The sequence below is a fragment of the Camellia sinensis genome, chromosome 1 (assembly GCF_055761805.1).
Source record: "Camellia sinensis isolate YWXY chromosome 1, ASM5576180v1, whole genome shotgun sequence".
Taxonomy (NCBI): domain Eukaryota; kingdom Viridiplantae; phylum Streptophyta; class Magnoliopsida; order Ericales; family Theaceae; genus Camellia; species Camellia sinensis.
In genome coordinates, this window is record NC_138961.1 from 20,244,818 (window position 1) to 20,388,996 (window position 144,179).

The window sequence follows — 144,179 nt, forward strand, 5'->3', positions numbered from 1 at the left end:
ACATCCATCATAGCATCCTCATCGCGGCCACACTCACCTTATCTACATGGTGTTTCTTGGTTGCCAACACTCCGTCCCATACAACATAGCTGGTCTAATAGCCGTTCTATAAAACTTACCTTTTAGTCTAGTGGGTATTCGTTTATCGCACAATACCCCAGACGCACTTCTCCACTTACACCATCCCGCCTTAATCCTATGGGCCACATCTGCATCAATCTCTCCCGCTGTTGTGATAATCGACCCTGGATAACGAAAATATATTTTATAGACAAAATTAAAACTAATTTTTTTATAATAAATCTTAAATAGGTAGGTTCTTTTAGTAATTTATAATATTTATGGGTTTATATTTTATTTTTATAATCTTTTTACGGGATAAATATGTTTGAATTAAATATTTTAGGAACTTAATAGATTCAATCGATTGATGAGATACTAAATAAACTTTAATTTATATATTTTAGGGATTGACTTGACTCAATCGATAGTTCAAAAACTAAACAAATAATTTGATAATAATTTAAGAATAGAAAATATAATAAATCCTATTTTTTAATGTGGTTGAGAAATCACTTTATATGTAATGGGATATATCAACAACCAACCATGACTTATTGAATCTTTTTTTTTTTTTTTTTTTTTTTTTTTTTGGGGGGGGGGGGGGGGTGGGAGGGAGTGGTGTCATATAGCTCTTCTCAAAGAATGTGCTATCATTTGGTAACTAACTGTGGTTAGCTCAGGTTTGGTTTGGATATGGGTTGATTTTTTAATTTTTTAATTTTTTGATTATTTCAGAGATATTTTGAGAAAATGATTAAAAGTTGATTTTTTTAGTTATTTTTAACTTTTTGGTTTTTTTTTTTTTTTTTTTTTGAGAGAGAGAGAGAGAGAGAGAGAGAGAGAGGAAGTAGATTGAAAGTTAAGAAATGACTTTTAATCCACTTTCCAAAATAAGCCTTAGTTTTGGGGTTAAAAAAACCTCGTTCGGATTGATTTTTTTAACTTTTGTGAGAGAAAAAATAAAATAATTATAATTTAAATGTGATATTTTATCTTATTAACTTTTTTAATTTATTTTTCCTTTTTATAATTAAAATAGCCAAACTTCTCAAACCCGCCTGCCAAAGGAAGGCTTTTAACTATCATCTGTAACCAATAAATTTTTGTGATTTTCTTTCTCATTTATTAATTATTTTCTTAGTTTAAATTTTAAATTTTGATCAATTAGGAAGCACATTATACAGCAAGATAATAGTTTTTTCACAACTACATTGACAAAGATAGTTCTTTCACAACTACATTGACAAAATTATGAAAATTAACAGATTTAAATAATAATAAAAAAATTGAAATTCACACTAAAAAGTTTCACTACAATAAATTAAGATTTTAAAAATAAAAATTTAGGATAAAATTATATTTTAGGAATGAAATATTTTTATTGTCAAAATCATCATTTTGTATTTTTAGTGGTCAAATTGAACATTTACTAATTAATTTACTATATTTTTTTAGATCAAGATTCTTTGTTTGAAAAAGTAAACCTTTTGGTACAAAATTATTTGGGTAAAATACACTTTTCACTACTATAATTTGATCCAAATTTTACTTTAATCTCTATTGTTTTAATTTAAATAATTTGATTCATATACTTTAAGTCTTGTTTCAATTTAGTCATTCGGTCAAAGTATCTACTAATTTTTTTTTTTTTTTAACGTGTGCACTTTAGAAGACTGGCATGTGTTCTAAAATCTTTAACTTTAACCTCAAACTTCAAAATAAAGACTAAATTAAAACTAAACTTAAAGTGTGCAGACCAAATTGTTCAATTTAAAATTATATGAACTAAAGTGAAATATGGATTAAATTATTTTGTTCTTAAAGATGTAGTGACATTTCCAAACTTTTATTGTTAAAAGCCAAGAAGCACTAATAAATTTCAAATAATGATCTTATGAACTATTTGGTATTCTATTTTTTTTCTTATGGATCCAAAGGTCCCATTCTAATATAAATTATGTAAAAGGTCAAGCATAAACGTGCATGCTATTAAGGGACAAATGCAAGTTTTCTTATAATGTTGAAATTACTAAACATAACACTTCAAAAAAAGCTTTTTAGTGTACTTTTTCTAAACGTAATACTCCAATGTAATACCAAAAAAACATAACATTCCAATGTAATACACTAAAAAACTCTTTAATATACACTAAAACAAATTTGGGATTTAAAGATGAAACAAATTTGTCTCAAAATGTGTATATTTCGTCACCCAAACTAATTACAACAAAAATTTTTCGTCATCCGTTTTGTCGCCAAAGCATCGTCGCTAAAAGGTTTTAGAAACGAAAAAATAAATTCATCATTGAAAATAATAAATTTGTGACGATTTTTTTTGTCTCCAATACACTCTGTTGAGAAAATACTTGTAAGTAATTAGCGACAAAATATTTTGTCATTTAAGAAAGAAATTAGTGACAAAAGTATTTTGTTATAAATATAAGAAATTGAGACGAAATAATTTTGTCACGTTTAATATAAATGAAAACGAAAAAAATTTGTCAAAGAAGCTACCAATAGAGACAAAAACAAATTCATCATTAAAAATGATGAAATAATGTCAAAAAAAATTTGTCACACATTGAGGGTAATAGTGACAAAATGTGACAATATTTTTCGTCATGAAAAATTCATTTAGCAACGAAATAAAGAATTCATGACAAAATTAGCAACCTACCTAAGCCAAATATGGGACAAAAAACTTCTTTACGGATGAAAAATTTTGTCACTAATTCCATAATATTTTTTTTCCATATTATATACCTATTGTTATCAAAATTTGAATTTTAATCCAACAAATATAATCCTGTTCATGTTGAAACCTGTTTAATATAACAATTCCATCACAATTTAACATAACCTGCTATAAATCAACACATTTATAAATTAACAAAATGAAAATATTCATTCATTACAAATAATTTCATCCTAATACAACAAAATAGTGCAATATCCACAAAATATCCAACAATTATGACTAGTGCAATTCCACAAAACATCTAACAATAACTAATGCAACTCTACAAAGTATGTGTCCTTATCAAACAAAAATGAACATTCAAGCAAATTAGATCATTGTTGCAAGTAAAAATGCCACCACAATCCAATCTGCAAAAAAATAAATTAAAAACTTTAGTAACTAATCAATTATACAAACAATTAAAAATATTAGTATCTAATTAATTCACAATTAGATCAATCATACAATTTATCCCCTCTAACGGATTGTTTTCAAGATTATGGGAACAAAAAATTAATTTTAAAGCTAATTCACAAATGGTGATAATGTGTCGTAAGTTTATACAACTTATATTGGTCCCTCCCAAGGTGTTTCTGTTGGTCCCTATACAAATTTGTGGTTGTGTGATAATTTGGCCTTTCAACAGTCATTTTTGAAGCTTCAAGTACGGAGGAAAAACTATTTTTTAGGCTAATTGACAATTTATACATCCCATGCACCTGTCGTAAGTTTCTACAACTTATATTGGTCCCTCCCAAGGAGTTTGTATTGGTTCTTGGACACATTTGTGACTGTTTAACAATTTAGCAATCTAAGGGGTTTTTTTTAATCACAAGTACGAAACATCTTTTTGTATCTAATACACAAGTAGTGCATCTTGTGCATGTGTCATAAGTTCCTACAAGTAACTGTCACGACCCAAACCTGCCCCTATGAGTTTAGTATCGTAATCGGCCAGTAATTCTGAGATTACCAAAGGCCTCTTGACGGATTAACATATAAATAAGAGCTGCGGAAGCAACTATTCATAATATCCATAGTCCACTGAGTTGTGAAGACATACATGAGACGCATAATTTAAAACTTTTATGAACTTACAAGTAATGTCAAAAGATAAAACATTTACATATCACTCTTGGAAGTATAATACCAGGCATCTTGTCCAAAACTCAACAAAACAAACAAAGTCTGATATGATTGCAAAAACAATCACAAACTTGACTTCATTCGGAACCTCCTCGGGAAGCACAAAGGTTGGCTGACAAAACTAAAACATAGGCCATCAACTCTGGGCCAGGTCACGTGCTTGTTCACTTACATACATAAATAATACAGTGAACTGGAGCTCAGTGAATAATATCAGAGTAAAGATTTTAATGAATGATGCCCGGAACAAATTTCAAATCTCATAGCAAATCAGAATCATAATCAGGTAGCAGAAACAGAGTCATAGTCTTATTCATATTCAAATCATGTGTAGTACATCCATTAGCATAAACATATCTCTTTGGTCAAGCATATCAAGTTCCATATTAGAACCTCCAGTACCGGGTAACATATCTCATATATCGGTTACGGTATTGTTTCCCCCGGGCGAGGGGCTGTGCCACGATATTGTTTCCCCTTGGCGGGGGCCTGGGCCGCGGTATTATCCCCCGGCTAGGGCCTCATGACTATAAGCCATAGTATTATGTCCCCTGGGCGAGGGCCTCTGCTAAGGATACCACAATTACGTTTCAAAGAAAATTAGACAATCATTCATTCATACAAAACATAGCATTTCAGAAAATTTATCATTTCATATCATCAGAAAATAATTAAAGTTAAACATAACTTTACAGAGTTATTACTCACAGATAACCGGTGGGTCCAAATAGACGAGTAGAGTAGGTAAATAACTTATCTTGAGGTTCGTGACCTACATAACATGATAGATACATACGTTGAATACACACGCTCGAATTGAACAAAGCTTATTCGTGTGTTTCTAGCCTTTAACCCCATTATGATGTCTTAATCATGGCCTAGGAATGCCTAGGATGGAATAAGGTTACAAAATTGCACTTGAAAATATTTTTCAAAAACTTGCTGAAAACAGGGGTCTCGCTTGAGCGCAGCTTTCTTCGCTTGAGCAAACCTATCGAATGTGAGTGGTCGCTCGAGCACACACTTCGCTTGAGCGGTCTGTAAAATGTGAAAAAATTCTGGTTACGTGCAATTTCCACTCGACGATCACTCGAGTGTGAGACACAAGTCCTCGCTCGAGCGCAAGTCTTGTCGCTCGAGCGTGCTTCCAAACACGCAAACTTCTGAGAGTATGCAATTTACGCTCGAGCCAACCTTTTGTCGCTCGAGCGGAAGTGCGAAAATAAAGGTGGTCGCTCGAGCCTAGAATCCTTCGCTTGAGCGTGAAAGCAAAATTTTGGGTTTTCCAGATTTGCTCCCAAGGTTCAAAATATGAATTCAACACCCCAAAACTCATCCTCTTGGGCCAAAATTCTGGAAAACATTTAGAAACTCACAAAACATCATAATTTAAAGATCATTTCATGAAATCAATGCCTAAAAGCATGCCAATTGTTCACAATTTCAACTTAAACTTTATGGATTTTCCAAAAACATAACATGCATGAAATGATTTGAGTTTCAAGTCTCCAAATCATGATCAAATGGAATGAGAGGATGCAAAACATGATGGCCTTGTTTGGTTTGTTTTTCAGAAAATTTTTTAGGAAAAATTCTCTACAAACAAATTTTCAAGAATAATCAAACCAAACAAATTTTTTCAAAAAAAATCTCAAAATTTTGTTTGGTTACCTACTTTCTAAAATCACTCTCTCTCTCATACACATCAAATCAATCATTTTTTTAAAACTCTCTCCCCAAAACAATTTTCCAAAACCATTTCTGAAAAAAGACAAACCAAACAAGTTTTCGTATTTTTTATCTCAAAAACTATTCTACAAACACAAACCAAACACACTCGATGAATTCTCAAAACATAGGTGAGATGAACATATGCATGAAAGAAATTCTTTGAAATCATGCCCAATTTGTGAAGAAAAGAACATGCATGCATGGTATGCTCAATTCTACTCAATCTAGTGCAATTCCTTCATGAATTCACCTAATTCACTTGAAGTCTTGTAAAGTCTAATTCAATTACACAATTAAGAGTTTGATTCCTTACCTAGAGACTTGAATTCACAAGAGTTGAAGTTAAAACTCTCAAATCTTCTTCAAATGTCAACAATTCCTAGCAATTCCTTGGTTTGAGTTCAATTTTTCTTCCCTCACTCTCTCTCCCTCACGTTTGGTGCTTGAAAATGGGAAGTGAGAGTGTCAAAAACATGTAATAAGGTGTAGAAGTGGTCTTGCATAAGCCCACTTAGTGGCATTTAAGTAATTGGCTTAACCTAAGTTAAGTAGCATTAATTATTCTAATTTAATCGTTCCAAATCAGATTTTAATTAAACTTACCATAAAATTCTATGAATCCTAATTAACATATAAATCAAGTCAATTTCTAAATTGGATGCCAATAAGGCCTTCAATTCGCAAATCGAAACTAAAACATAAATAGATCTTTCTACGTCAAACAGATATAAACACAAAATGATGCAATGCACATATAATTAACTCAGGATTCATTCTTAATTACTTATTTGGCATACTTAAACATGAATTAGCGTTAATCATGGGTCGGGGTTATTACAGTAACATTGGGTCCTTCTCAAGGTATTTGAGCTAAATCAAGGGAACTTTCGTGGCTGTTTGACGATTTGGCCTTCAAGCCTAATTATTTAAAAACTGATTTTCTAATCTAATTCACAAATGATGCATCCCGTGCATATTCCATAAATTTTAAAAGGTATATTGGTTATTCTTGTGGTGTGTGTTGGTTCTAATGACATTCATGACTATTTGAAAATTTTGCCATTCGTTGGCCATTTTTCAAGCCTAAGTATAGGAAAAAAGCATTTTTCAGGCTAATTCACAAATGGTGCACAGTGCCATAAGTTCCTACAAGTTAAATTGGTCCCTCCTAAGGTTTTTGTGTTAGTTCTCATATACATTCGTAGTTGTTTGATAATATACTCATCCAACGGACTTTTTCTAATATTATGGAAAAAAAGTGTTTTTTAGGCAAATTCACAAATGGTACATCCCATTTATGTGTCGTAACTTCTTACAAGTTATATTGGTCCCTTCCAATGTGTTTGTGTTGATTCCCATACACATTCGTAGTTATGTGATAATTTAGCCCTTCAATAGCCCTTTTTGAAGCTTAAGTATGAAAAAAATCATTTTTTTGTCTAATACACAAATAGTGCATCTTATGCATGTGCCGTAAGTTCCTACCAGTTATAATGGTCCCTCCCAAGTCGGGTGTTTTAGTTTTTAGGCACTTCTATAGCTGTTTAACTATTTGGCCCTCCATTAGCTTTTTTTGAACTAGTTCCCAAATTGGGTGTCCTATGCATGTTTCCAATACTTCCTAATTCTTCAAACATATATTCTTTTATAAAAATTGTTATATTAAAGTTACTATACTTTACCAAGAAGTATGTCCACTTAGGGAATTCCCCTATAACATAATTATCTAGCTAAGAAATTGATCTCTTTGTTATGAAATTTTTTATACAATAATCTCTTTATTCTATAGATTATACTTTTCAGCTCAATTGATACTTGTGGAACACTTCTTGGATATGCAAATTGTAAAGTTTTGAGATATTTATGACACACTTTGCTAAAAATGAGCTATACCAAGTATTTTCTGATTCTAGTATCTGTGTTGATACGCATGTATTCATCATAAAATAAATAGGATTCCATAATGAAAAGGTTATTGATCTTGAGTCCTTATGCCTCAACGATGTGGAGGTTTCCTTTTCTTTTTTGTGATTCAAAATCTTAGTCAGTTAAATTTCCTAAATAGAATTATGGATTGTTAGCTTGTAATCGTCAGCCCCTGTGGCTCTACTATGTGCATCACATTAATTTCAAGTTCTAAGATTGTGATGTCTCAAGCAATCGGAGCCTAAATGCATATGTACTGCAGTCCTCCATAATTACCTACATGAAACATGAATTCATTGTTTTAAACTTGACATTCAAGTTTGGATAAATTTTTTTTTTGGATAAGTAATAATTCATATTTTGATTTTGTTGCTAAAAGAAGAAAGTTCAACTAAAAATCAAACTTACATCATTCAGTAGCATCCTGTTGCAATAAGAACCAATGTAAGATGGAACCTGCATCACATAATGCACATTAGCCGCACAAAAAGAAAAAGAAAAAGATTTGTATTCTGAACATTATTAGCAAGTTTAGTGAACTACATTAAGACGTCTTCCTAAACATTATTAGCAAGCTTAGTGAACTACATGAATTTAGATGTTCTTTAGATTCTTATGAAATAATCAATCTAAGTGCCTTCCAAATTCATAAATTCACTAGTTCCATAAACAAAATTGAAAAGATTTGTATTCTGAAAGATAAATCCAAAATTGTTCACTATCCAATCCAATTATGATAGACTATGAAGAGAGATTTATGAAATTGATGAGAGGACCATGCGACAAGGGTTTGTTAAAAAATAAAAAAGAAAAAAAGAAAATAGAGCTGCAATGTATATATATATATATATATAATTTAATAAGTAATTAGAAACTAAGAGGGGAATAGGCATCTTTGCTGGGGCACTAAAATAGAGTTGAGGCTGCAGAACTCCCAAATATATTAATTTACTAGAAATTCTGAGTCAATATATCAAATAGCATTCCCGATCCATTAGAATGAAATACACTCATATGTGACATCAAGAAGTTCAAAAAAAAAATTTTAAAAAAAAAAAAAAAAGGAAGAAGAAGAAGACTTTATTTCCTCATAAATTTATAATAGATTAATTTTTCACATGTATTATGAACGAAATAGAACTAAATGAAGGTCCAACAAAATCTAACATGACTCTAAAATGAATCACATGTAAATATATATATATATATATATTTCAAAAGAAACTTTAACCAATCAAATAGACCATATTGAATAGCTTAAGACCATGAAGCATTATATAAAAATTTATATCAACAGAGTGGAAAATGTTTACATGCCAATGAATCTGATCAACAATTTGACTAAGTTATGTGAGACTCTGCACATTAGGTCACTCAATAGTGCCAATTAGAAAAGAGCATCGTCTGTAATCCCTGCCACTGACGCATTTTGTGTCATTTTACAATGCAATCTGAAGCTTGGAAGGAAGAACTGCATTAGATAGATAACTATAAAATTACGGTTTAAAATTTTGTTTTGGAAATAAAAAATAAGTTTGGTTACACATAGCCTGATAGCTGGATTGTGTATCAACCACCACGTTGGTGTGGTTTTCTCGAGTATCCTGGTATCCTGATTGTTAAAAAATTTAATAGAAATTTTGATAATATCTAAGCTATGATTTCTGGCATATGGCATCATCAAAACAATTCCACCTCAATACCATTTTTCATGATGAGAATGCTATTAAAGTAACAACCAATGGTCAGCGGTCATTGTAGAAACAAAATAATGATACTCATAGTCCTAATTATAGTGGAATACTTACAAGGTCAAGCTATCGAACGCTGTAAATTTCTCTTGGCAGAGTAACTTTTTTGTTTGTATCCTGTTGACATGATCTCATTAATAATTCTAAACAAAACTCTAACATAAGTTGTTACTGATAGTGGGAATCAATCATAGAAAAATAATCGAGATTCTAATACCAAAATTAAACAAGACAACGATGAAATGAAAAAAAAAGAAAAAGAAAAAAGAAGTGAAAATAATTTTGGAACTATATGACTAACCTCTCTCTTTGTTTCTAGTTCAGCAAGTTTGATGTAAATCTCCACCATTTGTTTCATCTATATATTGATTTTTGGGATGAATTACAGTCTACTGTTTAAATTAATTAGCTTAATTGTTTATACATCTCAATAAATTAATTTTTATACAATCACATATTTTAGATTCATCAAACACACTAAAATTTTAGATTCAACAAAATAATTTCTTTTATAAAATCAGAACCTAAAACTAATTTTTTAGGTCCTCAATCAAAACTCTATTTTTTCAATTGAAATCCCCAAATCAAAAACTTTTTTTTTTTCAAATCTCCAACTCTTAACCCAAGAACAATTAGGTTCCAAACCAGGTTGAAGGGAGAGTGTTTTCTTCTTTGCTAAGTCTCTCCGCTGTGAGTACGTTTCTTTCGTCTCTCTCTTCGTCGTTCTCCTTCCGACAGGCTTCTTCCCTCTGTGTCGTTCCTTCTATCTGCTTCAAAGAGCTCTCTCTCTCTCAACAAAACTTTTCATTTTATTTTTCTTTTCGGGAGTAATATACAAAAATAATTTTTTTCACCATTCACCAACTTTAGGTGCGTTCAATATTCCTATGGCGCCAAAATATTTGGCTTCTTTTTGTGGTAAAAATATTTTTTTTATTAAATTAAAAATTTAGTCTAAAAAAAATTAACTTCTTTTGATTTTTATGACAAAATTAGAAGAGTTTTTTATTTATAAATCCCATCTAGAGGTGTTCTATCCCAATAAGTCCACAGAGAAAAATTATAACCTAATTAGTCCCATGTGTTTATACATTTATTCCATAAGGTCCTTTTTTCCTGATTTATATTTTTTATTGGACTATTATACCATTTTTTCTATATGTTGATATATATTATATACAAAATAATATACATGTTTCCCTCTGTTTTTGTTGTTATAGGATTTCATTCCTATAAGAGAGAAGACGACGGCACATAGTTCGCGGTAGTGTTTCATTGCGATACGATTTCATTCCTGTAGAAGAGAAGATGACGATTCAGAGTTTATGCTCTACTTTTTTTTTTTTTTTTTTGCCATAGTTATGATTTCAGCCAGAAATCAAAGGAAGAGAAAAGGATTTGAATCAAAGAAATAGGGGTGATGGCTTACAAACTTGTTCAGTAGATTGACTAAAACCCATATTCAACTGGATTGAATCAAAGGGAAAGATGAGATGGATTTGAATACTTGCTCTTCGAAGGTGGGTTTAATTTGATTTGGATTGGTGGAATGGTGAAATTACACGAGTTGTTAATGATAGTGATATGATGAAGCTGAAGATGTGGGTGATAATTTTTTGTTTTTAGAGAGATTGAGTTTTTTTTTTTTGGATTTATAGTTCTATTGCTGCCATTATTTTTAGTTTTTCTGTCAATCAATGTGAATGTTCACATTTCATATTGTTTGGAAGCTTAAGAAATGAGTGTTAGAATTGTGAAGAATGAGGTTTCTGATACAGTAATGTAGCTTTTTTTATAAAGAGATGAGGAGTGTTTGGTTTGATTTGGATTGCTGTAATGGTGGAATTGTAAGAGGTGTTAATAATAGTGATAATGATGAAGATGGAGACGAAAATTATGAAGATATAGAGGAGGATTTGTGTGATGGTTTTTTTTATATTTTGAGAGATTGAGACTTTTGAATTTGGAGAAAACGAATACTGTGCTCTGTTTGATTACATTGTCTTAAGGTTAGTATGTAATGGATGCATGTCATTTGTGATTAGATTTATATGAAGGGTTGTATGCTCTATTTTTTGCTTCCAATTTCATTTTCTAGAATTGATGGACATGCAAGTTTTTTTTGGTTGTATGGGGTTATGGATTTTGGCTGGTTATGTGGTTGAGTTATGGCTTTGTTTTTTTGAATGTGGTGAATATTCACATCGCATTAAGAATGTGAATGTATATGAATGATTGTATGATCTATTTCTTACTTTCAACATCATTATCTAAATTAAATTTTGGTTGGTTATATGGGCATATGGGTTTTTCCTGATCATGTATATTGTGAGGCATGCATGTGTGTGATGTGAATATTCACATTCTTGTTACCATTGACAGTATCAAAGTAGTTAACATGAATATTTATATCACTGTAACCATTCACATTACCAATACATTACCAAATCATTTATGTGAATATTCAGATTTGTATTATGAATTATCATTGTGAGTGTTTTTTGCTAGCAAAACGGGATGTTGTTGTGTATATTATGATGCATGCATGGGCGCGGTGTGAATATTGACATGTCTGTTACCATTTATAACATGAAAACATATGATGTGAATATTTACATCATCTGCAATATGCTATTTGATGTGAATATTCACATTCTTGTTACCACTGACAACATCAAAGTAGTTAACATGAATATTTATATCATTGTAACGATTCACATTACCAAATCATTTGATGTGAATATTCAGATTTGTATTTCGAATTGTCATTGTGAGCGTTTTCTGATAGCAAAGCGGGATGTTGTTGTGTATATTATGATGTATGCACGGGCGCGATGTGAATGTTGACATGCCTGTTACCATTTACAACATAAAAACATATGATGTGAATATTCACATCATCTATAACTATTAACATCATCAAATTATTTGCTGCGAATATTCACTTATGTATTAAGAAATATGATATTCACACCAGTCATATTGTGTTACAATAATATTTTAAGTGATATTCACATCCATGTGAATGATCAACACGAAATAGGCCTCAAAATGCATATACATATATTGAATGAAAAATTGGAGTACAAGCATTGATACAGAATTGATTTACACATAAGTTAGTCTGCTCCAATATGTCAAAACTATTCATACTAAATTGTCTTAAATGTGGATAACAATTATGGATAACAATTACAGGTGGACACCCCCCACCTATAGGTTTTCATATTGTACTGTTTTTGTGTGATTCAGAAAAATATGTACAATGAGTCTTTTATTTGACACCATTCAAAGCGATTAAGGCTGTCAACAATTTCCTCACGGTATACATGCGCCCTGATGATGTAACACACTACGGGCCCGCAATCCACCCTGAAAATGCAAAGTTGTTATTGTTAGAATTTGAAATTTAGGTGTGTATAATGGTTGTGGAAGATGTGTACAAATTGATGTAAGGCTTACCATTGGTTTGTAGTCATTATCAATATCTAACAATCTGATGTAAATATTGACATTATGTACAATAAAATTCAGATTGAACCAAAAAAGGGTTGACAACCATCTAAGATTAGGGGATTTTTATCAACAAACAACAATACTAACAACTTTGTTAAAAGCTACATCATATTCCATCGATAACAGGAGGTGAATATTGGCATTATGTTCATAATGTAATTATTTCATCACCAACAACATTAACAAATCTGACATTGACACAAGGGAGGAGATAGGGAGTGTATTACAAAAGAGTGTATTACACATGACAATTTAAGACAAACAAGTCATTACCAATATATAGCAGTCTGATGTAAATATTGACATTATGTATAATGAGATACACATTGAACCAAAAGAGAGTTGACAACCATCTAAGATTAGGAGCTCTAATTGCTTTATAACCATTAACACACAATAATACCAAAAACTCTGTAAATATTTACATCATATTCCATTGATGTTAGAAGTTGAATATCTACATTATATTGATAATGTGAATATTGACATTGAAGTAGATATTTACATCAATGTCAATATTTACACCATATTCACATCATATTTGACCACCTTTTAAATATTATACAGATTATATATAATGGAATACACATTGAACCAAAAACAAGTTGATAACCATTCAAGATTAAGGGCTCTAATTGGTTTATAACCATCAACACGCAACAATACCAACAACTCTGTAAATATTTACATCATATTCCATTGATGTTAGAAGTTAAATATCTGCATTATATTCATAATGTGAATATTGACATTGAAGTAAATATTTACATCAATGTCAATATTTACACCATATTCACATCATATTTGATCACCCTTTAAATATTATATAGATTATGTATAATGGAATAGACATTAAACCAAAAGAGAGCTGACAATCATCTAAGATTAGGAGCTCTAATTGGTTTATAACCATTAACACGCAACAATACCAACAACTCTGTCATATTTCATTGATGTTAGAAGTTGAATATCTACATTATATTCATAATGTGAATATTGACATTGAAATTAGAGATGTGAATATCACATTACTGCTAGGGTACAAATAGGAGTGAGACAACACCAATATATGTTGATTTTTCATATTGACACAAACAAAATTTCACAACATAAAGGAAACAACACATGTGCAATGGCTAGCCTTAGAATGTGAATGTTCACATTGATTGTTACTCAATAACAGATAATCAACAAACAACACAAACATTGATTGTTACTCACATTACTGCTAGGGTACAAATAGGAGTGAGACAACATCAATATATGTTGATTTTTCATATTGACACGAACAAAATTTTACAACATAAAGGAAACAACACATGTGAAATGGCTAGCCTTAGAATGTGAATGTTCACATTGATTGTTACACAAACATTTGAGACTACGAAACTGAAAATAAAGCAGATAATCAACAAACAACACAACAAGCACCATAATGTAAATTTATAAAATGGCTAGCCTCAGAATGTGAATGTTCACATTGATTGTTACTCAATAACAAGAGAAACAATAAGATGTTATTATTTACAACATGCCTACAAGAATTCACATTGAACTAAAACAACGTTGACAACCATCCAAAATTAAGGTTGTAATTATTTGATCACCATGAATAACCAACAACACCAACAAGTCCGACATTGACATAAGGAGGGAGATACAACATACACCATAATGTAAATTTATAAAATGGCTACCCTCAGAATGTGAATGTTCACATTGGTTGTTACTCAATAATAAGAGAAACAATAAGATGTTATTATTTACAACATGCCTACAAGAATTCACATTGAACTAAAATAGGGTTGGCAACCATAAAAAATTGGGCATCAACACCAACAAAAACAACAATCACAGAAAAATTAGAAAAATAATAATAATAATATGAACAACACATGCGAAAGTTCACATTGAACCAAATAATCATTCGATGATTATACAAACAAAAGAGGAAAAAATATAGTGGCTCACTCTGTTTTCTTGGAAAGAAATAAATGGTCAAAATAGGTGATTCACATCAACATCAACACCAACAAAAACAACAATCATAGAAAAATTAGAAAAACAACAACAATAATATGAACAATACATGTGAAAGTTCACATCGAACCAAATAATCATTCGATGATTATGCAAACAGAAGAAGAAAAAATATGGTGGCTTACTCTGTTTTCTGGAAAGAAATAAATGATCAAAATGGGTGATTCACATCAACACTAACAAAAACAACAATCATAGAAAAATTGGAAAAACAACAACAATAATATGAATAATACATGCGGAAGTTCACTTTGAACCAAATAATCATTCGATGATTATACAAACAAAAGAGGAAAAAATATGGGCGTTCACTCTGTTTTCTAGAAAGAGAAAATGGTCAAAAATGGGTGATTCACATCAACACCGACAAAATCAACAATTACAGAAAAATTGAAAAAACAACAACAATAATATAAATAATACATGTGAAAGTTCATATTGAATCAAATAATCATTCGATGATTATACAAACAAAAGAGGAAAAAATATGGGCCCTTACATTTGGTCCACATCTAGTTGGTTGATGTAAACTTTCACAGAGTTGATTTTTCAATTCGGAGTAGGGTTTCAATCACCGACAACGACGGTGGGATGCAGAGATGATGAGAATCGCGATGGAGGATTCAAACGATCAGACGATGAGAACTGGTATGGAAAAGAAGGTTTTCTGAAAGCCTTGCCGTATATTTTGCGATTTGCTCATATGTTTTTGTGCTGTGACGTTTTGGATGGAAATAAATGCTCAAAAATGTGTAGGGGTGTTTTGGACAAATTGCTAGGTATGGGACTTATTGGAATAGTAAAAAAACGTTTTGGGCTAGATGGAACAAAACACTTAGAAAGTGCATTTATCAAAAAAGCTCCCAAATTAAAAATTATATTCGTTTTGTTTTTTTTTTTTTTAAATTTGAATTATCGTTTATGTTTAGTGAATTTTTTTATTTATTTATATTTTTGTCAATGTTTTATACTTTTTAGTTCCACCTAATCTAAATGCATCTAAAAAAAAATTTAAAAAAATTGACTAAAATATCATAAAAATTCATTACGAACAAATGAAAATTTGAAGAAAAATCTGTGTACATTTTTGTTCAGATTTTTGTTTGCTTTTAATGAATTTTTTTTTTCATATTTAGTTATTATTATTTTTATTTTTTTACATGCATCTAATCTTGATATATTTACAAAGTACAAAATGTTGACTAAAATATGGGAAAACAAATTTATAAAAACAAAAGAAAATCCGTTTAAAAATAATTTCTGAGAATTTAAACCAACAAAATTAAAAATTCAAAAACTAGTGAAGAATAATATTTTTATCACTAATTTGTTTGGATTTGAGTTTTCGTTTTTTGTTTGTCATTGGAAAACTTTTTTAAGTTGTAGTTATTTTTTATTTTATTTTAAATACACCAAATCTAAGTATATACTTAAAAACAAAAATATTTGTGAAAAAGTCTAAAAATGATTCAATAAAAATATGAAAATACACTAAATTTTTATATTTTTTGTAGTGAATTTTTGCAAGTGTTTTCATAAATGTTGTACTTTTTAAGTTTATTTGAATTAAAGGGATATAAAAAGTAAATAAATATATAGATATATTAAAATATTAAAAACGGTTCACTAAAAAAATACAGATTAAAAATTTATTCTTTAAAACTTTAAAATAAATAGGGTGATGTTTGAAAATTAGCAACAAAAAAATAGCTACATTAATAATCTTTTTTGTTTCCTTATTTAATTATTATTATTTTCTTTTTGTGGAGAGGAGTTTACTATAAGAAAGAATACTTGTAACAACCCCGACCCATGATTAGCGTTAATTCATGTTTATGTATGCCTAATAAGTAATTAAGAAGAAATCCTGAGTTAATTACATGTGCATTGCATCATTTTGTGGTTATATCTGTTTAACGTTGAAAGATCTGTTTATGTTTTAGTTTTGGTCTGCGAATTGAAGGCCTTATCGGCATCTAATTTTGAAATTGATTTGATTTATGTGTTATTTGGAATTTTTAGAATTTTCTAGTAAGGACAATTGAAATTCGATTTGGAACAATTAAAGTAGATTAATTAATGCTCATTACTTTAGATTAAGCCAAAACTAATTAAATCAATTCCATGAAGCCTATTTAAGGCCCACTTGACTTCACTAGTCCATTTTGCTCACTCACTACCTCAAATTAATGCTCTAAACGTGAGAGAGAGAAAGAGTAGGAAGATTTGGTCCTAGGCTTGGAAGTTGAGCTCAAACTAAGGATTTGTTAGGAATTGTTGACATTTGAAGAAGATTTGAGAGTTTCAACTTCAACCCTTGTGAATTCAAGTCTCTAGGCAAGGGATCAAATTCTTAGTTGTGTAATTGAGTTAGATTTTTCAAGACCTTAAGTAAATTAGATGAATTCATGTGGGAATTGAGTTAAAGTTGAAGAGAATTGAGCCATACTATGCATGCATATCCATTTCTTCACAAATTGAGCATGATTTCAAAGAATTCTTTCATGCATGTGTTCATCTCACTTATGTTTTGAGAATTCATCATGTTTTACATCCTCTCATTTCATTTGATCATGATTTAGAAACTTGAAGCTCAATTACTTCATGCATGTCATGTTTTTGGAGAGTTCATGAAGTTTAAGTTGAATTTGCGAACAATTGGCATGCTTTTGGGTCTTGATTTCATGAAATGATCTTTAAATCATGAGTTTTGTGAATATATAAATGTTTTTCAGAATATTGGCCCAAGAGGATGAGTTTTGAAGTGTTTAGTTTGAGTTTGAAGCTTGGAGACCAAATCTGGAAATTCCAGAATTTGAATCTATGCTCGAGTGTGGGAGTTCACGCTTGAGCGAAGCACTCTGAATGTGTACACTTCCGCTCGAGCGACATGATACCCGCTCGGGTGTGAAATGCATGTATCCAGAAGTTCATATGTTTTGCAGCACGCTTGAGCGACAAAAGTCACGCTCGAGCGGAGATCAAGCGCCCATCGAGCGTGAAAAATAAGCAACCAGTATTTTTTTAGAGTTTACAGTCCGCTCGAGCTAAGGAAGTCATGCTCGAGCAAACCCTCACTTTTTGCATGTCCGTTCAAGCGAGGAAAACCACGCTCGAGTGTGGACCCTGTTTTCAGTAAGTTTTGGAAAAAGTGTTTCAAGTACATTTTTGCATCCTTATTCCATCCTAGGCATTCCTAGGTTAAGATTAAGGCATAATAAGGAGGATCAATGAAGAGACACACTACGAACAATAACGTAATGGGTTAGATGTTTTCCAACTTGTGTTTCAGATGTGTATTTGTTATGTGTTAATGTAGGTCACGTGCCGTAGACCGTTTGATTAGCCTGCTCTGTCTGTCTGCACCCGAAGCCAACTGTGAGTAATAGCTTAGTAAAGCTATCTTCAACTTTATTTATTTTATGTATGATGAATTAAGATATATTTTCTGAAATGATATGTTTTGTACAATGAATGATTGTGCAATTTCTGACAATGTATTCATGGCATCCTTAGCATCATGTGATGTCTGTTAGCTGTTACCCGGTATCGGAGGTTCCATTATGGAACTTATTATGTCTGCACTCTGTTACCCGTACCAGAGGCTCCATCATGGAGCTCAGTATATCTGTCATCTGTTACTTGGATCCGGAGGTTCTTTTATGGAACTGGTTATTCATGACCACCATATGTTTTGCATCTGTTCTATATCTGTTCTGTTAGCGCTAATGGATGTACCACACATGATTAAGCATAAACTCTGATTTCTGTATATGATTTGAATAAGAATATGAATATGAATCTATTATGAATCTGAATTATGATTTCTGAATCTGTCCAGATATCATTCATTAACACCCTTTACTCCGTTATTATTCACTAGGCTCCAGCTCATTATTTATATTATGTATGTAGGTGAGCAGGAACGTGACCAGGCCCAAAGTTGACGGCCTATGTTTCAGTTTTTGTCAGCCATCCTTTGTGCCTCCCGAGGAGGTTCCGAATGAAAACAAGTTTAGTGGCTGTTTTTGTGATGTACTAGACTTTGCTCCTTTTAAGTGCGGGCGAGATTTCTGTTTATATGTTTATGGAGTGATGTGTAAATACTATATCTTTTGACTTCGCTCGCAAGTTTTTTTTTTAAGTTTTAAATTATTTGTCTAGCTGTCCCATGTATGTCATCACAGCTCATTGGACCACGTATATTTTGTATATTTGCTTCCGTAGCCCCTAACTATATGATATTCTGCTAAGAGGCCTTTGGTAATCCAAGGATTACTGGCCGGTTACGATGCTAAACCCATAGGGGCGGGTTTGGGTCGTGACAAATAGTAGCTTTGCATAAAATGTCTTCTTAGATAATAATGTTTGCATGCATAAACGGCTTAAATGTGACACAATAGAGGAGCTTTGGTACGAAATAGAATAGATGGTTTATAGAGATTTTTTTCTTGAGTCACGGCTTCAATACTTGTGAGAGAGGAGGCTCAAGTGTGAGAGAGAAATGAGGGTTTGTAGAGGGTGTCTTTTTGGGTCACGACTTTAGTATTTGTGTGTGTGAAAGTAAGTGATTAAGGTGAGAATGTCTCTTAGTTTCTGACAACATTTTAATAAAGAGAAATAATTAGTGATAAAATATTTTCGTCTCCTCAAACTCATATGTCTGTTGCCTAATCAATAAAAATACAAAAAGAACATTGTTTGGGGATAGAGAATTTATTGGTGATGAAATATTTTCGTCTCCTTCAACTTAGCCTTATGAGACAAAAATATATTTGTCGTGCAATCAATCAAAATGCAATACGGTACATGGAAAATTTATTAGTGTCGAAATATTTGTCTCCCAAAACATATCCTTCCGAGACAAAAATATATTTGTCGCCCAATTAACAGAAAAATAAAACGAGTGTGAAAAGTTTATTAGTGACGAAATATTTTCGTATCCCATAACTTACCCTTCCCAGACAAAAAATATATTTGTCACCTAATAAATAAGAAAATGAAAAGACATCGTTTAATAGGTTTAGAATTTATTGGTGATGAATTCCTTTTGTCGCAAAAAACTTTAAATTTTGTGACAATAACGTTCATCTCCAATGAGCTAAAATAATTGGCGCCAACAGGAAAAAAAATCGGCGCCACTTTTTTTCTGACAAATTTATTTTTTCGTCTAATTAAAAGAAACAACAAAAGTAATATTTCGTCATGTTTGGGTTATGTTCTAAAATGAAAATAAATTTTATCATCAAATTTTAAAAATTAATTATTGAAAACTCCATACTAAATAAGGTAATGTTTTTTATTAATTTTGAAAATTAAAATTTTTTAATTATTTTTTTCTTTGTATTTTTCTCACAAAATAAAAATAAAAATAAAAATAAAAATAGCTAGATTAATTATATATATATATATTTTTTGTGGAGAGAGGTTTTAACCTTCGATTTTTCTAAAAATGGGTGTTCTAGACGAAAAGGGTAATGTTGGTTTAGACAATGAGAAAAAGTTCTTGCGTGCAAGAGGGGCCTTCATTGTGAGAAAGAATAGTGGATTTGCATAAGGTGTCTTCTTGGATAATAGCTTCAATGCTGGTATGCACGAAGGGCTTAAGTGTGAGACTGAAGAGAAGGGCTTTAGTGCGAAATAGAAGAAATGGTTTACAGAGTGTCTTCTTGAGTCAAAACTTCAATACTTGTGAGACAGGAATAGGCTCAAGTGCGAGAGAGAAATGAGAGTTTGTAGAAAGTGTCTTCTTGGGTCACGACTTCAGTGTCTGTGTACATGAAAATAAGTGATAAGGGTCAGAGTGTGTCTCTTGGGGTCACGGTTTCAGTGCTCCGAAACACAAAACCACGACATTTTAATAAAGAGAAATAATCAGTAATAAAATATTTTTGTCTCCTTAAATACAAGAACAAAGAATTTATTATTGGTGACAAAATATTTTTGTCTTTCACAACTTAACCTTTTGAGACGAAAAATATATTTATCGCGCAACCAATTAGAATTTATTAGTGACGAAATGTTTTCGTCTCCCACAACTTATTCTTCCGAGATAAAAATATATTTGTCACCCATTTAATAGAAAGATGAAACGACATCGTCTACATGATGGAGTGTTTATTGGTGACGAAATATTTTCGTCTTCCATAAGTGTAACAACCCTCACCACTGTTTACCGATAAACTACCGATTACTGCTAAACTGGGACTGATTGTGAAAAGTAATTGAACTGATTGAAATACTGAACTGGCTGACTGAAATCTGAAACTGATTGATTGACTGTATCTGTTTAAATGCATTATCTATCTGTTTGACTGTTTGATTATCTGTTCATGTTTTATGTTTAAATTGCGAATTGAAGGCCTTGTCGGCGGCCGAACCGGAGATCGATTAGTGTTTTATGATCATCATAATTTATGTGATTTTATGACATATTTATCTGAAATTTGATTTAGTATGATTAAACTAGATTAAGTAAAGCTAATTAAAGAGTTAGGCTTATCTACAACTTTGCCATTGTGAGTGGGCCACTTCATGAACTATATTTAGGCCTTATTATATACTTAGGCAAACATTTCATCATCTCATTTCCCCTGCCCTAGCCAACCAAGAGAGAGAGAGAGAGGGAGAGGAATTGAATTCCTTCTTGTGCTTTGCTTGGAGAATTAAAGAAATTGAAGGTTGATTACATAATTAAGCTCCTACACCTTAAACTCAATACTTAGGTAAGGAGACTTAACCTCTCATTGTTGTGTTTAAGTTGATTCTTGCATGGTTCATGTCTAATTGAGGAGCCAAGTCATGATTTAGTTATAACATGTTGAATTATAGCTTAATTCATGCATGCATGCCTATATTATTGAATTTTGAGTTGATTCCATGGGAAATTGTCACATGCATGCTCATATTTATGTTAAGTCCATGAATTCATCTTGTTTTTAAAGATATTAGCTCAATAGATCATGTATTTGAGGCTTGTAAGTTGTTTAACTTCATGCATGTTGCATGTTCATCTTGTTCAGGAAAATTGGTTTGAAATTGGATTTAATTGAAACACCATTGGGCTTTGGTTTCTTAAATTGAGCTTTGAATCAGGTTATTCTATGTGTTTACAAGTGTTTTTTAGAAATTTGGCCCAAGAGGATCGAGATTTATGTATCAAAACATGATTTTGAACTTGGGACTCAAACCTGGAAAATCCAGATTTTTGACTCCCGCTCGAGCGGGGGGAACTGACGCTTGAACGGGAAAATCGAGCTCCCAGCATCTTGCATTGATTTACAGTCCGCTCGAGCGGAGGATTGTACGCTTGAGCGGGGGCATGTGTCTCACACTCGAGCGGGTGTTGAGCGTCCGTCGAGCGGGGATTTCACCTATCCAGTACTTTTACAGTCCGCTCGAGCGGGGGATTTTCCGCTCGAGCGGGTAACTTTGTTGCATGTTCGCTCGAGCGGGGAAACCTGCGCTCGAGCGAGGCTCTGTTTTTTTTCTAAAAATTCTGAAACTGTTTTCTGAATGCATCTTTGCATCCTCATTCCATCCTAGGTATTCTTAGGCCTAGTTTAAGACATCTTCATAAGGATATAGATGTAGAACGCACTGAGGCAAATTAGGGATTAAATTATTATCTTTTCTAACTGTGTAGTTTAGTGTGTGTTCAATCTGTAAACTGTGTAGGGTTGGCGACTGGGGACGCGCTCTAGCCTAACTGTAGCCCAGAACTCTGTGAGTAACAACTGTGTAAAGATATGTTCAAAAATGGTTATCTTCTGAACAATTGAACTGTACTGTTTCTGAATTGATATTGTTAATAGAACGAATGTATGTCCTCTATTCTGAACTGTATTGTGGCATCCTTAGCAACTACTGTTGCTGACTGTTATTGTTACAAAGATCTCTGTCGGTTCCCTTGTTGGAACCACTACTGTTTACTGATTGATGGCCATCATTGATTGTTCGGTCTTTCAAGACCTACTGTTTACTGTACTATTATGCTAATGGATGTACCACATATGACTGTACTGACTGAATGACTGAAATACTGATTTAATGAACTGTTTTTATTACTGTAAGGACATTCATTCTAAACCTCTTTACGCATTATGTTATTCACTGAGCTTTAGCTCACTGCTCATATATATATGTAGGTGTACAGGCACCAGACCGTGGCTAGAAGCGTCGGGGTAAGCTCCAGTTTTGTCAAGCCAACCACTGTGCCTCACTGCGAGGTTCCGAGCCTGTCAAGCTATGGCTTAGGGGTTCTTTAATTTCCCCCGTCTGTCTCTGTAATTGTTTTGTTAACTGTATAGACTGTATAGACTATTACTGTACTGTTTAATAGGGATTAGATCCCTGATCTGAATGATCATAAATGTTGTACATACTGTTCTGTACTGTGTATAAATATATATATATACATGAAAAGTCTTTTTGGCATTCAGACTGTCACAGCTCATTGGACATTGTTTATTTACTGTATTGGCTTCCGCCAGGCCCCTGTACTCTGTTTTACTATATTACTGTTAAGCAGGCCTTCGGTAATCTCGGATTACTGGCCGGTTACGGTGCTAAACCCATAGGAGCGGGTTTGGGTCGTGACAATAAGTTATCCTTCCCAGATAAAAATATATTTGTCACCTAATAAATGGAAATATGCAACGACATCGTTTAATAGGTAGGGATTTTATTGGCGAAGAATTACGTTTGTCGCAAAAACAAAAAAAAGTTTTGTGACAAAAATGTTTGTCTCCAATGAGCTAAAATAACTCACGCCAATGCAATGAAATTGGCTCCTCATTGTTGTAGACGAAATTGTGTTTTTGTCTCCTATACTATTGAGAAAAATTAAAACAAACGACAAAATTAATATTTCGTCATCTTTGGGTTAAATTTTAAGATAAAAAAAAATTTCGTCACCAAATTTCATCACAATAGCCTAGATTTCTTGTAGTGATATTTTTTCTTAGGCGTAACAACGTGACATTCTAAAAACTCATTAGTGTACTTTTTTTAAACGTAACACTTTAATCAATGTAATACACTAACAACTCTTTAGCGTACACAAACATTAACACTCCAATCAATATAATGTACAAAAATTTCTTAGTGTATTTTTTACAAACGTAACACTCTAATGTAATACTCCAATATAACGCTAGAAAATCACACTAGCAGAAATGTGAATTTTTACGCTCGACAACTAATATTTCAACCACCAATCCCTCCAAAAAGAATATTCCACACCTCACATTTCCATTCTCATCCAAAAAACGAATTAGAAAATTGAAAAAATAAATCACAAAAGGACATTCACTTAAATTCAAATAGGTTCAAATTAAATAAATACAACTTTTCAAAATAAGAAGGACTAATTAGTTCATAAGAAAACTCTTAAAATTAAATTGATCAACATATTCCCATATGAGATTTATGAATAAATTTTTCTTATTTTTTTTAATGTTAAAATTGATCAAATAAAACAAAATTAAAGTCAAAATTTCCACCAAAATAAATAAACCTATAAGTAAAGAGTCTTTTTTTTTTAATATTCTAAAAAAAAATTAGAGAATTGAGTCACTTTTTAAACTATTTGAGAAACTAACTCGCTTTTTGAAATCGCATTTTAAAAATGCGATTAAAAATTGAAATCACATTTTCAACATGCAATTTCAACTTAAAATTGCATGTCGAAAATGTAATTTTATGATGACATGGACTGCTATCGTGCCAAATTGAAATTGCATTTTCAACGTGTGATTTCAAATGAAATTGCATTTTCAACGTGTGATTTCAAATGAAATTGCATTTTCAACATGCGATTTCATCTGCCATGCAATTTCAATTGTTAGTTACCCATGACTTGTGTTTGCAATTGTTAGTTACAACATAGCTACTTTAAGTTGCTATAAATATATACTAATATGTGAAAACTAAGTCTGTTGCATCCACAGATTGTTATGAGATTATACATAATAATTCACTATGAGATGGTCAGTGACTTATACACTGCAATGGGTCACCATTGGGTTTGAAATGATAATTTTAAATATCCATTAAATCCTAATCTTTGTTACACAATGACCACCGTGAATGCCATGAGAGCAGAATGACAATATCGGTCTACCTAGACGAATATTCTTCAGGAGCTGTGTGAAGAAAAGAATATTCGAATTCATCGAATAAGGTTAAAGAACATGTCCATCAATACCCTGCAATTGCTACAAAGGGCGTTACACCGCATTCGTGAAAAAGTTAACCGAATGTTGATGCGTTTAAATTGATATCACTTTTGTCAACTCACAACTGAGTGCACCGAGAATGGATTAATGCATGAAGCAGAATCATACTTGAATGCAAGTAGGAAGGAAAATGTATTATCTGATGTTGAGATACCAGATGAGAAATAGAAATAATAAAATTTCTTCATAATAATCCTTTAGTCAGATTATATATTTAGAATGTAATCATAACTATTCTATCTGTATATTATGAAATCTTTTCAAATTATTTTATGAGTTTCAATATATGTCTACATAATATTCATATTACTCAAAGCCATAGTATTTGATTGATATTAACTCCATGTATTTAATAAAACTTTTCATTACATAAACAACTTAAAGTACTAAACACTTAATATAGGGATTAAACACAAAATGTAGTATTAAAAAAATAATAAAATAAGTAAGTCAACATACACAATAACAACTTAGAAATGACATAACAAACAAACATTTTCTTAAATAGAAATTTTCTAGTTTTTCATTTTTCTTTGACATGTAGTAATCGGAGAGATATTTTCCGTTGCTTAAGAGATTATTGAGCTTGATTTCAGTCAATTGCCTATTGCTTGTCTCTGCCATTTCGGTAGCTAGTTGAAGCGTGAAATGTCGACATCCTCGTATCAACATTCTGTTGTTCTTCTTTTTTATTTTGTTAAGCGCTTTTTCATAGTTACCCATATTTCATCTAGGCATGGTTAATAAACGACGATGAGGTACCCGTGCCCCTAAATTACATAAATCATTAAAACAATCTCTCTTACTCTGCCACCTAAAATGCTTATTCCGCTCGAATACCAAAATGGATGATGGCTATGATGGATTCCAATCTAGGAACTATCGTTTCATGGAAAAAAATACCGTCAAATGTTGCAAATAATGTTATATTTGAATAAGTGTTCTGGGCATTCATGTCACGACCCAAACCCGCCCATATAGGTTAGGCATCGTAACTGGTCAGTAATCCGTGGATTACCAAAGGCCTCTGAACAATAAGCATATAATAAGGGGCTGTGGAAGCAAATATGTAAAATAGACAAGGTCCAATGAGCTGTGGTAACGTACATGAGACAGTAGATTTCAAAACTTATATATACATATACATGAGTATGCCAGTCAAAAGACGCCAATATTTACAAAGTATTAACAGAAGTGTACATCCCAAGACCTGACTTTACAAAACAGTCACAGAGACTAGCGTGAATACAAAAACAGCCAGGACATTAGACTTCGATCGGAACCTCATCGGGAGGCACAACGGTTGGCTGACAAAAACATAACAGAAGGCCGTCAACTCTGGCCCTGGTCACACGCCGGCTCACCTACATACATAATATAAATTGTGAGCGAAAGCCCAGTGAATAATAACAGAGTAAAGGGGTTTCAATGAATGAGTCCGTACAGATTCAGAAATCATAATTCAGCTTCGTATCAAATCCATAATTGGTCCAAATCATATACAGAAATAATAAGTCATGCTTGAGTTTACGTGATACATCCATTAGCAATAACAGAGCAGATACAGAATAGAGGCAGACACGTGAGGGTTACAAGTAACCAGTTCCTTAAAGGAACCGCCAGATCCAGGTAACAAAACAGAAGCTGAGCCCCCATGACGGGGCCTCCGGTACGGGTAACAGAGTGAAGACGGATATAAGTTCCATAAAGGAACCTTCGATACCGGGTAACAGCCAAGAGATATCACATGATGCTAAGGATGTCACGAATACATATCAGAAATTGAACAATCATTCATTGTACAGAACATATCATTTCGGAAAACAGATCTTATTTTATCACATAGAAAATAGATACAGTTGAACATAACTTTACTAAGTTATTACTCATAGTTGGCCTTGAGACAGACAGACGGAGCAGATTAGTCAAATAGTACGCGGCACGTGACCTATATAACACATAACAGGCACACACTTGAAACACACAATCTAATCGTACATAATTTACTTTGTTGGCTCTTAATGTGTTTCTAACCCTTAATTCTCACTATGGAGTCTTAAACATGGCCTAGGAATGCCTAGGATGGAATGATGATGCAAAAATGCCTTGGAAAACATTTTTCAAAACTTGCTGAAAACAAAGGTCTCGCTCAAGCGTGGTTTTCTTCGCTCAAGCGAGCTTACCAAAACAGAGGGGTCGCTCGAGCGTAAACTCCTTTGCTCGAGCAGTCTGTAAAAATGTAAAAGTATTGGTTGCTGAAAATCTTCGCTTGATGCTCGCTCAAGCGTGAGACACAGCTTTTTGCTTGAGCGTAGGTCTCTTCGCTCAAGCGTGCGTCTGCGTGCACCAAAAACCTGAGAGCTTGCAATCTACGCTCGAGTCAGCACTCCTTCGCTCGAGCGGAGCTCTGAACAAAAAGTGGTCGCTCGAGTGTGGAATCCTTCGCTCGAGAAAGGAAGCCAAAATTTGGAATTTTCAGATTTGCCTTCAAAGCTTAAACCAAGAATTCAACACACCAAAACTCAACCTTTTGGGCCAATTTTCTGGAAAACACTTGAAAACCAACAATATAATATGTTTTGAAGATCATTTGTAAAATCAAGCCCAAAGGTGAGACAATTGAACACCAAATCCAAAGAAGCTTCAAGAATAATGCAAGAACTTAACATGCAAGTGTTCATTAGAAATCTAATGCTCTAAAACATGACCAAATGTAAGATTTGAGCTCAAAACATGGTGAATTCATGGACTATAACCCAAATATGGACATGCATGTGGGGAATTCATGAAAACAACTTCAAAACTCAATAATGTGCTCATGCATGCATGAATTACTACTCAATTCAACATTTAAACCAATTCTTGGCTTTAATCTTCAATTTTACCATGGACCATGCAAGGTATAACTTAAATTTACAATCAAAATGATGATTTTCCTACCTTGGGTCTTCAATTCCAAGTATGGAGGCTCAATTATGCAATTCTTTTACAAGTCCTCCAATTTCCAAGCAAAATCTTGTTGAAACTAAGTTTTTCCCTATCTCCTACTCTCTCCCACGGTTTGGTCTCTCAATGGATGATGAAAAGATGCAACAAATGTATGAATCAATCTCAAGGTTGCCTTAGGTAATGGGCCACTCAATGGCAATTTGGTAATAAACTTAACTAATGTAATTTAATGTTATTTAATCTAATTTAATCAAACTAAATCAAATTTTAATTAAACCTACTATAAAATCACATATATTCTTACTAGTATAAAACGCAAATCAATTTCTGAATCGGTCGCCGATAAGGCTTTCAATTCGTAGTTTAAAGTCAAAGACATGAACAGGTCATTTTATCGCAAACAGATAGAAACACAAAAATAATGCAATACACATGTAAATTAATCCAAAATCCTTCCTAAATTACCATTAGACATAATTAAGTGCGAATTAACATTAATCAGAGGTCGGAGTTATTGCAGTCTTCCCCCCTTAAAAGAGTTTGGTCCTCCAAACTCGAATTACCTTCATTCTAGAACAACATTGGGTCCAATGGGAACAAATCTGGATATCTCTTTATCATGTCTTCCTCGGTTTCCCAAGTTGCATAGGTTGCTCCGTGGTTTTGCCAATCAACTTTTACCAACGGTATTTCTTAATTTCTCAATCTTTTGATCCTACGATTCACAATCTGGATAGGTCTTTCATCATAAGTGTAGTCATCTTTCAAAAGCACATGTGTTGGCTCAATGATGTGGAGTGGATCCCTCAAGTATTCTCGTAGCATCGATACATGAAAGACGTTATGCATATGTTCCATTACTGGGGGTAAGGCTACCCGATACGATACTAGATTGATCTTTTCGAGGACTTCATAAGGTCTAACATACCTTGGCGCCAATTTGCCCTTAATACCAAACCGAGTTTGACCCTTCATCGGGGTCACCTTAATGAACACATGATCTCTAACTTCATATTCCCTATCTCTTCTTCGAACATCGGCATAGCTCTTCTGTCGACTCTGTGCAGTTTTCAGACGCTGTTGTATCAGTTTCACTTTCTCGGTCGTTTCTTGCACAAGTTCTGGTCCCAATAAAGGTTTGTCACCTACTTCAGCCCAACATATCGGAGAGCAACACCTTCTTTCGTATAAGGCTTCGTAAGGAGCCATTCCAATACTTGAATGGTAACTATTGTTGTACACGAATTCAGCTAATGACAAGTAGGTCTCCCAATTCCCCTGGAAATCTAACACACACATTCTGAGCATATCTTCTAGAGTTTGGATAGTCTATTCAGTTTGTCCATCTTTCTGTGGGTGATAGGCACTACTCAGTCTCAGTTCAGTCCCCAAAGCCTGTTGTAAACTCTGCCAAAATCTCGACACAAACTTTGAGTCCCTGTCAGACACAATAGATACTGGCACTCTGTGCAATCTCACAATTTCAGTCATCTAAATATTGGCCAATTTATCCGCATTACAAATAGTTTTGACAGGCACAAAATGGGCAGACTTAGTTAAACGATCAACTATAACCCAAATAGAGTCCATAACTCGGGAAGAGCGAGGCAATCCCACAATGAAGTCCATGGTAATGTGCTCCCATTTCCATTCCGGTATTGGGAGTGGTTGTAGCAAACCAGCGGGTCGTTGATGTTTAGCTTTAACCTATTGGCAATGTAGACATCTAGCCACGAAATCGGCAATACTCTTTTTCATTCCAGGCCACCAAAAATTCTGTTTCAAGTTGTGATACATTTTCGTGTTCCCCGGGTGCATGGCAAACGTACTGTTGTGAGCTTCGGTCATAACACGTTTTCTCAAATCACAACAATCGGGTACACAAAGACGGTCCTGAAATTTCAACGCATCATTCTCAAACACAAATCTTGGCCTCAGCTTCGAATCGAATTCTTCCGTGATCCTTTTCAAGTATTCATCCTCGCACTGTTTCAGTTTGATCTCGTCAAGAATTGTAGGTTGAGCGGTAATAGCAGTTAACAACCCACCTTGTTCTAGGTCAATTGGCCATTCTTTTCGGTTGGACAGCAAACATGACAGATTTGCACTGGATTTTCGGCTCAAGGCATTTGCTACGGGATTAGCCTTTCCTGGATGATATAAGATTTGCAAATCATAATCCTTGATTAGTTCTAACCATCGCCTCTGTCTCATGTTCAATTCCTTTTGGGTGAAGAAATATTTCAAGCTTTTATGGTCTGTATATACCTCACAAGTTACCCCATACAAATAGTGACGCCATATTTTCAAAGCAAACACCACGGCTGCTAACTCAAGATCGTGTGTTGGGTAATTCTTTTCATGAGGTCGGAGTTGTCTAGAAGCATAGGCAATCACCTTTTCATTTTGTATTAATACACACCCCAAGCCTTTATAGGAAGCATCACTGTACACTTGAAACCCATCAGTACCGTTGGGCAAAGTTAAAATTGGTGCAATTACTAACCTGGTTTTCAACTCTTGGAAAGCTGCCTCTCTTTGTTCATTCCAGTCAAATGGCACATTTTTCTGAGTTAACTGAGTCAATGGCATGGCAAGCTTAGAAAAGTCTTTCACAAACCTCCTGTAGTAACCTGCAAGTCCTAGAAAACTTCAGACTTCTGTCACATTTGTCGGTCTAGGCCAATCCACGACGGCTTCAATATTCTGCGGGTCAACAGAAACACCATCTTTGTTGATTACATGTCCCAAAAATGCCACACTGTCAAGCCAGAATTCACACTTGGACAATTTAGCATACAACCTCTTCTCTCTCAAAATCTGCAAGGTAGTTCTCAGATGGTTCTCATGTTCTTCCCTGTCTTTAGAATAAATCAAAATGTCATCAATAAACACAACAATAAAGTCATCCAGATATGATTTAAACACCCTGTTCATAAGATCCATGAAAGCTGCAGGTGCATTGGTCATCCCAAACGGCATTACTAAGAATTCATAATGTCCATATCTAGTTCGGGATGCAGTTTTCTCTATGTCCTTGGCTCTAACCCTTAATTGATGATACCCAGACCTGAGGTCAATTTTTAAAAACACTTGGGCACCCTGAAGTTGGTCAAACAAGTCATCTATTCGAGGCAGAGGGTATTTGTTCTTGATAGTCACTTTGTTCAACTCTCGGTAGTCTATACACAATCTCAAAGATCCATCCTTCTTTTTGACAAACAAAACTGGAGCACCCCAAGGTGAAGTGCTCGGACAGATAAATTTCTTATTTAACAGTTCCTGAAGTTGGGTTTTCAATTCTTTCAATTCAGAGGTAGACATTCTATAAGGAGTCTTGGAAATAGGTTGTGTCCCCGAAAACACTTCAACTAAGTCCCCAGGTAAGTCAGTTGGAAACACGTCTGGAAATTCATAAGCAACAGGGATAGTTTTTACATTAGTTCCATCGGATGACGCGGTCAGTATACAACACAGATAACCCCTACATCCCTTCTCAAGCAGTTTTTTGGCTTTCAAAGCTGAAACAAAATATGGAGGAGAAACTACCCCATTCCCAGTAAAAGTAATTTCAGGCATACCCGGTGGTCTAAACACAACAGATTTACTTGCACAGTCAATGGTAGCACAGTATTTAGTCAACCAGTCCATTCCCAAAATACAATCAAAATGATTAATGTCCAAGGGTAATAAGTCTACATATAACATCATATCGCTAATTATAATATCACATGCAGGATAAACATGAGCACATATCATAGAACTTCCAGATGGCGTAAATACAGACAACACATATGTCATAGGTTCTAATGGTCTAGTCAATTTTCGAGAAAAAGCATGCGATATAAAGGAATGTGTAGAACCAGAATCTATCAGTACACATGCATTTTGAGAACATACAGAGAGTGTACCTGACACCACAGTATAGGTGTTTGGTACGTCACCGGGCACTAAGGAAAACACTCGGCCTTGTTTCAGAGGTTCTTTCTCTGCATTGGCTTTTGTATTTGTTTTAGCCATAGAGGCGGATCCCGCTGAACTTGCTGCAGGACGGCTAGTAGTCTCAAACTTGAGTGGGCAATCTTTCACTACATGACTTGACTGGCCACATCGGAAACAAGCACCGGATACTCGGTAGCACACACCCCTGTGCCTTTTACCACAATCAGAATAGACCAGGATAGACCCACTACTCTGACTCGAGCTGCTTGTAGACCCTGTGTTTTGTTTCTTACTGACAAAGGATCGGCCTCTTTTAAAACCAAACTCGGATCTTTTTCCTCTCCACTTAGTTGTTGTAGTTGTTGGGGCTTTGCTTTGTTTCATGGCAGCTAGGGTGGCCTCTGCCATTAAGGCTTTGTCTAGAACTTCCACATAAGTAGGCAATTTCAGGACGCCTACTCGATCAGACACCTCTAAATCCATTCCACCTTCAATCTTTCGTGCTTTCTTGTAATTAGTATCCACCATATGTGGAGCAAACCGTGCCAGTTCGGTGAATTTAGCTTCATATTCTGCCACAGACATCCTCCCCTGTTTGAGTTCTTGAAATTCAGACACTTTCCGATCCCTGAAACATTGGGGAAAATATTTATCCTAGAAAATAGCATTAAACTGTGCCCACATCATATTTCCGTTGCCATTTCGGATCAGTAACCACCACCTGCGGGCTTCATCTTTCAGAGTGTAGGTGGCTAGGAGGACCTTCTGGGTTTCAGAACAAGAAAACACCTCATATAGTTTGTCCATTTCAAGCAACCACGTCTCAGCTTTCAAAGGTTCAATTCCACCAAAGAACGTTGGCGGTTTCATTTTCATGAATTTCTGTGTCAAGTTGATGATGTCATTATTATCTACCTCAGCTTGTGCTGGTGGAGGCGGTAAGGGTAAAGGTTGTTGCCTTTGCTCTTGTGTCAAAGTTTCAGTCAATGCTGCACGTATCTGTTCCATTCGGCCCATGCGAGCCTCTGAAGATTCACTTACATCACTTCCCCTTGCATTCTCCATGTTACTATACAGACATCAAATGATAATAAACATAGGCATAATCTGATTCGTTCCTTAAATTCAATTGTTCAGATTTACATTCAGTTTTCATGTTCATTTAGATCACCACACGGTCACACATGCAGATGGAATGCCCCTAATTCTTACTAGGACATCCTAAGCTCATACGGACCTGTGTGTGCGGTAGAACACGTGCTCTGATACCACTCTGTCACGACCCAAACCCGCCCATGTTGGTTAGGTATCATAACCGGCCAGTAATCCATGGATTACTAAAGGCCTCTGAACAAATAAGCATATAATAAGGGGCTGCAGAAGAAAATATATAAAATAGACAAGGTCCAATGAGTTGTGGTAACGTACATGAGACAGTAGATTTCAAAACTTATATATACATATACATGAGCATGCCAGTCAACGGACGCCAATATTTACAAAGTATTAACAGAAGTGTACATCCCAAGACCTGACTTTACAAAACAGTCACAGAGACTACCATGAATACAAAAACAGCCATGGCATTCGATTTCGATCGAAACCTCCTCGGGAGGCACAACGGTTGGCTGACAAAAACAGAACAGACGGCTGTCAACTCTGGCCCTGGTCACACACTGGCTCACCTACATACATAATATAAACTGTGAGCGAAAGCCCAGTGAATAATAATAGAGTAAAGGGGTTTCAATAAATGAGTCCATACAGATTCAGAAATCATAATTCAGTTTCGTATCAAATCCATAATTGGTCCAGATCATATACAGAAATAATAAGTCATGCTTGAGTTTACGTGATACATCCATTAACAATAACAGAGCAGATATAGAACAGAGGCAGACATGTGAGGGTTACAAGTAACCAGTTCCTTAAAAGAACCTCCAGATCCGGGTAACAGAACAGAAGCTGAGCCCCCATGACGGGGCCTCCGGTACGGGTAACAGAGTGCAGACGGATATAAGTTCTATAAAGGAACCTACAATACCGGGTAACAGCCAAGAGATATCACATGATACTAAGGATGTCACGAATACATATCAGAAATTGAATAATCATTCATTGTACAGAACATATCATTTCAGAAAACAGATCTTATTTTATTACACAAAAAATAGATACAGTTGAACATAACTTTACTAAGTTATTACTCACAGTTACCCTTGAGACAGACAGACGGAGCAGATTAGTCAAACAATACGCGGCACGTGACCTACATAACACATAACAAGCACACACTTGAAACACACAATCTAATCGTACATAATTTACTTCGTTGGCTCTTAATGTGTTTCTAACCTTTAATCCTCACTATGGAGTCTTAAACATAGCCTAAGAATGCCTATGATAGAATGAGGATGCAAAAATGCCTTGGAAAACATTTTTCAAAACTTGCTGAAAACAGAGGTCTCGCTCAAGTGTGGCTTTCTTCGCTCGAGCGAGCTTACCAAAACAGAGGGGTCGCTCGAGCGTAAACTCTTTCGCTCGAGCGGTCTGTAACAATGCAAAAGTACTGGTTGTTGAAAATCCTCGCTCAATGCTCGCTCGAGCGTGAAACACAGCTCTTCGCTCGAGCGTAGGTCTCTTTGCTTGAGCGTGTGTCTGCGTGCACCCAAAACCTAAGAGCTTGCAATCTACGCTCGAGCCAGCACTCCTTCGCTCGAGCGGAGCTTTGAACAAAAGGTGGTCGCTCGAGCGTGGAATCCTTCGCTCGAGCGAGGAAGCCAAAATCTAGAATTTCCAGATTTGCCTTCAAAGCTCAAACCAAGAATTCAACACACCAAAACTCAACCTTTTGGGCCAATTTTCTGGAAAACACTTGAAAACCAACAATATAATATGTTTTGAAGATCATTTGTAAAATCAAGCCAAAGGTGAGACAATTGAACACCAAATCCAAAGAAGCTTCAAGAATAATGCAAGAACTTAACATGCAAGTGTTCATTAGAAATCTAATGCTCTAAAACATGACCAAATGTAAGATTTGAGCTCAAAACATGGTGAATTCATGGACTATAACCCAAATATGGACATGCATGTGAGGAATTCATGAAAACATCTTCAAAACTCAATAATGTGCACATGCATGCATGAATTACTACTCAATTCAACATATAAACCAATTCTTGACTTTAATCTTCAATTTTACCATGGACCATGTAAGGTATAACTTAAATTCACAATCAAAAAGATGATTTTCCTACCTTGGGTCTTCAATTCCAAGTATGGAGGCTCAATTATGCAATTCTTTTACAAGTCCTCCAATTTCCAAGCAAAATCTTGTTGAAACTAAGTTTTTCCCTATCTCCTACTCTCTCCCACGGTTTGGTCTCTCAATGGATGATGAAAAGATGCAACAAATGTATGAATCAATCTCAAGGTTGCCTTAGGTAATGGGCCACTCAATGACAATTTGGTAATAAACTTAACTAATGTAATTTAATCAAACCAAATCAAATTTGAATTAAACCTACCATAAAATCACATATATTCTTACTAGTATAAAACACAAATCAATTTCTGAATCGGTCGCCGATAAGGCTTTTAATTCGCAATTTAAAGTCAAAGACATGAACAGGTCATTTTATCGCAAACAGATAGAAACACAAAAACAATGCAATACACATGTAAATTAATCCCAAATCCTTCCTAAATTACCATTAGACATAATTAAATGAGAATTAACATTAATCAGAGGTCGGGGTTATTACAATTCAATTCTTCTATCGAGGGTTTTAAACATTACAGGCCAGTCATCAGCATAGATGAAACCTTTCTAACTGGAACATATAAATATAAGTTACTAATTACGGTTTCATGGGATGCAAATAATCATATATTTCCAGTTGCCTTTGCCATTGTGGAGGAGAAGAGACTAGATACTTGGTCATGATTTTTAACATGCATTAGGGAGTACATGACACAACGGACTGGCTTTTGTCTTTTATTTGACAAACATGGAGAAATCTTATCATTTATGAATCGCACATGTTGTTGGCAACATCCAAATGGTTATCATTGCTACTGCATTCCCCATCTTGCCAGCAACTATCATGCAAAGTACAACAATGCGATATTGCGAGACACAATCACTTTGGTAGCTTATGAGAATCAAAAGAAAAAGTTTGATCAGAAAATGAAGTCAATCAAAGACTTAAATTCCAAAGCTGCAAATGAACTTGATCATGTGCCACTTGAATTGTGGGCACTAGCACATAATGGTGGCAAACGCTACGGAGATATGACTACTAACCTTTCCGAAAGCTTCAATGGAGTGTTAAAGGGTGCACGACATTTTCCTATCATGTCATTGGTACAACTAACTTTTTATAAATGTATTAGTTATTTTCAAGAACAATGTAACAAGGCCAATGTTGAAATGCACGTCGATGAAGTTTAGAGTGCTTATGCAAAACACATGCTCACCAAATGGGAGAAAAAGTCCAGGGGTCATTCAATGTGGAGTTTCAATATGAATTTGGGTATTTTTAATGTTCAAACTATTGTGAACCCCTTATATTCAAATCATGGTTTGCATTTTCACGTGGTCAACTTAATAGAAAGGGCACGTGACTGTCAAAAATTACAAATTTATAAAATTCCATGTTTTCATGTCATTGCAATATGTAAATTTGCCAGCCTTGACCACTTGCAATATGTTGATGAGTGTTACACACTGAAAGCACAAATCACATGTTATCAACACTCATTCAACCCTGTAGTTGATATTGTTTATTAGCGAGAGTCTAACTTTGCAAAACTCCATCCCAATCTAAACCTTGCTCGAGCTTATGGTCATCCAAGGACAACATGACTTCGGAATGTTATGGATTGACGCGAGTCTTAAACCAAACAAAACTGTGGATTGTGTAGGCAATAAAGTCATAATCGGAGGAGATGTCCAAATAGAATATAATAGCCTTAAGTAGTGGGTCATATAAGTAATGATTATCCAAATCTATTGTACCATATTTTGTATTTCAATATTGAATGTAATGTTATCAATCTTAAGTTATGTTGTATATTGTATCATATTTTTTAATATAAAATATGTTATAATATTTATATTTTTTTGAGTAAAATTAAGTAAATGATAAACATTACAATTGACATAATTGTAGTTTTGATATAGATAGTTGATTCAGAGAGTTGTCAATTGATATAGTTGTCACCAACGATGTGAAATTTAAAAACAAATATATTAAGCCTCACATTTTTCATATAATTATGCTATTCTCCTTTTTAATAAAGTTAAATGGACATAAACTAATGCAATATTGTGTAAGTACAAAATAAATAATATAAATAATAATTTTGTTTAAAAATGATGACAATATTATTTTTTTATCCATATAACTAAAAAAAGTATTAATGAAATACAAATTAAAATAAAGAAACTCAATGTAATTGTATTAAAATTATCGCGTTTACTATATTACGTTAAAGGAGTCCTTACCTTTTCTCAAAATTAACTTCAACATATAGGAAGGGAAAAAAAAAGAAAAGAAAAAGAAAAAGACATATAAGGAGTGATGATTTGATATGGATAAAAATTTATATATACTAAAATAATATGAATAGTTTGGCTATGTACGTTTAAAAAATGTTAAAACGAAATGACTTTTATTTTGCCAAGTAATTGCTGAATTTCAATTTCAAATGCCATTTTCAAAATGTGTTTTGTAATTGCGCAACTTAAAATCACGTTTTCAAGTTTGTACTCTTTCTTATCTAGTTTGTATTTAAAAATCTTTGTATGTATAGATGTTTGTATCTCCATATAAAAGACGGGTTGCATGTGAGGAAATGTATTGTTTGTACTATTTGCTAACAACTAAAGTTTTGGAACTAGGGGTGATATGATACATTTTTGATTTCTTGATTTTAATCCTTGTTTTTTGGTTAGATATGTTATTTTTCAAGCTAAATTGCTCTTCAATGGTTATAGTCTAGTCCCAAATATGACAAACTAGCTTATTACTATTCATTGGTTTCATTTACAGTCCTAAAACAGCGTTGAAATTGTCTTTTCAATACTTAATATTATTTTCTAATGTTTAATTGCTAGATGGTGAGGAGACTCATATTTCTCTTTGCAGGGCTCACATTTGCTGATAAATGGGGAGCAGCTAACAAATCTTTGAATTTCAATTTTAAATGTTATTTTCAGAATGGATTTTATAATTTCACGACTTAAAATCGCATTTTCAAAATGCGAGTTTATGTTGAAATTACATGTTAAAAATACAATTTCAACTTACCACATCAGCATAACAGAAACCTGTCAACTTAAAATTGCATTTTCGACATGTGATTTTAAGTTAAAAATACAATTTCAATTTGCCATATCAACCCGTCATTATCCATGTTAATTTGAAATCGCATTTTGAACATATAATTTCAGATATAATTTCAAGTTGAAATTGAATGCGATTTGAAAACTGAATTAGTTTTTTAAATAATTTGAAAAATTGATCAATTTTTATATTATTATTTTTTAAATATTAAAAAAAAACTCCATAAGAAAAAGTACACGTGGCAATCTTAAGAGCCTGAGCCTAAGCAATAATCTCCGTGCCGAAAATGGCAAATTACCAAAACGACGAACTCATCAATCAACTCACTCACTCGCAAAACGGAGTAATTATTTATTGCCCCAGGGATAAAAATAAAATTCTAAGTTAAATTAGCAATAGGCCTTAATAGTTGGATTTAATTCTTATCAAATCTTTTTGAAAATAAATCTTGGTAAAATTGTGGCTAAAAATAATTTTTTTGTGACGATTTTTTACATACGCTGCTAAAAATTGACAATTAGTGATTTTTTTATCATAATTTTTATAAATTATGGCTAAAATTTATAATTAATGACTTTTTTTATAATAAATTTATTTTAGAGGACTTATTAAAAAATTCATTTATTAGGATTCACACATAAATCCCCCCCCCCATACATAAATGGTGCTTAGTGTTGATTGAAATAATGAATCTCACTATTTACCTGTTTCCTTTAGAAAGACAAAGGGCACTTGCTCAAATTTAAATGACGAGTAACAATATTTCTGAAATAATGAATGATCTCTTCATAGTATTAGAGATTTTAAAATTTTATTAAAATTTTTATCAAATATCTCACATAAATATAAAATTCACACAATATAAATCCTGTATAAATCTTACAATCATATAAAATATTTAATAAAACTTTTAAACCCTAGCATTTTTGTTTTTTCACAAAAACGCTATCGTCCCCATATTCAAAACTTACGTGCCACTTTGACTTTGTACGTGTCGCGAGGCCGTGCCCTTCCCCAAATGAAATTAATGACTCACTCATTCCTTATTTTTTTAGATAGATAATGTTAAAGATGCTAAATTTTTTATCAAATAAATAATTAAATATTTTACATAGGTATAATATGGATTCCATATTTATGTGAGATATTTGATTATTTATTTGATAAATAAATATTTTACATTGGTGTGGTATGGACTCTACACCAATGTGAGATATTTAATTATTTATTTGATAAAAAATTTAAAACTTATAGCATTTTTCTTTTTGAATCAGCCTATTTTGAATTTTTTTTTTCTCATATCACACATAAAATATGAAAAAAATATATATATATAAACCTAAATCTCAACTTATTGGATTTAAAAAAAAAAAAAAGACAGAGAATTAGACCATGTTTGGTCTGATTTTTGGCAATATGTTTAAAAAAATTTATGTAAAAAGTTAAAAATTAGTTTTGTGAAAAGAAAATATCAAAAGTATTTATTATTTTTATATAACTTTATTTTTTGGAAGATATAAATAATTTAAAAAATTTTAAAGATATATTTGTAATATTTATTTTTATCAGAATAATTTCTTTCTTTTAAAAAAAATCAATAAATTATTTCAAAAAATCAAACCAAATATGACCCTAAAGCATTATTTAGCAACCCAACTCAGTACGATGTCAACCAGAAGCATTGGTCTTGTACCATTAATAATTTTCCATCAAAACCGTATCAATTGGGCTAGGCTCTGGTCCTGTTTGGAAGAGTTTATTTTTATTTTATTTTAATTTTTAGTTTAATTTAAATTATTTTGATGTGTTTGGTTCAACTTAACAATACAGTTTATAACTTTTTGTAAGTAAAAAATCAACTTATTATTTGAGTGTGGGAGGAGAAGTTTAATTTATAAGTCAAAAATCAACTTATGTTCACAGTTATAAACTATAAGTTGTTAGGTTATAAGTTATAATCACTTTCTTACAGCTCTACCAAACAAGGCCACTGACCTGATTTGAATATGGCTTTTCAACATAAGAAAATACGACAAAATCAAGTGGTGACCCATAATATTTGTGATCTGTAAAACGTACATTTACAATTTTGTGATGAATTATGAAATTTAATAAAAAAATATAATATATTTTGATTGGTTGCTAAGATGAGTCATGTGATGCCTCTTAAGGGCATTGGATAATTTTCCACATAAATTTGTCCAAATAAGAGGTTAGAGCCGAATTAGAAACTTCACATAGACAAAAGAAAATAAAAAGGGGGAGGCTTTTATTGTTGCATCTCTATGGACTCATTATAAAATTTATATTGATAATTTAAATCTTTAAATGCATAAAATTTGTAAGATAATTTATTTTTGTAAAAAATTATATTAATCGGATATCGATAATTATTTAATTAGATCATACATATGCGAACGATAAGTATAATTTTAAAAATAAATTACTGAGACAATTATGACTTGATCAAGTGATTATCAATATCCGATTAATGTAATTTTCTTTACGGATGAAATACTCGACAAACCCTATATATTCAACGGTTTGAATTTTTGATGCATACTCCGTGATGGACCCACAGAAATCCAACAACACCTTCCAATTAAAAAAAATTAAAGAAAAGGGGGTCAAAATCAGTCCACATTGCATTTTGAACCCGGAACTAAAAATATAAGCTAAAATTATTATAATAAGGCCCATTCAAGATAAGTGATGTTAACAACCATATTTAAAAAATTAAAGTGAGGATAATATTTAAATAATTAAAATTTTAATATATTTTTGTAACTTAATTTTTCTTAGAAACTCTCATTTATGATCTCATAATAAATCTATTTCAATGATCTATTTATTTATTTATTTTATTAATAATCTCTATACTAAATTCAAATTAATTCGTGTCCATTACACGTAATTAAAGTATACATTAATCACCCTTGAATACGCTTTGATTAGCATTTCATTTTTCCCATTTTAAGATTAGCTTTGACAAACCTTGCTTCATTTGCACAAAGAAGGGGGGAAATGTGCTGTCTTGCCACCTAAGATTGATGATGTCTAATCAGAGTGTATTATCATTGACACTTGTCTAATTTATGTTTTAAGAGAAATAAAGACGTTACTACTGACAAATATTTTATTTTACTTTTAAAAAAAACTAATATTTAGGCCTCGTTTGGGATGCTACTTTTTTAGTCAATTAGCTAAAAAGTTATTAAATTAACCAATTAATTATACCAAAAAGTTAACAATTACGGTTTCTCTTTGCTTTTTACACAGCTTTTCGTAATTAGTCAAAAAGTCATCCCAAACATACAAATTTTTTTTACCTACTTTTTTAGCCAATTAGCTAAAAAATTACTAAATTAACCTGTTCCCAAACGAGACCTTAGAAGTAAAAAAAGAGAGAGTGAAAATGATTTTTGTTTGCAAAAATTAGCATAGGCTCTCTTAAAACAGTTTCACGTTAAATCAATTATAATAATTTTTTTATGGTTAAATTTCTCTATTGAAATAATAATAGATAATTTTTTATTACTTGTGTTGATAACAATAAAATCTCACTATTCAACTACATAGAAATTACTCTATATTCAACTTTTATTTATTTATTAATTATTATTACTATATAGCACTGTTTCTCCGACCATGTGTGTACTATATAGAAGAAGGAAAATATTATGAATCTTAAATAAATTATCAAATTTTCTACAAATCTCTCGCATGGGTGTGGGACCCACACAAACTACATATGTGTAGGTTTCACACCCATGTGAGAACTTTGGTAGAAAATTTAGTAATTTATTTGGAATCCTTAACATAACTCATAGAAAAACTGTAATTTTAAAGATTTTTTCTATTCATTAAATGCGCTTGAGGAGTACATATGAACATAAAATTTATATAGAAAAATAATATAGAATGACATGATAATTTATAATTTTATTATTTTTAAATAAAAGATTTATCAAGATAGCTTATATAGTTTCACTTCATCATTCTTGTTACAAATTATATACGAAAATTTTATAAACATATAGGCTCCGTTTGATTTAATTTTTGAAATGAGATTTGAATTTTGTTTTGAAAGATAAGTTGTTTAAATGAGTTTTGAAATAAAAGATAAATTGTTTAAATGAGTTTTATTTTCAAATAAAAGATTTATCTACCCTGCCATCTTTTTAATTTTTATGTTAGTTCACCCATGTCCAGGGACGGAATCAGAATTTCATTATCGGAGGGGGTCAAAAAAATAATAATTTTTTTACTATATATACAAATACACATGTATGTACCATATGATATATAAATTGTATATATACATAAAAAAAAAATTATATACCATAAAAACAATCTCTAATGGGATAAATAAGTTTTGTTGGTGGAAAATAGAAAGAGAATGTAAGATGAGAAAATAATAAAAGATATATATTTGTTATATTGAGAGGCTATTTTACGTATAAAATAATATATATTTTTTAAAAATACTATAACAAACAATATTTTTTATAGAAACAAAAAATTCATAACTCCTATAATCTCTCTTAATTTCGTCCCTGCCCACCACCAAACCCCAACCTAACATTTTAACTTATTTCATTTTTATTTTTATTTTTTCTCACCCTCTAAAACTCTCTCGCTGCCCCGCCCATTCCACAATCATTACAATATGTCACACTTTAAATAAACTTAATCATCCATTACTTTTTAAAATAATTTTTATGCACTCAATATCATTAAATAAAGAAAAATATCAATTAATGAATAGTGTCACACTTCAAATAAATTTAAACTAGGAAAAATTGTACTTCAATATTATATATTTAAAAAAATATTTTTTTGTGATTTGTAATTTTTTTTTTATAAATTATATATATATATTTTTTATTTAAAAAAAATAAAAATAAAGGAGCAAGGCCGGTTAACAAAATTGCCAATTGCTTAACACAATTTAATGAGAAGGTGACAAACAAACAGAGCCAAAATCCAAAACGGCTAGAAAAAGGTTCTAAAAATTTCAAAGGGCACCTTCGTCAGGTGTGACCCATCGCAAGGAGCCTAAAAAATTGCAGTGATGGCGCGTGTCATCGCAACAGACTCACAACCGTCTTTATGATAACCCGACGCTTGTTTCCCATTTTCCTTCTCTCTCCTTTCTCTCTGTTTCTCTCTCTGTTTTCTCATAGATATCATTATTGAATGTTCTTCTTCTTCTTCTTCTTCTTCTTCTTGATATGTGACTGAATGAGCTGATATGGTGATGGGTATGTCATCCACTTGGGGAAAAGGAGAGACCAACAACAACAATAAAAACAATGGTAATTATGATTACTCTTTCAAGGTACTGTTGATTGGTGATTCAGGTGTCGGCAAGAGTAGTCTTCTTCTCAGTTTCATCTCTAACTCTAATAAAGACCTTCAAGATCTCTCTCCCACCATTGGTACACCTCTTTCTCGCTCTTTCTCTCTCTCTATACACACATATATACAAACAAACACATGGGTGTGTGTGGGACTTGATTCTTCTTGGTTTATGAATATTTGTAGTTGGTTCTTCAATAAACATGGTTTAAATTCTGGGTTTATGACAATTTTCAGTAGAACATTTGGAAAATTTGATTTAGTTGCAATTTTCTGTGTTGGTAGTTTTAAAGTGAATTGAACTGACATAAACAGGGGAATCAAATTTGATTGCTCAGTTTTTGGGTTGGCAAATAATGGAAGTACACCTCATGCATGCCTGTGTAATGGTTCTTGGGCATTTTCGTTCATGATGGTTGCTGAGGATCATCGCTGGCTTCTTTATGATTTCAAATTTGAATTGTCCATTTGGGAATCATAAGTTTCTGAAAGGGTTTTCTCATATTGGGATAATTCATACTTTCTTGATTCTGTCTGTTTGTTGTTTTATTTCAATTAAAATACCAGAAGGAAAACTCTTTAAGAGATTAGATTTTTTTTTAATTTTTTTTTTTGTTGCTGAAAATGATTCATATTCACTTAACTCAACCTCTCAGAATATTTGAATGGGTGCTTAGGGAGATAGACGGAATTAATATTGTTGTTAAGAGCAACCCCTAAAAAGAAAAGAAAAGAAAAGAAAAAAAGGAAAAGATAGAATAATGTACGTTATATTTCTATCGCTTGACATGATTGTTGGGACATATATTATGCAGAGACTTCATACGAATTAGTATGTTATTACAATTTGTAAATTCCATTTTAGTGATTTGGTTTGGATTATCTAGATATTCAGCATCAGCAATGCAGAGCTCATGTACACTCAGAGTTGCATTTCGCTAATTTGCAACATTAAGCAGGACAGTAGATTTCAGGGGGCTTTAGCATTGGTATCAGTAGCAATATGCTTTCTAATTGTGTAAGAAGGCTTTGCTATCTTAATGGGCACTTTACTGACATAGAATATGCAATACATCCTAGATATACTTGGCATTCTCTAGAAGTTACCTTCTATTGGATCTCTATGCCTCACAATTTTTTATCCACTTGCGTTTTTTGAACTTCAATGCAACAATTTGGCTTAGAAATGTAGTTTCTTTTTGCTCGTTTAGCTAATATAGTTTTCATGTGAAGTATGTAAATGATATAAACTGAAAAATTAATGTGCACTTTATTTTTCTTTTGATGGGCTTTACATTTTTTTTTTTTGAATTCATTAAATATTAAGCTTAAAGTCCTTGCTATGATCATTTCCAGGTGTGGATTTCAAGATCAAGCTGCTAACAGTTGGTGGAAAAAGACTGAAACTTACAATTTGGGATACAGGTAATTAACATAGATGACTTGTTATTTGGAACTATTTTGTTTATTCAGTGTGGAAAATTTCTTGGATCCCAATAGTATTTCCCCCTCATACACGTTACACGTAACAAATTTTTTAGTTTTTTCTGGGATGTTTTTGTTATAAATCTGACTCAAGGCAGGAATGTTTCTTTTTTGGTACTGGTTTTCATTTTCACAGTAACCTGGCTTGTTAAGCCTTTTTAAGCTATTTTTGGGTTTGAAAGGAAAAAGGCCTATAAATGGTGGCTTTTCGGCTTTCTTACACAATACTTCAATGAATTTTTGAATTTTACAAATTGTCCTTGAGCAATATAATAAAAACTGCGGTTAGGTAATCTAATGTTCCGTAAATGATTTTTTGAGCAGTTTTTTTACACGTGAAACGGCTAAAACAGTTGCTGAAATAGCTACTTTCAATACCAAAACACTACAACTGCCTTTATGAAAAGTTGAGATAAAAAATAACTGCTGAAGTGTTTGTGCAAGTTCGAGTGGTTTCAGAGTTGTGGAAGGAGAGCCTTGAATTAGATATTGACATGTATCTATCCTTCAAAACAGAAACACAAACAACAATTTAGAATAGCTTTTTTCTGGACAAGCTTTACAGAACTTATATTATTCAATATTCAGATATGAGGCTATTAAATTTTTTGGTTTGCAGCTGGACAGGAGAGGTTTGGAACATTGATAAGCTCTTACTATAGAGGTGCACATGGAATTATTCTCGGTAAGATATTTGCAAATGCAGAAAATGTTCATTCCAGTGTCATTTATGTGACAGTTATACTTTTGAAAGTATATTTTTGACAGTATTTCACCTGGAATTGTTCTGATTTTTTTTTGGGTAACACATGAATTCTTTTGAAAATTTCTGCTCTGTCACATGCTTCTTCTTACCATTTCAATCAATTTAAATAGTTTTAATTGTTGATGCTATGTTGTCATCTTTCCTCTACCTACTGTTTAAGCAAACACGTTTGTGTTTACCTTTTGTTTTAGTTTATGATGTAACACGGAGAGAAACTTTTACGAACTTGTCGGAAATATGGGCAAAGGAAGTAGAGCTTTACTCCACAAATCAAGATTGTGTCAAGATACTAGTTGGGAATAAAGTTGATAAGGTAAGTTGCATGGTTTATTCTTCCGTATATTTCTCTGACAGGTGTTACACATGCATACTTGCATATATGCACTGAAGATGAGGATTTTGACAATGCACATTACACTTTATTTTCAGGAGGGTGAAAGGGCTGTAAGTAGAGAAGAGGGAATGGCTCTTGCACAGGAGCATAAGTCCTTGTTTCTTGAATGCAGCGCTAAAAAAAGAGAAAATGTGCAGCAATGCTTCAAGGAGCTCACGCTTAAGGTAGACTCTTCAGAAGGGATGCTTTTTCTTAGCTGTCATGTTAAATCCGTGCATGATCTAGTAGTTTCTAAATTTTTGTAATGCTCCATTATCAAGACAAAACATGTTGTACCGTAGTTCTTTACAAGATTGCATTTGGACAAACTCAAGATTGCCCTGTTTGGAGCACCTATGATCACAATTCAAGTTACTAATTTTCCAATGTAATGTGTCACAAAACTGAACATTTCTTCAGTGTCCGTGTTTTTCCCCTCCAAAAAACAAGGATTAATTTTTCCAATAATATGTAGTTTTTGCAAGATATTTTGCAAAACAAGCCAATTTAGTCACCATTGATGGGGGTTTGGGAGGGGTATATTCGGTACAAAATGTGGGAGAAATTTTGTAGGTTTGGTACATGAGCACTTCATCTTGGTGATAAATTTTCAGCTTGATAACAAGGGACTCCATTTGGTTTAGTTTTGAAAATCAATTTTGAAAGATAATTTTTTTGAAGGGTTTGTAAAATTTAAAAACTTGTTTGGTTATATATTTTGAAAATAGTTTTGGGATGATTTGTAGTTTTTTTTGTAGTTGAATAGATAGGTGTGAGAGAAAATTGATTGATTGATGTGTAGAATGTAAGAGAATGAGAGAGGAGAGAGGAAAAGTGATCGATTGATATGTAAATAAAAAAAAAGAGAGAGAAGGAGAGAGGAAAGAGAAAATAATTTTGAAAACAATTTTCTCTCATTGTAAACCAAACATGTTTTTGGATTTTTCAATCCAAAAGTTGATTTAAAAATTAAACCAAACACAATTAATTTTCTTCCTCTTTGTGAATGTCTTAAATCTTGGGCAATTTGTGTTTGAACTGCCCTTGAAAATACAGTAAAAGACAAAAATGTTAGTAAGTCATGTAGTTAATAAGTCATAATAATTGTGTTTGCCTTTGTAATATAGAATCTTAATATTTATTGATTTCCTGCTCTTGGAATAATACATGCGATGCTACATAAGCAATAACTTGGTAGTTGCTACTTTTCTATCTCATCAAAAGGGGTATAACAGATGGCTGTTTTACCAGTTAAAACCACATGCGGTTAATGAAAACCAAAATGTAACTTTAGATCAAAATTCTTTATACCTACAATAAAATGCAAACCACATGTGCTCATTGCATTTCGCTTTATATCATCAAATGTAACTTAACGATTTTACCGGTTTGATTTGTTGCTTGAACATGTTCTAACCAAATTCATACTAGTTTACAGATACTGGACATACCTAGTTTGTTGGAGAAAGGATCTGCAGTTGTAAAGAGACAAATTTTGAAACAGAAGCATCGAGGGGGCCAAGTGTCACGTAGTGGGAATTGTTGCTCTTAGTGGAAATACTCCGAAATGGAGGTCCCAGTGCCAGTTGCTTACTAGCACGACTTGTAATCAAACAGCATAGATGACAAAGTTCCTAACCTTGTTGGAGCCCTTGTCATATTTTGGAAGAAAAGTCATGTAATCCTTAGTAGCTTATATACATACATACCTACTGTTCTTTCATTTGTTGAATCTTTGCTCAACCCTATAACAATTCATGATGTTTCGGATGGTTGGGGACATCTGATAGGAAAACAGAGTGGTGAAATATGGTCTTGTACATAATGTTTTGTAATTTATATGGTCAAATACATGATATATACAGATCATGCTTAAAAAATAGGGAAATTAATGGCTTTGTTTCTTTCACACTTGGCTTTGGTTTTGCTTGCTTGTTCATATGGATTACATTTATTTATTTATTTATATTTTTCCCTTAAAATTTTCGTAGATTAAGGAAAGAGCTTGATGCTATATATTTCTATCAGAAACTATTTCTTTCTGATTAATGGAAAAATGATTTTAGAGCTGATGATGGTAAATGGATATTCTGAAATATAAGTCAACCATTGGTATGAAGACTTGAGCTGGCACTCTGGGAGGTCTATAGAACAAATAATGGTATCTTGTGACATGAAAGTGGACTGCAAGTCCTAGGGGTAGTCAAGTAATTATCAGGTGACCACCAAAAAGAAAACCATGTACATGGTTTTGGACTTTGCATGATTTTTTATTTTTTGATATCGATTCACTCCGTCATCTAATACAAGACCTTATGAATAAACTTTAAATTCTGCATCTTTTCCTTTACGTTGAATCTTAATTTGGTTCATCATTTTTCAATTAAAACAGTTATTCTTTAAACTTTCGTTCAAGTTGCAATGCGATATTTTCGTTAACTCTCTGTTAAATTTTCTAACGGAAATTGACATATGACTCACAAAACAATATTTTTTGAGAACAAAAATGTAGATTTTTTTTCATTTCCTTGACTGTAATTTCTCTTTGCTCTTTCTCTACTATATTTTCTAAACCCACCACCATTGAACCACCCTACGATCATTTTTCTGCAACCTTCACTCCTTCCGACCATCCATGGCCACCCCATCCCATCCCTTTCCCATCGGCTCCCAACCTGCCATCACCGCCCCCACCTTTCCCATTGGCTAACTGAAGTTTTTATGTGGGTATAACTTTCAATAAATGTGTGTTAGGCTCGGATGTTATGCAAGGTACAGACTCTTCAGTTACTCTTCAACAAATTAGACCTTGAAGTTGCGTACCCGTAACAATTTCTCAGTTATATAATGGGAGAGATTTAGATATTATATTGTATTTGTATAACAAAAATCAAACTTGCATAACAATACAGATGACATTATAAATATATACATGCCATGGCTAGACTCTACTAGGTCTACAGGTTGATCAAACCAAGGCCAATGCTATGTATCATATATATGAATATCAAACAACAAGATGTTTCCTTAATCAATCCAGAGTCGGCATATGCCGTTGAAGGGCATATCAACACTTCCATTGTTATTTCCTCCTGATGTATTTTTTTTTGTGTGTAAGTTATACTAATGCTTCCTATAATTTCTCTTATGTCAATTCGATTATTGCATAAAATTTTCTATTAAATTTTTGTTGGCGTGTCAATTAGTCCAATTGATAACATACGTTAAGAAATTGAATAAATTTATGTCAATATGTTAAGAAATTCTTTCCATTGACACCACCATCGATCCCATTCGTTTAGACAATCTGTATGTCACTATGATGAAATCATCACTTCAATTTTCCATTCGGTTATGTTCTCTTTTCAATTCTTTGTGTGTTTTTAAAAACAAAAAACAATGTAGAATTTTGAAAATTTATGACACAGGTGATCACCATCAATGGGATGTTCCCAGGGCCTCTGATCAATGCTACAACAAACGATATGGTCCATGTTAATGTCTTCGACAATCTTGAGCCCTTACTTTTAACATGGTGTAGTATTATTACATATAAGCTATGTCTATTCATGAAAAACTTTAAGGTATACATAAACAAAACATGAGTTAGGTCCTATACTTTTTTGAGAGAGTTACATCTGATTCCGTGATTAGCTTTTATGTAAGTTGTTGGACCATTTTAATATGTTATATTTATTTATTGATTTATCTTTTTCATAAATGGGATTTCATTACTTTGGTAACCTCTTGGTCATGAATGGAGGTTAAATAGAATTCATGAACTTGGTTAATGGGCATTATTTTGGTATGACCATTTTCTCTTATTTAATGGTCATTATTTTTTGGTGTAACTGTAAGGTCATAGTGGCCTATAAATAGTCCCTCTCATCTACTCTTTTCTACACCACTAGCACATCAACTATTTTCTATAGAAGAGAGATAACTACCAAAGAAAGGTGTTTTTATTGGTGGAGCTTTGGGTTCACCACCTTGTGCAGAGTTGGCATGAACTGTACGACAAGTGGTCGGGCTGTTGTATCTTGGAGGGGATAAGTCATAATTTTGTGACTGCTGCATCGGTATTTGGATTCTTCTTACCGCAGTGGGCTTGATCTCCTTAAAGAAAATGAGATATCCGTGCCTCACCCTGATCTATTTGTATCTCATTTTCTTTGCATCATTTATCAATAAAATATAATTTTTTTTTGGTATTTTCACCAACAATTTTAAGGAGATCAAACATGGAGCAAGTGTCAGAAAAAATCAATGATGGAATTGGAGATCTCAACAAGCCTTTCAAGTTCAAAGGAGTTCATTTTAAGAGTTGGAAAGGAAAAGTTCTTTTTTACCTTAGCCTTTTGAAAGTTGCATATGTTCTTACCGAAAAGAATCCAAACAAAATCCCAACCGAGGAGATGAATGATGAAGACTACGAGGCACATGAAGCAAAAGTGACTTCCTATAATACAGATGAGTATAAATGTCGTTTTTATCTCTTAAATTGCTTTGCTGATTAATTTTATGATTATTACTATGACACCACTTACATGTTATCTTCTATTAATTTTTGGCATGCTCGCTTGTGTCATATAAATAGTAAATATGTGGGAATCATGAGTAGTTTAGAGTTAATTCCCAAAGTGACAAAATTTTTTGAGAAATGTGAAGTTTGCAGTAAAGCAAAAATTACCAAGAGGCCTCATAAAAGTGTTAAAAAAAAATACCGAATTGCTATAATTATTTCATACTGATTTGTGTGAGTTTGAAGGAATTTTAACTCGGGGTGGTAACCGATATTTTATCACTTTTATTGATGATTTTTCAAAATACACAAACGTATATTTATTAAAAACTAAAGGTGATGCTTTTGAGAAATTTAAAGAATTCCTTCTTGAAGTGGAAAATCAATTCGGTAAAAAGATTAAAAGACTTAAAAGTGATAGAGACCGGGAGTATGAATCTCTAGGATTCAACTCTTTTGTTCAGTCTTTGGAAATTATTCATAAGACTACTCCACCATATTCACCTTCATCTAATGGCGTAGCTGAAAGAAAAAATAGAATGTTAATTGACTTGACGAATACTATGCTTATTGATTCAGGTGCTCCCTCAAATCTTTGGGGCGAGGTTATTTTGATAGCTTGCCATGTGATAAATAGAGTGCACACAAAAACACTAAAATTGTACCTTATGAGTTGTGGTGGGGGCATAAACCAAATCTAGGTTATTTGAGGGTTTGGGGTTGTTTAGCTTTTGTGAGACTTGCAGATCCTAAATGACCTAAATTGGGTGAACGAGCTACCACCTGTGCTTTTCTTGGGTATGCATTGCATAGTACAGCTTATAGATTTTTTGATATGGAAAATAATATTATTTTTGAATCAGGTGATGCTATTTTTCATGAAAATAAATTTCCTTTCAAATCTAGAAATAGTGGGGGTCAAATAATTTCTGAAAATATTTTATCTATGCCTAGCTCTTCTACTCCTTCTCAAGTTTTTCAAGAAAAAGAAAATTTTCAAATTCAACCAAGGAGGAGTAAACGAGCTAGAGTTAAAAAGATTTTGGCCCTGACTATTATCTTTACAATGTGGAAGAAATTCCTCTTACAGTGCAAGAAGCTTTATTATCACCTGATGCTATTTTCTGAAGAGAGGCTGTAAATGATGAGATAGACTCACTACTTTCAAATAAAACATGGAAGCTAGTGGATTTACCTCCAAGTTATAAAACTATTGGTGTAAATGGGTCCTTCGTAAAAAACTTAAACCGGATGGAACTATAGATAAATATAAAGCGAGGCTTGTCGCTAAAAGTTTTAAACAACAAGTTGATCTTGATTTCTTTGATACTTTTTCTCCAGTTACTAGAGTTATATCCATTAGACTCTTGATTGCAGTGGCTGCAATTTATGATTAAAAATTCATCAAATGGATGTAAAAATAGCATTTTTAAATGGAGATCTAGATGAGGAGATTTACATGGACCAACCTGAAGGCTTTGTGGAGCCTGGCCAAGAAAGCAAGGTGTGTAAGCTAACTAAATCCCTTTATGGTTTAAAACAAGCTCCTAAACAGTGGCATGAGAAATTTGATTCCTGCATGCTTGAGAATGGCTATAAGACGAATGACTGTGATAAGTGCATATATTATAAAACTTGTGAGAATACACATGTGATTATTAGCCTATATGTGGATGATCTACTTATCTTTGGCTCTAATTTGCATATTATAAATGAGACTAAAAATATGCTATAACCACTTTGATATGAAAGATCTTGGTGAAGCCAATTTTATTTTGGGAATTAAAATTACCAAGACTAATGATGATATTTTTCTTGATCAGTCGCATTATGTTGAGAAAATGTTAAAGAAATATAATTTTCTAGACTGTAAACATGTTGCTACTCTTTTTGATGCAAGCATATATTTGTCTGTTGTAACAAATGAAAAAGAAGTGATTAATCAAAAGGAATATGTTAGCATGATAGGTAGTTTGAGATATGCTACTAACTATACTAGACCTGACATTGCATATGCTGTTAGAGTACTTAGCAGGTTTACTAGCAAGCCAAGTCGAGATCATTGGCTAGCCATGGGAAGAATTATGAGATATTTATCTAGAACAAAAAATTATGGTTTGTTTTATAACAAGTATCCTGCGGTACTTGAGGGATATAGTGATGCCGATTGGAACACTTTGTCAGGTGATTCTCTCTCTACCTTGGGTTTTATTTTTACCTTGGGTGGTGGTGCTATATGTTGGAAGTCTAAAAAACAGACTATAATTGCTAATTCTATAATGGAAGCTGAGCTTATAGCGTTAGCTTCAGCATATGAGGAAGCGAATTGGTTGAGAGATTTGTTATATAAAATTTCTTTTTGGGAAAAACCAATTCCTCCTGTGTTAATTTGTTGTGATAGCACTGCTGCTATTGGTAGATTGAACAATCATTTTTATAATGGGAAATCCACACCTATTCGAAGGAAACACAATAATGTGAGATCCTATTTGAGTAATGGCATCATAACTGTGAATTATATAAGATCTTGTGATAATCTTGCGGATCCTTTAACCAAGGCCTTGGCGAGAGATATGGTCTGGAATACATCGAGGGATATGGGTTTGAAGCCTATAAAATCATAAACCATGTATGAGGATACCCAACCTAGGGACCAGAGATCCTGTAACTAGGTTCAATGGGAAGAACGAATCATATGGTGGTTGTAAAAAATGCACTCTTTAATATTTTGTTATCCATCCCTATGATGTAAGTGCATTTGTCCTGTAATGTTGGAGGGTTGAGTTTTTATACTCTTAATGAAATTATGTAGCTCTTGTTGAGTGGAGTGTGTAAATTACAGGAACATCCTTGACAGATTTCACCTGTGTGAGCATGAAAGTGGGGCCGCTTTCGATGAGAACAAGGCTTATTCTCAAATATGCTCATAAAAACTGGGATTAGCACAAGGCCGTAATGTGCTGGCTATTAAAGCTCATGTCAACACCTGGACTATTATGTGTGAGTAGTAATACTTTATTTCCCCTAAGCAGTCATAGTTCAAGTTTGAGACCACTACTGACTCTCTGGAGTAGAGGTTGCTGTTTCACTAATGAAGGTTCAATGCAGAGCACACCTTCATGATGCATATTAGTCCACCTTTGTTTGGTAATCTCTCTTATTTTTATTTTTATTTTTTTATATTAAAATGAGAGGGGGATTGTTGGACCATTTTAATATGTTATATTTATTTATTGATTTATCTTTTTCATAAATGAGATTTCATTACTTTGGTAACCTCTTGGTCATGAATGGAGGTTAAATAGAATTCATGAACTTGGTTAATGGTCATTATTTTTTGGGGTAACTGTAAGGTCATAGTGGCCTATAAATAGTCCCTCTCAGCTACTCTTTTCTACACCACTAACACATCAACTATTTTCTATAGAAGAGAGATTACTACCAAAGAAAGGTGTTTTTATTGGTGGAGCTTTGGGTTCACCATCTCGTGCAGAGTTGGCCTGAACTATACGACAAGTGGTCGGGCTGTTGTATCTTGGATGGGATAAGTCATAATTTTGTGACTGCTGTATCGGTATTTGGATTTTTCCTACCACAGTGGGCTTGATCTCCTTAAAGAAAACGAGATATCCGTGCCTTAACCTGATCTATTTGTATCTCATTTTCTTTGCATCATTTATCAATAAAATATAATTTTTTCTGGTATTTTCACCAACATAAGTAGAAAAGCTGATAGGTTAAATATATTCCATGTTCACCTTAGTATTGCTAATATTATCACGGTTTCTTGTGTTGAATGGAAGAAATTTTTTTTTTCCCAAAAATGCCTATAAAATGAAACATATGTTTAAATTTAGTATGTTGGTTCACGCACAAGGTGAATTTTTTGCCACACCTTTTAGGTAAAGTAGCTGTCTTTAAAATGTATGAATCGGATTCATTTCAGGTCTAAATTTACACCATATGTTCAAATTTTCATAACATTTTTGCATTTTTAGACCGTCAAATTCATATCATTTCATTAATGTTACAAAAAAAATAAAATAAATAAATAAGTGATACAAAATTAATGCATATCAAAACAAATTGTTGGATAAAGAAGAAATTGGGAATGGTGCAAGAATGGGATACAACAGAGGCTAAATTCATGGCAAGATGGAGTCTCTGGCACCAACTGCCCTATCGAGCCGGGGAAGAATTGGACTTATGTTTTCCAGGTCAAAGATCAGATTGGCAGTTTCATCTACTTCCCTTCCACCAACTTCCAGAAGGCTGCCGGAGGATGTGGACCCATTCGAGTCAACAACAGAGATGTCATCTTAGTCCCTTTCCTAAACCATAAGCCGAATTTGATCTTCTCATCGGGGACTGGTTTTACAGTGACGATAAGGTCAGCAACAACACACTTCTTGATGTTTTCTAGTCAAAGCAGTGATATCAGAAAACACTAATATCTTATTTATTTACTATTCGAAATATGGTATATCTTGGTTTCAAAATAGCATTTGTCATTTATTTGCTAATGTTATATGTAATTGGAACAGGTGGTAAGGACATTAATACAAAGAAAGAGCGTAGTAGGGTCCTGTGGTGGTGTCCTTGATGGAGCCTTGATGAATGGCAAAGGGCCTTATGGGCACCCTGATTAATCAAAATCCTATGAGTCCTTCAATGTCAATCAAGGTTAGGACATTCTTCAATTCATTTTCCCAAACTTAAAGTTTCAACGGTGCTTTAACCATTATGCCACTTAGATTATCGCTTAAGACCCACAAAAAATTAAAAATTATTATTGTCGAAGGTCTAAGGCCCCGTTTTGAAATTTACTCCGAGGCCTCCAAAAATCTTGAAATCTTGGCCGCTACTGCTTGAAATCTAGACAAGTCAATGTATGGCCTTAGTTCAATTTGGCTGATTAGCCAATATTTGGTTTTTACTGGTTTTGGAGAACTTGCCAATATGTCTTTGAAAGATTTGGGGCAATTTGTGAAGCCGTAAGCGCAGAATTGGGAGTTTATGGAAGTTCAAAAATTTCCTGGGTTTTTTTGCAACTTGAAAAAGGGTGTTGGAATAATTCTCAAAAAATTTAGGTGCCTGTCAAGCTTATTTGAACTCTTAGGGGGCCAAAATGGAGTTTTTAAAAACTTTGGATAATTTTGTAATTTCTCAAGAACTTTGGGAGATAAATTTATTTTATGAGTTTTTTAAGTGTGTATTTTAAAGTGTTTATGTGGAAATTCTGGAATGGGCTTTTTTGAAACAATTTTGGAAAAGTCTTGAGTCAGGTTGTAAATACAAAAACTAGTTTGGCGCCAGCACGTCCAGCTCGCGCGCAGCTGTGCTTGAGGCCGAAACTTTTTCTATATTAAGTTTTTTGAAAATTGAGTTTTTTGGTTTTCGCCTTTTTTTGTTTTTAGTAAATATTTTTAAAATTTTAAACATTTTATTTTTATTTTTTTGGATACACCATACTTAGATGTATCTAAAAAGTAAAAAAAAATGTGAAAAAATACTTTAAAAAATTAAGAAATACATAAAAATACAAAAAATGTACTGAATTCTTGTATTTTTTTTTTTTTTATATTTTTGGTATTTAGTGAATTTTTAAAAGATTTTTTTTACAATTTTTTTACTTTTTAGATGTATTTATGTTAAGTGTGTCTAAAAAGTAAAAAATTTGCATAAAATATTAAAAAAATTCAGTAAAAACAAAAAAAATACGAAAAATAAGAAAGTAGAATTTTCTTAAAACTGTTTTTATGTGGGTATAACTTTCAATAAATGTGTGTTAGGCTCGGATGTTATGCAAGGTACAGACTCTTCAGTTACTCTTCAACAAATTAGACCTTGAAGTTGCGTAGCCGCAACAATTTCTCAATTATATAATGGGAGAGATTTAGATATTATATTGTATTTGTATAACAAAAATCAAACTTGCATAACAATACAGATGACATTATAAATATATACATGCCATGGCCGGACTCTACTAGGTCTACAGGTTGATCAAACCAAGGCCAATGCTATGTATCATATATATGAATATCAAACAACAAGATGTTTCCTTAATCAATCCAGAGTCGGCATATGCCGTTGAAGGGCATATCAACACTTCCATTGTTATTTCCTCCTGATGTATTTTTTGAGTGTGTGTAAGTTATACTAATGCTTCCTATAATTTCTCTTATGTCAATTCGATTATTGCATAAAATTTTCTATTAAATTTTTGTTGGCGTGTCAATTAGTCCAATTGATAACATATGTTAAGAAATTGAATAAATTTATGTCAATACGTTAAGAAATTTTTTCCATTGACACCACCATCGATCCCATTCGTTTAGACAATCTGTATGTCACTATGATGAAATCATCACTTCAATTTTCCATTCGGTTATGTTCTCTTTTCAATTCTTTGTGTGTTTTTAAAAACAAAAAACAATGTAGAATTTTGAAAATTTATGACACAGGTGATCACCATCAATGGGATGTTCCCAGGGCCTCTGATCAATGCTACAACAAACGATATGGTCCATGTTAACGTCTTCGACAATCTTGACGAGCCCTTACTTTTAACATGGTATAGTATTATTACATATAAGCTATGTCTATTCATGAAAAACTTTAAGGTATACATAAACAAAACATGAGTTAGGTCCTATACTTTTTTGAGAGAGTTACGTCTGATTCCGTGATTAGCTTCTATGTAAGTAGAAAAACTGATAGGTTAAATATATTCCATGTTCACCTTAGTATTGATAATATTATCACGGTTTCTTGTGTTGAATGGAAGAAAAAAAATTTTCCCAAAAATGCCTATAAAATGAAACATATTTTTAAATTTAGTATGTTGGTTCACGCACAAGGTGAATTTTTTGCCACACCTTTTAGGTAAAGTAGTTGTCTTTAAAATGTATGAATCGGATTCATTTCAGGTCTAAATTTACACCATATGTTCAAATTTTCATAACATTTTTGCATTTTTAGACCGTCAAATACATATCATTTCATTAATGTTACAAAAAAAAAATAAATAAATAAAAAAGTGATACAAAATTAATGCATATCAAAACAAATTGTTGGATAAAGAAGAAATTGGGAATGGTGCAGGAATGGGATACAACAGAGGCTAAATTCATGGCAAGATGGAGTCTCTGGCACCAACTCCCCTATCGAGCCGGGGAAGAATTGGACTTATGTTTTCCAGGTCAAAGATCAGATTGGCAGTTTCATCTACTTCCCTTCCACCAACTTCCAGAAGGCTGTCGGAGGATGTGGACCCATTCGAGTCAACAACAGAGATGTCATCTTAGTCCCTTTCCTAAACCATAAGCCGAATTTGATCTTCTCATCAGGGACTGGTTTTACAGTGACGATAAGGTCAGCAACAACACACTTCTTGATGTTTTCTAGTCAAAGCAGTGATATCAGAAAACACTAATATCTTATTTATTTACTATTCGAAATATGGTATATCTTGGTTTCAAAATAGCATTTGTCATTTATTTGCTAATGTTATATGTAATTGGAACAGGTGGTAAGGACATTAATACAAAGAAAGACCGTAGTAGGGTCCTGTGGTGGTGTCCTTGATGGAGCCTTGATGAATGGCAAAGGGCCTTATGGGCACTCTGAGTAATCAAAATCCTATGAGTCCTTCAATGTCAATCAAGGTTAGGACATTCTTCAATTCATTTTCCCAAACTTAAAGTTTCAACGGTGCTTTAACCATTATGCCACTTAGATTATCGCTTAGGACCTACAAAAAATTAAAAATTATTATTGTCGAAGGTCCAAGGCCCCGTTTTGAAATTTACTCCGAGGCCTCCAAAAATCTTGAAATCTTGGCCGCTACTGCTTGAAATCTAGACATGGCCTTAGTTCAATTTGGCTGATTAGCCAATATTTGGTTTTTACTGGTTTTGGAGAACTTGCCAATATGTCTTTGAAAGATTTGGGGCAATTTGTGAAGCCGTAAGCGCAGAATTGGGAGTTTATAGAAGTTCAAAATTTTCTTGGGTTTTTTTGCAACTTGAAAAAGGGTGTTGGAATAATTCTCAAAAAATTTAGGTGCCTGTCAAGCTTATTTGAACTCTTAGGGGGCCAAAATGGAGTTTTTAAAAACTTTGGATAATTTTGTAATTTCTCAAGAACTTTGGGAGATAAATTTATTTTATGAGTTTTTTAAGTGTGTATTTTAAAGTGTTTATGTGGAAATTCTGGAATGGGCTTTTTTGAAACAATTTTGGAAAAGTCTTGAGTCAGGTTGTAAATACAAAAACTAGTTTGGCGCCAGCACGTCCAGCTCGCGCGCAGCTGTGCTTGAGGCCGAAACTTTTTCTATATTAAGTTTTTTGAAAATTGAGTTTTTTGGTTTTCGTATTTTTTTATTTTTAGTAAATATTTTTAAAATTTTAAACATTTTAAATTCTTGTATTTTTTTTTATATTTTTTGGTATTTAGTGAATTTTTAAAAGATTTTTTTTACAATTTTTTTACTTTTTAGATGTATTTATGTTAAGTGTGTCTAAAAAGTAAAAAATTTGCATAAAATATTAAAAAAATTCAGTAAAAACAAAAAAATACGAAAAATAAGAAAATAGAATTTTCTGAAAACTGTTTTTAAAAAATTAGAACCAAACATAGCCATTAATTTTAATATGGCAATTTTCAATGAAAAATACAATTTTTACTTTTAATATGAAAAATACCATTTTCAATTGTTTGCACCATGTGATAATTGCTTCGTAAATGTGGCCACGTATCAACGCAGATTTCCGTTTCTAATGTGGGCGGAATGGTGGCCACGTGGCCATTACCAAGTATGTCCAATTAAATATTCAATAGGGGCAATTTGGTAACTTTACATTCCACTATCATTTTAAACACATTTTCCAATACAATAAACCAGTCCGGCCGCCCCATTTCCGGCCACCGCCATCTCCTTCTCCGCCTCCTCCCTAAACTTCTTATAAATATCACTCCTATAAAACTTCCTAGTCCTGATTACCAGAAGCACCGAAACAAGCGCTCCTAACACCGTCACCGCGGTGATAATAATGAAAGAAAGCTTAAAACAATCCACCCCAACACAATTCAAGCCTTGCTCGGCCATCCTGATCACCCCCGACGCTCTCATTTGTCGTTCAGCTTCCTTATCGTACAAATGTCCGGTGACTCTGACATTGAGTATATAAAATCCAATTGGACTCGCCACTGATCCAAAATTGTATAATCTGGAGTAGTATTTGAGTCCAAATACTTCTGATATGATTGCGAACAGCAATGGCCATTGAGCTCCGAAACAGAATCCGATTATGATTGATGCAATGTAGAGGCCGCTGGGGACGTTGAAGGCGATGAGGAGGTGACCGAGGCAAGAGAGGAGGAGGATGAGGGTGAGCATGAGTGGGCGAGGGAACTTGTATTTGGTTAGAACGATTTCTGAGACGAACCCGGCGACTACTCGGCCAAGGTAATTCCATATGATGACGAGTGATATGAAAGTACTAATGCTCCGTTTTGGGTATCCGAGCGAAGCTCCGATCTGACCGAGGTTGTCGATGGCTGTTAAAGTTCCTCCGACGCCGCAGGTGGTGGCGAAGAGGAGGATCAGCATGTCGATGCTGAAGAGCGCTTGGAGGATTGTGTAGTCATCGCCTCTGTTCGGTGGCCGGAACATGGTTCTCCAACAGGAAACTGAATCAGAATCAGCCTGTTTTTGTGATGTTGGTAGTACTAGTACTTCTCCACCACCATTACTGGTCGCCGATGGTGGCAAAATTGTTTCTGTATTTTGATTTTCGGTTACGATTTTCAAATCAATGGATTGTGGTTGGAGTTGGAGTTGGAGTTGGGCTTCTTTTTTGCTCTTCCAAATACTATACTCTTCTTTTATAACTACCACGAGCGGTAAACACAGCAGAACGACTACAGCGGCAGCACTGCCGCCGTACTCGCTCTGCGTAAAGTTAAATCTTTTCTGGAAAATAATCATAATCATTAAAAACCCGGCTAACCCTAGCGAAATATAAAGAAAATTACAGAAAACTTTTAACTCATTTGGGTGTCGAACCACTTTCATGATCCGAATCGTTCGTGAAAAGGCAAATGAAATGGCCGCTGGAAGCCAACCAATAAGTAAAATCAATGACTTGGAGTCGTCTCCATAGAAAGCACGGTAGAGCTGAGTGATAATCGCTCCGCTCAACCCAACGAACCCCTTGAGGAGGCCCAAAACAACGCCGCGGCTCTCGGGGAAGTTCTTGACACAGGTGACGAGAGCGTCGGTGTTGGCGAAGGATTGGGAATTGGCGCCGATGCAAATGTAGAGACACATTTTCCAGATTTGGGGAGTGGAGATTTTTTTGGTGACAGAGAGCCAAATCATGAAGTAGCCGAAGAAATTGAGAATGGCACCGATGGAGAGGACGACCCAGGGAGGAGTGACCTCGTTGATGAGGCCCGAGAGGATGCCGACGTTGGCGCCGAGGTCTTTGAAGAAGCTGAGGAGGTTGAGGGTGGTTTGGTCGTATCCTAAGGAGGATTTGATTTCGGCGGAGTAGAGTCCGAACATGTAGGTGGCTCCGGCGGCGGACATGATGAGGAAGGAGGCGAATACCATGAACCACCGCCCTGTTAGGATTTGGAGGGGTAGGGATTTCATGGTGCTGACCATTATTGTTTCCATTTGTTTTGGTTGAGATTGAGAGTGAAGTTTTTTTTTTTTTCCCTCTTTGCTTTTGGTGTTAAAAGAGCTTGGGAGTCCTGCGCTAATATATATACGTAGAGGGCTTGGTCTTTCCAAATAAAATATACAAAAATCATATCTCTTATCTTTTATTTATCTAAATATAATAATAAAAAATTATAATTATTTCTTTTTATCAACTCACATCCAAACTTTAATAAAAAATTATAATTATTTCTTTTTGTTAACTTACCTACTATCTAAACTTTAATACTTGACGCGTATTTGACACGTACTTGACACATATTTGACCTCAAGAAAATAAAATCATATGACGTGTATTTAACCTAAAAAAAATAAATAAGATATTAATGTTTTCTATATTACTGCTTTGACTAAAAAGGATCAAGAAGTGTGTTGTTGTTGCCAATCTGATCCTATGGAGTTTTCAGTCAAACTGCCAATCCGATCCTATGGACTTTTCAGTCAAACTAGCAAGTGGACCTCTACCCGTGGACCCGACCCGTTTGATATGGACTTTTCGGTCAATCAAGCTAAGTCTATTAGGTAATAATGGTTCATGTTTTGGTTGTTTTGAAATACAAATTTAGGCCTTGTTTTGGCATTGAAAAACATTCTCTCTATCTTCTATGAAATTAATTTTTTTTTGGATAGAAGATATTTAATTTTTTTAAATTAAAATTTTATTGTCTTTACCACATTACTATCACCATCATCATCACTGTCACCGTCACTACTATCATCACCATTGCCAACGATTGATTTTCATTCTCCATTCATTTATTTTTTTAATTGATTTTCATTCTCCATTCATTTATTTTTTGATAAATTCAAATTTTTTGGTTTCACATATAAAATTTATTTTAATTCGGAAATTTATTTTAAATTTAATTCTTCATTTATGTTGTCAACTATTTTTTTTTAAATTTATTAAATTCAACTTATGTTTTCCAGGTCAAAGATCAGATTGGCAGTTTCATCTACTTCCCTTCCACCAACTTCCAGAAGGCTGCTGGAGGATGTGGACCCATTCGAGTCAACAACAGAGATGTCATCTTAGTCCCTTTCCTAAACCATAAGCCAAATTTGATCTTCTCATCGGGGACTGGTTTTACAGTGACGATAGGATCAGCAACAACACACTTCTTGATGTTTTCTAGTCAAAGCAGTGATATCAGAAAACATTAATATCTTATTTATTTTCTTTAGGTCAAGTACACGTCATATAATTTTATTTTCTTGAGGTCAAGTACGCATCAAGTACACGTCAAATATTAAAGTTTAGATAGTGAGGTGGGTTGACAAAAAGAAATAATCATAAATTTTTATTAAAGTTTAGATGTGAGTTGACAAAAAGAAATAATTATAATTTTTTATTATTATATTTAGATAAATAAAAGATAAGAGATATGATTTTTATATATTTTATTTGGAAAGACCAAGCCCTCTATCTATATATATTAGCGCAGGAGTCCCAAGCTCTTTTAACACAAAAAGCAAAGAGGGAAAAAAAAAAAAACTTCATTCTCAATCTCAACCAAAACAAATAGAAACAATAAAATGGTCAGCACCATGAAATCCCTACCCCGCCAAATCCTAACAGGGCGGTGGTTCATGGTATTCGCCTCCTTCCTCATCATGTTCGCCGCCGGAGCCACCTACATGTTCGGACTCTACTCCGCCGAAATCAAATCCTCCTTAGGATACGACCAAACCACCCTCAACCTCCTCAGCTTATTCAAAGACCTCGGCGCCAACGTCGGCATCCTATCGGGCCTCATCAACGAGGTCACTCCTCCCTGGGTCGTCCTCTCCATCGGTGCCATTCTCAATTTCTTCGGCTACTTCATGATTTGGCTCTCTGTCACCAAAAAAATCTCCACTCCCCAAATCTGGAAAATGTGTCTCTACATTTGCATCGGCGCCAATTCCCAATCCTTCGCCAACACCGGCGCTCTCGTCACCTGTGTCAAGAACTTCCCCGAGAGCCGCGGCGTTGTTTTGGGCCTCCTCAAGGGGTTCGTTGGGTTGAGCGGAGCGATTATCGCTCAGCTCTACCATGCTTTCTATGGAGACGACTCCAAGTCATTGATTTTACTTATTGGTTGGCTTCCAGCGGCCATTTCGTTTGCCTTTTCACGAACGATTCGGATCATGAAAGTGGTTCGACACCCGAATGAGTTAAAAGTTTTCTGTAATTTTCTTTATATTTCGCTAGGGTTAGCCGGGTTTTTAATGATTATGATTATTTTTCAGAAAAGGTTTAACTTTACGCAGAGCGAGTACAGCGCCAGTGCTGCACTTGTCGCAGCAGATCAAAATGAAGAGGACTACTATATAGTAGCCTCCCCAAAATTGATCAATGGCACCCTTGTGGCATGAGGGGTGTTATACTATTCCAATTCAGTCAAATTAGCAAGTGGACCTCTACCCGTGGACCCGACCCGTTTGATATGGACTTTTCAGTCAATCAAGCTAAGTCTATTAGGTAATAATGGTTCATGTTTTGGTTGTTTTGAAATACAAATTTAGGCCTTGTTTTGGCATTGAAAAACATTCTCTCTATCTTCTATGAAATTAAATTTTTTTTGGATAGAAGATATTTAATTTTTTAAAAGAAAAATGTTTGGGAGCACTAATTAGTGCTCCCACTAATTAGGTGGCAGTGGGTCCCGCCATTAATGATGTGATGTTTTGGTCTTTGAGTTGTATTTTTTTTTTTTTTTTTTTTTACTTTTTTAATGCATTAGTGCTATTAGTGGTGATGTTTTTCGTAGGATGAATCATTTAAAATTTTATTGTCTCTACCACATTACTATCACCATCATCATCACTGTCACTGTCACTACTATCATCACCATTGCCAACAATAGCCACACTATCACCATTCACAAAAATTTCAATAATCCCATGCAATTTTAAGCATTTATAAGATAAATACACGTTTTGATATCTTCAAAATTTATGTAATTTTAATTTGGTTCTTCCAAATTTCAAAAAAAAAAAAAAAATCATTACTTCCATGCAATTTTAAGTATTTATAATAATAAAAAAAATTAGTATTTTGGCCTTCTAAAAATAATCAAAAATTTCTTGCCCTATCCAAATTTGAGTAATTTTACCCTAGCACCTCCTTTGCATAATTTTTGGATCCACCATTCATCCTGTCGTAGCTGCCTCATCATCACCACACCACCACTAAGTCTTTGCTATGGGCACACCATTATCACCACACCACTTCCATTGTAAGTAAACAGTATAAAATGTTGTAAAGAATTATGCATTTAATCTTATTCTACCACTATTAGCTTCAAAGTTACAATCAAACACCAAAAAAAAAAAAAATTATTTTCTGCCAAAATAAATGGAGAGTTATTTAGAGTCTGATACATTTTCTCCATGGACGATAGGTTGAACATGACAACGGGAGCTACAAGGCCGAACCCACAAGGAACTTTTAACGTAACGAACGTGACCCTGTCGTAGGCCTTTGATGGATCGTTATACACATTAAAATTAAACACAAAATTATACTAAATTTTTTTAGAATAATAACAAATTTAGGTATCAATTCACAGGAACAATTGTAAAATTAAACTAATTTAATTGTTAAATTCCTAAATTAATTTTAATGAAAAGATTGATTGTTCATAACCTAATTTAATAACAAATAAATTAAATTAAGTAATTAAATTATCAATTATAAATAAAATTAGATTTATTGATTTGGAGAAAAACCTAGGGCAATAAGTCCACCATTAATTACATAAATAAGGTTTCAAACTGAAAACAATTATGTTATGGTTCGAGCGGAATAATGCTTCGCAACTACAAGTTCAAAGCATTTAACAAAAAAATCATCACGTTTAATGTATGAGCACGAACCATCTCAAATAGTACGAATTGTTCACTCTAAACTAAGGTAGTGACACGACTCGTCTCTCGTAATATGGTTCGTCTTATACCTTGAATGTGAAAGAATAGAAAACTCTTATATGGAAAACATTCAACAATCACAGAAAGCCAAATATTTGAAGAAATAATGGAAAATAAATATATGAAATTTCTAAAACACCATACAATTGTTCAGACCTTTACATAATTGAAAATAAAAAAGAAAACCTAATTACACGGTTAGGGTTTTATCAAAACCCTAGAAAAGAAGACTAGCACTCATTGAGGAGTGGGAAGAGGAAGAAGACCCCATGGAAATGTCCTTCAAACTTTTTAGAGAAAATCACCTCTTGGAACCCTAGCATCTCTTTCCTTGCAAAAAATTAATTTCAGAACCCTAATCTAACATTTTTCCTGCCTATTTATACTTCTGCTGTCTTTTAAATAGGTTTAAAACATCGGGCTTGTTTTCCCAAAAAAGTCAACGCACGTGCAAAAAAGTCAACGCACGTGCATAAATCTATTTTCTCTCCAAATTCTGTCTTTTTACCCATTTTATGCTCCGACTATGTATAATCTGATTGACATTAAACACACATAAAATATACAGTTTGACAAGCAAGTAAAGTGAAGAGATCCTAATTAACGGCCTCAATATTGTACAATTCGGCCTTAATCACATCCCTCAACTTACAACTTGCTAATCCTCAAGCAAGTAATAAAAATAAAATAAAATAAAACAAAATCTAACTATTTCCTCTTTCGTGGGAAAACGGTTGCATTTAGCATGTGCAACAAGCTTTTGAACCACAGAGTTATCTCAAGTGGACGAGTAAAGTCTTGTGAGAGGTTCCAGAAATGATACCCACAAACATTAACATATTCATATATATTCAACAACAATTAATCACACTACTCCACCTAACAATCAACTTATGTGCCACTACAGTGTGATATTGAGACATAATGAGTCATTAAAGGCACAGTGGATAAGCTTGAAGGAACCTATTGAGTCAAAACCATAATTCAGTTAATACAAAAGTAAAGTTCCCTGTACTTGTGCATGCCAGTAGACAAATCATTAGTACCTTCGGTGTAAAGTGCAATCTCCATATTAGTTAATTGTCCACTGTAATAGCCCAGTGTAACTCATAATAACACCCAACATATACAGGAAAACTAAACTGTTGCAACCAAGATTCTCAAAAGTTTTTATTTTTTTATTTTTTTAATGATTGTGCAATGTCCTAATCCATTAAGCTTTCTAATCAACTCATGTAGCAAGCATTGGGCCAATAACTCTCAAACCAGACGATTTTAGGGCACTAGGTGTGAAGACACCCCTACGGGCTTAATAACTCGAGTTGAAAAGGCTACGAATCCGAGCAAGTTATTCTTCTTATTTTTCCTTAATTGTGCAATGTCTAAGTCCCTTAAACTTTCTAATTAACCTATGTAGCAAGTATTGGGCCAATGACTCCCAAACCAGATTGTTTTAGGGCACTAGGTGTAGAAACACCCCATACGGGTTTAATAACTCAAGTCAAAAAGGCTACGAACCCAAACAAGTCAAGTGTTTTTTTTTTTAATTTTTTAATTTTTAAGAATCTTGGCTCCTCATTTATTATTTTCTGCAACTCTAGCCATTATCAATGATGTACACCAGGGATTATAATAAAGAGGTCACCACTATGATAGTGTGTTCATGTGAATTAGCATACTCATGACAAGTGTACTAATACCACAAACATAAACAACTCTCCTAGTGCAAACATCACATGCAAGTGTTTACCCAATAAACCCTTTTCATACAAGTCTACTATGTTCCCCAATTAACATGTGAAAATATCATCACCCTACTAGCAACAAGTCACATCAAGTGAAGTAATGTAATCAAATGAAATAGGTATAAGCATGAATTATTGAGCCAAATAGAAATGCACAAAAGAAAATATAACCCTCATCCCCCAACTTGAATATGACATTGTCCTCAATGGAAAAGTAAAGAGAAATGAGAGAATATTACCAGAAATTGTAGATGCACATCCAGGTAGGCAGAGAGTAACAGACACACACTTCACACACTTTTTTTTTTTTTTTCAATGAAAAGAAGAAATAACTAACAAGAAAAATAAAAGAGACAAAACAGAATAAAGGCCGGTACTAGGGAGAATCCGGTAGCAGTGATGGCGGGAAATGTTGGGCAAACAAGGCGTTCATCAAAGATCGTGTCTCAAAGGCTTCATCCTGAACTCGTTGGCTGAGCTGATCGAAACGCTGCTGGCTTAACTCTCGATATGTATAAATGTCAGTTTGCAGTGATGCAACTAACTGCTGATGTTAAGCTGGCGGGCGTGTAGCTGGTCGAAGGCCGCCTGAGAATAGTCTCAATGCGCCTGAAAATCTGTACGTAACCCCATGAGACTCTGTGGTGATCACGAAGAGTACTGTGGACCTGATCCACAGAGTGCTGAAGCTGTAAGTACTCCCCGCGAGTCATATAGAATGGGTCCCCTTGGGGAGGCACAAGGGAGGAAGGATGAGGTGGTTGGTTGTGGACAGGGTCCTGGGCCTCATCAACCGGGGCACCAACTTGCTGCGGGATGCGAGATATGCTATGCTGCCATTCCCGCTGGCCTAAAGTCGGATAAGCTTTATCAATCTCCTCATTCAAATCAATGGGGAGGCCGTTCAGCTCGAACACAAGTGTGAGCAAGTTGGCAAATGGCAATGGCCAAGGCAGGTTCTTGTAGACGCACCCTCGGGCCTCATGCTACAGTTCGGGCTCAATTTGTGTCACGGTCCTTAATCTGAACCAAAGAGTCCAAATCCGGCAAATCGTTTTGAGAAACAGATTTTTGAAAAGAAGTGCCAAACATGGACTGCTTTGCCAGATACAGAGTCGCCACCTAAATATTTTTTATGGGGGAATTTAGGAAACCCTGACTCGGTGCCAAAGGCCACGTGTCCGTCATTACCAAAGTTGTCTCGACTCGGGAACTTGGGTACGATTGGAGAAGGTCAGCTATGAGCACCCCCTCTCGCCCGATCCGAAGATCGGCCTCTACTAACCATGATATCCAGTTTTGAAAACGTTATGTGTTCTTATTCCATTTATTAGCCTAGAATTACTATGTTATGCGCGCAGCAAGCAAGTATAGACCAAATCGCCTAAATTGGAACAAAACATTGAATGTTCGCTTTGAAGATGGCTTGCTACTCGCAAGTAGGCTAAAATGCAGGTTTTGCCATCCTCGAGTGGGTTTTAGAAAAGATGGTTTTGCCACTATCTAGTGGGCTTAAAACTCACAGTTTTAATGCATTATTCCAATTTAGGTAATTCAACCTCCATCCACAGGCATTCAAGCAGTTATATCACATAAGCAGCTAGCTTCATGGTAATCATGCTGTTATGGCAACACTCACACGCATGCGGTGTACTAAAGCATAAATGCTTACCAAGTACTCCAAGCAAAAACAAGAACATGTTAGAAATCATGCATGATCCAAGTCCATGTTTAAATGCCTAATGCAACGCATACGGGATGTCACTAAAGTAGGCTCGGCTAGTCTATAAATGACATGTGAAAATGCACAAGTAGCATGTATTCAAGTTAGATTTGAAATACTTATGTAGTTAGTATGATGCGCCGAGCCTGGTGCATGCAAGACTAATGAATGATGTACGCATGCATAGCATAAGGTATGCTAAAGTAAACATGTCCTACTATTAACCATCAAAGCAGGTAAATAAAAGGGAGAAAAAAGTAGGGGTTGGAAGACATGCACACACGCACCCACACTTATTACAGATTTGCCCTCGCTTAGAGGGACCGAAAGAATAATACAAGTTAATTAACCTACAAGCTAATTAAATATTACAGACCAATTAATTAATTAACAAATTAACTAATCCAATGAAAGCAGTAAATGGCCTCGGGAATAGGGCCCAATGCAATGCGCGCTCGGCTCCGCTCGGAAAGTCACTATCATGCACAAGTTGCCTCTGCTTTGACTATTCTGCTTCTCTGAAAATTGCACAACTCCCAAGGTTGCTTCTCTGAGTGTTTTGGAACACCACCGGCTGAGTGGGATCATCATCGGCCATTTAGAATGGTCATCGGCTAAACGTTATACTCTCGGTCAAACACTCTTTGCTGGTCGGCACTCAACACTACCGGCCAGCCAAATCTTCCTGCAAAAACTGGTTTGACAGCAGCAGAGGACAAAACATGGCATGGCAATGCATTTCAAGCAATGTATGCACCAATCACACCTCTTATCATACTTATGACTCAAAGGGATATGGTCTTCGATTCTCGGACCACCAATCGCGCACTTCCATGCATGATGGCTCAAAAAATCAAGTGTGCATCTTGATATGGAATGTAATTCATATAATCAAACAAATTAAATTCAACCTCTATCATACTCACTTAAAGAGGTCAAGCATGCATACTCATGCAATGCAATCCTAAGCATGTGAACTAGTATACAACATGGCAATGCAATGCAAATATGCAAGTATGCAAGCAAACATACAGGGTGAGCACACAATCAAGCAAAGGGGATGGACTTAAACTAATTTAGGATAGCTCGCAAGCATGCCAAAATCAGTGGCCAAAGTGCTCAAACATGAGGACCAACACACACACACACACACATGCACATGTTAATGGGCTAACACTTGAACATCAAATAAGCAACCTTTAAGCACACTTAATAGGAAGACAAAGATGGGCATATGGCATGTATCATAAGCTCTGAAATTGCATGAAAGAGAGGTGCCAAACCAATTAATCAAAACAAGCAAAGCATACAATTGGTCCGAGTACTTGAAGCTAGTCAAGGAGACTTGAACCATGGCCAAGCCAACCAAGCCTCACAAGGCCAAGAGGGCTTAAAACAGGTTCAAGGTAGGCCTAGACCATGTAAAGGGAACACCTAGATGGTATCCAAGTGGCTTAAACATGGAAGCATGCAAAAGAGGCTAAACATGGAGCATACAACACAAGCTTTCAAGGCATTAAAGAGGCATCGAAGGCAAGCATACAAGCATGTTATAAGGACTGAAATAACATGGTAAGTGGTTCCAAACCACTAAAACAATGCAAGTAATGCATGCTAGAGAGGCCAAAACTTAAGGCACTCAAGAGGGATTGCATGGTAGCTATACAAAGGAAGACATGAATGACTCAAATGACCTAAAACAGTCCCTTAGCACATCAAAATATGCATGTAAGCTTCACAAAGCTAAGCCTAAATCATGCTAGAACAAGGGTCTACACTTAAAGCATGTTAAGGCAAAATGTGGCATTACAAGACATGTATGCAAGGCATGCAAGGTGTGTCCAAACCAACATACAACAATGCTATATTATGACATAATAAGCATGAAAATCAGTCAAGGCATGGTCAATACACACTCAAACTATATGCTCTCTCAAGAGGCTAAAAATGGCCCTTTTTAAGGACAACAAGGAGAGGGGGTGGCCCTCTCCTTCCTAGGACCTCAAGGCACCATCCTTATCACTGAAATCCCTCAAGATTTCAGTGGTGAGGAGGCCCAAACACAATAGTCCCGGAGCTCAACCGAAATGGCACAAAACAAGGGCCAAACAAGCCTTAAGAGGGGTAAAACAACCCCAAAGCTTAAAACACCCTTAACAAACTATTTAGAGCACTGAAAAAAAAGACTTTTCTATGTTATATGTTAAGCTCAAAAATAGTTGCAAATATGGAAAAACAAGCTATGAAAACAAGGCTTAAAAGAGGTAAAAGCTCACCCTTGAAGCACAGCAGCAAATCAGCAACTTTTGGACCAAGAAAAGGCTTCAAATCACCATAAAAATCACCTTCAAGGACCTCAGCTCAATAAAGGGAGTAGAGAACTAGGTGTTTGTATGCAAAAGTGCAAAGAAAATGCACTTTTGAGCACAAACAAGCCCTAAACCTTAGAGAGAGGCAGAAAAATGTAGAGAGAGAGGGAGATTTTTGCTCCTTTTTTTGTATATCTCCTCCTCTTCCTCTTGTATATCTCCTCTCTTTTGAAAGAGCTTGATTGATATAGATATATCAATCTGCAGCCCCCTCAAAAGTCCCACGTCCAGGCATGGGCTGGGGTATGGCCTGGAATGACAGCTGCCAACTGTCTACAGAAATATCTGTTGAAAACCACATTTGGCCGGCCGGCCATCAAAGTGGCCGACCGGCAGTCAAATTGGCCGGCCGGCCATCACATTTGGCCGATGGCAACATAACACAGCCGGTGGCCTCAAGCCATGGCCGGTGGAGTGTGGGGGTGTCCCAAAAGCCATTCCCTACCCTCCAAAGCAAAAACACAAGTGTTTGGTGCAAAACCAGACACAAAACGATCGAGTCGAGAGATCCTGAGGCAAGGCGCGCAGCCGAGGCCTCTGGGAACTCAAGATGAACACAAACAAGGATGATCACCGAGTGTTCAAATGGTGACGTCCAAGTCTTGAGGATGGTAAAAAATGGGGTGTCTACAGTTCTGCATAGGTTTAGGCCGAATTGCCTCTCGTAGAGATTTCCGCACATGCATCCATATGATATGCTCAAGCGGGACCTGATAGCTATGCTGATAACCGTGTAAGACCCGAACAAACTCCAAGCGGCGCTCAACTTTATGCCCAAGTGGAAGGGCATTCTAATGGACCATGGAATCAATGAATAACAAATGGCCAGGTAGCTTGCTCCGCCGCAAGCATGAGAAACTAGTGTCACCGTGGGCCCCTGGGAAGTGCTGTTGGATGAGGCTGTGTATGGATTGTTGGTCCTCAACTTCCAGGAAGGGCTGGTATTTCGGCTTGGAGAAGAACCCTAACGCGTCAGCAATCATGGATTCGGTGATGGTGACGAGATGACCATCAATGGTGAACATCAGTCTGGGCTCGGTGAGTGACTCATACAAGTTTTGGTAGAAGAGCCGTACCAGACGAGGATAAGTGGGCGATATCATAGTGCAAAGGCCCAATTGTTACCGGAGTTGGAGTTACTCAACAGCCCAAGAAGTGGTCGGGTCACATTGAAAATATGAAATGTTGAACTGCGTGAGCTTGTGAAGCAAGCGTGAAGCCCACTCCGGCCGTGGCAAGTCACCCAATGGTGGTGGTGAGGATGGTGGTGACAGTGGCGGCGGTGGCGCCGAGGAGGTGGAACCTCTTGCCTTTTTGGAGGCCTGGGCGGATATCCGTCGACTCATGTCTTGCACACACCAACAATAGACACATATACACGTGAAACCAACATGAGAATCAAATAAAATATTAAAGCACAAGTCTGCCCACTGATGTACCACATGCAATTCTCATCATTTTTTTTTAAATGTTTCCTTAATTTATTTATTTTTTGTTTTTTTTTTGTATTTATTTATATAAAAACGAAAAGAAATAAATAAATGAATAAAAACGACATTAAATTAAAATAACAATTTTATTGAAGTAACTAATGACTAAATAATTAAACTAATAGAACTAAACTATCTAAATAAACTAAACTATCAAGTAAAGAATGAAGTAATAAAAATAAAATAACAGAAAAATAAGAAACTAAATAAATAAACAAATAACCTATGAAGTAAATAAAAAACTAAGCAGGAATTTTATTTTATTTTATTTATTTATTTTAAAATAGGGCTATTTTATTTAAGTAACTAATGATTGAATAATTAAAACTATCAGAACGAAATTATTTGCATGAACTAAACTATGGTAAGCAAGCCAAATAATAAAAATAACAAAACAAAACAAAAATAAACTTTTTTTTTTTTTTTTTTTGGTATTGGACCGCACGTGCGTCGTAGATGGCTGCACATGCGAAGGTCATCTTCTTCACAGCAATTTTTTTTTAAAAGGATGAACCATAGATGAACAACAAACAAAAACAAAAACTCTATATATCTATTCCTACATCCACAAATCTACACAAAAAGGAAAAGTTACCTTAAAAGAGTGGAAAAAGATGGAGCAAGAAGGATGATTCGCCGGAAAAAAATGGTGGTCGCCGGAGATTTGACAGTTGGAGAGGAAATAGTGATACCGGCGATGAGATGGTGGTGAGGAAGAAGAAAGGAGGGTTGAGAGCATCAAGGCCGGAAGATACACCCTATCGCCACTTTTAGTTGAAACCTTCACCAGAGATGTCGTCTATCCTAATAATAATTACCTCAGATTTACCATCCATGGTGATCCGGATCACTATATGGTTGTCAAGCCTACAGTAGAAGACAGCCTTGTGCTATTGGGGCTCGGTCGTATGTTAACCCCCTATACCCTTTGAGTTCTCTTTAGAATATAATCCCCTCGGGTTGTGTTATGATATCTACTTTGCTAAATACTTTGAGTTCTCTTTAGAATATAATCCCCTCGGGTTGTGTTATAATATCTAATTACCCTAAAAAGTACCTATACCCTTTGAGTTCTCTTTTGAAGGGTTGGTAATCGTGGAGTGTGATGAGTTGGTGGGTTTGTGGGGTTGTGAGAGAGAGAAAGATAGATAGAGATAGAAGATGAGAGGTAGAGAGAGAGAATGACAAAATCTGTGAGTAATTGTGAGAGAAGTGGGTTAGGTTTTGATGAGGTCAATTTTTTATTTTTATTTTTTTAAATACGAAAATAGAAAAATAAATAAATAAATAAAATGTGATTTTTATTTTTATTATATTTTATTTTAATTTTTTTTATATATATGTAAATAAAAATAATTGCATATTTATTTATTTATTTAAAATTTATTTATTTATTTTGAAATAAGTAAAAAAATTAAAAATAATAATAATAGAAGAAAACAAAACAAAATCTGTAGGTTTTTTTTTTCCAAAGAATTGCTGCATGTGCGTTAGTGTACGCCGCACGTGCGGACCCATACCCTGCGCATACCCCGCATTTCCCCCGCGAACCTGCTTTCAAAGCATAAGACAAATTGGTGGAATCAAATAATTGACGCACGTGCGGGATATATATATATATTTTTTTGAAGAACAACATTCTGCACGTGTGGTGCGCAAGCCGCACCTCCTCCTCCGCACTTGCATTTAAAGTAGTGTGTACTTTTGTGGGATGAAATTTTTCCACACGTGCAGTGGGTAGTGTCGCACGTGTGGGAAATTTTTATTTTTTTTTAACCCAACTTGTACCTTAATTTTACAATAAAAATAAGAATAGCTCTTGCAAACAAATAAAAGTTTAATAAAGGTATAATCTTCAAACGAAAACCACGGGTACTACTTTTCTCTTTAACAGTGTTTGTAACTTTCTCTATTCTCCAATAGGGTGACAAACTAGGTTGATTCGGTATCCAGAATCGAGGCACATAAAGCTAACTCGACCTATGGGGCTGCCATACAGAGTTCAAGCTAGGGTGGTTTTGAAGCAATCTCCACACTCCTAGGTATTTAAACCAGACTCTAATCTCGAAAATTCCAAACCTTTGTGTTCTAGGCTTTGCCATTCGAACTCTAGTTTTCATCATCTCAGTTGGTCTCCTAGGAACTCATAACAAACACAGTTAAGTGGCTATACCAAACCGTCAGATGTCGTTCGGGCATGGCGAATACCAAAAGAATTACACCTTTAGAGGATTTAAAGTCTCCTAAACGGAAATAAAGCACAACAAGAACAAAGAAAAATAGAATAAAATAGAAAGGAAAGAAAAGGGAATAAGACATCAATCTCTCAATCATTGTAAAAAGAGTCCATCAAAGCAATGGACTCAATCATATCCCCACTCCCAATTCCCTCTATATGGGGCTTCAGTCTTTGGCCATTCATTTTGAAAGTGTGGTCATTCTTTGGATCTTGCACCTCAACGGTGCCATGAATAAATGCCTCAATCACCACAAAGGGACCATCCCACCTTGATCTAAGCTTACCCGGAAAGAGTCTCAATTTGGAGTTAAGAAGCCACACTTTTTGGCCAGGTTCAAAAGATTTTCTATTAATGGCTTCAGTCTTTGGCCGCACCTCCTCCTCCGCACCTGCATTTAAAGTAGTGTGCACTTTTGAGGGATGAAATTTTTCCACACGTGCAGTGGGTAGTGCCGCATGTGCAGGAATTTTTTTTTTTTTTTAACCCAACTTGTACCTTAATTTTACAATCAAAATAAGAATAGCTCTTGCAAACAAATAAAAGTTTAATAAAGGTATAATCTTCAAGAGAAAACCACGGGTACTACTTTTCTCCCTAACAGTGTTTGTAACTTTCCCTATTCTCCAACAGGGTGACAAACTAGGTTGATTCGGTATCCAGAATCGAGGCGCATAAAGCTAACTCGACCTATGGGGCTGCCATACAGAGTTCAAGCCGGGGTGGTTTTGAAGCAATCTCCACACTCATGGGTATTTAAACCAGACTCTAGTCTCGGAAATTCCAAACCTTTGTGTTCTAGGCTTTGTCATTCGAACTCTAGTTTTCATCGCCTCAGTTGGTCTCCTAGGAACTCATTACAAACACAGTTAGGTGGCTATACCAGACCGTCAGATGCCATTCGGGCATGGCGAACACCAAAGGAATTACACCTTTAGAGGATTTAAAGTCTCCTAGACGCAAATAAAGCATAACAAAAACAAAGAAAAATAGAATAAAATAGAAAGGAAAGAAAAGAGAACAAGACATCAATCTCTCAATCATTGTAAAAAGGGTCCATCAAAGCAATGGACTCAATCATATCCCCACTCCCAACGCACTAAAATGACCGCCACATGCAGAAGAATGCCAAAAAGTAAGAATGCCATGCACCTCACTCTTCGACACACACTGTCGGATCACTTGGTCGAAGAAATATTTAAACAACTCCAGATCCTCCTAAAAATAATACCTGACCTGTGAAAAGAATCGGTCTTTGTCTTGCTTAGACCAATTTTGAGGAACTTGCCCAATGGCCAAGTAATTCACAATATGTGCAAACCACGGGGGGTTCGCTCATGACAGCTCAAGGAGTTGTTCGTCCGAAAACGAATCATGCAAAATAAGAGGGTCACTAGTATACTCAACAAGGATTCGGGAGAGGTGATCTGCCACCACATGCTCAGATCCTTTCTTATCTCGGATCTCTAGGTCAAATTCCTGAAGCAACAAAATCCATCGAATTAACCTAGGTTTGATCTCTTTCTTTGATAGTAAATACCGCAAAGCGGCATGATCAGTGAAGACTATGACCTTGGAACCTAGAAGATAGGACCAAAATTTATCTAAGGCAAAGACAACAGCTAGCAACTCTTTCTCGGTAGTAGTGTAATTCAATTGTGCATCCGAGAGAGTGCGACTAGCATAGTATATAGCATATGGTGCCCTATTGACCCTTTGACCCAACACAGCCCCAACAGCATAATTTGAGGCATCACACATGATTTCAAAGGGAAGTAACCAATTCTGTGATTTCATGATTGGGGCGGTGGTAAGGGCCATTCTCAGTGTTTGAAAAGCCTTCAAGCATGCTTCATCAAAGATAAAGGCGCGTCCTTAACAAGTAAACTACACAAAGGACGTGATATTTTACTAAAGTCTTTGATGAACCTACGGTAAAAACCTGTATGCCCGAGGAAAGACCTAATTTGACGCACAGAATTGGATGGAGGAAGGTCTTCAATGAGGTCAACCTTAGCCTTGTCTACCTTTATACCTCGAGGGGACACAATGTGTCCCAACACTATACCCTCACGAACCATAAAATGACTCTTTTCCCAACTCAAAATTAGGTTTGCCTCAGTACATCGTTCCAACACTCTAGTCAAATTCCTAAGGCATTCATCAAAAGACGGTCCAAACATCGAAAAATCATCCATGAAAACCTCTAAGAATTTCTTCACCATATCGAAAAAACTGGCCATCATACACCGTTGAAAAGTCGTCAATGCATTACATAGCCCAAAGGGCATGCGCCTGTAAGCAAAAATGCCAAAAGGACATGTGAATATGGTCTTTTCCTGGTTAGCGGGGTACACCGGGACTTGATTATACCTTGAGTAGCCATCAAGAAAATAATAGAAACCCTGCCTCGCTAACCACTCTAGGATCTGGTCAATAAAAGGTAAGGGAAAATGATCCTTCCTAGTCGAGGAATTCAGTCTCCTATAATCAATGCACACTCGCCACCCAGTAGTGGTTCGTGTGGGGACTAACTCTTATCTCTCATTCTCAACAACAGTGATGCCCGATTTCTTGGGCACCACTTGTGTGGGACTCACCCACTTGCTATCTGAGATGGGGTATATAATACCCACATCTAATAGTTTCAATACCTCATTTTTCACCACCTCTTTTATATTAGGATTAAGTCTCTGTTGCATTTCAAGAGAAAGTTTGGTGTCCTCCTCTAGGTGTATATAATGCATGCACACGGATGGATCTATCATTTTTAAATCAGCCACTGACCACCCTCTAACACTCTGATGTGCCACGAGAACATTCATTAATTGACTCTCCTGCTCTGTAGTCAAGTCAGATGCAATGATAACTGGTAAAGTATCCTGGGGCCCTAAAAATGCATACTTGAGTGTGGCCGAGAGTGGCTTCAACTCAACTGTAAGTAGTGTGACCAAAGACGGTATGGTGGGCTCTCTCAACAGAGGATGAAGTGACTCAAACCAGGCTTTCCATGGAGGAAAATCCGGTGTAGAAGAAGCATTAAGTAAGGCATTCACCTCCTCAACCGACCCGTCAATATCAGAATTTTCGAACCCAAAATGAGCTAGACAAGCCTCTAGAGGGTCCTCTACAAGAATGGAGGACAAAGCTTCCTCTACAATCCCATCCACAACATCCACAAATAAGCACTCCTCTCTCTAATGGGGTTGTTGGGATGCTTGGAAAATATTAAGTTTCACTTGCATGTTACCAAATGAAACTTTTATAACCCCAGTACGATAATTAATGCATGCATTGGCCATAGCCAAGAAAGGTCGACCTAAGATCACCGGGATTTATTTCATAGAACGGGTTATCGGTTCCATATCTAACACCAAAAAGTCAACAGGAAAGTAAAACCTATCAACCTTTACTCGCACATCATCAATCATGCCACGTGGCACTTTGAGGGACCGGTCAGCCAATTGGAGAGTAACAGTAGTGGGCTTCAACTCACCAAGACTAAATTCTTCGTACATAGAGTACGACAACAAATTGACACTAGCCCCTAAATCTAATAAGGCCCTATCAATGAAATGGTCCCCTATAATGCATGTAATGGTAGGGGGCACCCGGGTCTTTAAGCTTAGGGGGTGTGTTATTCAATAAGATGAAGCTTACTTGCTCTGTGAGTATGACCTTTTGGGACACATGCGTCCTAGATTTACGCTTTTGCGTACAAAAGTCCTTCAGAAATTTAGCATAGGAGGGTACTTGCTTAATGGCCTCCAACAGGGGGAGGTTGATTTTTACTTGTTTAAAAACCTCTATCATTGCTTCCATGGATGCCGCCTTCTTATTAAAAGGGGACGGTGTATCAAGGCATTGGGGAAAGGGTGCCTTAGACACATATGGTGCCTTGGGTTCATATGAAGTGCTAGGGACTAAGTCATCCTTCTTAAGTGTTTCCCCCTCACCCTTGCTCTCATTGGGTGTATTACCGTGGTCACCCTTCTTAGCTCCAGTTGCATCAGACGCAACTGACTAAGGCTCTAACTTCCTCACACTTCTTAAAGTAATCACCGCTTGCACCTGTTCATGGTGCTTTCCATTCCCACCCGAACTCTCTACCCCGTATTGTCCCTTAGGGTTAGCCACAGTTTGACTCGGTAATTTTCCCTCATCTCTCCTATTCATGTTGTTAGCCATTTGACCCAATTGGTTCTGTAGCTTGGCAATGGAGTGAGTATGTGAGTGAACTACTAGTGCTAACCTCGTAAGTTCTGAGAGAACTTCTAACACCTGAGTCTCAAAGGCCGAGTTACCTTGAGGAACAGGCGAGGGTTGTGGTTGCCGGTACGGTTGTGGGGGTTGATAAGGTTGCGGTAGTCGGTAGGATGATTGGTTGGCAAAATTATTAAAATTCTGCCTTGGTGGTGGAGGATTGTAAGAAGTGCCTTGTGAAGGAGGTCTCCATGAAAAATTGAGGTGATTTCTCCATCCGGAGTTATATTGGAATATGGGTCATTACCCGGGTTGGAGAATCCTTGAGCCGTATTCACATGCTCTTGGACTAACTCCGGAAATTGTGATGTCGAAGGGCAATCACTTAAGTCATGAGCAGGGCTCGCACATATAGCACATGTCTCATTAAATTGAGGCTGATCTTGCTGTGTAGGGGCATGTCCTGCAGCTAATAATTGGTCCATTTTGCAGGACAATGCCTCTACTTATTAGGCTAACTCTAGGTTTTGGCCGACCTCATAAATTCCCCATCTCTTTGGGGCTTCAACTATTGGTTGCCGGGCTTATCGGGCTGCGGAGGCATGGTGAAGGGAATTATCACTTAGGTTTTCAAACAATTGCCATGCATCGGCATCATTTTTGGACATGAATGTCCCACTACATGATGAATCCACCATTTGGCGGTGCGACAAAGTTAAGCCATAATAAAATGTTTGAATAAGTTGTCAATCAGGCACTTGGTGGTGGGGACATTGTTAGAGAAGATCATGAAGTCTTTCCCACGTCTCATGAAATTGCTCGCCATCAATTTGAGCAAAATTAGTGATGGCTCGCCTAAGTTGGTTGGTTTTACCTATGGGAAAGTACTTCTCCAAGAACCGTTGCTGTAATTAGTCCCAAGTTGTGATTGAATTAGCAGGTAAGGAATTTAGCCAATGTTTGACTTTATCCTTTAATGAGAATGGAAACAATCGCAACATTAAGGCCTCATTTGTGAAATTCTGGATCCTCACTGTCGAGCAAATTTCTTGAAATTCATTCAAATGTTTGTAAGGATCATCATAAGCTAGTCCATGGAAACATTGGAGCACTTGTATGGTGTTGGACTTAATCTCATAATGAGCAGCAGTGGTGTTGGGTAATTGGATGCATGATGGTGACATATATGCAGTGGATGTGAAATAATCCTTAAGGGTCCGGTTGGGCACATTCGGGACATTTGGGTTTTCCATCTCTAATGGATCAAAGTATGGATATGGATATGAATATTCAAGCCTAGGAACACGGGCAGAGGCTCTAAGTGTCCTAAAAGTCCTTTCTAGTTCAAGGTCCAAACTTCACAATTCAGGGTAACAAGAACGGCGCCCGTGCATACACTACTTACACACACACACATACTAAGTTCCGACTCTGTGCACTAAGTATGAAAGCAAAATACCAAAGGGAGAAATACTCACAGCGATTTAACGAAAACGCTTTACTCGTCTTGCAGGTGCTTGACGTGTAGACGTTGTCTCCAACCTCTAATTGAGCTTTGTCTTTCTTTGTAGCACTTTCGTGCCTTGCTTGCAAGTGTTTGCTTCTTTTTTAAGTACTTTAGTGTTGCGGTTTGTTTGTTTTTTTTTTAAAGCTCGGTTGGCTCCACTTGCACTTCAGTGATAGCTTCCGCTTTCAAACCCTCTGCACACTTGGCAACACGAAAGCATAAAATCCTAAACTAAAAATTAAAATAAGAATATAACTTTAAATTAATTAATTTCGTCGGAAGTCCACGGCAACGGCGCCAAAATTTGATGGGTCGTTACACACACCAAAATTAAACGCAAAATTATACCAACTTCTTTTAGAATAATGGCAAATCTAGGTATCGATCCACAGGGATAATTGTGAAATTAAACTAATTTAATTGTTAAATTCCTAAATTAATTTTGATGAAAAGATTGATTGTTCATAACCTAATTTAATAACAAATAAATTAAATTAAGTAATTAAATTATCAATTATAAATAAAATTGGATTTACTGATTTGGGGAAAAACCAAGGGCAATGAGTCCACCACTAGTTACATAAATAGGGTTTCAAATTGAAAACAATTACGTTATGGTTTGAATAGAATAATGCTTCACAACTACAAGTTCAAAGCATTTAACAAGAAAATCATCACGTTCAATGTATGAGCACGAACTATCTCAAGTAGTACGAATTGTTCATTCTAAACTAAGGTAGTGACACGACTCGTCTCTCGTAATATGGTTCGTCTTATACCTTGAATGTGAAAGAATAGAAAACTCTTATATGGAAAGCATTCAACAATCACAGAAAACCGAATATTTGAAGAAATAATGGAAAATAAATATATGAAACTTCTAAAACACCATGCAATTGTTCAAACCTTTACATAATTAAAAATAAAAAGAAAACCTAATTACATGGTTAGGGTTTCATCAAAATCCTAAAAACGAAGACTAGCCACTCATGGAGGAGTAGGAAAAGGAAGAAGATGAGGAAGAAGACCCCATGGAAGTGTCCTTCAAGCTTTTTGGAGAAAATCACCTCTTGGAACCCTAACCTCTCTTTCCTTGCAAAAATCAATTTCAGAACCCTAATCCAACATTTTTCTTGCCTATTTATACTTCTGCTGTCTTTCAAACAGGTTTAAAACATCGTGCCCGTTTTCCCAGAAAAGTCAACGCACAGGCGAGAATCTGTTTTCTCTCCAAATTCTGTCTTTTTGCCCATTTTGTGCTCCGACTATGTACAACCTGATTGACATTAAACACACATAAAATATACAGTTTGATAAGCAAGTAAAGTTAAGAGATCCTAATTAACAACCTCAATGTTGTACAATTCGGCCTTAATCAACCTTCGTCCTCCATGGATCAGAAACTTAAATCCATGGCTGCCCACACTACGTCGTCAACAATGTGTCGTATCTTATTGTAGATACACCATTGAAACTCGCTGATTATTTTTGCAACGGGTTGTCAGTGTACCAGCTCAATGCATTTCCAACCCGTTCTGTGAATGGAGCTATTGCATACGGAGTCTTCGTGGTGTCCGTGATCCATAAAGGGTGGCTAGAAATTGTGTTTATGAATGATTTGGATGTCATGGATTCTTGGCACTTGGATAGTTTTGGATTCTTTGTGGTTGGGTAAACTTTCTTAATTTTCATTACAAGGGTTGAAAATTGATATTTTTAGTTATTTTTTAATTTTTTTTAAAAAGACATGTCAATAAGTAGAGAGAATGAGTTGACTTTTTGTCTTGCTCTTTTTTTTTTTTTTTTTTTTTTGGTGCGTGTGGGGTTATTTTACTGCTATACTTATCATATAATTCATCTGAACCATAGGTTTGGAAATTTGTATTTTTTACATATGGGTTTTCAAACTTTTCCCAAAATTGCCACTAAAATAGGTTTAAAAAATATTTAGGGCAGCAAATTATATATGTGGTCTCTTTAATTTGTCTTTTAATCTTTCACATTGTGTTAATATAGTTGTAGTTTGCTGCTTCTTTTTTCCTTAATTTTCCCTATAAGATTTTATTTTTGTCTCATTTGAAAATTATTTCTTTCAACTGTCAAATACCAAAAATTTAGTGTATCATAGGTATTATAGGTGAGATTTTGCCTCAATTGGATGTAAATCTTAGCTCCGCCCCTAATCGGGATACCTGAATTGTTTCATTCTCAATATGTTTAGGTTTGGAAATGGACAGTGGACACGGGCATCGCGTAGTGCTTTCAACCTCTTGGACCCTGTTGTTCCATATACAACCCAAGTATACCCGAAAGGGTGGAGTGCAGTTTATGTGTACCTTGACAACACAGGAATGTGGAACTTGAGATCACAAAAATTGGTATATGGGCCAAGAGTTCTACATTAGGGTTTACGACGATAGTTCCAACCCTACCAAGGAGCGACCACCACCAGAAAATCTCTTGTTATGTGGTTAGTACTACCATATCGCTTTTTAAATTTTTATTGTCCTCTTATTGTCTAATATCAACAAATATATGATTGTATTGTCGATACTAATACATTTACTGATTTGCTTATCTGCAGGGATATTTAATGATTCTATATTTGCTCCTGCACCAGCTCCCCAACTTGGATGGTTTTAGCAAATGTTGATTTTGTGATTATTCATATTAATGCTGAAGCTGTCCTGATCATGAGCTTGATTTGAGTCCTTGGTTTATATTATAATAATTAAGGGGGAAATAATTATTTGCTAAATGCATAAAGATTTTTCTTTCCCCTGTTTATTTTGTAATATTATCCTAGAATTAGAATTTGATATGTTATGTATAAAGGCGAAATAACATTTGAGTTGTATGAAAAATAATATCAATCTCATGAAAAAAAAGTTTATGAGATTGTAGCATAGTATTCCATTAAGGTGAAATTATTTCAGTTAAATTCAATTGAAATGGTATTTTATTTAAGTCATTTTTTATCTCATAAACTATAATAAAAAAAGCTACAAACACTCTAATATAGCATGCACACACTTCCTTTAAATGCATTGTTTCATATGAAATATTGAAAAGATTACACCAAAATTCCTAAAATACTCATCAAAGTGATAAGAATTCAAATATATGTAGTGTAATTTAAATTTAGTGTGTTACAGGTCATGTCTAAAATGAATATAATTCAAACATTCAAATTTTAAATATAAATTTTTTTGACAGAAAAATTGTGTACCTCCAAAAATAAAATATAAGATATAGATTTAAATTTTGTATATATGAGTCATAACCAAAATATATTTTATCCATACATTTTGTTTTCAAAATATTTATAAAATATTTTTTTCAAAGTGTATAATATTACTATATTCTCACAATACATAACATTACTAACAGAAGAAACATCGAAAAGTATTATAACGGCACATCTAGGCACACAATCATTAGCTATTGCTTCTGTAAAACAGCTCATGATGTTAGGATATGCCAACACAAAGGACTGACAATAAATTATTGGTTGACTAGAATGTCGTGTGGTTATATCTCAGTTCAATCATAAATTTTTATGTTTTTTTTTTTGGTGCTTCTTAATGGAGGGATTCTTTAGGATCTTTTAAATAAGTATATTTTTTGAATTTTTAGATTAAAAAGTTGAGAAAAAAAATTTAGGTTAACTTTTTGACTTTTTATGAAAAAATATATATTAAAAGTTTGTATAAATTAGTGTGTAGGGAAAAATTAAGATTGAGAGTTGTGTAACAGTACTTTTTGACTTTTGGTGAATAGTAATAACTTTTTTACTTTTTTTCAACTTGCCCAACTTGGCTAATAATACAAAATTGAAAATTTCATCATTTTCATCAATCACAATACATGTTGAGCTCCACGATGTTACCCTAGTGTGTTTGATTGAGGAATTCGAAAAGAGATTTGGAAAATGAAAGAAAAAATGTATATAAAATTATGTGAAATGTAAATATATTTTATTTACATTTCACTTATATTTTTTCTTTTCGTTTTTAAATCTCTTCTCAAATCTCTCAACCAAACACAGTATAAACAATCAATAACTTCTCGGATACAGTTGGTATAATACAACTTGTTGGCTTTAATCTTTAAGGAAAATGAGTGGGAGTACTAATTAGTACCACCACTAATGATGTGGCAATGGGTCCCGCCCACTGCCACAATGTTGTTGTGTCTTTTTTTTTTTTATAAAAAAAGTGGATACCACATCATTAGTGGTTGCTTTAGAGTATCACTTTTAGTGGTCTCTAGCATTGCCCCATTTCTAAAACTTAAATAATGTCCAAATTAAATAATTATTTTTTATAATAAGGCCGAAATACTATTGTTGTTTTTCTTTTTTTCTTTTTGTCTTCTTCACCTTTTTCTTTTTTTTTTTGTAATAAATTATTTTCAAAATAATAAGACCAAAATATCTTTTTTTTTCCTCAAATATGTTCTATATTATTTTCATCCTCATTGGTACTAATATTTTATCAAACTCCATATATACATATATATTGATTGAGTTTTTTAATATCCTTTTCAAAAAAATTAAAATTTAGTTTGGTGACTTTAAAAATAAAAATCAAAATCAAACACTAATTATTTTCATATGATATTTTTTGGAACATAAAATAATATTTTAAAATTCAAATATATCATAAATGTTGGTGGGGTTGTCACTAAATTAGAACGTTAAATATATAAACATATAGTTTTTTTATTTTTTTATTTTTTATTTTTTATTTTTATCATATGCAATAGTAGCTTAAAAAAATAGTCTTACGTTGTGTTTAGTTAGAGGATTGGGGAGAAATTTAGAAAAGAAAAAGAAAAAGGTACGTGAAAATAGATGAAATATATAAATATATATATATATATATATTATTTATATTTTACCTAACTTTTTCCTTTTCCTTTTCAAATCCCAACTAAACACAGTATTATGAAAACAAAGGTATTTATGTACATATAAAAAAAAATAGAAAATGCTATAGGTATCAAATTTTCTACCAAATAAATGATCAAATGTCTCACATGGGTGTAGGGTCAACAAAATTGAATACCTCACACCTATGTGAGACATTTAGTAATTTATTTGGTAGAACATTTGGTATCCCTAACATTACTAAAAAAAAATTAACTCTTTAATAACATCATAATTAATATCCCTTTTACATTTATATTTTTTAGAGTTATACTAGATGTCCCAAATAATTTACTAAATTTTCTACCAAATCTCTCACGTAGGTGTGAGACCCACACACATGTGAGTCTGTGTGAGTTCGACACCCATATAAGAGATTTGGTCCAAAATTTAATATATTATTTAAGATCTATAACATTTTCCTATTTTTATAGAGGTGGAGAAAATTAAAACATCATTTATTATTTTCTTAACATGTGCAAGGGCCATGTAAATAAGATTCATATTATACATTATTTATTTATGAATCAACGGTAATCACTGCTCATTGCGCGGTGGTTAGCATTTCTCCAATAATTAAAGCTTGTCGTTTAATCAGCACAAATTAGGCATAATGTCGATTCAAATTAAAGATTCAACAATGATAGAGAGTTCTAATTTTAGAACTCTAAAGAAAGCTCTAATGATGTGAAAAGAGAAAAAAAAAACACAAAAATATAGATACACACATCACATCAGATGTGAGCCTCACCTTTTGTCACATTACTAGAACTCTCTTTAAAATTCTAAAATTAAAACTCTCAATCTTTATTTTAAGTTTTTACAACTTTCTATAGCAGTGGAGATAGTTATACCTATTTAATATTTCCATAACATATGTCCATAGGTACAAGTTAACAAAAACTTTTATAATAAGATTAAAACACCCATTTTGCTTTGCGCCCCTCTCCCCTTTATTTTTGTATGCCTCCTCACTTTTTCTTCAAATTTGATATTTTATATTACTTTAGTTTGGTGGAAAAAAAATCAAATACTATTATTTTGATATAATTTTTTAACATACAATAATATTTAAAAATTCACATGTATATTAATATTTATGTTTGTCAAAAATTTATAATTTTTTTAAAATAAATTCTAAATACAAATTCTAAAAATTTAATCAAATAAAAATATTTTACAACTAAAGTTTTTCAACATTACCTTCACATATTTTGGTGGGGTTCTCACCTTATTAAAAACCGTTACAAAAATAAAACAAAATAAAAAAATATAAGATAATTTTTTTAGTTGTTAAAAAAATTGTCTTAAAAAATAGGGTACTTATGTCTATGTGGAGAAAAAAATACAGTAGTGCTACATGTACCAATTAGTGTACTAACTAATATACCAATACTAGTTATGACTTATTATTATTAACCCCATTCATTATATAAATTATAAATATAAAAAATATCTTAAATTATATCACATCATCAATTGGTACATTAATTAGTACATATAAACTATAACATTATTAAAAAAAATAACTATTAAAAGTCATCATAATTAATTTCTCTCATATCCTCACATTCCCATGCAAGTGGAAGGAGTTAAAATCAATTATTGTTTTCTTACCATACGCCCTAAGGGCACATGTCAACAAGATCCTATTATAAATTTTAAAAAATTAATTAAGATAGCCTTTAAAGTTGTATTATTTTCTATACAAGTTGATATAAATGTATTTATTTAATGTCTTCTTAGCATGTGCCCTTAGGGCGTATGTTAACAAACGGTGGTGTTATATATACTGATTAGTATACTAACACTAGTGATAACATTGTTATTGACCTCATTCATTATACAAATTGCATATATCAAAAACCTTTTAAATTATGTTACATCATCAATTAGTACATTAATTAATATACTAATTGATGCATATAGTATTATTCGTTAACAAAAACCTCTCTTTATCTGTTCTAAATCACTTTTCTATCCTTTGTAATAGAAAAATGATTTGAGATAATGAGAATAGGTGATCCATGCGATGTTCTAATTAGGCATATTTGAGTAGGTTAATAAATAAATAAAATTATTCATAAACACAAATTTTATATATAAAACTTATAATGATATAGCAGTGACATTTTTATAATTGTGAACCACAATTAAGTGTTATGACTTGACATTTTTGTAATTATGTGTGAATATATATATATATATTTTGTGTGGGGATATATTTTCAGAGTATCAACACATGGCAAGGTGACGCCGACGTGTCAGCCAAGGTGCCACGTGTCATGGTAGTTATGCCGAGGTGATCTCGGAGTTGCCGAGGTTATGTGCGAGGATACCGGAGTCCGAGATAAACGGACAAGGGACAGGAGTCCAAGGATGAAGAAAGACTTCAGGATGGATAAGGATAACACTCTTAGGGAGTCTATCCTTATCTCTTGAGGAGTCCAAAGTAAGTACAGAATTGGAGTCCATAGAAGTCATGCTTCTAGTGGGACTGGTGGGTCTAAGGTACGCAATTTATGCTTTGAGCATTGAGTTTAGCACTATAGATTATCTTTGAGAGATATACTGACTTAATCGTCAGAGTGCCCCCAGGTGGAAGAACCACCGCCGGAGCCTTCTCTTTCTGTGCAGGACAGCAAGGTGCCATCTATTCTGCCTGTGTTCTACAGCTGAATTACTAAGGAGGGCAGTGTGATCGGAAAATCACTCACACATTTTGAAATAAGATTTATGAATTGGTAAGTAAGAGGAGTTACCACTAGTCCTCTCTATTAAAATTTTGATTGTTGTATTTGCACATAAATTAATTAATAAATAGGACACAACTTTTTTTTTTGAATGTAAAATTTATAAAAGGTGAAACTCAACTTATGCAAGAGAGTTAAATCCTATATTGTAATCGATTTTGCTATCAACAATTTTTTTAAAATTTTGTTTGTATAAGATTACCCATAACTTAACACAAGGAGTGGTGGGCCAAGCAAAGAAAAAAACAAAAATGGACAACTATGGATGTACTTAAAAGCATCTTACTATTATTGATTAAATTTAAAATTAAGAGAATGAAGAAAAAGGTGGGTGGTGGATTCATTTGGGAAGTGTAGTTTACTTACTGGCATTCCACACTTCCATTGTTGTCATCACTTAAGAGAGACAGAGAGACTCTTTCTTTTCTTGTAAATGAAAACAATGAAACTTAAACCACAAAATACTTTTGGTTGTGGTGGTGGTGGTGACAATTCCAACCCAACCTCTCCCTCCTTCTCACTCTGTTACACATTCTTTACACTGAAAAACAAACAAAACCAATAAAATAAAATAAAAAAACTCAAAACAGAACGCAAACTGCACAACAATGAATTCAAAGAATTTCAAGTCAAATTGTATTATTTATCAAGATGTGAAAAAAACAAAAAAATAATGATAATCCAAAGAATCCCCAATTCTCAATGGTAACAATAAAAAAGAATAATGGGTATTACACATCATCTAACCCTGAAATTAATCGTAAACGATCAATATTTAAAAGAATAATTGGGTTAGGAGTGTAATAAAATTTCATAGAATAAGACGCAGATGTAAAGAACGAAAATTTGAACCTCGAATTAGTAGTGACAATCCACCAAAGCGGGGGCGATGGACAAGACAAGATGCGATTGTTTTTGCTGTTTTTGTTGCTCAGAGGCGAAGCAGAACTTTGATTCTTGATGATGATGATCATCCACATCTGGGGCTGGAAGGTTAAGATCCAGATCCAATGACAACACATTTCTTGCCCTCTTGGCTTCTTGAAGATCATCAGACTCAAACTCAGATGTCCTCAATGACAAGGATGTGGTTGTGGTGGCGGTGGTGGTGGTACCTATAGGTGGTGGTGCACGGTGGCGCCTCATGTGACCTCCCAAGGCCTGTCCGGACATGAACTCAGCCCCGCAAATCGAGCACTCATGAACCTTTGATGATGACTTAGAATGGCTATTCAAAGGCTTGTTCTTGAATTGTTGTTGTTCTTCATCGGAGGATGTTGTTGCTATCATAGTTGGTCTTTTTTCCTTGGGCTTAGGCTTTGTGTGGCTAGCCCTGTGGCCTCCCAATGCTTGAAACGACGAAAAAATTCGAAAACATGTCTTGCATTGGTATGCTTGGGCCGATCTTTTACTCGTGAATTTCAATCCCATTTCATTATCATCATCATCATCATCATCATCATCATCATCATCAAGATCAATTGGGTTTTTTGATTCGTGTCCTTGTGCTAGAAGAATTAGGCAATTGGCCATGTTTTCTTCTTCCTCGGTGGCGCTATCGATGAATTCAGTTGATGTTTCAGGCGACGAAACTTTGTTAAAATTGTCTCCATTGTTGTCATTGCCAACACCACCACCACCACTCGAAGAATGTGTGGCGGCGATTGAGAATGGAATCGGAGATTGTGGTCTCTGTCGCTTGGTTCGCTTGCCTTTTACGATGTGGGTATGTTCTTTAGAACCACCACCACCACCCACAACTTCCTCTAAAGCTTCCATCTTCCTATCCTCCACCGCCACCGCCACCGCCACCGCCACCGCCACCGCCAACAATACAGAGCTAGAGGGGGGTGGGGAGGGGAGGAGGAGGGAGGAAGCAAGATGGGGGAGTGGGGGAAAATATATGTATATATATAGTGAATGAATGAGAGAGAGGGGTTTAGTTAGGAGTCAAAAGATAGGCTTGGAACAGAGAGAGAGAGTAAACTGTGAATTAGTCTGCCTAGCCATTATTGAAAGTTGATAGTTGTGCTTATGTCTATATATGAACTTGTGTGGGTATAAATTTAGAGACAGTAGAAATTTAGAAATTTAGAAAGAGAGAAGGGAGACCATTGTTGTAAGTGAGGGATATGCTAAATAAAGGGAAGTTAAAACAGTTGGAGGAGGAGAGGCTGGTTTGTTGAAGGGTGAAAGTCCGTGTCACACTCTCTCTCACAAAACCAACTTCACCATGGATTATACATATGTACTGAGTTAAATATAATAAATCTCTATTTCTGTTACAGTATCAAAATCATCCATTTTTTTACAAATGTTTTTAAGTTACAAATATTTGTACAGAATCTGTCATTTTCATAATTAAAATTTTGGATGAGGGGTATCTTTTTTCCAGTTCACATAGGTCTATTATGTTTTTGTATGTTGCAATATCAATTTTATGTGGGTCACTATTATATGACTGACAAAAAATAGCATCTGACATTTGTGAAAGAATAATCCTATACGTATCAATTAGTATACTAATTAATGTATTAACAGATGATATGGTATCATTTTAGAGGTTTTGGGTATTTGTAATTTGTATTATTTTTTTTAAAAAAGGAAGAATTACAAATAAATGGATTATTTAAAGAAAAATTACGAAAGAGTGAAGAATTAAAATGATGAAAAGAAGGAAATGGTAAGAAAAAATTGTAAAATTACTAAACTATACTTCAATTTATCTCCTCTCTTCCCTTTCTATTTTTCATCTCCCTTGTAAACCCTAACCCACTTACAGCCACCCTCCCCCATAGTTCTCTGCCCTCTGCCCTTGGCCTAGCCCCGCCACACGCCAATGCCCTCCCTCCTGTCCACCACCCTATTCCTCTCTGCATGATGTCGCTTTCTTTATCGATAAAACTAGTCACGATAGCAGACGGGACCGTGATGGCGCAAAACCAATAGAAGGGATTGTTGCCATTGCAAAGTGTCATTTTAGATCCCAAAAAAAAAAAAAAAATTGCTCAAAATAGTCAACTTTTGAAATATTCTCACAAAAATTTCATTGTAATCAAATACATACTAAAATAATAAATATTCAAAAAAAATCTTTTTTGAACATTTGTGCTTCACCTTCAGTTAATTTTGATTTCTATCACATTTTTTTCACTTTAATCAAACAATCATTATAAATGAAATAGTGCATATATAGATATGGCCAGAGTGGGAAGTCAATGGGTGGTGAGATATGAGGGGAGGAGGGCAACACAACACCAAGAATTATTTGTGGGTGGAGGTGGTGTGAGGCACGTTTGTTTTGGGGACCAAAAAGCTCAGCATGATCACTAGTTTCAGGACAAGCAAAGTATCACTTCATCATCCAAAAACACAATCTATTTGTTTAATATATACTTTGAGAAAGAAGAGTGGCAGGGAATAACTAAGTGCACACCCTTAACCAAGTATTTCAGTGAATATTACCCACCAATTAGTAATATTTTATGGAGAAAAAAAAAGAAAGATATGTACCCCAAATAACGAAGTTTAATTAAGTGTTGGATGTAGATTTAAATTTAGAGTTTTGCGAGTCATTTCTAAAATGAATATGATTCATACATTCTATTTTTTGAATATTTTTCTAGATATCTGATGACATTGTTATATTTTATGTCATATCTTGTGTCACATAACTCACATCGTTAGGCTGTATTTGACTTTAAGTCAGTAAGGACTCATTTGATAATAATATTTAGATAGTGTTATCATGAGCTGATTTCCTTAAAGTTTTAAACAGTAGTATTGAGAGATAAATTTGTATTGATATTGAAAATATTGTATCGGAAACTAATGGGGCAATTTGGGAACATGTTAAAAAAGTTAATTTTTTGGTTTTTTAATTTTTTTTATAAAAAAAAAAAAAAAAGTCAACAAAAAGCTAGTTTTTAGTAAAAAAAAGGGCAAATTACATATACACCCCTCGAGGTTTGGATAAATTACAAATACCCCCCTGAGGTTTGAGAAATTACGAATTCCCCCCTGAATGCTATATTTGCATAAGAAATTAGGGGGTAATTTGTTATGAAATATAAACCTCAGGGGGTAAATTGTTATGAAAATACAAACCTCAGGGGGCGGGATGTAATTTCCGAAACCTCAGGGGTATCTGTAATTTAACCAAACCTCGAGGGGTGTATATGTAATTTGCCCTAAAAAAAAAAAGTCATCAAAAAGTCCAAAAAAAAATAAAAAATTAATTTTTTATCAACTTTTCAAAATATCACTAGGCGACAAAATGATATTTTTTTTAAAAAAATCGTTACAAAGTCACCCAAAACTTAAGAGAGGCATGAGAGGGATTCGGTAGCTTCTGAGCAACTCAATATGACATGTTTGTTGCAACTAAGCAGGCAAATATAATAATATTGAAAACTCAGAAACAGAGTGGGGGTGTTTGGGAAGAAAAAAAATAGCTTAGTTTAGGTTAAAAATTACAAAAAGATAAAATAGGTTAAAATAGTTAATATGACAAAATATCACATCAAACCCATAATCATTTCATTTTTTCTCTCACAAACATCACATCCAACCACAAAAAAATCTAATCATCTTTCCAAACACAAAAATTTTAACCTACTAAAATAGCTAAAAACTAAAATAACCTACTAAAATAACCACTTTCCAAGGCCAGTGTGAGATAGAGAGAGAAAACATGAAGTTGTGCTCACTTCTCACTCACATAAATGTCTGACTCATAAAATTCTGTGTAATGCTTGATACGTGGTGTGAGTTCTTGTCAAAATGTGGATAAATTAAAGAGTAATGGTAAGGATCTTAAAAAATTTATCAAACTTTTTACATGTGCGTAGATCTTATACACATGTGAATTTTTGTGGGTCTTACACCTATGTGAGAGATTTGGTAAAATATTTGATAGATTATTTTGGGTTCATAGCATTTTCTAAAATTAAATTTTGTCTCTTTTATATTTGGTTATTTTTTTATTTTGACATTTTAAATTTTTTTTATTTTTATTTTAGCTCTTCATATTTTAAGTTTTTTCCACTTTACTCCTAAAACTAATTTTTGTTAATGAGAGGGTGATTTATGATCAGGAGTTGGGCCGAGGTAACGGCCGAGCAGATTGAGAGCCTAACGGTGCATGGGGCCGAGGTGATTGACCATCCGCCAAGAAGTGGGCTGCCAGAACTTGGGCCGGGCAGAACTTGGGCCAAGTGTGAGCCGCTCCGGCCCGAAAAGGAGCTCGGCTAGATAGCGCTTGGTTGGACTGAGCTGCCTGATCAGGGGATGGCTGAAGCCAGACAAGCTGAGTGACCGGCGCCCGGAAAGGCGTGGTCAACCGAGGAGACTGTTTGATCGGCAGGAAGGCCGACCAAAGGAGGTGCCCGGGCTAGGCTCTGTCGGGATGCCGCCTAGCCCGGTCCTCCATGTGTTTATCCAGTTAGGCGCTTGGGTATGAAGCATAGCATGGCCGTGGTAGAGCAGCTCGGCTGCCGAGCTCCAGCTGTGAAGTCAGGCAGTTGAGATTAGGTGATGATCGGCAAGGTTTATGCTGACAGATGGGATAGCAGAGCCACGTGTCAGGAGATGACTGGGAGTGGATATGGGGGTCAGAAGGTATATAAGCATGTCTGCGCCCCCCATACAAAAAACACGAACATCTCTGTAAGGAATTCTTACACTCAAACACTCTCTCCCTTCTCTCTATCCATCCTAAGGTGTGTGCTAACTTGATCGTCGGAGGGTTTTCCGGCCACACACCGCCGGGTAGCTCACCATTACTTGCTCGCAGGTGATCGGACATCGACGGAGCTCGGAAGAAGGGAGTACGGGCTTGCCGGAATATTTGCTCCCCGTACAATTGGCGCCGTCTGTGGGAAGCTTGACAGACAAAACCTTGTCTTTCAGGTTCATCTGATCGCCATCAATGGCGAACAACGACGAGTTTCCGTTGTCCGCCATCGACGGAGCCACCCCGGAGTATACTCGAAGGAGAGAGGGACCTCCTGCCGTCCATCCAATGGCTGACTTGGGGACGCCCACTAGAGGACAGTCAGGAGACCCGCAGGATAAGCTCAGAAGGAGTCATGGTTATTTACGGAGTCCAGACGGTCACCGGCGGAGGAGAGACTCACACGCCAGGCGATTGGAAAGTAAGTTGAGAGATCAAGATGCTGTCATCCAGCGAATGGCGGCGGAGATGGAGGATCTCAAGAGGCATGTCAAAGGGAAGAGTGTAGTTGGAGTGGGAGACCACAGTGAGCGCACCCCATCCTGCCGTTCAGGCGGTTAGAGTCAGCGACGTACTCAGTCCATATCCATTACCAGAAGTTACCAGGTTGGTGATTCCGACGCGGGTGCAGAGAAGTCTAGCACGCAAGACAGCACCTACAAACCCTCACGTCCGGAGACGACGTCGAGGTACTCTTACTCCGCTCAGTCAGAGGATTTACGGGCGGTCTTAAAGGAGCGGGCCCGCCGGCGCGAAGCTCAGAGAATACCTGCTTTCCAACGGCTATCCTACGGGGTTCACGCCAGCGAGGAGGTCGGAATGTCTCCACCCCGTCAAGCAGTGCCACTCCTTGAAGATATGGACTTGGCCAGGCTGAGTGCCACTCCTTTTTCCCTGGAAATTGAAACAACACCACTTCCGGCAGGCTTCCACCAACCTAAGTTCACACTCTACGACGGAAAAACCGATCCTTACATGCATGTGAGTCACTTCCGACAGGTTATGGCCGGACATAGCCGGAATGACGGACTTATGTGCCTAATCTTCCTGTCAAGTTTGGGCGAGCTGGGCTTAAAGTGGTTCGAGCGGTTGCCGGAAGGGAGCATACAAAGGTGGCATCAGTTGGCCGAGGCGTTTGTTACACGCTTCAAAACCAACACAAAAACACCAAAGGAAGTCGATCACTTGCTAAGTGTCAAGATGGAACCGTGCGACACACTGAAGGCGTACAATTCAAGGTATTGGGAAACCTTTAACGAGATCTTGGATTGCCCGGTCAACCTTGCAATCACGCAATATAAGCGTGGTCTCCCGGTCGGACATAGACTGCGAGACTCGCTTACCATGCACCAGCCGACCTCCATGGGCCAGCTCATGCAGCGCATCAATGAGCACATCCGAGTAGAGGATGACGCGTCAGCCTCTACCGTGAAGGCCACTCCGGTAGCAGCAGACAAGAAGACAGCAGGCAAAGTGCACGCAGTTGGGCAAGAGTCCAGCCGCTCAAGTGACCGAGCAGAGGAATCGGACCGTGGCACTAACCGTAAAAATCGGGGTAGAGGACGCCGCAATGACCAGGATGACTACCTCCGAGATGATGTAACAGACGCAAACAGAAGGATGAAGGCTAGGACTGGCATAACCACGGTCTTTAAGATTCCAATCTATCGCATACTTAGTGAAATCCGAGACGAGGAGTATATCCTGTTTCCTGCTAAGTTGGACGACGGACAAAAGGGCTATAATCCGCGGTATCGTTGCACGTTCCACCGGGAGAGAGGCCACCGGACTGAGGATTGCTTGCCTTTGCGGCAACACTTGGAAGAGCTGGTTGCGGCCGGGCATCTAGACCTTTACATTGATGGCGGCGTGAAGTCGAATCAGGCTCCGGTCGATCCCAGGGGACAGGATGACCGAGACGCACCACCACAAGGAGTTATTAATGTCATCCACGGCATCGTGGAACCGGAGCGTGTCTGCGAACTCCGGGGCATGATAAAGAAGGCAGAGCATATGAGGGAAGTTTTGTCGGTACAGCCTGCCATCAAAAGGGGGAAGACAGAAGAAAAAAACGTGATTAGTTTCACCTCAAGGGATCTAGAACGCATCCAGACGCCGCACAACGATGCCCTCGTAGTAACACTACGCGTCAAGGACTTTGATGTTAAGCGGATCTTGATCGATCAGGGAAGCTCGGTCGAGATCATGTACTATGATGCGTTCAAGCAGCTTAAACTCCGGGAGACAGACTTGGCTTCGGCAACTTCGCCACTAGTTGGATTTAACTCGCAACCAGAGTGGCCTTTGGGAAAGATTATCCTGCCGGTCAAAGCGGGATCCGTGGTCAAACAAGTTGAGTTTTGGGTGCTACAAGTGCCTTCGACGTACAACCTTATCCTTGGAAGGGGATGGCTACACGCCATGCAAGCCGTGGCATCAACTTTTCACCAAGTAATGAGATTCCCCTCGGCTATGGGGGCAATCGAGGAGATTTGGGGCGACCAGGTCATGTCCAAGCAGTGCTTCGTGGCGGTCAACGAAAGCCGGGCTGCCAAAGGATTCGTTCAAATGATTGAGGGACCGGAGGACCAGGGTGTCTTGGATGATGTGGGCACCAAGGCCGAAGATAAGGCTGTTGAGGAATTGGTTGAGGTGCGGATTGATACCGAGCAGCCGGACAAATTCTTCTTGCTTGGTTCAAGTCTCACGGCCATAGAGAGGACCGAGATGATTGAGTTTTTGATGGCGAATATCGAAGTCTTTGCATGGTCACCTTACGACATGCCTGGCCTCGACCCAAGTTTTATCTGTCATCACCTCAATGTCTTCTCTGGAGCAAAGCCAGTCATCCAGCGAACAAGGAAATCGGCGTTGTATCACGCCGAGGTAGTTGCTGCGGAGGTAAAGTACCTGCTTGAGGCACGAGCAATTCAGGAAGTGCACTATCCTCGGTGGATTTCCAACACAGTAGTGGTGCCTAAGAAGAATGGGAAGTGGCGAGTTTGTGTCGACTACAAGACAGTTAACCGAGCTTGTCCCAAAGACAGCTTCCCTTTGCCGCGCATTGACCAGCTAGTGGACTTGACGGCTGGGCACAATAGGCTCAGTTTCTTGGATGCGTACCGCGGCTATCACCAGATCGCCATGCATGGGCCTAACCGAGAGATCACCTCTTTCACGACTCCAAGGGGACTCTTCTGCTACCGAGTCATGCCTTTTGGTTTGAAGAATGCCGGGGCAACTTTTCAGAGGATGGTGACCAAAATGTTCGCTCCTCTGCTTGGCCGGACAATGGAGGCTTATATCGATGATATGGTGGTAAAAAGCCGACATGAGGCAAACCATTTGTCCGACTTAGCTGAGATGTTTGCCATTCTAAAGAAGCACAAGCTGCGCTTGAACGCCTCAAAGTGTGCCTTTGGCGTGGGATCCGGAAAATTTTTGGGATTCCTAGTCACGAACCGAGGCATCGAAGCAGACCCTACTTAGATCAGAGCCGTGCAAGAGTTGAAGTAGCCCAGCTCGGCTAAGGACGTGCAGCATCTGGCCGGTATGGCCGCCGCGCTTAATCGATTTATAAGCCGGTCATCAGATCGCTGCCGCCCTTTCTTTCAAGCATTGAAGTCAAAGTTCTCATGGGATGACGAGTGTGACCGAGCTTTGGCCGAGCTCAAGGACTATTTGTCTTCTCCGCCGCTGTTGGTTACACCAGAGCCGGGTGAGGAACTCTACCTTTACCTTGCCGTCTCCCAGCACGCAGTCAGTGCGGTGCTAGTCCGGGCTGAAGGAATCAAGCACCTCCCAATTTTTTATGTCAGTAAAACTTTGTTACCGGCAGAGTCGAGATACTTGCCGTTGGAGAAACTTGCCCTGGCCTTGATGATGGCTTCAAGAAAATTGGCGCACTATTTCCACGCCCATACCGTCATCGTACTGACTGAGTTTTCCCTCAAGGCTTTGTTTGAACGCGCGGACTTTTCAGGCCGAATTCTTAAGTGGGCAGTCGAGTTGGGACAGTTTGATGTGAAGTTCCAGCCGCGCACCGCTATCAAAGCCCAGACCTTGGCAGATTTTGTCGCCGAGTTCTCACCTGGCACTCATCCGGTATGCCCGGTCGACATTACCGAGGCAGATGATGAGATGCACGCAATGCCAACCGAGGTACAACCAGTTGGAGGAGGTAGCGCTGCGGAGTTAGCACGCACCATCGAAGTTCCCTCAGTTTGCACGGTCATACCACCCGGTGCTGCGATGACGGAGTTGTGTATCACCAACCCATCCACTCTGTCCGGTCCCGCATCACCAAGGGGGGAAGAAATTGAACCACACCGCTCAGAACCTGATGATTCGCCTACGGACTTGAGCATTACGGATCAACTTGCTGAGTCCGGTGCCGAATCATCAAAGGGGGAAGGAATGGATCCACACAGCTCAGAACCTGCGGCCGGCTTCACACCGCAACCTGATGATTCGCCCACAGACTTGAGCATTACAGAACAACTTGCTGAGTCCGGTGTCGAATCACCAAGGGGCACTGAATTTGAACCAGTCCACACCGAACTTGACACCGCACAGCCGAGCAGTTGTGATCCCATTGCCCTTCGCAACTCTCAGGACCCATCCGACTGCTGGAAGCTTTTTGTGGGGGACATGTGGAAGCTTTTTGTTGATGGAGCGTCCAACCGCCATGGTGCCGGCCAAGGTATCGTTCTTATCTCCCCGGATGGCCTAACCATTGAACATTCTATCACGCTTGGCTTCCCGGCATCTAACAACGAGGCTGAGTACGAGGCACTTCTCGCCGGGCTCAAGAGCGCAATTCAAATGAAGGCTGCCGAGCTCCTGGTGTACAGTGATTCCTAGCTTGTGGTTAACCAAGTTTCTGGGATTTATGAAGCAAAGGACGAAAGGATGGTGAAGTACCAGGCTCTGGTCAGGGCACATATCAAGCAGTTTGAGGCAATTAGAGTCCAACAGATTGGCCGGGAAGAAAACAACCGAGCTGATGAACTGGCCGGTCTCGCTTCTATGGTGGATAATACTTTTCCAAACCCTCTTTTGATTGACTTTCTTCCGCGGCCAAGCATTGAACACGCCGGGCAGACAGATGTACTCTGTGCCGCGCTCGGTCCCTCCTGGATGGACCCCTTGATCTTGTTCCTCAGAGACCGGACTCTTCCAACTAACAAGAAAGAAGCACACAAAATCCGGGTGAAGTCAGAGCGGTTTTGGCTCTCTTCATCTGGCGCGTTATATAAGAAGTCCTTCACTGGTCCTTATTTAAAGTGCGTGCACCCGAATAGTGTGGAGGCCTTCTTGTACGAAATTCATGAAGGCATTTGTGGCAGCCACATAGGAGGCAGGTCCTTGGCCTACCGTGCTATTTCGCAGGGATACTGGTGGCCGTGCATGCAGGCCGACGCACAAAAATATGTCCGCAAGTGCGAAAAATGCCAGAAATTCGCCCATCAGATCCACCAGCCTGCCAGGGAACTTCTTCCCCTCACCAGTCCTTGGCCCTTCGCCATGTGGGGGCTAGATATAGTGGGACCACTGCCAACAGCACCGGGCAACCGAAAATTCTTCATCGCGGCCACAGATTACTTCACAAAGTGGGTTGAAGCTGAGCCCTTGGCAACCATTAAAGAGAAAGACGTGAAGCGGTTTGTCTGGCAGAACGTGGTCACGCGGTTTGGCGTCCCCAAGATTTTGATCTCTGACAACGGCACCCAGTTTGACGGTCGCCTATTCAGAGGATTTTGTGAAGATTTGAAGATAGAATTCTACAACTCCACCCCGGCTTAACCGCAGTCCAATGGTCAAGCTGAAGCATCGAACAAGACTATACTGGATGGGTTGAAGAAACGGCTGGAAAAGGCCAAGGGCAAATGGGCTGAGGAATTACCTAGCGTCCTTTGGGCATACCGAACAACCCCGCGACGTTCTACCGGGGAAACTCCATTTGCTTTGGCTTACGGCATGGAGGCGGTCATACCCTTGGAAGTTGAAATGCCCACCCTCAAAAGCGAGAGTTTTGAGCTCGAGCTGAACACCGAGGCTATTGCCTTGGAGCTGGACCTAGTGGACGAGCGTCGGGAGAAGGCCCTCATCCATGTGGCCGCCTACCAACAGGAGCTCTCAAAGAAGTATAACAAGACGGTGCACCCCAGACCGTTCAAAGTTGGTGATTGGGTTTTGAGGAAGATTATGGGAAACACCCTGGTGCCAGGAGAAGGCAAACTAGGGGCAAATTGGGAAGGACCCTACAAAATCACTGGTCTGGCGGGCAAGGGGGCTTACCACTTGGAGGATTTAGAGGGAAGAGCAATACCCCGCCCATGGAATGCGGCCAACTTGAAACTGTATTATTTTTAAGCTTTTGCTTTCTTTTCTTGTGCAAAGAAATTTTTTTGGCTTGCACCACAGCATGTAATTCTTTTTGTCAATTTATAGAAGTAATTTTGCTTTAGCACTTGGACTGTTGTTTTAATGTTACGGACCGTGATGATGTATTCCGGTTGGAAGAGTTGGTGTTTTGTCCAACTTTGGATTCCCAACCGAGATGATGTACTCCGGTTGGAAGAGTTGGTGTTTTGTCCAACTTTGGATTCCCAACCGAAATGATGTACTCCGGTTGGAAGAGTTGGTGTCTTGTCCAACTTTGGATTCCCAACCGAGATGATGTACTCCGGTTGGAAGAGTTGGTGTTTTGTCCAACTTTCGATTCCCAACCGAGATGATGTACTCCGGTTGGAAGAGTTGGTGTCTTGTCCAACTTTGGATTCCCAACCGAGATGATGTACTCCGGTTGGAAGAGTTGGTGTCTTGTCCAACTTCGGATTCCCAACCGAGATGATGTACTCCGATTGGAAGAGTTGGTGTTTTGTCCAACTTCGCATTCCCAACCGAGATGATGTACTCCGATCGGAAGAGTTGGTGTTTTGTCCAACTTCGCATTCCCAACCGAGATGATGTACTCCGGTTGGAAGTGTTGATGATTTGTTCAACTTTGTTACTACCAACCGAGATGGTTATTTCGGTTTATGACTTTGTTGTTTTGTTCTGCTTAAGTGCTTCAACCGAGGTAGGAATTCCAGTCGACGAGGTGTTTCGTTCAAACAATGATTTATGCCGAGATGTTTTGCTGAAGATAGATTGGATGACAACCATGCAAACACTTGGTAAAATTTGAATTTTTCATTGATAAGAAAATCACTACAAAAGGTGGGGACAGAGCCCGGTTACATCAAAAGTGTTGAAAGCAAAAATATAAAAAAAGAAAAGAAAACTAAACTAAGGGGGATAGATTGGTGAATTCGTCATCGCCGGCATCCAGGTTAATGGTTGGACTGGTATCTTGGGCACCGGGCTCCTCATTGCCGGGCTGCTCTTGCACCTCGGCCTCTTCTTCCTCAGAATCTGTCTCCCTGTCTCCTTCTTCAAGTCCTTCCTCGGCCTCAGCCTGCAAAGCGCTGAAGACGTCGTTTGCATAAGGCACGAGGTAGACCGGTAGCGAAGCTGGAGGAGGGTTGGCAAATACGTCGGTGTCAGAGCCCTGGCCGAGGTGTTCGCAAGCGGATTTCCAGCCAGCCTTGAAGTATATGTCTTGTGTTGCAAAGACTTGCTTCTTGTAGCTCTGCTCGGCCTCGTTGAAACCCACGTTGTTGGCAGCTCGGCAAGCTTTCTTTTTCGACTTCTTCAGAGTGTCCACCTCGGTCTGGAGCTCATTTTGTTTTTTCTCGGCCGCATTCAGCTGACCGAGCAGTCTGTTATTATCAGCGTTGGCCATCTCAAGGGAAGCCTTAGCCCGGCCGAGCTCGGCTTGAAGGCTCTCGACCTGGCTGGTTGTGTCGTTTACCTTTTGCCTAAGCCGGTGGATGCGCTCCAAAACCAGGTGTTGTTTTTGAATGGCCTGAAAAAAGCAAAGTTGATTAGAAACGGAACCGCGCAAACACTTGTGAAATTTTCAAAGGAACATCGACTTACCCTGGCCATAGACTTCACTGAAGATTTGACCAACCGGGTGTCGGGGACGTGGTCGCTGCCGACCACATCGCTCGGTAGTAGTAGGGCTTTGGATAGATCGAAGGCGAGCAAATGCTCTTTGTCAGCCTTGATCGAAGCCGTTGCCGGGATATCTTGACCACGGTGCTTCAAATGTAGACGCCATGCCGGCACTGGGGCGGGGGCGTCAGCTGGATGCTCGGTGGTAAGCTCGGCGACTAGCTCGGCGGACGGGTCTGCCCGAGCTCTTTTACCGGCACGACGTGCAGAGGGTTCTCGGCTGGATTGCCCGGCGGATTGCGAGGCAAAGGCGACCACAGCGCCACTGGATTGACCGGCGGCTGGCAAGCGAGTTACGACGCTCGGCATCTCGGCGGATGTGGCGGTGAGCAGGTTTTTGATTCTGCTGCGCTTGGCCATTTCTTGTTCCTCGGTCAGGCGAATGAAGGGAACGTCAGGAAGGGAAGGATTTGGAGGCGACGAAGGAGCGCGGAGGAAGTCAGTTACTCTACTCCGGCGCGGAGCAGAATACCTGTAGGTCGGTGTGTAGCCGAGTAGATCGTTGCAATCTCGGTGAGGGTACCGAAGCACGGTCCGAATTGCTTCGACGTTGGGAAATTGATAGTTGGCTTGCAAGGCTTGGATTGCTGCAAAAGAAATAGGAAAACCGGTTAGTTACAAAATGAAGAGTTAAGCTAACCGAGCAAAATTGAGTAGCTTACATGAAGAACCGAAGCCCTTGTTTATAAACCAGCCCGGCACCTCGGCCGTTTCGTAATTGCCCGACACCCAGAAAAAATCGTTGTCGTGCAGATCTTTATGCGGGGTGCCAGTTACAATTTTTTCCTTGCCCGGTCTTATCTTCAAGTAATATGCAAGGCCGTCGCTGGTGTGGCCCATTGTGTATTGCCTCAATATCTCGGCTAGACCTAAGTTGGTGCCTAGCCGATTGTTCAATTCGTGAACACCGTTGATAATTCTATAAGTATTGGTGGACACTTGTGTGGGTGCCAGCCCGGTGCGGCGAAGGAACTCGGTGATAAGAGGGTTAAGCGGGAAACGGAGGCCCCCTTCGACAATTGAGAGCACGGTGAAGGGGCATTGGTCAAGTCTGCCCCAGGGTGTGGTCTCCTCTTCAGCCAGTTCGAGATGAACATCGGCCGGGATGCCGTAATCCTCTCTGAAAGCAGCTAGTGCGGCCGGAGTATCCACTAGGAAGCGGAATTTCCCCATTTGTGGCCGGCCTAGTGTATCCCGGCTGAGGGGTTTGGCACTGGTTATTGGATGCTGCTCGGTCCTAAGAGCCTCAGGAATGATAGTGGTCCCCTTGGACTCTGCAGGAAAAGGATGGTAAGTGTTAAGTGTGAGCGCGGTCGCACAAAAGGAGCTGGATTTTAGCTCGGTCATTAAGAGTGTCAAACCACCTCGGTTGTCTACTCTATCTAAGGAGCCCGGTCGCCCAAGCAGACCAGATGTTAGCCCGGTTGAGCGACCAAGTCCTTTTGTTATCTCGGTTTTTGCTGGGGTTGAGACAAACATGTTATTTGCTCAGTTGGGCTGGTTTTTTGGATCAAAAGATGACCAGGAGCACGGTTCACCCCAGTTCTTCAGTCTCATGAAGAACACCAAGAATAGTGGGAAGTTTGGTACGGATTCTAAGGCCTATGCCCTAAAAGCTACATGTTTGTGCCCTAATGTGTGTATTATGAAAGAAAACAGCAACTTAAGAGGGATTGAAGATCTTACCTGTGAAGGGCTGGAGCTGTCCTTCCAAGCACGAAGAATGGCAGTCGAGTATGAGAAGAGATGGCTTGAGCTTTGGATCGTCAGGTAGAAGAGAGGCAGTAGGAAGAAATGGCATTAGGAGGGTCGTGTATATGTAAGCACGAAAGGCCGCCCAAATTCAAAATTCTGGCACGGACGGCAGGTTGGCTGCTCGATGACCAATGGCAGCCCGCCACGTGTCCCTATTTATGGCAATGTCAATACTGAAGCGACGGGTTAAAGAGTCGAAGAGCCAACCGAGCTACTTCTGAAGAAGAGGACGTCAGCCGTGGCGGACAACCGGTCAAGTTTGCAGACAGTTGTTAACCAGTCCGGTTGCCCTCTGGCCTCTTAAAGACCGGAGAAATGTTATCTCGGTCGAAGTGAATAATCCCAGTCACGCTTTCGTGGACGGAATTAAGGGGCAATTGAGAGGGTGATTTATGATCAGGAGTTGGGCCGAGGTAACGGCCGAGCAGATTGAGAGCCCAACGGTGCATGGGGCCGAGGTGATTGACCATCCGCCAAGAAGTGGGCTGCCGGAACTTGGGCCGGGCAGAACTTGGGCCAAGTGTGAGCCTCCCCGGCCCGAAAAGGAGCTCGGCTAGATAGCGCTTGGTTGGACCGAGCTGCCTGATCAGGGGATGGCTGAAGCCAGACAAGCTGAGTGACCGGCGCCCGGAAAGGCGTGGTCAACCGAGGAGACTGTTTGACCGGCAGGAAGGCCGACCAAAGGAGGTGCCCGGGCTAGGCTCTGCCGGGATGCCGCCTAGCCCGGTCCTCCATGTGTTTATCCAGTTAGGCGCTTGGGTATGAAGCATAGCATGACCGTGGTAGAGCAGCTCGGCTGCCGAGCTCCAGCTGTGAAGTCAGGCAGTTGAGATTAGGTGATGATCGGCAAGGTTTATGCTGACAGATGGGATAGCAGAGCCACGTGTCAGGAGATGACTGGGAGTGGATATGGGGGTCAGAAGGTATATAAGCATGTCTGCGCCCCCCATACAAAAAACACGAACATCTCTGTAAGGAATTCTTACACTCAAACACTCTCTCCCTTCTCTCTATCCATCCTAAGGTGTGTGCTAACTTGATCGTCGGAGGGTTTTTCCGGCCACACACCGCCGGGTAGCTCACCGTTACTTGCTCGCAGGTGATCGGACATCGACGGTGCTCGGAAGAAGGGAGTACGGGCTTGCCGGAATATTTGCTCCCCGTACAGTTAAAAATAGACAACAAATGACAAATTGACAGTTTTAACGAAAGTTTAAACTCTAATATAATACAATATATATTTTATGTTATGTGATAGTTATTCTGACATTTTCTGTCTAATTTTAAATAAAATTTAATTTTAGGAGTAAGTAGAAAAAACTTGAAATATAAAAGATCAAAGCGAGAAAAAATAAACTTGCAAGGCTAAATTAAAAAGTGACTAAAAATAAAGAGGGTAAAACATAATTTACCCATCAAAATGTAGATCATCATTCCATTAAGAAATTATCACATCAATTCAATTCAGAATACTGTGTGATTAATGGGGTTTTATAATTTATTCATCATCATTATTATTATTATTTTGTGTTACGTAAACATATAGTTCTGTTAGTAGATGAGTACACAATTAACATGAAATTTCAAAAAAATAGAATAATTATATCCAATCAAGTAGGGACTCAGACATGCAACCTTTTTGTGTAATGAATAGTTAGAATTGGATTGTCATCGTTCAAAACTTACATTAATCTATTTTGAAAAGAGATAACTTAAGTGTAAAGAAAAATTTTACAGATATGAGATTAAAGATTGGCTAGAAAGGAAAATGACTCGTAACTCGAATTCGGTGGCCCGAATTCAGTTCGAAACCCAAAACGACGTCATTTTGGGTTTCGAATTTTTTTTTTTTTTTTTTTTGCCTTTTCTTTCTCTTCCTTTTCTTTCTTTCTTTTCTTCTTCTTCTTCTTCGTTGAACACAGGAGAAGAGCAGAGGAAGAAGAGAGGAGAAAAGAAAGAAGAGGAGAGAGGGAGAAAGAGAGAGGAGGAGAGGAGATCGTCGCAGCACCACCGCCGTCGCCTCGCCGCCGCAGTCGATCGTCGCAGTACCACCGCCGTCGCCTCCGGCCCCGCCTCCGCCTGTGATTATGCCCCCTCTAGTCCTCCTCCTTCCTCCTCCTCCTCCTTCCTTCTCTTCTTCTTCTTCTTCTCCAAATTCGAGCCAAATTCGAGCCTTCAAATTCGAGCTACCTATCAGAACCGGGCTATAAATATGGGATTCACACCTTTGTCTCAAATTCATATTCCATTTTATAATTTTTATTTATTTTTATTTCCATCTGAACTATTTGGAGAGAAGGGGAGAAAAAAAAAAACAAAGCTAAAGAGCAAAAATTTTTCTTTGGTAACCTTTTTCCAATATGATATTAAAAAATTTTACTTTTCAGGTTTGTCCTGTGTAAATGAATTTAAAAAAAAAAAATTTAAAACCAAAATAAGCCAAAAAAATTTACTATTTTATGCTTATTTTTGTCTTTTCTAAACTTTTTTTTAAAGAATTTTAATTAATTTTTATTTTTCAATTCATCTCATTGAGCAAAATCTAAAATTCTAAATCTTTTTAAATTTAAAAAAAAAAAAATCCACTGAAGAGGATATAAATAATAATAAAGAATAAAAACACAAAAAAACAAAGAGGAGGCTGTGAGACTAGGAGGGAATGCTTCAAAAGCCCTTTAGATTTGATGTCATTTCCTGGGCCCCCAAATTGGTCCAAATTCCTTAGCTTATTATAGTGACAAAAGGCCCAATCTAACGTAGAGGCCCCAAAAAAAATTCAGACCTATAAATATAACGGTTATTTACACTAACTTTTAAAATTATTGAAAAGTATCTGACGACGAGAATCAGCCGTGTATTGGTCCGGCAAAATCAATTTGTCAGTTCCTCTTCTACTCTCTCTCTTTATTGTTTATCAAATTTTAATGGAGGACTATAGTTGTTGCCGTAATTTTTTCCCTTAGGCCTAATTTTTGCTCCATAATTTCTTAATTTAATTGTTAACTGTTAATTTTGGCTTTTCACTGTTGTAGTTGTAGCGCTCAGTTTGCCCTAATTATACTTATTGCTTTAATTTGTGTTGCCTTGTTCTGTCCATTAATTCAATTTACTATTATATATGCTTATAAGGTTGGGGCCATTAGAGGTTAGCCCGGCTCAGGACTCTAAAATTAATCGAGGGGCACGGATATTGGCCCGATTATCAATATATTTATGCTTATAAGGTGAAAAATGTATTTAATCCAAAGTCAAAATAGTGATTGTATAAGGGACTAGTTAGATAAATAAGTATGGTGATAATATATGAAGCACGGACACGGACACAGATACGGATATGGATACGAATACGGATACGGACACGGACACGGACACGGACACAGACACGGGACACGGCAATTTCCAAAAAATGGGGATATGGACACAGCGGGGGACACGGCGAATTTTATTTTATTTATTTTATATATTTTTGTGTTACGTAGATTCATATTATATTCATCCTAAATTAAAATTAACAAACACTAACATAGTAACATTAATTGAATAAACATAACCTTTACATTTAAACAAATTAATAGATCATCCATTCACAAAAAAATTCACAAAAAAGTCATAATAAACGATAATAAGAACTAAGACGAGAAGAGGAAAACATTCGACATCCACAATATTTTTCACAAAAGCACTAAATAAGAGAGGCAAAATATTAAAAAAAAAAAAAAAAAAAAAAAAAGCCTCGCCGTGTCCCATGCCATGTCCCTGTCGTGTCCCCTACAAAAAAATCATTAAATTAAAGGGACACACCCCGTACGTGTCCTCGGCATGTCCCCGTGTCGGACACCGTCACGGCACTGATTTTGGAGTGTCCATACTTCATAGGTGATTATATTAGGATCATAGAAAATATTGTTTTACGGCACGTCACAAAGCCGAGGGTCACAGAAATTGACCCAATTATCAACATATATATATGCTTATAAGGTGAAAAATGTACTTAACCCAAAGTCAAAATAGTGATTGTATACGGGACTAGTTAAATAAATAAGTATGGTGATAATATTAGGGGCCATAGAAAATATCACTTTAAAGCGCATTACAAAGTCGAGGAGCACGGAAATCGACCCAATTATCAATATATATATATGCTTATAAGGTGAAAAATGTATTTAACCGAAAGTCAAAATAGTAATTGTATATGGGACTAGTTAGATAAACAAGTATGGTGATAATATTAGGAACCATAGAAATTATCGCTTTAAGGCGCGACACAAACGTACAATTATTTGCCCCTACAAATAGTGCAATGGGTAATGGCAAATCCTCCCTAGGATACAACGAAATCCAGCCAAATCCTCCCTAGGATGCAATGAAATCCAGCCGAAACTGATTATCAGTCTGTGCTTTGCACTTAAGTGAAAATTAACCCAAAATATTTTTGGTGATGCACAAAACAAAACAGGTTATGAAATTCTGTTTCTGCAAAAAACGGAACCCAGAAGAAGAATAGAAAGAGTAGTAGATTGCCTTTTGAGAACCTTGTGAAAATAGGAAGAGTAACCTGAATATTTTCTCCCATTCTTAAATGCCTAATCATCTATATATAGATCGGAACATGACTGTCTCTCCATTTAAATTTGAATTAGAATTAAATTAACTGTTAATAACAGTCATAAACTGCCACTAAATAGTTACTCTACATCTTTCATAATGACAGTCTTGAAATCTGACCCTTTGACCGCATTTTGTAGCGTTTTAACCATCCGATTAAGATAAGAAAACTCTGTTATGAAAGTACTTTGTTTTACCTTAGATCCTCTATTTCTGCTAAGATAAGTGTCTGCAATCTTAATACTTAAAATTCATACCCCAAATACAATACACATGACACGATTCTAATCATGGAAGATATTTTGAGGTAATTTGATCGAAGAGAACTTGTTAGTGAGTTTTTTTTTTCTTTTTGTTGTCTTCTCTATGTAATCAAATTTCAAAAAGAGGATAGAAAGAGGAAATGACCAATGATAATGACTGCACTGTTCAACGAAACCAAAATCCTTAAAAGTTGTTTTGATTTCATAATTTCCATTTGACTTATTATTACTTGGACGGTTTTAGATAAAACAATGACTAGGTAGGACCTCTCTGTTTCCATCAAACCAGAATTCCAAGGCTTTGGTTGCAGATTTTCAAACAATGTTCAACTAACTCTCCTTGATCCCCATGCTCATATAGACTTTGATTTGAGCCTTTTCTTTTCTTTTTTCTTTATTTATTTATTTTTTAAGCTGAGAACATATTTAAGCAAGAGTGCAAACTCAGAATACACATAACCGTCCGCTAGCTTCACATATTAGGCAAAGTTTCAGACACCCATTATAAAAAAGAAAGGAAAATATTACACAAATAGATTTCTTAGAGCATCTCCAACCCTTTACCAATTTTTTCATCTAATTTGATTCCAAATTTGAGTAAAAAGATTGGTTTGATATGAACTATTCAAATCCTTTCCTCAAATTTTCATCAAAATATTTTTAAAAATTCTCCTCTTATCCCGAATTTTCCTTTTCATCATATTTGATGAAAAAAAATATCATCTCCAAAGTTTCATCTTTTAAAATTGGAGATGATTTTTAAGCACTTTTTCATCAAATTTAGATTTGATGAAAGAAAAGGTGAAGAATTGGAGATTGCTCTTACATGATTTTTTTAGGTCACAAGACAATTTTCATTCATGGTGCACCAGACCCTTCTCCTTACTGAAACAACTATTAGTAGTACTGATGGTGGAGTCCTGGTGGTGCAGAAGCCTTGGCGTTGGCAAAGGGGCAGTCACTGGTGGAATCTCAATGGAGTTAAGTGGTGGAGGTGGATGCTGCCACCGTGGGAGCGGTCCAGCCAGCAGGAGTGTTTGAAGTAGTGGCCCGGCTTCCATGACCACCTCCAAAAACTTCCCTTTCTCTGGCACTGGCTTTTTGGATGCCAATTTTTCTGTCAATTCTGCTAGTGGCATTGGTAAGGGTAGTTGTGGATTCAAGTTTGAGGACAAAGATCCAACATTGTTGGGCTCAGAACCCCCTCTTAGTTTATCTTCTGCATCGCGGGTAGTCCCAGATAGGTTTGCAGCAGCCTCTAGTTGTTGTTGAAGTTGCAGCCTCAGACTTTGGTATTTTGCTTTAGCTTCATCTCTCTCTTTCATGGCTTTGGTCAACAGCTCTTTGACGTAGTTTAGTTCATCTTCTTTTCTTGCAATTTCTTGTTGAGTAGATAGGATTGTTGTCTCTAGCTCCAAAGTTGTGTACAATAGACAATGCTTTAACTCTTCAATTCCCTGCCAAGTACGTAAAAGAACTGTAATACTATATACCCAGAATTTTACCCATAAAAATCTCAACCATACATTAATATTCGGGTAAAATTCTTGTCACTTTTTTCTGGATAACTAGGTTTGATGATAAAATAATGTACATTGTGGTTGTGGGAGAGTGTGCTAATGAATAAAAGACAAAATAAAGTTAGTACTAAATTTTTACCTCTTCTTGGTAGTGGCAAGCCCAGCTCAGAGGATTACATTGATCTTCCATTTCTTGTTATGGTATGAATTAAAGGCAGAGTGAGAGAGACATAGAGATCTATATATGTGGTTCCTACACTTGTTATAGGATTTTAAGTACTCTCTCTCTCTCTCTCTCTCTAGCTTTTCTTTCAGGGGACATAGGGTAAGACAAAAACACAAAAGGCCAAAAGATTTTCTTTCATAGAATGCCCCATTGGTTGAGCTGAATTTGGAAAGTCAAGCTATATGAAATGTGTGCAATTGTTCTTGAATTGTGCAAAAGACATTAGATTAAGTGCCAAAAAAAAATAGGTCGTATCCGGCGCACAATGACATGAAACAGATAACAAATAAGCAACTTTATCCCCAACTTGATTTATTTGTTTTATGTGTAGAGACTGATCCTTGTGATTCAAACTAGTGCCACACTGCTTAGGCGGATGTTGCCATCTTTCTTTCACCCCCTTTTTTTGGATGAACCAAAACCAAATTGATCATCTTGTGTAAACCAAAAAATTTTCATTTTCCTATTTTTTTCCCAAGTACTACAATCTTTTTGGAGTAATATGCAACAATTCCCCTGCATCTAACATGTATCCATTTGTTTTTATACATATATATATATATATATATATTATTGAATTTTTCATAATATTTTCACTGCCATATTCTTAAATTGTATTATTTTGGTTCTTGGATATATTTGCTTTACCAGAATTATTATGAAACCATGTATCAGCGATCAGGCATTAATGGGCGATGTAAAGTTGAAAACACTGTAATGAGCAATGACCAAATCATAAGAGGTTTTTTGCAAATGTAGAATTTTTTTATGTGTTTGATTGAATTCAAATCCATGTTTATTGTATCCATGGTGTGACGCGGTGAAACACAATGGTTGTACACAACCAACATCAATATCAGAAAATTGTCAAGTACTATGAAAATATTATTGATAATGTCTTGTAGCAAGACTTACAGCTTAATTTATAGCAAGACAAGTTGTAATTTGAATAGAAAAAACCTAAATAGGTTAAAATAATAATAAAGTAAAATAGAAAATTATGAAAAACAACAAATTTCAGTTAAATAACAATTTGAACAAATGTGGCACAATAAGTTGCACTGGAAACATATATCCCCAATTAAGGTTATTACTAAAACAAAAGATTCTATAAACAGCAAAAATATAAATTCAAAAGCCTAAAATGATGGACCTTTTTGACATGGACAAAAAAATTCTATAAACAGCAAAAATATAAATTCAAAAGCCAAAATTATGGAATTTTTTGACAGAAGGCAAACCGCGTGTCACTTCCAATAAATGCATTAAGTCTTAAATTTCTTCTCTGTCAGCCAATTTCTTGCTTAAGGTCTTCTATTCTTACATGATCAATGTCATGTCCATCTCTCTCTCTCTCTCTCTCTATACAATGGTAGGGTCCTCATGGAGCCCCTTCTGGACAACAAAGTGCTCCTTGAGCGGAATCCAGGATTTTTCATCTTGACAAAATTTGGAATTTACTGTAATTGCCCAAAACGCGTTCTGCATCAGTCCTACATTTTTCATACATCATGAAAGGGAGATGGGATCCTCTGTCAAGAAGGAAGGAGCATCAAAAAGAGAAGGGATACCCGCCCCCTGGATTTAGATTCATACAAAATATTGGCAAAGCAAGGAATTTACTATAGCAGTATTTCTCATGAAATTAAAAAACAAGAATCAGACCCCACAAGAAAAATCCATTTAAAAACACCCTCTAGTATAAACAGAATTTGCAGAGAGAAGAACTTGGTTACCTGGGTAAGCTGTGCCAGACTAAATGCCGATAACAGTTTCTTCTGAAGCAAGAATGTGATCATGCTTTGGAGTCGTCTTATATAGTTTCATTTGACAGCAACAGTCGGACAACACTGCCAGTATTTTTATTATTCAGCAAAAATTTTCAAATTGAGGCATCACAACATCATCCTTCTCCCAATTACAATCAACAGACTTGTGCGAAACTAGCATTCTAGATATACTGATGAATCTGCGTACAAGATTTCTCTCTTCATGTTGACGAATTAAACATATGGGTAAATGCTTATTATGAGAAACCTGCACATAGTGCAAGGACTGTCACTGCACCTCATAATAATCAAAAGACACGTCAGGGGGAGATTTACAGAGTGTGTAAAAAAATGAACACAAGCTCATTGCAAACTAGCTGTAAATGAACTAAAATATGAAAACAACACTGTCGTGGACTCTAGACTTCTGGTTCTGAGCCACACACTCGGATATCCACATCAGGTTCCTGATCTCCTGCTCCTTCAACCTCATGTATGCCAAGAACACGGCATAGTGAAACTGCAGTTCAGAAAGGAAGTGAAATTGCTGACAATGAATTGACGAAACTGTGAATCAGAAGTAACTAGAATGTGAATCAACATTTTTTTTCAAACTTCCGAAATAAGTAACTATCACCGAAACAAATGTCTGAACTCAATAATAGCTCTCTCTCTGAAATACAAACCTGTTGCTCGAAAGCTAAGCAGAGCCTCTTCACCTCCTCTTCATAGAATGCCTTGTCGAGCATCTGGCTCTCTCCATAGGATAATTTGGCAAATATGGACTGATAAGGGGGGTATTTTTCCATAACAGCACGAACCTATAACAGCTCAATTGAAGAAAGAATTAAGAGCTACAAACGAAACATAACTGCAAAATATCAAGGTAACATAAACCAGTAGAAATGGGTCACATCCCCAATCAAGAAAAAAAAATTATGCCGTAAAAAAGACCAAGATTTACTACGTCAGTCTTAAAGGATTGTCACGATATCACCAGCAGAAGATGCCATGGCAGAGCTACAGCATTTCTATGTTGAATTGAAGTTCACTTCACTTCAGTTCTTTTCTTTTCTTCTCTTTTCCTTCTTAGAGGGAAAGTGGGTTCCTTACAAACTCTTTCTATTGTTACTTCTTGGTACAAATTACAATAAATCAACTGCCTGGAAGGCAAGAGAAACACTGAAAAGCATTTAACTTGAACTTAAAAAATGGTCCAACCCTATGTTGCATAACCCAAAGAAGATGCCATCAAAGAAGGCTTTTGATACAGCAACCTCATTTACAAATTGCAACATCTATAGAAAAAACACTAATATTTACACCGTCAGTCACCAGAGATCATCAAGGTATCACATCCAAAGATGCCATTGCAGAGCAATATCATTTCTGTGTTGAGTTCACTTAATTTCAGAGCGATAATTTCAGTTTATTTTGTTAAAGGGAGAGGAGGTCTTTACAAGCCCGTAGAATTTTTACTTCTTGGCACAATTAATCAACTGCCTTGACAACAAGAAAAATACATGAAAAAGCATTTAACTCAAACCTCAAAAAAGGCTCAACCCTATACGGCATAAACCAAAATCAAAAAGCAAAACCATCATATATGTAATTGAACTCTTACTAGGAGAAGAAAGGAACCTGATCTATATCCTCGCAGACAGCAAGCTCTTCATGACCATATGGGTAACTGTTCACACAATTAAATCATTATCAAAACAAAACTGAAAAATGTCTATAACATCAAAAGTTGGAAAAGAAATAAGGTTGAGCAGAAGCTTACAGCAAGCCAAAACTAGAGTACAACTTCTTACGATCATCTCGAGTAAGTTCGGTGCCAATGCTGTAACACAAAAATGACACAAAGAGAATATGGTTCTAAAATGAACTAAAAGACCACCATCATTAAAATAACAGAAATCAAAGGGCACAAAATTTCAAACGGTGACACCACCTGTTTATGGTAATATTAACAGCTCTTCTGTCAGCCTCAAAGGCAAGGAGGTCAGACATGATCTCTGCAGTGGCTCCACCAAGTTTCTATTTGAAAATTTTGCATTAGACTTTAGTAAAAGAAAAAGGAAATAGAATCTGCTTATAATATAAGAATGAAACAAACATCTGCACAATGGGCAGTTAACCCTAACCTGACAGAACCTGTAGAAATCCTCAAGATATGCCTTGTAAAGAGTATTCCTCATTATTTCAATGTTCATGTCATCCAAGTCCTGCAGATGATACAATTAAGTAGAATGAAGAAAAAGCATGATGCTGAACAGTGGATCTCTAAAATAAATCTACAACAATGTAGTCAAATAAAAATATAAGTTACATAGATGTTAACAAAGTGAATACAGAAAAGAAATATCAACCATCATTGTTCCTATTATTCATAGTATATATGAAGACCCATATATGCACCACTAATATGACAAATAAAAATTTTAACAGAAAGCCAAATAGAAAGAGGAAATGTTCTTTTCCTCCGTTTTTTTAACTCGGTTCAACAGAAAAATCAACTGCAAATCTACATGTATGGGTCATTGTGTCCATATGTCCATTTACAGTTTTATATCATTCATCAACAAATACATGATTGCAGAAAATTTCCTCTCCAAAAAACACAAGATTAAACGTATGTTTTTCCTGGTGTCAGAAAAACACATCTCATACAAAATGTGAGGATCTTACTCAGAAGAAAACAAACATGAGTAGCAGTCACTAGTGAGTACCTCAGATGTGATACACTCGGAGAAGTACGGAGCCAAAGGCGTGTCAACAAGCACCAGTCTATATAGCTCCCGCATATTCTGAGCAACTGCCAGGGTAGCAATACTGAGGAAACAAATTAAGAAAAACATTGCCATGTTATTAGTTGTCAAAACAAAACAACAAACCTGGATCAAGTAAACATTACCTGTCAAACATGCCCAAAGGGTGGCATTTCTCTAACAATTCCTGAACATCTCTTTCATGCAAGGTTCCAGTAACGATCAGGACAACGTTGTCAATCATGTGACCATATCTGTACAATATGAAAAATATTAGGTATTTAGGTTTCCAGAAAAATTTTAAGACAATCTATTTTACCAGCCAGGCATTAAATTAAAAAAGCAATAAAGTAAACGTTCACGCTCATCCTGTTTAGAAGCCAGTGAAATGCACATTAAAGAAGATAAAACTGCATGCCTGTATGCCAACCAAACATAAGGTTGGACTTCAAGCAAGACTTGTAGCCAATGCACAGTTTGGGCTGAATTTAAAGGTATGTCAGACCAGCTAAAGCTTAACTGTTTGACACGCTAAATACACCATGTGACTCAAAATAGCACAAACAGACACATGCTTACTGAGCTTCACATAACAATTATCCTGCCAATATAAGTAGGAATGTAACAAATCACATACTACAACTACAAAAACCTTGTAACTTGGGGACAGAATGATTCCAAATGCATGGAAACTTCTCAAACTTTACCAAAAGCATCAATCTTGGGCAGAGAACCCACACATTCACATTAGGGAATACATAACCCTAGAGAATTACCCCTAGAATAAATATTTTGGCAAATTCTGCATGAACATAAACAACCAAGTACACAGTTGGATCTTAAGAGTAGCTAAATTGTCTCAATACTTCACATAAAAAATTAGTCACGCTTGGAAAAGAATTAAATCTCCATACGTGATATACTCAAGAAAGGTTGACAATGGCTCTGTGGCTTGGCATAGCATGTGCTTGTACTCGTCAACCAGTTTAAGAGTGCATTTCTCCACAATTGTAGTTGTATGCAACGGGGAAGGTTCTGCAGGAAAATTACGATAACCATTATTAGTTCATAAGCTAGAACTATGAAATTCCACTACGAACATAATAAACATATGAAATTCCAACTGCTATTATCTTTCTGTAATTTTTGCTATACATTAGTGTATTTTATTTTTCATATATTCAAAAGAATCCATAGGATGCTCAAATTCTAGTCGTGAATGTGTGATATCAACCATTCTTTTCATTTATTTATGTTTTTAAGATAAGAAAATGTTGGAAGACTTAGGAATGTGTGTATCCTACTTTCAATAGTTTCAAGGACTCGGGCAATGCTCTTCAAATGCTAACTGAGAGTCTGAGAAGTGTTGACTGCATCTTAGCATATGCAATTTATTTTAAAATTATGGTGCATCCAATATGCTTTGACATGGCTCCTATCTAGAGTGTCAGTGTGATTCAATTCTCAACATTAGTAACATGATAACCATGATCGAGATAGTCTATTAGTAAACCTAGGGCTAGGATTTGGTTCATGCTAATAGAAGCATAGAACACGCGATTAGCTAGATTTTGAAGTGTGATTCAAGTATATTTCTAGTTTAAACAATACATTAGTTGAAAACTTTCCATAAAAGTTTCAACATAGATTTCAAAATTAAACACCTTGATTACATTCTAGAACTTCAATTTAACATCGTGAAACGTATAATTTCAGCTAGAAGAACCCAGTTCAATTGAGAAACACAGAGACCCTGATCTAAACGAGAATTACAAGTTCATACATGAACGAGATTATAACCCAAATTCTAAATTAAGTTCTAGGGCTTCAATTAACACAGTGAAACATGGAATTTCAAAAGCAATTGAATTGAGAACAACGATGAGATCGATCTGAAATTGTAGGGTTACCGTTTTGGAGGTAGGGTCCGTATTCGGTAGCGGAGAGGTGCATCTTGATGTCGTCTAGGGTTTCGCACTGGCAGAGATTGTTGTAATCGGCGGCGGTGAGCAAACCAGATCTGTATCCCCTGACGATCGCTTCCAGGTAACCGCCATGGATGTTGAATGTCATTGCTTCGAATCCATACATCTTTGTCAAAGACGATTTGAGAGAGAAACACAGATCTCAATTCCCAAATCGCTAGTTGTAAAGATTACGATATATATATATATACTAGTGCTAGTGTTATATATATATATATATATATATGTGTGTGTGTGTGTGTGTGTGTGTAACGAACTTGTGGATCGTGAGAGAACCCAATTCGATGATATGATTAACCGCTTCGGACCGGCCATACATAACAATTGTTTCTAAAATCGGTAAATTTACCCTTTGCTCCTTTTAAATTGGTCATTTTCCCTCTTTTTAACCCTTAACATTTTTAAAATTTTCTTAATTTACGGGTTGTTTGGGATATTCTAAATAAGTGTACTTTTTGACTTTTTATGAAATATGAATTGGATATGGATTAGGTTTGAAGTGATATGGTAGAGAGGTGATATAATTTAAATAAGATGATATGACTTAAATAAGATAATAACTTTTTAATTTTTTTAGAAGATGACAAACAAGGCTTTACTCCATTCCCTACCTTCTATCCAAATTTGAACCCAAAAAAAATGTCACGTGCCATTGAAAATATATTCTTATACAAATCCAAACTAAAATTCTAATCATACCTTTAACCTTAACTCCCATTCTCTTTCTTTATTCTACCGTTGAATCTAATTTCAAATCAATAATTCTAAAATAATCATTTTTGTATTTATGTGACTTGTAATTATTATATGAAAAATAGTCTTCATAGTTGTTGTTAATATTTAAAAATGTGTAAAAAAATTGCATAAAAATATTTTGAAATATGTAACTTATGTATTGAAATTATAAATATTATAACATTATGTGATGGTTATTGATAATAGTTATTAACAAGATCTTTATATTAATAAAGAATATAAACGGTGGAATCTATCTAACCAATATAATTATAATAAATACTATAAATATAATATAGGACTATTGTAATATTATAGTTTTAAAATTGGACTCAACTATAATTAATATTTTGTTTGGATTTCTATGAATTTTTTGGCCAATAACTAACAATTATTTTATTTTATTTTTTTGAACTAAAATGGATAATTTAGTGCACGAATCTCTTGTTAAAATGGAATTTGGAAAACATAAGATGTACACCATTTTATGTCACTTTTTAAATAAGTTGTTTTCAAGTTCTTTTTTCTTCACCTGTTTTTCTATTTTTCATATTGTTCACTCTTTCGTTAAAACGAAAAATTAAAATGCTGACAACTACAAAAAAAAAAAAAAAAAAAAAAAAAAAAAAAAAAAAACTCTGCCAATTATATATCTCTAAATAACAATACAAAAATCAAAACATGCATGCTAGAAAAGATTGTGTAAATCCCACTGTTAATTTCTCATATATACACAATTGCATAAATGAGGAGTATTTTTTATTTATTGTCATAATTTTCTTTTCCATATTTATATAAGCAATCTATGTTACAACATTTTTGTGTACTATATTGTGCAATGGAAGGTGAGAGAGTTGGGTCATCATCTACTACTCCACAATAGCCCGTCACTAAATCACTGACTAAAAGTGATGTGAGAAAAAATTGAATTCACTTGCTGACGAAAATGTTTGAAAATCATATCCTCCCAAACCTTGAGATAGAAGAGCATAACATATTGACTAAATCGACAAAGTCAGTTCTAATTTGGGTGCAAGATGGTCACAACAGATGCTACCTGATGAGTTTGAAACTGGGTGGACAGGTCTACTATCTTAGAGAGGCCATACAGCTTTTTAAGGATAGAGAACTCCGTCGAGGTCAGAAAATCGGACTTCGGTGGGAAAATGGGAAGCTGTTTTTCTCACTTCTATACTGAGAAAAAGGTTAACAACCCTGTTTGGCGTTGTTTTGTGTTTTCTGAAATAAAACAAGAAAGAAGTTTAGAAACACCACATGGCTGCTAAGCTAATACTCCATCCACAGATGGAGTTAACCAGACACCATTTCACACTTCATACCCAAATCAGTAAACTTCATTCTGTAATATGAAATAATGATATATAAAACATCTACTCTATTATATAAAATCTACACAACTTTTGGTGTGGAATGTCCTAATACTCCATCCACAGAGGAGTTAACCAGACACCATTTCACACTTCATACCCAAATCAGTAAACTTCATTCTGTAATATGAAATAATGATATATAAAACATCTACTCTATTATATAAAATCTACACAACTTTTGGTGTGGAATGTCCTAATACTCCATCCACAGATGGAGTTAACCAGACCCCATTTCATGCCCAAATCAGTAAGGCCATGTTTGTTTGGCTCCATAGTTGTGGGGATTGGACTACCAATTCCGTGGGCCCTACATAATTCATGTTTGGTTGACAAAAATAGGAAAGGACTAGTAATCCCCTAGGACTATAAATACCCTCACATAAGGGGATTAGCTTGGCTAGATTTTGGGTGGGATTAAGAAAATAGTAAAGGGATTGAGTTTATTTTATATAAAAAATTTATTTTTTTAATTTCATTTTTTTTTTACTAAGTGCACTTGTTTACTTTAATATTTGTTTCAATTTTACTTAATATAGAAATAATTTATTTATTTATTTTATATAAAAATAATTTAACAATCCCATCACAAATTATCTCCCACACAATCATCAAAACAAACACACTTTTATTTAATCCCCTCACTAACAATTCTCGCATTAACAATCCATTCACTAACAATCTCATCCAACCTAATCCGCCAAACAAACGTGGCCTAAGAGTGTGTTCGTTTTGAAGGATTAGGGTGTGAGATTGGACTATTAGTCCCACTGGATTAATAGTCCATTGTTTGTTTGAAAAATTTTGCTCCGGACTATTAGTCTTACAAATATTGGACTATCATATCCCATGGGAGAGGTGGGATAGAAACCATGGGATAGGTATCCCATGGGATTAATTTGTGAAATGTTCATTTTACTCTCATGCTATTACTTTTAAACATTTATAAATTATAAATTAGAAAAGGGTAAAATAATCTTTTGAACATTTATAATATTTTTTTAGTGTTGTTAATTTAAAATTATATATTAAATAAAAAATTTAAATTATAAATTTAATTTAATTAAAAATAATAAATTAAAAATTATGACCTTATAAATTAAATTTTTTTAGTGTGGTTAAAAAATTAAATTTACATATTAAATAAAATTATTTTTTTAGTGTTGTTAATTTAAAATTATATATTAAACAAAAAAATATAAATTATAAATTAAATTTATTTAAAAATAATAAATTATAAATTATGGCCTTATAAATTAAATTTTTTTAGTGTTGTTGAAAATTTAATTTATATATTAAATAAAATTATTTTTTTATTTCGTTAATTTAAAATTATATATTAAATAAAAAATATAAATTATAAATTTAATTTAATTAAAAATAATAAATTAAAAATTATGACTTCATAAATTAAATTTTTTTAGTGTTGTTAAATTATAAATTATAGATTACAAATTTAAAATAATATATTAAATAAAAATTATAAATTACAAGAGTAAAATAGTCTTTTGAACATTTATCCTTATCCAGTCCGTCTAACTAAATATTAGATTCACTAAAAATAGTCCAATCCAAACATGTAACACTATAACTAAACAAACATAGGATATAAATCCAGTTTAACCAAATAATCCGGGACAATGTATCTCAGGACTAATAGTCCGATAGATTACAATCTCCCCTTATCCAGTCCGTCTAAACATCTATTCTATTATGAGACAATAAGATATAAAACATCTATTCTATTATATAAAATCTACATGACTTTTGGTGTGGAATGTCCTGCTTTCTTGATTTTTCAATAATGCCCTTCATATCTTATAACTATATCATCCAATAATTGCTTCACCAAACTGCCTAAAACTGTTAAAAACCATTCAAAGGTTTAAACATAAAAATTGCAAATGCATCACCACTAGTATTTATATATGCACGCATCTATATATATACACACATTGTAATATGCAAGCACAAGAAATTGCAAAATCAATTCAGCATTTCATTCATCACCTAACTCAGTATTTAGCTACGAAAACCGCAGTCTGACAAATTACAACACAATCATATAAACCTGTCCAGTATTTCTAGTTATCATCCGCAGATGACTGAGTAAGATACACTTTAGTTTCAAACATACATTCGGTCAACAGCCAAAAGAAATCTACACAAGAGTGAGCAAGAAACAACTTTGAAAGAGAAATGAAAACAGTCAAAGGTGAAGAGTCTTACGCCTTTCTGCTACTTAATTGCCCCCGAAGGGCAGGGTTGGCCTAGAAAAAAAAAAAACTGACTCACTCGAGTCTCCGCATTTTCATGTTAAGCGGAGTTTCCTTGTAGGACTGAACCTTTTTGGCTGCTAGACGCGAAGGCCTTCCAATAGATGACCTTTGAAGTACAAGAGTTTCATCACTTGAGTCACTATTGACTTCTTTATCAATTTTTTTGACCAACAAACACATGGAAGGTGAACCATCTTCCTGCATTTGATCATCGTGCAGAGAACATGCAGGAAATTTTGCATCATCTATCTCAAACACATCTTCAGTAGACTCTGGTTCTTCAGATTTAAATCTAGCAGATTGCCTTCTCAAACAAACCCTGCTAAAAAGAGAAAAACAAGGATAATTTTATTCTGATGATCTAGTTAATAGTTGAAAATAGATTCCAACAAAATATTAACATGCAATATGCAACGTAACATCCCCAGATAAACCTTTTGTTCTCAGTTTTTGCATCGTCTATCTCAGACACGTCTCCAGTAGGCTCTGGTTCTTCAGATTTAAATCTAGCAGATTTCCTTCTCAAACCCACGCTGCTAAAACCAGAAAAACAAAGATAATTTTCTTCTAGTCTTCTGGATTAATAGTGGAAAAAGAGATTCCAACAAAATATTAACGTGCAATATGCAATGTAACATCCTGGACAAACCTATTACTCTCAGTTTTGTCCCTCAATAGAACTTGTTTCACAGAAGGGGGGCCCAAGCCTGCAAGTGACACATGAGAGACCAGAAGGTCACAAAAGAAAAAAAGTTACTCAAATCTCAAATGGATAATCAGGTTCCAGCAGTTACACTGACTTTTTGATTGCTGCTTCCCAATCTTGTTGGTATTACGAGGTTTATTTTCAGCTCTATCTGCTTCTAAGGACTCCCTGGCCTCCTCAGACTTGCAAGTTCGCACCTTTTGATAATGAGAGCAATGAGAAAATAAACATGAAAGCTATAACTCTTCTAGAAAATTGTAAATGAGAAATTACCAAAACGATTTTCTCAATTACCTGATTGTCCAATTTTTTACTTGTTCTTATTTTTGCTTTCTCCTGAGAAAGCAAAAACATGAATTAATGAATAGCATAAATTTTGATGAACTCTGACAATGGTAGAGATGATACAACCTAGATAGACTGACCTCCAGTTCAAGTCCTCTTGCTTTGAGCAAACCGTTTTTGCATCCAAGCTCATGATGTAGTACTTTGAGCTGAAATGAATTAGAGGTCTATTGTAAGTTAGCAGAAGATATCCAACATAGTGGAAGCAGAAGTTTAACTTCATGTACACACTATCCACCAACTTGGATGTCTATAAAAAAAAAGCTTACCCTATCTTTTCCTGAATTAAGTTCCTGCAAAGTTAAAGGAACAATATAATCTACGTCACCAAGAATCCAAATTTGTTAAAAGAAAGTTGATAAAAAATTGAAGAATTCAGATCCATGGTTTATCAAGTATGCGGGAGGAAAACAGACCACTAGCATCTGGCTATTTGCTTGAGCGAGTTGCGAATTCTGTTGCTGCAGTTTCTGCAAATTGACTCTAAGTTTCTGTAACTCAATTCCACTCAATTCAAGGATTTTACTATCAACACGAATCAAGGAAAACTTCAAACAAGAAAATTCTGACAGGCCCCAACAGAACTACCAATTCAGGAATAAAGCATATTAATGTATGTCCAATAAGGATGCCTCAAAAATGAACCAAATTGATCAAAAAAGGATACTTTCTATCCACTAAAAGCTTCATCAATGCCACATTTTCCTGAACAAAAGTTTCAAAAAATACCACTAAGCTAAAAGATGAACACCACAAAAACTCCAAAAACATTATTATCAAACCCACAAGAACTATACCTTTTGAAGCTGTTCAATGTACTCTTTTGTAGTATTTGAAACTAATAGTTCCTTGTCAACTTGAGACAATGGCTTAGTTTGCTGTGGCAAGTTGCTTATGTCGCCAAGTCTCTTCCTTGCCACACTTCCAAAAGAGCCCTTAGCTGTTTTCTCTACTTTAGGCTTATCTGATATCAATACCCAATTTCACAGTTACTGAACAAATCCCAACCTTAAAACACCGTCATGGGTAACAAAGATGCGTCCATACGAACTTAAAGAACAAAATTTTAGATTGAATCATACGACACAAAAATTAGTACTTGGGGGAAACCCTCAAATATCAGAATTACAGAAAGAGTGAAGAACTATTAGGGTAATTATGCAAATAGTCACATAATTCAACACATTGGGGTTTTTAGGCAACTAAAAATTAGGGGACAGCCGAATGAAGTTCAAATACAAAATTAGAGATTTAATCATGTCAATGTACAAAAATGACAACTTGAGCAAGTCTCTCTCAACTAACCTAACTGATTCAGATTATAAGAATATATAAAAACATGAAACTTCACAAATTTGATGGAATAGCCAATTCTCAAATTACCCCAAAAGAAATCAAAATTACAACCACAAGCCCCCCCAAAAAAAAAATCCAGAAAAACCCTAAAATGAAATTCGTCCCGATTTATGGGAATGTATCAACTAACCTTAAAAAAAATCTAGATTTGGCATTGTTTTAGAGCCTAATTGACCAGTTTGAGAACAGTAAGATGAACATGGATCAAACAAACAAGAGTCGTAGTTACCTCCAACGAGGCTGTTCTCTGAACCAAGAACGAAGAAGCCTTCAGTGACCGACATCGAGACAAACCCTTAAATCTACTTCTCTCTCTCTATCTCTAGAATTCTCGATTTCATTTCTCTCTCTGAAGCTACTACGGGATGAATTGAAAACAGAGGAGGATATAATTGAAAAGAGCTGGGAGCTTCGGGAACCGCACGGCCTTCCGCAGCAAATCCCAAGCCTACTCTTTGAATTTCTAACACGCTCCGTGCCTTCTTTATTGGGCCTCATTGGGCTGGGTTAGCCTCGAATACAATTTTGGGCTAAATGTTTCATATTGAGCAGACCCAAAACTGACAAGTTAGTGGTTAGCCACCGCGGGTGTTATGATGGGTGAGAAAGGTGCACCTCGTGAATTTGTGTTGATTAATTAAAAAATAACAAGACATAATATATGATTGGCCGAGAATATCGTGACTTGATGTCTCAGGGGCACTACTTTGTTCTTTGGACTTTGCAGCCCATTATTGTTATTATTAATTATTAATACTTTTTCTTATTTAAAAAGAAAAAAATAAAAGGGAATGTAAGTGTGATTTAATAAGGGATATTTACGTTAATTTTTTTTAATTATTAATGAATCACTTTACTCTCTCATTTATGAATTTGTATAATATTTTCAAATATAATATTGTTTGTATGAGTTTATAATTAAAATGGTGAATATATATATCTATATAATAAGGCAATAGGCTTTTTGAAAATGTCTTTGATACATTTTGATTCAAGGGTTGAGATTATACTTAGCAAGTATCTAAGGGTCAACATAATTTTTTCATTTTTGCTTTTCCCCCCAAAATGTGTCTTTTCACTTACTCTATCTCTCTTCCTCATGTTAAGAGACAGATTCATATCTCTCTCTTCTTATATTCTCCAGCAACTCTCCATTTTCCTCACTGGTTTTAGCTTAAATTTCTCTCTCGATTTCGGTTTTGCAATCTTCAACAACTCTTCACAGGTGACATTCCTATTCTCCTTTGCCCTTTCACTCTTCTAACCTATGAAATGGGTTTCTATTTCTGTAAATATTGAAATGGGTTGCAAATATGTTTTGGATCAATCTTCTATGTAAATAAAATAAATTGAAATAAAGCCAAATAAATAAATAAATAACGTACCGAATTTATTTATCGAACTGAATTCAAAATTCAAAGACCAAGTCTAGTGTGTGACACTCTGTCCTTAAGACAGATTCGCCTCGCTACGGTGCTTACGGTTGAGTGGTGTCTATCTCCCAAGATACAATGATCTTCACAAATTGTAGTAGCACTCCAAACAATTTGATCGGCGAACCAAACATGTGTTCTAACTCTCTGAAAATTACCCTAAAATAATATGAAGAATAAAGGACGCAAGAGAGCAAAATGAAGGCAAGGAAAATGAATTTTCGGAATCCATCAAAATTGGAATGGGGCTGCCTTTATATAGGCTTTGTTGGCACCTATTCAATTTGAATAGAAAAGGTATGAAGAAGGGACATAACCCTTCCTTTAAAATAAAGAGACACCATGAAAGGTTTGCACCCTTTCATTCAAATGGAGGTTTGACCATTCCTTTAAAACAAAAGGACACCATAAAAGGTTACACCCTTTCATTCAAAATGGAGTCTATTTCAATTCACAACTACCTTTTTTATAAATTTTCCAATAATCCCCCACATGAATGAAATTGACAGAAAGAAAATGCAATAACATGATGTAAATACAGAGAGTACAAAAATTTGAAATATTCTGCAAAGGATGGGTAGCTTTTGGCTTTGAACCTTCCCTTGTGAGACACTATCAGATTTACTAGTTAACCAATGAACCTGATGTCTTGAACTGTTCAGCCGTTTGTGTAAACCAAGACAATAGAACTCACACAGTATATCCCCAGACACAGTTTAGTTCTCACTATTGTATTCATTTTGGCTCTGAATAACCTGGTCTTTCATGAGTGCGCTAGAGAATTGTAGCCCTACACAAATCTCATAGAACTAGCCTAGTTCACACTCACATAGGTGATTCTTATGAAGAGTATCCTGCCATACTCTACTAGGTTTACCTAGATATAAGAATCATTAAAATTTTACTTAACCTAAAACGCTGCAGACATCACTATTTCATCAAAGAAATGGGTAGGAGTTAGACTCCCCAGTGATCCTTCTGAGTCATTCACAACTCGGTTGTCCCTTTGAACCTAGATCTTGGGATCTCCAGTCAACTAGGTTGGGTTGCCGTTGTGGTAACTCTTATTTAATAGGCTTAAGTCCCATTCCCCTCGATGAATTCTCAACTAACTCTCTTGCTAACCCTTTGGTTAGTGAATCCGCTATGTTGTCTTTAGACTTAACATATTCTATGGAAATAATTCCATTAGAGAGTAGTTGTCTCATAATATTATGTCGACGACGAATGTGTTGAGACTTACCGTTATACATATGACTCTATGCTCTACCAATTGCTGATTAACTATCACAATGTATGCATATAGCAGGCACCGGTTTTGGCCATATTGGAATATCTTCAAGGAAGTAGCGAAACCATTCTGCTTCTTCCCTGGCTTTGTCTAAAGCTATGAATTCTGATTCCATAGTAGACCTAGCAATACAAGTCTGTTTGGAAGATTTCCAAGATACAGCCGCCCCACCAAGAGTGAAGACGTACCCACTGGTGGATTTTAAGTCTCTAGTATCCGATATCCAATTTGCATCACAGTCATGGTTTTAAAAACCGGACCGGACCGGACCGGTTCAACTGGTTGAACCGCCGACCGGTCGAGGTTCCGGTCGGGGTACACCCACTAAACCGGTCATAATAGAAAACCGGCCTATTTTGAGAGAATCGGGAAAACCGACGGTCGAACCACCGAACCGGTTCCGGTTTACCGGGTTGGGAAAACGATTTTTTGTATTTTTTTTTTTATTCTTTCTTTCTTTTCTTTCTTTCTTATTTTATATATATATAATAAAAATTTAATTGAAAACTCTCTTTTAAGGGTCTCCTCTTGTGAGGAATCCCATTGAGAGCTTGAAATTATTGTGAAACTGGTTGAACCGCCGACCGGTCGAGGTTCCGGTCCGGCTACACCCACTAAACCGGTCATAATAGAAAACCGGCCTATTTTGAGAGAACCGGGAAAACCGACAGTCGAACCACCGAACCGGTTCCGGTTTACCGGGTTGGAAAAACGATTTTTTGTATTTTTTCTTATTCTTTCTTTCTTTTCTTTCTTTCTTATTTTATATATATATAATAAAAATTTAATTGAAAACTCTCTTTAAGGGTCTCCTCTTGTAAGAAATCCCATTGAGAGCTTGAAATTATTGTGAAAGCTTCTATCTATTTATAAGAAACAAATTCTTCCAAAAAAACTCAAGAAATCTATGTAGGATTTAATCAAATTTATTAGAAGGAAACTTAAAATTTTGATATCCCTCCAAAATTGTTGTTCTTCTTTCAATCAAATTATTTGAATTAAAATCATATGAAGGGAATATTGAATATTTGATTTCTTCTTCCAAAATTAAAATTAATAATATTTTTAAATATATTTTTATATTTTTGAATAAAAAAAGTATTAAGAGAAATATTTAAGATTATTAAAATTTTATAATTTTATTACTTATATTTTCATTTAAATATAATTTTAATATATTTATGACGTCACGGTTCGATTCCGGTTTAACCCGACAGTTGAACCGGTGACCTGTCCACCCGATCATTTTTTCGGTTCACTCACCGGTCCGGTTTTTAAAACATTGATCACAGTATCCTTCAAGTACTGCTGGATATCTAGTATAATCCATCCCAATATTACGAGTAAATCGGAGATACCTTAGAACCCTTATAATTGCTTTCCAGTGTTTTACTTCCGGATTACTAGTATATCTACTTAATTTACTTACTGCATAAGCTATATCTGGACGAGTGCAGTTCATCAAGTACACTAAGCTTCCAATAATTTGGGCATATTCTAATTGAGAAATACTTTCCTGTACATTCTTAGATAGAAACAAATTAACATCTACAGGTGTTCTAGCAAGATGATCATCATCTTTACAGAATTTGTCAAGTATTTTCTCAATGCAATGAGATTGTGACAAAGCATATCCTTCTGATGTTTTGGTAATTTCCATACTAAGAATTATACCAGCAATGCCCATGTCTTTCATGTCAAAATGTTTATTTAACATTTTCTTGGTAGTTTTAATCATATCATTATTACTACCTATGATGAGCATATTATCTACATAAAGACATACAATGACATAACCTTTTGTCTGTGTTTTTAATATAAACACATTTGTCACACTCATTAATTTTAAATCCATTTGATATCATTGCCTTATCAAATTTCTCATGCCATTGCTTTGGCCCTTGTTTTAAACCATATAATGATTTAACTAATTTACACACTTTCTTTTCTTTTCCTGGAACAGAAAAACCTTCTGGTTGTTCCATGTAAATTTCTTCATTTAACTCACCATTTAAGAAAGCGGTTTTCACATCCATTTGATGAATTTCTAGATTGTATAGAGATACAATGACAATTAGCATTCTAATGGATGTTATTCTAGTAACCGGTGAGTATGTGTCAAAGTAATCAAGACTTTCTTTTTGTCTAAATCCTTTGACCACAAGTCTTGCCTTGTATTTGTCAATTGATCCATCCGCTTTCAATTTTCTTTTGAAAATCCACTTGTACCTAAGAGGTTTACAACCTGGTGGCAAATCCACCAATTCCCAAGTATGATTTTGCAAGATGGATTCAAATTCACTATTGATAGCTTCTTTCCATAAAGGAGCTTCAGGACTAGACATAGCCTCTTTAAAAGTTAAAGGCTCATTTTCTAGCAAAAATGTTAGAAAATCTGGACCAAAAGATTTTGAGGTTCTAGCACGTTTACTACGCCTAAGTTCATCTTCCTCATTTTGATCTAACTCTTGTTCTTGATCATGTTCTTGATCCTGACTAGTAATAGCATCATAAGATCTTTTATTGTTACTAGTCTCTTGTCCAGTCTTATTTGAAAATACATGTTCAAAGAGAGATGCATTCCGAGATTCAATAATAGTATTTACATGCATTTCGGAATGTTCTGATTTATGAATCAAAAACCGATATGCACTACTATTCTTGGCATAACCAATGAAAATGCAATCAATGGTCTTAGGACCTATCTTAGTCTTTTTAGGACTAGGAATAGCCACTTTAGCCAAACGCCCCCACACTTTTAAGTATTTGTAGGATGGTACTCTACCATGCCACATTTCATAAGGTATTTGATTCACTTTCTTTCGGGGTACTTTATTTAAGTATATAATTAGCAGAAAGTATTACTTCCCCCCACAAGTTCTGAGGTAATCCAGAACTGATTAACATGACATTCATCATTTCTTTTAAAGTCCTATTTTTCCTTTCAGCAATTCCATTTTGCTGAGGTGAGTAAGGAGCAGTAGTTTGATGAATTATTCCATGTTCTTTACAAAACTCACCAAAAGATGATTCATATTCACCACCTCTATCACTTCTAATTTTCGTGATTTTCTTACCAAGTTGTTTTTCAACTTCATTCTTATATTGAATAAAAGTTTCCAAAACTTCATCCTTGGTTCGAATTAAATAAACATAACTATATCTAGTATAGTCATCTATAAAAGTGATAAAATACTTTTTTCCACCTCTTGTTTGAATTGACTTAAAATCACAAATGTCGCTATGAATTAATTCAAGTGGTTCCGTACTTCTTTCAATTGAATGAAAAGGAGTTTTAGATAATTTTGCCTCAACGCAAATTTCACATTTATGATTTGAATCAATGTCAAATTTAGGTAAACATTCCATATTAATTAATCTACGCAAAGATCCATAATTAACATGCCCTAGTCTACCATGCCGTAAATTTGAAGACTCAAACAAGTAAGAAGAAGATGTAGTATTATTAATAATTGAGGGTACAACGGTCATTACATTTAACTTGAAAAGGCCATCAGACATGTAACCTTTTCCTACATACATTTCATTCTTAGTAAGTACAAATTTATCACTCTCAAATACTAGCCTAAACCCATTCTTACTCAACAAAGATCCGGAAACAAGATTCTTGCGAATGTCCGGTACATGCAGCACATTGTTGAGAGTGAGTTCCTTTCCTGATGTCATCTTGAGAACAATCTTTTATTGTCCTTCAATTTTGGAAGTTGAGGAGTTGCCCATAAAAAGTTGTTCACCATTGTCTACTGTAGAATAAGATGTGAACATCTTTTTGTCGGCACAAATATGACGAGTAACACCAGTGTCCACCCATCATTCTTTAGGATTTCCGACAAGATTTGCCTCGAAAACAACTACAGAAAGATTGATAACGTCTACAACATTGGAAATTTTATCAATTTCAGTCATTTTGGCTTTAGCAACCTTCTTACTTGATCTTCCTTTGCCTTTGCAAAAATCAGTTCTTAAGAACTTCTCTGATTTTTCACCATTATTCACTGGCACAGTCCCAACATAAGGAGAGGTTGGCGTAATGGCAATCACCATACCAGTACTGGTTAGAACATTAGTTTGACCAGTTTTAGTAGCCATAAATTCTAAATTCTAAAATAAAATTATAATTAGAATTTTATGCTACACAAAAAATTTAAACTAAAAAACACAGAATTTTAATTCTGTAAAAATAAAAGAAACAAGAATTGTAACTTTTATTTCCAATTAATTTGAAAATAAAATAAAATTTTATTTAAACAAATTAAACCAAAACTACAGAAATAAATTCGGTTAAAATAAAAGAAACAAAACAAAATGTAACTTTTATTTTCAATTAATTTGGAAATAAAATAAAATACAATTTTATTTAACCAAATTAATTTCACATAGAAAACTAATCCAAATTCACATAATTAAATTCTGCAAAAATAAAAGAAACAAGAATGTAACTTTTATTTTCCAATTAATTTGAAAATAAAATAAAATATTATTTTTCCAAATTAATTCCACACAGAAAATTAAATTTCTGTAACACTTCAATTATTAAAATAATGAAACAGAATTTTAATTAATGAAGACTCAGAAAATAATTTCTAAAAATCAAAATTAATTTTCTGACAAAATTCCATAAAAATATATTCTGAATTGTTAATAACACCAGTATCATACTACTAGTTGTCAAAGAAAATAGACAGTATATTACTACTATCTGTCAAATAGCATATAATCACTATTTGTTTTTCCAACCGGAATATTATTTTGTAAATCCACAGAAAATAATTTTCTTAAAAGAAGAAAGAGAAAAGGAAACAAACGAAAAATTCTGTATACAGAATAATTCGGATCTGTCTTAAGATTGTTGGATCAATCTTCTGTGTAAATAAAATAAATTGAAATAAAGCCAAATAAATAAATAAATAAATAAATAACGTACCGAATTTATTTATCGAACTGAATTCAAAATTCAAAGACCAAGTCTAGTGTGTGACACTCTGTCCTTAAGACAGATTCGCCCCGCTACGGTGGTTACGGTTGAGTGGCGTGTAATAACCCTCACCACTGCTTACCGATAAACATTGATTACCGTTAAACTAAACTGATTATGACTGATAATTGAACTGATTAAAGTACTGAACTGACTAACTGAAAACTGGAACTGAATTGACTGAGTATGTATGTTAATTTGTATTCTATCTGTTTGATTGTTTATTTGATCTGTTCACGTTTTATGTTTAAACTGCTAATTGAAGGCCTTATCGGCGGCCGAACCGGGAATTGATTGATGTTTTATGATCCTCATAATTAATGTGATTTTATGGTGTATTTATCTGAAAACTGATTAGGTATGATTAAATTAGATTAAATATTGATCAATTGCTTAAGTTAGCCTTATTTACCAAACTAGCCTTAGTGGCCCACTACTTGGATCATCTTTGAGTCTCATTACACTCATACATACACATTTCATCAGCTCACTTCTTAGACTTAACCGACCAAGAGAGGGAGAGGGAGAGAAATTGAGTTCTACCTTGTGGATTGCTTGGAAATTGAGGAAATTATTGAAGAGATTGCATATTTGAGCTCCCTTCTTGAACTACAAGACCTAAGGTAGAGTAATTACCCTCTTGTTTATGAATTGAGCTTGTTCTTACATGATTCATGTCAAAAATTGAGAATTGAGCCATGGTTTAGCTCTAGCATGTTGAAATAGAGCATAATTCATGCATGCATGTTAGTATTGTTGGATTTTGAGTTGAGTTCATGGCAAATTGTCACATGCATGTCCATGTTTTAAGAGTAGTCCATATTTTCATCATGTTTGTGAAACAATTGGCTCATTAGAGCATGTTTTGAAGCTGGAAAGTTATTTAAAGGTCATGCATGTCATGTTTGAGGATTGTTCTTGAAAATGGTTTGAAATTGGGTTTGAATTGAACACCCTTGGGCTTTGATTTCTCAAATTGAGCTTTGAATCAGGTTATTCCATGTGTTTACAAGTGTTTTTCCAAAAATTAGCCCAAGAGGATTGAAAATTATGCTTTTGAACTTGGTTTTTGGCTTGGAGGTGCAATCTGGAATTTTCAGATTTTTGCACTTCCGCTCGAGCGAGGGAAGTGACGCTCGAGCGTGGAATCCGAGCATCCAGTTTCTCTGCACTGTTTTACAGTCCGCTCGAGTGGAGGATTGGGCGCTCGAGCGGAGTCATGTGTCTCAAGCTCGAGCGGGCGTCAAGCGTCCGTCGAGCGGAGATTTCACCCATCCAGTACTTTTACAGTACGCTCGAGCGGGATATTTGACGCTCGAGCGTGTACCTTTGTTGCATGACCGCTCGAGCGGGGAAACCTGAGCTCGAGTGGGACTCTATTTTTCTGCAACTCCTGAAACTGTTTTCTGATTACATCTTTGCATCCTCATCCCATCCTAGGCATTCTTAGGCCTAGTTTAAGACTTCTTATTGAGGGCATAGATGTAGAACACACCGAGGCAAATTAGGGATTAAGTTGTTATCTTTCCCAACTGTGTAGCTTAGTGTGTTCGATCTGTTAACTGTGTAGGGTTGGCGACTGGGGAGACACGCTCTAGCATACTGTAGCCCAAACTCTGTGAGTAACGATTGTGTAAAGATATGTTCACAAATGATTATTTTCTGAACAACTGAACTGCACTGTTCTAAACTGATTACTGTTAACTGATTGAATGTATATCCTATATTTTGAACTGTATTGTGGCATCCTTAGCACCTACTGTTTACTGTTACTGTGACAGAAATCTCTGTCGGTTCCCTTGTTAGAACCACTACTGTTTACTGACTGATGGCCATCATTACTGTTCGGTCTTCTAAGACCTACTATTTACTGTACTGTTATGCTAATGGGTGTACCACATATGACTGTACTGACTGAACGACTGAAATACTGTTTAAATAAACTGTTTTCATACTGTAAGGACATTCATTCTTAACCTCTTTACGCATTATGTTATTCACTGGGCTTTAACTCACTGCTCATATATATATGTAGGTGTACAGGCACCAGACCGCGGCTAGGAGCGTCAGGGTTACTCGAGTTTTGTCAAGCCAACTACCGTGCCTCACTGCGAGGTTCCAAGCCTATTATGCTAAGGCTCAGGGGTGTTTTAAGACTCCCCCTTCTGTACTGTCTTACTGTTTTGTAATAACAGAATGGATTGTATAGACTGAATGTTTACTGTACTGTTACATAGGGATTGAGTCCCTATTCTGGATGATTGTATATATTGTGTATACCTTTCCACTGAATGTAAATATGTTTGGAAAGTCTTTTTGCATACAGACTGTCACAGCTCATTGGGCATTGTTTATTTACTGTTTTGGCTTCCGCCAGGCCCTGTACTCTGTTTTACTGTCCTACTGTTAAGCAGGCCTTCGGTAATCTTGGATTACTGGCCGGTTACGATGCTAAACCCATAGGGCCGGGTTTGGGTCGTGACATGGCGTCTATCTCCCAGGATACAATGATCTTCACAAATTGTAGTAGCACTCCAAACAATTTGTTCGGCGAACCAAACCTGTGTTCTAACTCTCTGAAAATTACCCTAAAATAATATGAAGAATAAAGGACGCAAGAGAGCAAAATGAAGGCAAGGAAAATGAATTTTCGGAATCCATCAAAATTGGAATGAGGCTGCCTTTATATAGGCTTTGTTGGCACCTATTCAATTTGAATAGAAAATGTATGAAGAAGGGACATAACCCTTCCTTTAAAATAAAGAGACACCATGAAAGGTTTGCACCCTTTCAATCAAATGGAGATTTGAACTTTCCTTTAAAACAAAAAGACACCATGAAAGGTTACACCCTTTCATTCAAAATGGAGTCTATTCAATTCACAAGTACCTCTTTTTAAATTTTCCAACAATATGATGGGTTTTGATTTCATTGAAATGGGTTTCTATTTCTGTATGTATTTCAAAAAATGTGATGGGTTGAAAATTTGATGGATTTCATAAAATAAATTTGAAATGAGTTGCAAATATGATGGGTTTATATTTTCTCTCTTTACATTGATGGGTTTACACTTTCTCTCTTTACAGTGGAAATGAGTTGCAAATATGATGGGTTTATATATTTCTATTTCATTGATAGGCTTTATCAATTAACCTATGATTATAATGGGTTTTGATTTCTATAAAATTGTATTTTGATTTTGTATTTTGGAATGGTTTATATTTCGATTTTGTGGGTTTCATCAACTAAACCTATGAGGATTTCGGAAAATTATTGAGTAAGATTTCTATGAGTAAATGGGTGATTGCTGATGAAATGAGTTTCTATTTTGGGATTGAAACATTAGCATACTATTTTTGGTTTGATTTTATTGCATTGTGACTGTTTGCAAGAACTGTTTACAGAAATCAAAAAGCCATAATCAAAAGTCCATTTTATTTTGCATCCTGTTTTTGGTGATAATAATTTATGGTGAAACAATTTCTGGTTAACCAATTTCTGCTTTTTCTGATATTAAAAAATCAGAAATTTAATATTTAAATTAATAAAATTAAAACTCATAGTTTATTTTGTTACAAGTATTAGATTCTAAGTTTTTTTTTTTTTTTTTTTTGGGTAAATTTTCCTAAATTTTAATGATACCTAAAATTATTCAAAGAAGATTGGCTTATGTGTGTTGGTAGCATATAATTTTTCTAATATATTCCCTTTTCCCATGATTAATTAAATGTTGAGGATGCATGAAATTAATTAATTAATTAATTGATTAGATATAAATCAGATAAAAAACATTTTTTTAAAAAAATGAATAAAAAATAGAGGAATTTCATTGGCATGCTGATTAGGCCACTATAACAACAAAAGTTGCCGAAGTTTTTTCACATGCCCCAAACTATGGCATGCCAACATGATTATTTTTTTAATTAATTAGCTTTGATTAATAATTAATTATCATCTTGCCAGCTTGAATAAATTAATGATTAAGATTCTTAATGCATGTTTTATACAAAAAAAAAAAAAATTATTATTTTAGACATTGGGTTATCCTTTTCTTTTTCTTTAATGTTCCCAATTTTTTGTGAAATTTATGCCTCTCAATGATGCTTTGCTTACATGGTTTGCATGTATCAACTTGTATGTGCGTTTCTAGTGAATATATATTTTTTTTTGGCATAAATTTCTTTTCTAAATGGTGAACTCCATTACCCCTGAATTGTTTTTAACTTATTTCTATAAATGGTGGCTGTCAAGTTTGTTGACAATGATTGACCCAAATTGTTGGCAGTGATGATTTATTGCTATTTTTAAATAGAAAAAATTAGTGCTATTAATATACAAATTGGGAAACTTCAAAACTATGAGTCATGAATTAACCATCAAAACTTGCTATTTGGAAGAAAAGATTAGGCTACCAAAGTGTAGGAGAGGGTTCAAGAAAGGAGTTGGAAAATTCGAAGATCTTCGAAGATCCTTGAAGAACAATTTCGAATTCTCTAGAATATGATGAGAGGCTTAGATTCTTCAATAATCTCAACTTAGGAACACGACAACAAAGGAGATGATAGAGATAAGAGATTGGGTGAAGAAGAAGGCAAAATGGCTAGAGAATAGAATAATGGCAAGGCTCTCCCATGGATCTCCCACTTTCACTCTCAAGGTTGATAATGGAGAAGGGAAATTAGTTCTTTCCCAAGAGTTAAAAAATCTCCAAAATCCATCCCTTGTAAAGCTATGGGTGGGTGCTATTTATAGGCACCTCATGATATAGGATGGAGCCCATGTGCAAGGCACATGGGGGATATTCTCTCTAACCACCTTGTCCGAGGAGGTGACCTCTCCGAGGAGGTGACTTCTCCGAGGATGAGAAAACCCCGAAGAGGAGATCACTCCCTCGGCGAACCCTTCTTCTTAGCCACACCTAACCAATGATCCCCAATCATCCCAAAGGGTCAGGGGTAGTCCCAGAGGACGTCCTGCCGCAAAATATTGCCGAGTCTCATGGACCCCCCGTGGTCGTGCCACCTCGACCCGGGTATAGGCTAGTTTAACCGAAGAGTGAATTTATCTTCACTCACCGTCCTCGGAATCGGGTCCTTTGTTCGAACTCCATTACGCCCATGGTTCTGGTGCGTAGATCCCGGAAAGCTCCGAGCCCGCAAGTGTTCTGGGACTCATTAACGGAGCGACTTCTAGATTGCGTCTGAATCCGTTCGAAGCCAAGTGTTTCGGACCTCTAGGTTCGTGGATCCGAACCCTTTCGAGTCCGAGTGCCTCGGATCTCTAGGCTTGCTTAATACCCTTTCGAGTCCGGGCCTGAGTAAGTCTCTAGGTTTGTGGATCCGAACCCTTTCGAGGCTTACAGCGATTCAATCCGTTTGATGGCGATAAATCTAGGCCCACCAATTCTTGGACTTGCGATAAATTCGGGCCCACTAATCTTGGGCTATTGGGCCTAAATAATTTAGTGGGCTCAAATTAGCCCCTCTTACACAAAGAAATTAGGGGCATCTAAACAAGTTTTCTGGAGTTGCAAATATGGTGGCTTTACATTTTCTCTTTTTACATATTTCTCCCTCTACATTGAAGGGTTTATATATTTCTATGATCAAATCAAAATACCTATGATTATAATGGGTGATAAGGTAATAAAGTAATTTCAATCTCAAAGTATTTTGATATGTATATTTTCAACAAATGTACTAATATATATTTTTTTGTTTCCACAAATTACCAAATTGTTGTGCATGTTCCTTATTGGAGATATATACAGGTTGATACAAAAACTTTTTGGAAAGTAATGAGGAGGAAGTTTGGGCAAACACATGTTTGAAGACATGTTATTGACACATCTTTTGTAAAGCATACATATTTTGTTTAGCTTTAATCCACTTTTTGTGAAGCATACACATCTTTTGTAAACCTTTAACCCACTCCTTTGTAAAAACATACATATATTATCAACTTAGGTGTATGGCAATACAATGTTTGTTTTGCTTATGTGATTATAATTTGATTGGTAGTAGTAGCACTAGCTGGTGTGCATTTTAATTTTAATTTTTCTGAGATTGCAGAGCACTAGCTGGTGTGTATTGTTTGGTATTTAATTTTTTTTATTTGATTTGTTTAGATTTGGTGAAATGATTTTGCAGTTTGGTTGTAGCTTGATTTTACTACATTTTTTCTTATACAAATTTGTTTCATGAATAATTACAAAAAAATAAAATAAAAATAGAAATAAGATACTTCACTCAATTTCTTGGCCAATAAAGGGCTATGTTTGTGTTTGTTTCATGAATAATTTATTGGATTAAGATGTGTCAAGTTCTTGAAATGATTAGCTTTGCTACAGGAATTCACTTAATTTTGATTGGAGTCTGATTGTGTTTGGAAGTGCCATTAAGATATCGTTGGGAATTGGCTTTATTTGTTGTTGTTCTTGGTTAAGACGTTTTATGTGATTTCAATTACGTCATCCCTCTCTCTCTCTCGGGTCTATTTTCCCCTAAAAATCATGTTCCACCGTGTAAAAGAAGTAAAGAAAACTGTTGGTGAACTTATATGGTTTCATGTCTCTTTTCATGATTTAAACTACAATTTATTAGTTGGTAAGCAAGGCAAAGTAGGTTTGTTCTCCTCTGTTTTGGCTAGAAGGCCAATGGAAACTAAAGCAAATAGACAATCATAATATGGCTGTTTGCCATCTTCTTGAAGATATGATTAGTTAGAGTGTATAGAGTATATAACCTTTGCAATCACCATTCTTGCGTTTTTCTTTGTTATGTATATCTTTGTTAGATAACCTGTCATCATTTTTGTTTATCCATCATTGTCCAAGAAGAGTGATTGAATAATAATTGAGTTGCAAGTTTAATTTGTGAACATAATCAAAACTGAGGACATCACTTTCTTGCATTATTCAAAGTATCTAAGTGAATGACTGATCAACAATTTCTAAATTAAAAAATTAAACTCTTGGCTGAGATTCCTTCTTTGTTTTTTGGGTTTTTTTTTTTTTTTTTTTTCTGGGCATATGCTTAGACTTGAATAAAATTTTAATTGGCAACCTCATATCTACTCTATATTGCTCATCTTAGTTTTGTTTAATTTTAATTTATAGAAGAAAATCAATTTCAATAATACCAATCTTTTGAACCAAGAATTTTTAGTGTCTATACATGATACACCTAAAATTTTTAGTATCTACCATGAGATAATTAATTTTGCCTACAATTCACTAGAAATATCAGTAGTGTTGTAGGCATGGACAATTTTTTATTAATACATTTTAATGTGAATAATCTGGTTTGATTCACTACATTTTTTTTTTTTTTTACAGTTTGGTTTGTATCCACCGTATTGGTTTCTATTGTTTGTTTCATAAATAATTACAAATAATTGTAATAAGATGTGCTCCAAGTCTTACAACGCGAGTTCTTTGCTTAGTAATAAGATTTGTTGCAAGTTTTTTTTTTTCCTGCCTCTTCTCTCCTAAAATCATGTCCCACCGTGTAAATTACTCTCGAGTTTGCTTAGTTGGTGAACTTATAGAATAGTGAAAAGAAGTAAAGAAAACTTTTCAAATTTAAACTACAATCTATTAGCTGTAGCATTATATAAAATTACTCGAGTTTGCTTAGTTGGCCAAGGAAGTTTGTTGGATAAAAAACACCATTCTTCTTCTCTGCTTTGGCTAGAAGGCCAGTGGAAACCGGAGCAAATAGACAATCATAATATGGTTGTTTGCCATCTTCTTGAAGGGATGCTTAGATAGAACATTGAGTAGATAATCTGTGTGATTGAACAATAATTGAGTTGCAAGTTCAATTTGTGATTTTTGTTTAGATATCTTTTTTAGGCTTAATTTTGATTTTTATTTAGATATCCAAGAAGAGTGATTGAGCAATAACTGAGTTGCAAGTTTAATTTGTGAACATAATCAAAGTTGAGGATATCACTTTCTTGCCTTAATCAAAGTATCAGAGTGCATGACTGATCAACAATTTTAAAATTAAAACCTTGCTTTAATTGACAACCTTATCCCTACTATAGATTTTCTTGGTTTTGTTTAAGAAAATGTAATCTATGTGAATTAGCTATAAAGTTCAGTACAATAGTTCTTTTGTATAAATCTATTAAGGGTATTGAATCATGGTTTTATGTAGAGATTTGGAAAGGTAAAAGAAAAAAAGTGAGTAAAAAATGAATGAAATATAATTTTACTTTTTTCTTTTTTTTCATTTAAATATAATTCCAATTTAATTCTTTTAAACTACCTTTTATTGTTGTTGTTGATTGTTACATTGTTGTTGTTCATGCTTTTGAATTATTTATTCATAAATCTGTATTAAGCAGGTTATAATTTTTGAATCATTTTGTTATTCATGCTTTTGATTATGAATATATTAAGCAGTTTATAATTGTATTAAGCAAGTTATAATTGAAATGGATTGATTTTAGGGAATAATTAGGAAATCAGACATTTTGGGGTTGTTTTTCCTATTAATAATCCAATGATGGGTTGTTTTTTTCCTATTTTTTTCTTTCATTTTTCTACTTTCAGTTATCGATATCATTTATTAATCCAGTAAATTGGATTGTGATAATTGAAATGGATTGTCTTGCTTTTTGGCTTCTTATATATTTGTGGCTTTTTGCTTATATTATTTTTTAATTGTATTTGGCTATAGAAAACCCAAGTATGTATTCAAAAATAGCAAAACTTAAGCCCTTTGATTTTAGCAACTAATATAACCTTAAGTCAAAAACATTGGTTTTTCAAGAAATTGATAGAACACCAAGTTTACACACAACTAGAGAACTATATGCAACTGTTTGGTCCAGTCCGATGAATGCATATTGCAAAAATGATGAGTTTCGTGCTCCAAGTTGAAAGTGTGTCAAGCTAAAGGGGAAAACCAAAATGAAGAGGTAGGAAAATACATAGTCATATGACATTTAGCCAAAAAATCACTCTCCACCCCAACAGCTCTGATATGTAACTCCCTCGCTCGAAGCCCTCTCCCCACCCCCACCTTCAACACCCATCATTTCATTTTACGTCGTTACATATCTATTTTAGTTTGTTTTGAAGATTGATTGTTACATTCAACCTTTTTTTATATATGTAAATATATTTATTACTTTGTTACAGTGACGCTTAGTTTGTTGTTATGCTTTTGAAATGGATTAAGCAGGTTATAGTTGTTTCTTGAATCATTGTTGATTATGAATGAATGATGGAAATGGGTTGTTTTTCTTTGTTGTTTTCTCATCTCAGGAAATCAGACATTTTTGGGATATGGGATGGGATTTAAGTTTTTTAACATATGTTTTATATGTTGCTGGAAATTGTTGTTTAGCGGATAGAGCTCTCAACTTTGCTTAATAGGAATTGTTGTTTATAGGCTTGGATAGCCAAAATTGTTGGTTTTTGGATTTTTCCTATCATTACATTTTTTTTTTATGTGTAACTTTTTTGGGTGTTTGATTATTGAAAAAAAAATAGAGGAAAATTTCATAGCTTCTGGAATTGTGAGGTTGGGGTGGTTGAGTTTGATTTGAATAAATTATTGGTTGGTTGTTTAGAGTTTGACTTTGTTGGTTGTTTAGCCACGCTTGGGTGGGTTTAACTCTTTGTAGAGTTCAGTTAATTGCCAATTTAGACAACTTATGTTCAAGCAATGCCCTGAGGATAGAGTTAATTACAATCTAAAGTACCTTTCTTACCTAAAAACAAAAAATGAAAAAAAAAAAAAAAAAACACTTCAAAAATAATTTTTGGGTCTTTAACTCTAAATTGGAACTTAGTCCTAAATAGATTTGCTTCTTTCTACATCTCCTATATTTTATTCTTGCAATTGGATATAGCCTTTTCATATGTAACATTTTCTTTTTACAATGTAACATCTCTCCTACAAGATGTGCCTAGCCAAAAAAATTAGTGCCAAAAGTGGTAGACTTTGGACCAAAACTCATCCAACAGACAACTGTATGTACAACATTACTAGATTGAAAGGAATTTTGCATATTTAGATTAGCTTAGAATTTGGACTTGCAGTGTCTTCAATTGATGATTGATTAGGGGAAGGGAAAAAGTTGTTTACTTCCATACTATTTATTTGGCAGTCTGATTGAGTTTCTTCCCCTGTTTTCCTTTCCCCTATGTTTTAATCTTCTAGAATGAAATGTCACGTGAAACTCTAAGGTAGTCTTTGGTTCACTGTAATAAAGTGCAAAGATTCCTTGCACTTCTCATATTTGGTTGACTAAAAGAATAATGAAAAATTCATTGCAATGGGAATCATCATTTACCTCATTCCAATGAATCAAATAAAGAATCAATGAGATTGAAGTGTTTCAAATATAATTAGTGTTCTGATAAGTGATTTGGGTTATTTTGCAAAGTAATGTTATTTGATTGTTAAAAATTAAAATTATAGTGAGAAAGAAATAACCCATTGTACTTAAATTATGGCACAATTAAGTAATCAAATAGTCATTATACAACCCATTGGTATTTAAACCCAATCTATTTATAGCACTATTAAATGAGTTATTTCTTCACTACAGGTCTTTGGTGTTTCAACCTCTTCAACAACCTTGGAGTTCATTTTAATTCATATCATAGACAACATTTATATTTTTGGTTATGTATGTTTACTTTATAGTTTATGAATCAAGGCTTAATTTCTTACTTATAATATAGATTTTTTCTCATAATCAAATGCTTTTGTATTATTTTTTACAGGTGGATGATATGTTAGAGGAAATAGTAATATTAGATCTCTATACTCATTTTTTATTTAATCTTCATTCCTTAATATAATTTTTCTTTGACCTTTCAAATTCATTTCTATACATACACATGTTCAATTTCTTCAAAGCAGAAATGTCAGTGTTGTGATCCATAATGAACGGGACTTTAATGTCCTCTATGTTTGTGGGATAAGCCCACTAATCAAATTTATTTGCTTCTCATATTTTTTTCTTGATAATTTTTGCTTATTTTCTTAAAGGCAAAAGCAAAGGTAAAGGCGAAGGAAAATGAGAAGTTTAAAGGAAAAGGAAAGGAAGACTACTCAAGAAAGAGAATAAAAAATACACAAATGGTATGGTTGTTTTCAAGTTTGTTTTGGAACATGTGTAAAGAAAATCTTGGGGGGGAATGTGATATTTTGGAGGATGCATAATCTCTGTGTAATTTTCTTTTTTACTGTAAAGTTTGTGAAGATGGACATGGTGCTTTTAATGATGTTCAAACTAAATTATGCATCCTTAAAAAATTATGAAGGATCTTTTACAAAGATATATAAAATTTTGCAAATAGAAGAGGGAAGTAACTAAAGTTTAAAAAAGAAAACAAATGATGAAAAAATGAAATAAATTGAAGGTGTATTTTAATTAAAATTGTGTTTAAATTATGATCAAGTCAAACTTTTGTAGGATTTGGTTGAAAAAGTTAGAGCTCAAGAGGATAAATAAGATTATATTGCTCCGATGGAATTGTAATAAGGTGTCCTTGGTCCATATTGTTTCAATATCTATTTTTCGTATTGTTTCAATATGCTAATGTTATTGTTTTTTAAATATTAGATTGTTGTGCATGCTCCTCATTGGAAAAAGTACACAAAAGTTGATATATGGACATTTCAGAATGTGATGGAGAACAAGTTTGAAGGTGTCCAAGCACTTTAGAGGCGGCCAAGTACTTTTTGTAAAAGAACAAGTTTGAAGACATTATATGGCATACATTTTGTAAAGTTGACAAATATTTTGTGAAGTATATCCTTGATGTTAACCACTTTTGTAAAGCTTCCTACTAATATATACTTCATTGAATTTCTAATATTTTTGTAAAGTCTCTTATTAATGTAAAAGATTGGACCTTATGGATGGTTATTGAGTGTGGACAGTAAAGTACCCTTGAAAATTCATTAAATTTAGTATCTTTGCATATTTTGGTGGAAATAACATATGCTTGACATGGATTTTTGTGAAAATTTAGTGTCTATTGTGCATGAATAATTTATTAGTGGGTTGAAGAAGGATGTTATAGTATTATTGCCTCTTCATTTTTATATACTTTAGTTCCCCCTCCCCCTCTATCATGGTTATGAATTTTCATGGTTTGTTTCTGAATTCATTTTTCTTTTCAAGACCTCTGACTTTCCAACACAGTTGGTTGTGAAATTAGCTTGGGTTTGTTGTATCATCCATGATATTCTGGTATTAACAATAAGGTTAGTCTTTAAAGTAACTTGAGTTAGTTTTATTTCATTTTTTTTTTTTAGGTACATCGGAAAATAAAAGAGGGAAAGGAGGCTAGGCCCTCTCCCTCGAAACACCTAACATATCGGCTACCAAAAGGCCCCGTATCTCCATCGGGGGTTCATTTACAACAAGTAAATCCTCCGGTTGCTCCGCTCCAAATTTTGCGAGAGCATCCGCACATGTGT

At 35.5% G+C, this 144,179-nt stretch overlaps 6 protein-coding genes, 1 long non-coding RNA gene and 2 pseudogenes across 19 annotated transcripts; 3 read left to right on the top strand and 6 right to left on the bottom strand.

Annotated features, from left to right (window-relative positions):
- Nucleotides 1-4,582: 4,582 nt before the first annotated feature.
- On the bottom strand, nucleotides 4,583-10,198 carry LOC145792290 (uncharacterized). Of its 2 annotated transcripts, none has more exons than XR_014331684.1 (3): nucleotides 9,415-10,198; nucleotides 8,015-8,062; nucleotides 4,583-5,302 (listed from the first exon to the last, which is right to left on the bottom strand). It is a non-coding gene; the product is annotated as an uncharacterized LOC145792290 (long non-coding RNA). The 2 variants fall into 2 exon arrangements; XR_014331686.1 differs by having other exon boundaries at nucleotides 8,920-10,164.
- Nucleotides 10,199-43,376: 33,178 nt separating this feature from the next.
- On the top strand, nucleotides 43,377-48,289 carry LOC114321206 (ras-related protein RABC2a). 2 transcript variants are annotated; one of them, XM_028268360.2, is made up of 6 exons: nucleotides 43,377-43,836; nucleotides 45,113-45,181; nucleotides 45,861-45,926; nucleotides 46,199-46,320; nucleotides 46,437-46,565; nucleotides 47,819-48,289. In XM_028268360.2, exons 1-6 carry the CDS (start codon nucleotides 43,650-43,652, stop codon nucleotides 47,930-47,932), a joined length of 687 nt encoding a protein of 228 aa, XP_028124161.2. In that variant the 5' UTR covers nucleotides 43,377-43,649; the 3' UTR covers nucleotides 47,933-48,289. The 2 variants fall into 2 exon arrangements, with proteins under 2 accessions (XP_028124161.2, XP_082729195.1); XM_082873069.1 differs by having other exon boundaries at nucleotides 43,418-43,836; nucleotides 47,812-48,289.
- A 9,071-nt stretch (nucleotides 48,290-57,360) lies between these two features.
- Nucleotides 57,361-58,643, top strand: LOC145822339 (monocopper oxidase-like protein SKS1 pseudogene; annotated as a pseudogene).
- A 1,137-nt stretch (nucleotides 58,644-59,780) lies between these two features.
- Nucleotides 59,781-61,631, bottom strand: LOC114321169 (protein NUCLEAR FUSION DEFECTIVE 4-like). Its single transcript, XM_082919158.1, has 2 exons — nucleotides 60,711-61,631; nucleotides 59,781-60,614 (listed from the first exon to the last, which is right to left on the bottom strand). The coding sequence occupies exons 1-2, from the start codon at nucleotides 61,587-61,589 to the stop codon at nucleotides 59,781-59,783; spliced, it is 1,713 nt and encodes a 570-aa protein (XP_082775284.1). The 5' UTR covers nucleotides 61,590-61,631.
- Nucleotides 61,632-63,170: 1,539 nt separating this feature from the next.
- Nucleotides 63,171-83,463, top strand: LOC114321168 (monocopper oxidase-like protein SKU5; annotated as a pseudogene).
- A 5,319-nt stretch (nucleotides 83,464-88,782) lies between these two features.
- Nucleotides 88,783-90,679, bottom strand: LOC114321141 (zinc finger protein ZAT5). Its single transcript, XM_082866519.1, has 2 exons — nucleotides 89,356-90,679; nucleotides 88,783-89,044 (listed from the first exon to the last, which is right to left on the bottom strand). Exon 1 carries the CDS (start codon nucleotides 90,280-90,282, stop codon nucleotides 89,362-89,364), a length of 921 nt encoding a protein of 306 aa, XP_082722645.1. The 5' UTR covers nucleotides 90,283-90,679; the 3' UTR covers nucleotides 88,783-89,044; nucleotides 89,356-89,361.
- An 18,695-nt stretch (nucleotides 90,680-109,374) lies between these two features.
- Nucleotides 109,375-112,707, bottom strand: LOC114321205 (uncharacterized). Of its 4 annotated transcripts, none has more exons than XM_082873085.1 (4): nucleotides 112,407-112,547; nucleotides 111,701-112,202; nucleotides 110,584-111,630; nucleotides 109,375-110,381 (listed from the first exon to the last, which is right to left on the bottom strand). In XM_082873085.1, exons 3-4 carry the CDS (start codon nucleotides 110,632-110,634, stop codon nucleotides 109,779-109,781), a joined length of 654 nt encoding a protein of 217 aa, XP_082729211.1. In that variant the 5' UTR covers nucleotides 110,635-111,630; nucleotides 111,701-112,202; nucleotides 112,407-112,547; the 3' UTR covers nucleotides 109,375-109,778. The 4 variants fall into 4 exon arrangements, with proteins under 4 accessions (XP_082729211.1, XP_082729216.1, XP_028124159.1 ...); XM_082873090.1 differs by having other exon boundaries at nucleotides 111,701-112,163; nucleotides 112,407-112,545; XM_028268358.2 differs by having other exon boundaries at nucleotides 111,701-112,248; nucleotides 112,407-112,544.
- On the bottom strand, nucleotides 112,511-117,527 carry LOC114321204 (V-type proton ATPase subunit d2). The gene is made up of 10 exons (XM_028268356.2): nucleotides 117,121-117,527; nucleotides 116,125-116,245; nucleotides 115,357-115,464; nucleotides 115,172-115,274; nucleotides 114,587-114,667; nucleotides 114,394-114,479; nucleotides 114,223-114,282; nucleotides 114,081-114,129; nucleotides 113,126-113,260; nucleotides 112,511-112,959 (listed from the first exon to the last, which is right to left on the bottom strand). Exons 1-10 carry the CDS (start codon nucleotides 117,299-117,301, stop codon nucleotides 112,828-112,830), a joined length of 1,056 nt encoding a protein of 351 aa, XP_028124157.2. The 5' UTR covers nucleotides 117,302-117,527; the 3' UTR covers nucleotides 112,511-112,827.
- Nucleotides 117,528-121,296: 3,769 nt separating this feature from the next.
- LOC114321202 (uncharacterized) lies at nucleotides 121,297-124,461 on the bottom strand. Of its 8 annotated transcripts, none has more exons than XM_028268354.2 (11): nucleotides 124,234-124,461; nucleotides 123,446-123,612; nucleotides 123,316-123,353; nucleotides 123,065-123,173; nucleotides 122,918-122,941; nucleotides 122,729-122,797; nucleotides 122,598-122,639; nucleotides 122,398-122,500; nucleotides 122,247-122,304; nucleotides 122,032-122,130; nucleotides 121,297-121,916 (listed from the first exon to the last, which is right to left on the bottom strand). In XM_028268354.2, exons 1-11 carry the CDS (start codon nucleotides 124,286-124,288, stop codon nucleotides 121,610-121,612), a joined length of 1,071 nt encoding a protein of 356 aa, XP_028124155.2. In that variant the 5' UTR covers nucleotides 124,289-124,461; the 3' UTR covers nucleotides 121,297-121,609. The 8 variants fall into 8 exon arrangements, with proteins under 8 accessions (XP_028124155.2, XP_082729229.1, XP_082729232.1 ...); XM_082873103.1 differs by having other exon boundaries at nucleotides 121,297-121,919; XM_082873106.1 differs by having other exon boundaries at nucleotides 122,032-122,133.
- Between the last annotated feature and the right edge of the window lie 19,718 nt (nucleotides 124,462-144,179).

Excerpts from the sequence above, each read along its gene's own strand:
- LOC114321206 (XM_028268360.2), top strand. The coding sequence starts at position 43,650 with ATGGTGATGGGTATGTCATCCACTTGGGGAAAAGGAGAGACCAACAAC. Across the intron at positions 45,927-46,198 it reads TGCACATGGAATTATTCTCG|TTTATGATGTAACACGGAGA; the intron begins GTAAGATATTTG and ends CTTTTGTTTTAG. Across the intron at positions 46,566-47,818 it reads TCAAGGAGCTCACGCTTAAG|ATACTGGACATACCTAGTTT; the intron begins GTAGACTCTTCA and ends ACTAGTTTACAG.
- LOC114321169 (XM_082919158.1), bottom strand. The coding sequence starts at position 61,589 with ATGGAAACAATAATGGTCAGCACCATGAAATCCCTACCCCTCCAAATC. Across the intron at positions 60,615-60,710 it reads AATCCATTGATTTGAAAATC|GCTGATTCTGATTCAGTTTC; the intron begins GTAACCGAAAAT and ends TCACAAAAACAG.
- LOC114321141 (XM_082866519.1), bottom strand. The coding sequence starts at position 90,282 with ATGGAAGCTTTAGAGGAAGTTGTGGGTGGTGGTGGTGGTTCTAAAGAA.
- LOC114321205 (XM_028268357.2), bottom strand. The coding sequence starts at position 112,469 with ATGATCACATTCTTGCTTCAGAAGAAACTGTTATCGGCATTTAGTCTG. Across the intron at positions 110,382-112,406 it reads GTCTGGCACAGCTTACCCAG|GGAATTGAAGAGTTAAAGCA; the intron begins GTAACCAAGTTC and ends CGTACTTGGCAG.
- LOC114321204 (XM_028268356.2), bottom strand. The coding sequence starts at position 117,301 with ATGTATGGATTCGAAGCAATGACATTCAACATCCATGGCGGTTACCTG. Across the intron at positions 116,246-117,120 it reads CGGACCCTACCTCCAAAACG|AACCTTCCCCGTTGCATACA; the intron begins GTAACCCTACAA and ends ATTTTCCTGCAG. Across the intron at positions 114,130-114,222 it reads TACTCTAGTTTTGGCTTGCT|TTACCCATATGGTCATGAAG; the intron begins GTAAGCTTCTGC and ends TTGTGTGAACAG.
- LOC114321202 (XM_028268348.2), bottom strand. The coding sequence starts at position 124,288 with ATGTCGGTCACTGAAGGCTTCTTCGTTCTTGGTTCAGAGAACAGCCTC. Across the intron at positions 123,174-123,315 it reads AAGCTTTTAGTGGATAGAAA|TAAAATCCTTGAATTGAGTG; the intron begins GTATCCTTTTTT and ends TCGTGTTGATAG. Across the intron at positions 121,920-122,031 it reads GCAAAAACTGAGAACAAAAG|CAGGGTTTGTTTGAGAAGGC; the intron begins GTTTATCTGGGG and ends TTCTCTTTTTAG.